The 121,096-nt window shown below is 28.5% G+C and overlaps 3 protein-coding genes across 3 annotated transcripts; all 3 read left to right on the top strand.

Annotated features, from left to right (window-relative positions):
• Positions 1 to 15,457: 15,457 nt before the first annotated feature.
• On the top strand, positions 15,458 to 22,462 carry LOC111302371 (nucleotide-sugar uncharacterized transporter 1-like). The gene is made up of 7 exons (XM_022898295.2): positions 15,458 to 15,700; positions 17,687 to 17,838; positions 17,948 to 18,153; positions 18,245 to 18,338; positions 19,587 to 19,753; positions 20,435 to 20,605; positions 22,043 to 22,462. The coding sequence occupies exons 1-7, from the start codon at positions 15,610 to 15,612 to the stop codon at positions 22,314 to 22,316; spliced, it is 1,155 nt and encodes a 384-aa protein (XP_022754030.1). The 5' UTR covers positions 15,458 to 15,609; the 3' UTR covers positions 22,317 to 22,462.
• A 15,441-nt stretch (positions 22,463 to 37,903) lies between these two features.
• On the top strand, positions 37,904 to 43,880 carry TBL5 (TRICHOME BIREFRINGENCE-LIKE 5). The gene is made up of 6 exons (XM_022897707.2): positions 37,904 to 38,548; positions 40,991 to 41,183; positions 41,819 to 42,012; positions 42,293 to 42,451; positions 42,781 to 43,109; positions 43,213 to 43,880. The coding sequence occupies exons 1-6, from the start codon at positions 37,965 to 37,967 to the stop codon at positions 43,215 to 43,217; spliced, it is 1,464 nt and encodes a 487-aa protein (XP_022753442.1). The 5' UTR covers positions 37,904 to 37,964; the 3' UTR covers positions 43,218 to 43,880.
• Positions 43,881 to 79,463: 35,583 nt separating this feature from the next.
• LOC111301769 (nucleolar/coiled-body phosphoprotein) lies at positions 79,464 to 84,943 on the top strand. Its single transcript, XM_022897708.2, has 7 exons — positions 79,464 to 79,808; positions 80,361 to 80,425; positions 80,948 to 80,988; positions 81,078 to 82,063; positions 83,026 to 83,109; positions 83,203 to 83,264; positions 84,629 to 84,943. Exons 1-7 carry the CDS (start codon positions 79,599 to 79,601, stop codon positions 84,732 to 84,734), a joined length of 1,554 nt encoding a protein of 517 aa, XP_022753443.2. The 5' UTR covers positions 79,464 to 79,598; the 3' UTR covers positions 84,735 to 84,943.
• Positions 84,944 to 121,096: the final 36,153 nt, after the last annotated feature.

The raw sequence follows: 121,096 nt of genomic DNA on the forward strand, positions 1-121,096 counted from the left end.
CTCTGCCCCTCTCTCTCCCTTTGAGAGGTTGGATGAACTAGGACATGTCAAAACCACCACCTCGACTTGCCATATTTGTACAAAGAACCTAACTAAGTGTTAGCAAAAATTCAAAAAAGTGAGTTTGATTTGGAAAGTTACTTTACACCTACCTTAGTTCCTAACCTTTTTAAGAACACTAAGGGAGATCAGCTTGTAAGTATCAACTATTAACTTCTTTTATCTGAAAAAGTCTATTATTATATCCTAAACACCTAGCTTGTCTTTATTTAAAAACTTGACCTAGCTTCTTAAAAAATGCAAAGTCCATTATTTATTTCTCAGGTCCTTTATTCTTTCTTTACATAAAGAAAGTGCACCTTTCAAGTTTTTATTAAGCCAGATAATTTACAAAAATTCTTTTGAAGGGACGAGCGATTACATAAAATCAATTCTTATCATATGGATGCTTTTTCACCATAAAAAATTCCCTAAATAGAAGGAAGATGGGAACTAATTCTAATTTTCTATAAAAAAAAATGATGAATCTTACTATGTACCAAAAAGAATTGAGGGTGAACTGAGTGATAATTAAATTAAAAGATAAAAAAGTTTTATAGTAAAAAAATACCAAAAAAACCTAAAACTAGCCATATAGATTCCTAATGCACCCAAATTTTATCAAAATCTAAAAAAGTAATGATTTAATCATTGGAGGTCAATGTAATTATGTTGTACCATTTTGTAAGAAAGATAAATTTAACCTTTATTGTAGAAGGGTGATGAATTGAACACAAGTTAGAGCAGTCCTCAAGATTGGCCCTTCTTTTTAAGCTTTGTATCATCTTTTTGGGGTTATACATTCATCTTTGGTGACTTCTGCCTCCCCTTCACATTCACTTCCTCTTCAGCTTGGTCAAACCCTTTCTTCTGTTCCTTGCCCAAAGCTTGCTCAATCCTAGAAGCCTTATTGCTTAGTTGTTCAATTTCTAAAGAGAGTAGGTCTTCAAGTTTACATAAAGGCTAAAACCTCCACCATGCCGAAAGAAGAAAAAGTTGACGAAAAATCAGAAGACTTCTTAGACTTAAAGGATGAGTCAAAGTTAGACTCTAAGCTCAAGTTATTAGATTGTTGGAAAAATGAAAAAAAGGTAACAAGGTTGAGAAAGATGAGGATTATTAAGAAAAAGAGCAAAAAAAAGAGTAGAAAAAAAAAGTTAGTTTGAGGAGTCGAACTGACCACTAATACTGGGATTGAAAAGTTCTGAAAGTTAAAATTAATTATGATAAAGAACTCATCCATCCCATGATAAACTTGCTCTTCTTTTGATCGAACGTTGTCCTCAATCAATTTTTTGACCCTCAACAAACATCAAATTTAACTAATCAGTAACTTGGCGATAATATTTCCTATAATAACTGAGAAGCCCTAATCATCTAAACAGAAAGTTTCACGATCGAGCTGACTTACCCTTACTTCTACCCTAAAGTTATCAAATGTGCTAAAATCAAAAAACATAATGAAAAATGAAAGAAATTGTATCGAAAAGTTTAAAAGTAAGAAGGTCGATTAAAAGAAGGCTAGAAGTATTAGAGGTCAATTAAACCTAATCAACCTAAAAGTTAGAAGTCAGTAGTGTGAGAACATAAAGGCCTTAGAGGGCCTCTTATATAGCTAACTCAAAGATCAAATGAAAGCCCTAAATTAAGCCATGTCATTATAACGGTTACCAATGATGACCCTTCACATTCTTAGCCTTTATTCATTTAACTGTATAAAATCCTCTCTCTTTAATAAATGTGAACCAATCTATAAAAGGGGTACATTGGTCATTCTACCATAAATTTCACTATTAAAAAATAATAGAAAATTATGTCAGCCACAAGTTACGAAACCCACAACAAATAAAAATTTGTACAAGTTTCACATTAGCCACTATGATAACAGGATAATGAATGATTTACAAAATATTACTAGTATGACAATGGTCATGTAAAACACATCACTAACTCTACCATAAGCTTAGTCAATGCCAACCTTATTCACATCGATGAATGCCATCCATAACTTTAACCGTATAAGGTCATAACAATCACCATTGAGCATTTGCTTCAAACACATGCTTAATTCTCAACTTATTTTCGTCGAAGCATCTTAGATCAGCCTAACTTATGATCATCAATCTAATACTTTAGACTACTTGAAAGGAGATAACATGTTAGGGGTATTTTTAGGTTTAGGGGGTAAAATGGACATTTCTCTTTTAGAGAAAGTTAATAAACAACCAAGGCCATTTTTGACTTTTTGGCTGAATTAACGTGTCAAGCTTACTTGAATTTATGGGTCCATGTCAGCTCAGCCATCTTATCAACCAACATGTGAAGTCTTTTTGGATGCTGACTTGTCACGTTTAAAGTAGATGGTTAATATCTAGCTCAACTTAGACTTATCAAGTCATCCCTAGCACTAGGACTAGCCTCAAGTGGTCTAAGCTACTCAAAACCTTCATCCCATAAGTATAAATAGCACAATTGAGGTACCATTTATCCATCTTACTTTCTTTTACTTTTTTACTATCTTTTTCCTTTCCATCAGTTTAACGAATCAACTTGGACCCACCAGGTCATCCCTAGCACTAAGACTAACTTTAAATAGTCTAAGCTACTTAAAACCCCTATTCATAAGTATAAATAACACCATTTAGGTATCATTTATCCATCTTACTTTCTTTTACTTGTTTACTATCTCCTTATTTTCCATCATCTTGACCTATCAACTTGGACCCATCAGGTCATCCCTAGCACTAGGACTGACCTCGAGCAATCTAAGCTATTTAAAACCCCCCATCCCATAACCATAAATATCACCATTTAGGTACCATTTATCCATCTTACTTTCTTTTACTTTTTATTATCTCTTTTATTTCCATTATCTTGACTGATTTCTAACTTTAGCATCAAAACCAAAATGTTAGGATCACTATCACCCTTTGTTTTTAATTGTTCTCTTTCTTTTTCTCCATGATTTCAAGATTTTGCCTTTCAAGGTCAGCTCGATACCAAACACAATCCAAATTTCATTAAGTAAACTTAAAGTTTAATGTTTTTATTTGGGTTATTGAAATTCTAATTCAATCTTAGAATTTATTTTTGGGAATTTTAATTTTTAATTAAGCCTTGGGATTTAATTGAATATCAATATTTGTTACTTAAGTCTCAAGATTTGCTTTCTAACTATTTAATTTTTTATTGCATTTAAATTTGTTAATTTGAGATTTTTGATTCATGGTTAGCCTTTGAGCCTAATAAAAAAGTGTAGCTTGTCCTTTTTATAGTTTTCTTCTTTACTTTTCTTTTTTCATTTTTAATATTTATTTTGATAAAAGTTTGAAAAAATTAAAAAATTAAAAATTTTAAAATTTTAAAATTTTAATAAAAAGAGAAAAAAAATTGAAGAAATTGAGGAAAGCATAATCAAATCCTTTTAAGAAAAAAAATGTCGAAAGTTTGAATGCTTGAGAATAAAAAAAAAAAATTCAATCTCAACAATTTTAGAAGGCTTAGGGCCAAAGAAACAAAATTGAACATATAGAAAAGAGAATCGATCTATCAAGTCAAATTCAATTTCTCAAATCTCTTAATTGATTTGAAACCCATAAATTTTTGCAAAAACTCTGTATAAATAGTCCATTAGCAAGCATAATACATAAGTAAAAGAATAAAAACAAGCACAGCTTGTCCTTTTTGTTATTTTTTTCTTTTTTTTCAATTTTAATATTTATTTTGATATAAGTTTGAAAAAATTAAAATTTTAAAATTTTAATAAAAAAAATTGAAAAAATTGAGGACAGCATAATCAAATCTTTTTGGAAAAAAGTGGTGAAGTTTGAATGCGTGAGAATAAAAAAAAATCAATCTCAAAAATTTTAGAAAGGCTTGAAGCCAAAAAAACAAAATTGAACATATAAGAAAGAGAATTGATTTGTCAAGTGAAATTCAATTTCTCAAATCTCTTAGTTGATTCGAGCCCTATAAATTTTTGTAAAAACACTCTTTATAAATATTCCATTAGCAAGCATAATACATAAGCAAAAGAATAAAGACAAACAATTACACAATTTTGCACAATAAAAATTAGTAAGAAAATTTATGACAAAAATTTTGATAAAAAGTTCTTTTTGGAAGGTTTCAAGTAGATCTATAAATTAGGTGCTTCGGGTTGGGTTTGGATTAGGCCAATTTAATTTATATCACTTTGGTTTTTAAAAGTAGAGTCAATTTTAGGTTGAGTCATTCTGATTTTGGATTATTTTGGGTTTAGGTCATTTTGGGTTCAAGTCATTTTTGGTTCAAGTCAATTTTAGTTTGGGTTATTTCAGTTCGATTTTATACTCAGGTTATTTGAGTTTGAGTCATTCGAGATCATATCATTTAGGGTTCAATTTATTAATTTTTAGAATAAAATTAGATTAAATTTAAATAGATTATTTGATCAAGTTCAAGTAAGATTTTTTTATAATTTTATCAAAAGATAAAAAGTGAAAACAATATTTTAAAATAAATATAAATATTCTAATTTGTATGCTTTAAATTGAAGTTAATTTTTATGAAAATGAAAAATATGTTAATTTATTAGATTTGACAAATTTAAAAAAGACACAATAATATAACACAAAAATAATACAGAAAAACTGAACGGGTTTTAAAAAAATGTGTTCCATGTGTAGCCATGTTAACACAAAATTTGATATGCATAAAACACAAAAAATATGTTTCATTAAACCTTGCCATACGAGTACAAATATTAAACACAATATACATATTTGTCACATTTGATATGTTTAATAGGTTTTATATTTATTTTAATTTAATATAAATATATAAAGATATTTTAAACTTTTAATTACAATACGCAATTACATATTAATATAATTATATAAAATTTATTTTAAATATTTATTCATGATACATATTTAATATGCAATTATTTTTTATATTAATAATATAACTACAATATAAATAATCATTTTAGTATAATTGTAACTTGTTATTTAATAGCTTAATATTTTTTTATTTTACTATAATTGTAGCTCATTATATAATTTATTCTAAATTACATAATTAAAAATTAATAATATAATTGTAACATAAACATAACGTATTAAATCAATGGCTTGTTTTATATACTTTATTCTAAATCATATGATAGTTGATACTATGTCTAATTATAAGAGATTATATAATTTATTCTAAATGATATATTAATGCATATGTATAACCATGATAATTAAAAATATATAAATTATTTTAAATTATATTATAAATTATAAAAAATTTTATAAGAAACATAATATATAACTTATACTAGTTTGATATTAAAAATATATATTAATTTAATATTTTAGTCATTTTAATGAGTTATCATTTGTGTTGTATTTATTATTTTAGTTATGTTTTATTTATTATCTTTATTAAATTAATGTTTTAGATAAAATTATAGTTAACTTAGTCTCGAGTTATTTCAGATTAATTTTTTAAGCCATTTCGATTTCAGGTTATTTTGGATTTGGGCTATTTCGGTTAATGTAGGGTTCAGACCAATTTGGGTTTAGGTTGATTTGGGTTAATTTGGGTTAGGATTGTTTTCAATTTTGAGCTAGATGGGTTTGGTTTGTTGACCTTTTTATGATTAAATCGGGTTGGGTCTTGTTTGGTGAGTTGGGCAAATTTTTCAAGTTCAAATTAGAATTAACAAGCGTAATTTCAAGTATACTAATTTTAGAAGATTTCCTAGAAATCTAAGTTATAAAATGAAAAGAGAAGGTTTATGGGATTCGAATAGGTGAACTTTTTTTATTTTTAGTGATGGTAGAAAGTGGTGCAAGATGATGATTAAAATCTAAGTTTAGTTGAATTTTTCGACTAATGTTCTTAGATGTATACAAAGAGAAGTTAGAAGGAATTTTGGTTAGAGAGAAAAAGAAAGAGAAGAAAAAAAAAGATTGTTAATTTTTTACTTTTATATTAAAGCAAAATGCATAGCTTTGAAGAAATGAAGGCAAACCAACTCTTTGACCCAATTCTATCCTAATCTATTCGTAATATTACCCATGTTGACTTGTTCATATTTTTTTATTTTCTTTTAGTTTTTTATCATTTAGTTTTATTAGTTTTATTTTATTTATTTACTTTTGTTTATATTTACATGTATATTTAAATTTTTATATTAGGAAAAATTAAAACATTCGGGTTAGACAAATAAAATTATAAATTAATTTTTTTATAATCATTGTAAATACCCTATTTTGTTTGGGATCATTTGAAATGCTTTCAAGTCTTGAGATTTAATTTCTAGGTTTTGATTCATTAATAATGGTGTAGGCTCTTAAGGTGCTAATTGGGCTTTAGAAAGTTTATTTAAAATTGGATTTACTCTTTTAGGCTTAATGAGTTTCTGCTTTGGCTTGGGTTTGAAAGCCAAACCAAGGTTCATTCATTTCTTTCTTTCTTTTTTTAACTTCTATTTTGTTATTCTTTTTTAATTATTTTATTATTTAAAAATAACAAACACAAAACTAAAAGTAACAAAATAAAAAATAGAAATGATGATGTAAACAAGATGGTTAAATAGAAAACTAAAAGTACAAAAATTTTGAGAAAATCCAAAGGTAGTTCAAATTAAATTCTTATAAAAATAAATATAAATGATAAAATTCCATGAGATAACACCAAGAAATCTCCTTAAACAATTTTTTTTTATTAAAAATCCTATATCAATTGACTTAGCCCTATATAAACACCATAACAAACGATAAACAATCAACAACAATCTTACAAAAACAAAAACAAAAAAAGTTTGGTATAAAGTTTTTTTTTTTTTTTTAGGTTTTGATTTAGGGGTTTCATAAGGGTAGATCTCGAAACTTGGTTAAAAGGAAAGATAGGTTGAGAGGAAAACATTTTCTAATTTTAGGTAGTTTGGATGATGGCAAAAAGATTTTTGTTGATAACAAGATTCATGTTTATGCTTAGATCTAGGTCAATTTAGGGATCTTTTGGAAAAGTTAATTTGAGAATGTTGGTTTTCACCTTTCATGGAAAGGAAAAAAAAGAAAGAAGATCTATGCAAAGTAGAGAAAGAAAAACAGGGTTAAAGAGTGATTATTAGAAAAAATATATACACTTGGGATATTATATCTAGTGGAGTAATCGAATTGAGTCAATTTATTGTTAGATTTGAGTTTGATTTGACTTGAAAGTTCAAGTCTTGAAACTTAATTAGAATTTGATTGAGATTTATTTTTTGTACTCAATTTTGGCTCGTAATTTAATTCAGTTGCTCAAATTCAGCTTATTAGGTTCAATAAAATTATAAATATTGATATTAAATATTATATTTTTTCATTTATTTATATATATTAAATATAGTTTTAGCAAAATATATACATTAAATATATTAAAGTATAAAAGCTTAATTAAGATTTATTAGACTTATGAATCTTTAAAGTTGAATATTCAACTACTCAAACTCAACTTGACTCATTATTTGAGTAACTCAAATTCAAACTTGATTTAATAATGAAAAAGTTAAACTTAAGTTTTGTTTTAATTCAAATTAAGCATAAACAGTTTACAAACATCTTAATTCGTTTATAGCCCAAATATGCTTACCTATCTTACTTTAAGGTCATTTACTATTTTTATATGTTTCATGTTTTATGTTTTTAAAATTTTTGTTTTATTTTATTTTCATTTTATTTTTAGTTTATTAAATTTGAAAACATGTATGGATAGAATTTTTTTGTTTTAGAAATGTGAAAACAAAAATATGTAAGAGAAAATGGTTAAAGCTTTTAGGCTCCATTTTTATTAATAATATAATAATTATTATTTATTAATATATTATAATATTATTTTTAATATATTGTAATATTATTTATTAATATATTATATAAATAATATATTAATAAATATTATTATATTTATTATATAAATAAATTTATATTAATAAATAATATAATATAATAATATATTATATGAATAATAAATTAATAAATAATATATTATATATTAATATATAATATAAATATATTATTAATATAATATAATAATATAATAATATATAATATTTATTATATTACTAGTGAAGGACCTCGGCTTCACCCGATGTGTTAAATTAATTTATTGTTAGTCCTACATTTAAAGAACTCGAAAAATGTCTATGAATTCCATGGAACATAAAGGCCACAATGTTAACTGAAAAGCCAAAATAAGCCATTCATTCTGCTATCTCATTTCTTGGATTAAAAAAAAAAGGGGTCAACTTCACTAAACAAAAAAAATGTTTATTATAAGATTCTCTTGTCCAAAAAAGCTTTTACTTCATAAAAAATGCCTACTAATAGAATAGTACAACACTCTTAATTACAAAAATTAGCAAACCAAACAACCACAGACCATAACTCATTTAATAGTATTACCTTTATTTTTCTCTTGAATTCTCAACAACCAAACCAAGAAATTATTTAGCTAGATTGGTAGGTATGTCATGTAAATCAGGAAAAGGTAAAGTCCAACAAGGGAAGATGATCTCATATACATTATATTTTTTTACATGAGTTTTTTTTTGTTAAAAAAGTTCATTGCAAACTCAGCTTTTAGAGCCTATAAAGTTCATATAGAAAGGTAGAACTAAAAAGAATTACTTTCAATAAATGGATCCCACTATAAATATTTTAATGCTCACCATGTAGTTCCATGTCCTAAATAGTTTTCCTCAAAACTCTATTAACAATTGTAGCTAATCTTGAAGTCTTAAAAATCACCGGCATAAAAAAGAAGCATAATAAATCATTAATTTTTTTTATAAAATAAGTAATTAAAAAAATGGTTTGTCTAAAAAAACCTACAACTTTCTTTTCGCTCTTGTAAACCTCGTCGACCTAAGGTCATTCTATTCAATTGGATCATCTAGTGTCTCTAATTATCATATGTTTTCTTTGATAAAGTTTTTTTACAATAAGTCAAAAAACCCAAAAAAACATGAAACAAAGATATAGAAAACAATTCAAAGTTAAAGAAAAATGTTTTTTTTTTTTTAACTTACTTTTGGCTCTTCAAAAACTTTTACAGGATCATAGAGATACTTGATAACCATCATCAAAATAATCGAAATAGTATTATAACTAGAATATAAAATTGTGATTATTTGATTAATGATCTGATCATCACTTAATTTATGTCTATTACTATTTTCTCATTAAGTAGCCAAGCATGTCTTTATAGGATTTTTAAGAATTTGTGTTTTCCTCTATGAGTTGTCCTAATATTCTTACAATATTTTTCCTAGCTTGCAAATCATAAAAAAAACATCTTACTTATTTACTATAAATAAAAACTAATGAAAGATTAGATATAAGGGTTGAAATACTTGTCAATTTACCTAAAATTCGTAACAATAATTTGTACCAAAAAGATTGATAGGAAGTGATAAGGTCCCTAAAACCAATGTAAACAACTCAGTATGAATTCTTGAACTATTGAATTGGATTTAGCACTGGCAATTTGCTTAAGTCATGATAGAAATGCCATCTATATAAAATATCAAAACAAAAGTATATTAGAAACAGAGGAACTATGAACAAAAACATTTAAAATTGTTCATAGTTTTTTTGCGCGAATTTGAATGTCATACAAAACTCTTTGGTCTTTTTTTGTATGGTAATGACTTTGTTGTCCTAATAACCTATTTGTATGACACTAAAGAAACCATGAAAGTAATAGAGAAAAGTAGTAGGAAAGGCCATACAAACATATCAGTTTGATCTATTTTATGCCTTTTGGCATTCTTTTTTCTCCATCTTCTCATAACCACTTTTGGACCTTTTAATTATTTTACACTCTATGACTCCCTTTAAATAATCACATGCAACAAATGATCTATACACAACTAACATTAGACTGTTTTGAGGTATATTCTATCATAAAAAAATATTTATAAAAGTCAAGTGCTTATAAATACTCAATGACCAAATCCACTAATACTAAATATTTCTCATGAGATAATGCTTACATATTCTTTATATTGTAATCAATCTTTTCAATGATTATTTGAAACAGACAAAAACAATACTTGTTAGGCTCTGAACACAAAATAAACAAAAACCTTAATCAGTTGCCAACCTAATAAACAATGGTGTGTTTTCTCTGGTGTTTTTGGGTTTTCATTTCATGGTTGCTTTTGTTTATGCAAGTGAGTGGCAACCTTTTTCTTTTGTTAAAACCCAAAAACACTAGAGGTTATCAAGACCGTTGAAAAGAGCCTTCTCTGTCTTTTGTTGTTCTAAAACCTCAAAAATAGCTTAAAAAACATAGAATAAAGTAAACAATATTATATTTATGAAAGGAAATCATGAAGCCAAATAATTATAGAAGATAATAAAGTAAAAACATGAATGCAATCTTAAAAGGAGTTCCAAAATTGAAACTTTGATGAAATAAATGAATGATCCTGTTAAAGACCCAAAAACAACCATAATAGTTATAAATCAACATCGATAATTAACTTGCAAAACATATTCAAAAAGGAGATAAGTGCTAGTTATCTAAAACAATATCTTTTATAATAAATCCTATAAAGAATATCTGACCTTCTTTATGTCTTCCTCTATAGTTATTCATCTAAGAAAAGGAAAACCAAAAAATTAAAAAAATCGAACATAAAAAACATGGCTTAACAAAAAAAATTAGCATGCAAAAAAAAATCCAAACACAAAAATAAACCAAAAAAATCACAAAAATAAAAAAAACACCCACTAACCTTCAACTTAATTCCCAACAACATTTAACAACATATTTACAAAAAAAAGACTAATTAAAAAAAATAAAAATCAATCCACAAAAAAAAAAAATCCAATTACCAAAAAGCTTGAACAAATTCTGAGAGAAAAAACAACAAAAAATTTAATCAAAATAAAATGATAACTTCATTTAAATAACATGCAAAACAAAAAAATCCTAAAAAAGATAAATTATTCACTACAAAACTATATTTCTATAAATAAAAATTTGTCAAAATCAACTCAAAAAAACCGAAAAAAAAATCCCTCCCAATATTAAATTAAACAACAAAAAAATAATAATGACAAATTTTACCCAAAAACACTAGAGGAAAAAAAAAGATAAAAAAAAGAACAATCACATATCATACTCTCTACAACTACTCTAAAATAACAATGAAGACCCAAAAACAAAAGCTTCCAAATACATCTTTAAACAAAGCTATTAAAGTAAAAAACACTTGTTAAACATTAAACAGTATAAAAGATGCTTGTAAAAAGTGGAAGAACCTTATGCTTTATGCTTATAGTTGTTCTCCCAAAACATAAAGTAACAACATTGTAAAAGAACCAAAAAAAAAAAAGACATGTAGCAAACAAAGATCTCTTATGGGATTTTTTTTTATATAAAGTTGTAAAGATATAATATATAATAATATATTATACAATATATTATTATTTTATTTATTAATATATTATTTATTATTTATTAATATAATATTTATATAATAAAAATATTATTTTATTATTATAGAGTCACTGTAAAAATTTAATTATAATTTTTATAAATAGTACCTCTGTGGTAATAGTATCAAATTATTTTTAAAAAACTAAAAATATCATTTTTCTATTTTCAAAAATTTTGAAAACTTTCTAAAATTTTATTTTCAATTTTCAAAAATAAAAAAAAGCCTACCAAAAATATTTTTATTTTTAATTTTTAAAAATCTGAAAACAAAATAAAAAAACAAAATAAAACCAAAAACAAAAGCAAACCACCGATTAATTATTAAGGAATATTTAGCCGTGTCCTTTTTCAGGCCAAGTGGTGCGTGTTAATGAAGCCAATTGGACACTTCCGTGCCTTGCAAGTTTGTTAACCGCTTAGGTCTTAGGCCCACTTTTCCTTATGCGGGCCTTGGATGCTTGTTAAGCTCTTGGGCCCTAGGTCCTTTAAGACCACCTTATCGAATTGTTTTTCAAAGAATGCGTTTAACGTCACGTTCTCTAGTTTGACTTTCAGGTGCTGGTCATTACAGCCAACCTTGGCAGCAAGCGCTCCAGAAGCAATGCAATGTCTAGATAAATGCAAACCATATCACCTCTAGCTTAGATAATGTCGCATGTTTCACAAAGTAGCAAGATCACCAGGGCATTAGAATCATTTAATATCTCAATTATTCAAAATTTGGTTTAACGTCCGCTTTATATGAATTCAATCATGTTAGTCAATGAATCCGAAATCATTATCTTTACAAATGAAATTTGAAATTCTTTTTAAATATTTATTCCGTCTCGCACTGGAATTTTATGTGTTGATACTTGTCAAGAAACAATAAGATATTATCTTTAATCACTGAGGGTGATGGATGTTGATCATTCATCTACCTTCATATATTATGCATTATTCCTAGTATTCATTCCATCAAGTATCATTACGTACCTCATAAGATAGTAGCAAAACATAACAATCAGCATACAGGATATCATAATGATCTCAAGTTTAAGTATCATTTGTACAAATATTATGTGAGATTTTTTTTTTTTTTTTTTTATAAAAACTTTAAGTTATGTTTCAAATAATATTCTCATATGAATTTATTCTTTTAACAAGCACTCACTTATATGTCAGTATAAATATACTCATACTTCAATCAATGAATCAATTATTTTATAAATAGAAACATAACATGTATTAGTCTTATGGTTTTATTAATATCTATTTTGATATGCATTAACCAGAAACCATTTTTATACAAAGGGATCTCATAATTATTATATATTTTTTCAAATTATATTTATTTCATGAATTTTATCCAATAAGTAAATATTAGTAATTATAGATGAACTTATTGATAAAGAAATGCTCTAATTAAAAAATTTAATGACCAATATATATGGCATGTATCTTGAAGTCAATCCCATTAGTAATTATAGAACATACACTAACATAGTAGCGGCCTTCATACATAGTGGTTGCAAGTCGCAACAGGCACTTGGGTTGCTCTAACAAAAAGATACCGTCGGTGGACATTTAGAGGGAGATAATTGATCCTTAGAATCTTCTCCTTGGGATGATAACGGTGCATTATGATCTGGTTTTGGTTTAATTAATGTATAATATTATATATTTTTAAATTTAAATTTAAATTTAATTCGAATTAAATTTTATTATTTTGATTAATCAGATTTTTAAAAAGCTAATTTTTTTAATTCTTGATATTATATTTTAATATAATTTTTTATATTTAAATAAATTTTTGTATAAATTAATAATTTTTATTTTATAAATTTTAAAAAATATATAAAAATTCATAAAAATATACAAACTTAATCTAAATCAAATAAAAAAATTTCGATTTAAAGATTCCAAACTTATTTTCATTTTTTCAATTTTTTCTAACCTCTTACTTCTCCCACTCTCACAACGTCGTTGCAAGCCCTTTCCATGCGGCCACTTCCTCGATTAATGGCTCCTTTGGATGTGTGATGGATGGACTTTCAGTGTACCATGGGTGCCATTTATGATTAAACCCTTAAAGTATAGGTACCACATGGACAATTTTGTATAGTACAAAAGTCAAATATGATATTATCCATTTTTAAGTTCCCTTCAGCAATATTATCATTTTTTTTTTATTATCATCTACATATATTTGTATTTACTAGATTATTGCATATTATTTTAATTTGTAAAACTAGAAGTTATAATACTAATTTTTTCTAATAATTTATATTAATATATTATCATGTTAATAATTTAAAAACTAAATATGCAAACTTAGTAAAAGTTGTAATTGGTGAGATTTGATCGATTACATGTGCTTGTAAATGAATAAAATTTTTTATCATATATTATTTACTTTTAGGTTATTTTTAGTACATAAGATTATGATAAGATAAAATAAGATAATATTATAAATATAATTAGATTAAATAATATCATTTTATTTTATATTTGATATATACAAAAATTATGATAAAATAATTTATTTATTTAACAAAATTATTTTTTCTCAAAGTTTATATAATTTAAATTATTGATATAATTTTTAAGGATATAATTAAACATATAACTTTAATTTTATGAATTAAAAATAATCCTCTCTACTAAGAGATGATTGAATAATTCTATATCAATAAGATATAAATCTTTTTTGCAATATTTATTCATCTCTTTATATACAAATCAAATATGATATAAAATAATTATCATCATATTTTATTAATAATTATATGCATCAAACATGATCCTAAAATTTTAAAATTAGTAGATATATTTTAAAGTTTTAAACAAGTAATTTATAATATTTGCGCCTAAATTATCAAACTTTGTACTAAGTATTTTTTTTTTTTCATGTTGCTGTAGTTCTAAATTTTGTCTAAATTTGGTCTTGTTCCTTCTTATCTATTTCAAACTATTATTTTTAATTATGTTTAAAATATTCTAGTCATATGATCATATATATATTTATGGAATTTTATTATTTAAATTTGGTTAAATAATACTAGTGTAATGTATATATATATTACAACATGAGTAAAGATGATAATGGATCAAATCAAATTTAATTAAATTAATGCATATATAATATTTTGGATTTTAAAGAGTTGATTTGACGTCAAATCAAACTTTTTTGGAAATTGAATTTATTCAAATTAAAATTTATCAATTCAATTAGATTTGATTCATCAGATCTTGAAAAAAAAAATTATATTATATCTATATTATTTTTTATATATTTGAATAGATTTTAATATAAAATATTATTTATTAATAAAAAAATCTAATTCAACTTTTTTATGATTCAAAAAATTAATCTAAATCAAATTAAAATACTTAATATTTAAATCGAACCAAATAAAAAATCATTTCAAACTGAAGTAAATACTACATTTTCGATTTCATTTGATTTTTTTACCAGCCCGGGAGCTACAAGGGCACAAATAAAACTGAAGTGATTGTTTTGATCATCCGGTATAACAGGAGCTGACTACTGAAGGTCCCAGAATACGAAACCCATAGTCCAAAATGCCACGTTCCAGGCTTTGAAACCCAAATTCCTCCATCAAACAAACGGTCATAGCGGTCACGTGCTCTTCAGGGTCAGAGTCAAGGTGGGCCTCTTCAACATCTAAAGTCCAAGTCGGTCTCAATAGAAATCTGACAGAATTTAAACCCAAAAAAAGGAAAAAAAAAACACCCACAAAAAGGTCAGCAGTTTTCACGCGAATTCAAACGCAGCATCACATGCCTTTTTCAAGTACTTTACGGTCGGTTGGCATTAAACGATAACACCGTGATATTCTCTCTCTTCCGGCAGCTTTGATTGCTCCGCTATCAGCGCCACGTGTCTCGAAAGTTTTACTGCATCAAAATAGGATGTGTAGTAATATAATAAAAAATTTTTAATTGACCCGAAAATCCTAGTAAAAATTTAATTAAATAATAAAAAGCAAAACCTTCCTTTGGGAGTTTTTCTTTCTACTTACTGCTGTGAACGGTGCTTGGACTCTCCTCTGTACTAAAGTAGTAATGCAAGTGTAAAAAACAGAAATCTGAAGAGGAAAAATGCTTTGTAGCCGTGAGATTTTCAATTTTTTAGTAAGGAAAGATGTGAGGAAGATACTGAAGCGGAAGGACAGTGATGCTGGGGAAAAAGGTAAGAATCGCTCCACTCTTTTCTCATTTCCTTTATTTTTCCTTTTTTTTTTTAATTCAAGAATCCATTTTTGTACTCTGTCTGACTTGCATTTTTTTTGTTAGCATTTCTTTAAAAAAATTGAATGCTTGTGATTTGCTTTTCAATGAGGAGTAGAAGTTTGAACTTTTTGTTTTCTTTTTTCGAAGCAATTGTGTTTGTGTAGATATCGTGTTAGTAGAATTTAGCTCAAACTGGGATTTTGACAATGTTATTTGTACTTTGATGCTTTACTGCTTTAGTATCTCTAGAAGCTCGTAAAGATTCATACTCACTATTCAAGCTTTATTAAATGGCAATAACAAATTAGATACCTATTCTTTATTTGAATTTGTTCATAAATCCAACTCATTGTTCTTTTCTAATTATGTGTTTCTTTTGAAGCTAATTGTAGTATCCTTGCTTGATTAACTAACACTATCAGTGAAAGGGGGAATCAGTAGTGTATCTTAATCGACCAGGATTGAATTTTTAATGGATAATTGGAAATTTCATTGATAACAAAAGGACATGCCCCATGCTAATTTTCAGACAAAAATCTTTTTGCTTTATACTAAAATTATAACTTGCCAGAACCAATGGCTAGCCTTGTAGTTGTGTTTTTGAATAATTGAGACAAAAAAAGGGGGTTTTTTTTATCTAAAAGAATTTGAGTTGTAAGAATGGTTTTTAACATCCTTAGAAGAAAATGATTGGAGATAGTTATTTGTATAAGAAGAGGAGAAAAGAGGAAGAGTGGGTTGCCAATTGAGTAAGATTCTTTTGTAGGGAACAGGAATTCTTTGAAGGGAACTCAGCATTTTAGACTTTTATTGGTGTCATATTCAATGATAAAAGCTTACTACAAAGGGAGATTTGTTGTATTCCTATTCTCCCACTGCAAAACTGCATTGAAGTGAAAACACCAGGTGATTATCATACATGTAAAACAATTATTAGGTTAGTCGAGGATTTTCAATGAGAAAAATAGAGATAAATAAATAAATCGTAGTGCATGAGATACTATAGTACCAAGAGCAGCCCCAAATACTTGCCATTCAAAGTGTGCAACCTGCACATAACAAACCACTCAATAAATGCTCCTCAAGGCTTCTTCTGTACTAGGAAATTTGTAGATCTAGTAGAAACCCAATTCACAAAATCTTTGTTTGTGGATGAAAACTCACATTGAGTGTCCACCAATTATTCAGATCTCTGTATTGTGATATCTTGTATTGAAAAATACTCCAAAAATCTATATTTAAAAGTAATAATATAGGAGCATCCTTTTTTATGTGTACACTCTAATTTTGATTAGCTTGTGGTGTTTGGCCATTTCCTCTTATATTAAGTATCTGTATCTGTTTAAGCGTAATGAGTGGAGATGGCAGATTTTCAATTGTCAAGAGTTTCTTTAGATACAAGATTAGCTTAAACCAAGACACATTTAGCAGTTTGTTCATAGGTCTACACCAAATGCACCTCATCAGGACTGGGTGATTCTGATAGACAGTTCTTCTGAAATATTTAACTTTCTTTCTCATTTAAGAATGCATAATCTTTAAACGCGGCTTTTCCAGTTTCTGTTTAATTGCAAGATGTTGCTTTCAATCTGCCTTTTAGGCTGTCTGATAATTTTAGTAGACTATGTCCTTAACTACTGCAATTGTTACAATCTGTTGACATCTATATACTGTCTGAAAGCTATTGGAACCATTTAGTAATGCACCTCCTGTACACTTTATCTCATTCCTTCCACCAAAATTTTTTTTTTGCCTGTTCCTGCTGTTGAGTTTTTGTTCATAAGTCTCTTTGAACTCTATTTAATTGATTTTGTTATTTCATCTCTCTGGAATGAAATTTTTAACTATTGGAACCCATACAAGCTATGAAAGATTGAAAAACATTACTTTCTGATGTGTTTCTCCTCAAAAAAAAATTTTTTTGTTTCTTGTCTCACAAATTCAGGAAAAGCCCTGGAGGACTTGCGCGCTTCTCTCTTTAACAAACTCCGCTTATCTGAAAGTGCAAAGCATCAACAGCAACGAATTTGTGGGCCTGTTGCTGCTCTTACTTTCAACTTTGTGGTTGCTGTTGGTATTATTTTCATGAACAAATGGGTTCGTATGGCAAATTTTACCATATATGAAACAACTATTTATTGTGATCTTGGTTTTAAATGTAGCAAAACTATCCTATATGATTGTTTTACTCTTTTTGTGTATTCAGGTACTTAAAAATGTAGGATTCCAGTTTCCGGTATTTCTGACTTTTATTCACTATGCTGTCAGTTGGGCATTGATGGCCATTTTGAATTCTTTTTCTCTCCTCCCAGCATCTCCACCCTCAAAATCAACCCCTTTTTCTTTGTTTAGTCTTGGTATTGTTATGTCATTATCTACTGGTCTTGCTAATGTCAGCTTGAAATACAACAGGTTAGATATTTTATTTCTCTTTAAATAATAGCTAACCAAAGTATTCTGGATGACCCTTTGACTTATTTGTTAATTAATTTATTTTTTTCAGTGTGGGGTTTTATCAGATGGCTAAGATTGCTGTCACGCCATCTATTGTCCTTGCAGAATTTATATGGTATAAGAAGAGAGCCACTTTCTCTAAGGTAACTTGTTCATTTCTGTCTTCTGTGAACTTGCAAATAGTGCATTTTCATATCAGGCCTTAGTTATAATGGTAGGAAAGAATGAAATGAGAAAGTTCTTTGTATGGAGTTTATATAAATTTTTAGTACTTTCTCCTGATGGGGAAATATCACGACATTATTACACCTCATGTTGATAGAGGCATGTTTGTCCCAAAATTGGAAGGTACGACCCATCATCTTGTGGATCTTTTTATTATTTCGAAATATTCTCAACACCTCGAAATGGAGTAATATTTTCTTTCTTGGAACTTATTGGACATGAACCCCGTATTTACTGCAAGTGTGCCTACTAATTTGTGTTAAAGTTGTGGTTGAGATCTGGTTATTTAATTGTTGTGATAAACAAAGTGAAGATTACATTTGCTGCTCTAAACATAGATGTTTAAATTTGTAATGCTTGTTTTGTCAGCTTTCCATGATTAAATTTGTTTTCCTCTTTGATAATTTTTTCAAACATGTTGTGCCTATTGGAAAATGGGCATTTGTTTTTTATGTGCCAAAAGTGATTGCCTAATTTACTTTAATACTTAAAAGGATCTGAAAAAGAGAGCCCATTCCAAAGTTTATTCAGCTGCTTTTTAAAGGGTTATTATTTAACTAAAAGGAGATCAGTTGGTATTTATAAGTGTAATCTAACAAAATTAGAGAGGTCTTAGCGTGGAAAACTCGGCCTTTCTTCATGACCTTGAGCAACGTAGTAAGCAAATGAATAAGGAAGTATCTATAGTAGCAATACTGCATGGAGGTAGTTGAAGGATTTTCTTTCAATGTATGTGTCATAATGCATCAAGGTGATGCGCACACTAGTAATGCAATGAATTTAAGCTTGAAAGAGGAACTGGTCATGCTCAGAGATGCTTTTTTGATGATTCTAATCACAGATGTTTCTACTTGTTGTTCCATGCAAGAATGAATAAAATAATTAAAATAACCACTAATTGTTCCATGCAAGAATGAATAAAATAATTAAAATAACCACTAAAGTATTAATCATTCATATTTTCTTCCTGCATATTTTCACCCATGTGATGCTCATAAATGTTTGAGGGGTTTCTTCGCTGTCCTAAATTCTTGAATTTATCTGTCTGCTGCATTGCTAGAGATTTAATTCATATTTTGAGGTATCCTCATTATTATATCACTGAACACTATAGTTTGTAACATTTGTCTCCTTTTTCTTGAAATTCTTCCTATGAAATCTGTCAGGTGATTGCCCTAACAGTTGTATCTATTGGTGTTGCAATTGCTACGGTTACGGATTTACAATTCAGTCTCTTTGGAGCCTGTGTAGCATTAGCATGGATAATCCCTAGTGCTGTCAATAAAATCCTTTGGTCCAACATGCAGCAACAAGAGAATTGGACAGCATTGTCGTATGTTGCAAGCTACTTTGACTGCATTTGTATTTTATTTGGGGGTTCTGCATTGAAAAGAATGTGAAGGATAAGAACAGCCCAAGAAGATAGAAAGGATAATAAAACTTTCATGTTTGGATGTTTAAAGAGGAGAAAAAAATAACTAGGATTGTAAATTTGGTAGTCAACAGCTACCAAGAGAGACTTTTAGAAGCTACTCTTTACAAAGGGTAAAATGGTCATATCATTTGAAAATTCTTCAAGACCTATTTTCTGTCCTTATTCCTCCAATTTGTTGAGGAAATTAAAACTGGCATGATGCACATTGAAGGATGATTAATTCCTTTTAGTTCACATCCCTAACTTGACAATATTTCATTTTGATCACAATGCTTTCAACTTGGAGGTCTCAGGATGAAACTGCTAGGTATAGAGGTGGGATTTATGGACCAGGGTGGACTACATCTTGTTGTGTATCCTAAGACCAACTGGATGCTCCAAAACTGATTCTTTCTTATCCATCCTTTTCCTTCTTTTTTTTCTCTTAAATATAGAAAATGGATTCATAGTTATTCCTAGGCTTTTCTTTTCCTTTCCATTATTTCATTATCCAAGCAAGTTGTTAGTCTTTTTATGTTGGTTTTGTTGTTAAAACTTCTCAAATTCGCAGCTTGTTGAAGTTATGAATTTGTTGAACAGGTTAATGTGGAAAACAACACCAATCACTTTGCTTTTTCTGGTTTCTATGATTCCTTTCCTTGATCCCCCTGGTGTGCTTGCCTTCCATTGGAGCTTCAATAATACATCAGCAATTCTCATATCAGCTTTTCTTGGCTTCTTGCTTCAGTGGTCAGGAGCTTTGGCGCTTGGGTAAATGCATCTTTCCATTATTTTAATTATTCGAGTAAGGTAGTTGTTTTTCAACTAATTGATCTGTGTTGCAACTGCTCTGCTTTGGTTGAACAATTGCTTTTGTTTGCTTGTATTGCATGGCCTATATATGGTACAATTCGTGAAATCTATGTTGCTCTTACACTCTCATTTTCTTTGAAGTACCACGTCCGACACATATCTGACTATGTAGGTATGCCCTACGGAAGTCTGACCCTCCAAATATATGGAAAATACTAAAAAAAATTTAACATACTCAGTGTCAGCATACTCGTATGTGACACTCACTCTCCGCTCAAAGTAATATAGCTTGAAATGAATCTACTTAAGAAAGAATAAAGAAACTCAGTCATTCTTAGAAATTTTTTATACTTTTCTATGTTGCAACTGACTTATTACTAGGCTTCATGTTGGCTTTGTTCAAACTAAATTTGGAAGTCAACTCTCACAAAATGGAAAATAATGCTGCATTCGGAAATGATAATCTACTTAAACTTATGCTGTGAAGATATTATAAGAAATGGTTAACACATACTTGGCTTCTGCAAGTTTTGGTCCCAAATTATTTATTTGTCCTTCAGAGAGTACCAATCAAATCATTGTTCCTATCCCTTCTTTCTTTTCTTTGTCTAAGAATATCATGGGTTGTACCCCTTTCCCCCACCCCCCACCTCCCTCTTCCCAAAAAAGAAAGAAAGAAAAAGAATTATGGATTGAGAGCTTCCAAACTAGAGTAATATCCTTCTTTTCTATACATTGGTTTCCTTCTCTTATACATTACTTTGATTTAGGAATCATAAATTGTAGTTTGAATTCACCTAGTACATTAAGAAGGAAAAAGAAAGTCAATTCTGACTAGAATAGACCTTTCGACCTAAAGGAGCTATTTTGGTACAAGATTTGAACCAAACCTAGGAATAGCTATTCTTTAGGAATAAACTTGGAGTGAAATAACTATTCCCATGAACCAAACATGTTTTTAGAGACTTAAATCTTCTGGAAAAGTTCAAGGAAAATAAAGTGTAAAAATGTAATTCTATAGGAAAGAAGATGATCTTGTTTATTTAATCAATGGCTGGGATCTCATTTCTATCTGGTTCATGTGCATGTAGTTTTAGACTTTGCACCTACCAAATTTCAGAATTTTCTGGTCTAGAATTCCAACTTGATTTGTTGGAGGCATGTCATATGTTGTCATACATTTCAGATACATTAGTTTTCTTGTAGTCAACATAGTTAGAAAATAAATATTTCAAAATGGATAAAGGTTTCTATACATCTAGAAAGAAGGTTATGAATAAACTTAATTCTAAAGTAATTGGTATTACTTTTTCTTAATAGTTAATATTCACTTTTGATAATTTTAATTCTGATGAAGATCGTTGGTTGTTTTATTTTTATAACATCAACTTTCAGGGCTACATCTGCTATTTCACATGTGGTTCTTGGACAATTCAAGACTTGTGTTCTGCTTCTTGGAAGTTATTACCTTTTCGGTTCAAATCCAGGCACAACCAGTATTTGTGGAGCATTTATAGCTATTGGTGGCATGTCCTTTTTCACATACCTTAATTTGCAGGCTAAGAAGCAACCGTTGCCTCTGAAAGTTTCCTCCTCTTTGCCAAAGTCCAAGTTGAGTCAAGGCAATGGGGAGAAGCAGCATGACGGACTTGGAACAGAAAGTGTTTAACAAAGAGAAGTCTCTGCAGATGGTATTAGACATGAGAAGTCTATTAACCAAAACCTTTGCTTACATTTTTTTTTTTTTTGAGTTAATGTTATGAATGGTTTTTGAATTATAGTGAAATGTTAAATGTAATGCATGAATTTTAAAAATTTTTAATTTGGTACTTAAATTATAAATTTATTAATTAATGTGGTACTTAAAAGGATTATTTATCGGTTATATGTCATTATTTAGAATTAATTACATTAAAGATGAGTACCATATTAATTAATAGATTCATAGTTTAGGTATTATATTAGAAAATTTTAAAATTTAAGTATAATTGAACATTCCATATAATTCAAGGGCTCTTCATTTCATTAACCCTTTTCTTTGTTAATAGAGTAATGGAATCGAGTGGAGTTGGAGCTGCTTTTGCGAATAACCTTCCTTTTTAACAGCTTTTAGCCTTTTAGGTAAGATGTAACAAGTGCCTTTGCTACTATGCCTATGTTTCAATCATCGTGTCCATATGCTTGATTTAAAATGGTTCCACACCCGCCGGGGGGGGGGGGGGGGGGGGGAGAGGCGAATTTTACTAGTCAAACTTTTATGTTATGTTTGGTTGGTGGTTATGATGCTGCCTAAGGGAGTTTTAACCACACCATCAATTCTTTTTTTTACACCGTAATTTTTTTTTTCCAAAATGTCCATAAAAAAATATAATTTATTTTTTAATAAATTATAATTTTATCTTTCTTGCATCTCATGTTTAAAGCTTTTGAAAATTCATTTTCGAAAGCTTTAAAAGGCTCCTTGAAATTTATTTTTGAGAAGCCTTTAAAGCTCTAAAAAATGGATTTTTCAGAGACTTTCAAAGTTCTCGGAAATAGATTTTTGAATCTTTTAAAATTCTTAGAAATTCATTTTTAAGAGCATGACTTTTGAAAACAAATTTTACGTTTCTTTCATATTTCATTCAATGTTTTAAAGCTCTCGAAAATTTATTTCTTTGAAGCATGATTTTAATGAAAAGATTTTTGTAAAAATTTTAACTTTTGCATAATTTCAACTAAATTAATGAATAAAAATCTCAAAATCTAACCTTTAATGAGTGAAATATTCAAAAACTTTGTGATTTGGGGGTTAGTATGATGATGTTAAGTTTAATTTTTAAGATTTATGGTTTAGAATGAAAAAGATAGTAAAAAGGGTATGAAAAGAAATTTGATTTTTGTTAGATAAAGCGTATTTAGAAGAAATAAAGATTTTTATTTTGAAAGTGGGTTGTATTTAATAATATGATGTAAAAAATATTTTATGAGTGTATTCATAACTTCTTTGCCGCTTATGCTTTATTCAATACTAAAAAGTAATATATATTCCATGCAGTGACTATTACTCCAAAATCTATTGGTTGTTTGCCCCTAATGGCTATTCATGTTACAAGGGATGCTTTAAATACACTATCAAAATTTTTTTATACACACCTAAAATTTCTTTCCAAAAATATACACATATCAAATATCAATTTTAACCTTTAATAAATAACCAAAATACCCTTAATAGCTTATACACTAAAAAACCATATTGTATTTCTCAAAAATAGATTTTTGAATTTAATATTGTGTTCTAAGAAATTCATTTTCAAAACTTGTATTACTTTTTCAAAAATGGATCTTCAAGAAAATAATATAAGTCTTGAAAATCTGGTTCCAATAATACATTAAATTTTTTTAAAATTATATTTAATTATAAACTCTTAATAACATAAAAATTGAGATCCCTAATATTGGGGCCATTGAAAAATATCAACTCTAACATATGGGATGTATAAATCTAGCAATAAAAATCTTTAATCTTTCGATTAAGCTTTGTCTGATAAATAATGTACATAGCATTTATCCAATATTAACAAACGTGTATTTGAAAAGAAATCATTAATTGTGAAGAGCACTCATGCAAGTAGCTATTGCACCATGCGCGATGAGGTAGTCACACTTCATTGCACATGGTGCAGCGTCCAATTTGCATAAGTGCCTTTTCACATTTAGTAATTCTTCTTAAATGCACATCTGCCAAAATTACAAAAATATTGTAAATGTTATTGAACGGACAATGCTTGGTGGTCAAAAGATTAAAGATTTCTATTGACAGATTTGACTTATCTAGAAAATTAAGAACTCCGAACTTTTCAAATATAGAGATCCAAAAAGTCTCAACTTTCTTGAATATCCATTTTTGAAAAAACTAAAGACTTTTAGGAAATGGATATCCAAGAAGCTTTGAAACTTATAAGAAATGAATATTCGAGAGGCTTTGAAGCTTATCGAAAATGGAAATCCAAGAATTATTAAAATTTCTCAAATATTCATTTTTAAGAAGCTTCAAAGCTTCTCGGATATTCATTTTCAAGAAACTCGATGTTAGAAAGTGAAGAGAGAAAAAAAAAAAAAAACAAAAGGCAGGAATGGAAAAGGTCAAAGTGAAGGGTGTGGTATATTTAATAGAAAATAAGAAAATAAGCTTTGAATTTGAGGTGCATATAGAAGTGGGATATATATATATATATATATAAAGCACTAAATAGGGTGCATTTAGAATTCCTTCACAAAGAATAGCTCATTTTTATTTTGGTCCATTTTATCTTTGTACCTTTTTAAAATTCCAATCTTATCCTACATCTAGGAGAGAGAAATGATCAAAAGCCTTCATGTCACAATTATTTTTAAAAAAATATTTCATCTATAATTTTTCTACTACAATTATATAATTAATCAATTACATCAAAAGGTTATATAAAGATTTATCAAAGTTTTATATAAATTTTTTATAAATACTATACAATATTAAATTATTATTAATTAATGCACTACAGTAATCGCACAAGATATGCTTTCTATTTTAAGATGGAAATATTTTCTATTGACTTCCAACAATTGATGAGAGGTTGTGTGGCTGTTGTCCTTGCTAGCAATCAATCTCTATATTGAATGGAGAGAAGAAGACAAAAAAAAAAGAAGAAAAAATTGGTACAATAAAAATATACATAAATTTTTATTACATAAAGGAAAATATAAGAAAAAATTGGTATAACAAAAGTATACATAAAATTTTATTAGAAAATAAGGTGAGAAAAAAATTAAAAAAATTAAAAACCTATTTAAAATCAAAATATTTGATTTAGTTTGGATAAATTTTTTTCTTATTTGATTTTATTAAATTTGGATATCAAATATAATTAGATTCGTATCAAATTTTAAATTGAAAAGTAAAAAAAAAATCAAATCAAATTAAATTATTTATTTTACATATATTTAAGGTCTCACAATGTGCCTTTGCATATATGCCTACTAAGCTAAATATGAAGATCAATGGGAGAAAGTTAGGAACTGTTATGGAGGTGGATGATCCAATTTTGAGACCTAGGATTAGGCAAAGGTTTTTATAGTTTAAAGTGAGAATGAGTTTCAATAGTTCCTTAGTTGATAGTTTCTAGATCCCAAGAAACAAGATGAAGAAGATCTGAGTGGGTTTTAGGTATAAAAAAACTCTCATTTTTTTTTAATACATATAACAAAAAATTGTGCAATGGATATGCGAATGGAGTCTACTTAATGCTCATAAAATTCACTTAAATTCAAAAATTTTATTCAATTTGTTCGAACGCAAATTAGATCCAACCTAATTTATTTAAAAAATCAACAAATCAAATTCATTCAATTCAAATTTGAATTGACTTTATTATGAAATAATCTAAATTCAAACAATAAAAAACAACTAAACCTAAAATGATTTAATTTTAAAACTTAATAATTTAGATCCAAAATTACCTGAATCCAAATAATTCATATATCAAATGTGACAAACCAAAACTCCAAATAATTTGAATATGAAATTATTCAAATCTTGAAAATGATCGAATCAACATTATCCAACTAGACTCTTTCGACTACTGCATGTAGCATCACATGATACCTCTATTAAAAAATCACATTGGAGGTTGCTCTGATAAATGCTGTAACTAATGTCAATATAGTAAAAGAAAGAAGGTAAAAGTCAAGTGGTACAAATGGAAGAAGTATAAGGTGTAAATGATACATCTCTACTCATAAGCTATTAAGGTTTGATTTCAAATAAAGTTTGAATTTGGCTCGTTCATTATCAAGTTGAGTTCAAGTGCGAGTAATTTAATTTATTGATCAAGCTAAATTTGAATTTCATAATACTTGACTCGAGTGGTTCATAAGTCTAATTAAGCTTTTTTATTATATATTTTTTATTATTTTAATTTAAAATTATAAATTTATCCTTATACATAAAAAACCCTAGACACTACACTTCAAACTCATTCCATTCTTAAACTCTCATTTACCTTTTCTCTTAGTCTCTTTCCCCTCTTCAATTCCCAGTAAGCAGTGCCATACCTTCCATTTCCCAAACCTATCCTAGATTCCAAACATCCAACCTTTCCTTTCTTACCTGCTTTTTGAGCCTTCATCAAAAAAATTTTATTCCTTTCTCTATCATGAGTCTTAATCTACCAATTCTAACTCCAGCTAATAATGTCCCTTTCAACTAGTCACAATAGCAACAAATCTCCCCTAACAATTTCAGGTCTTATTGTAGCACTAATTCTAAGTGTACTGAGTTTAAATAGTGTTTTTTTTTGTTTTTATTTTGAGTTCATTGTCTTGATTTCTAAAATAGGTCCTTAAAAATTGTTGGAAAATTTGGTCTATTTTCATGATGTTGAAACTTTTCTTAACTTCTTATTAACTCTTGCTCTAAAAAAAAAATTTGAAAGGGATGAGTCTGGATCTTTCTTTTACAAAGCTTTTGAAGCTTTTTTTTTTTTTTTTTACAAATCCTACTATCACAAGTTTACATGAGCTTTCTTTTTGCCAAGTGGAACATGGCTGAATGGTTCAACCATATGTATGTTTGAAAGATCATCTAGGACATGAAAAGATGTAGCTTTCATTTGGATTTGATTATTTCATTTAATTGTTTTATTGTTTTGATTAGTTAGATTGAGACTTTGATGTCAAGTATATTAATTAAATTTGTAAAGTTTTACTAAGTATAAATATTAATCAAACTTGCTCAAACTCAATTTGAGTTTTATTGTGAATCAAACTTAAGCTTAAAAGTAAAAATTCGATTGAACTTAAGCCAAGTTTCAAGCTTGAATTTTTTAATCAAGCTTGAGCTTAAGTATTGTAGTGTATCAACTTGGCTCGACTCGATTATACCCTAAAAATAAGTCAAGGTGGTTGTGGAGGTGAAGTTCTAGTGACAAATATAATAGTACATGACATGATTGGGGAAAGCACGTGATGGGGAATGAATAGGTGGCAATAATAGCAATTGAAAATTTTTGGGGCATTCTTTAAAAATTCAATTAATTTTACAAGGGAAACCGAATGCAATTCTTAATTGCTATACCTAGAGAAATTTTTAGGCTAAAGAAATTATTCTAAAAATTTAAAAATTATTCTTTTACACTTGAAATTTCACAAAAATTGAAATTAATATGATAATCATGAATTAAAATTACTTTCAAAGGCACTTTAAAAGTTTTTACTTTAATTATATGAGATTGTCTTATTTTGAGCTTCATAACCTTTTGAATATACATAATTATTAAATAATTTTTATATGGTTAGAAATATCATTCAAATGCTTTTCTTTTGATATATTTATTATATGCTCAAATCCAATAATTTTTCAGCAAGATATGAATGAAACACAAAAAAAAAAAAAAAATTCTAAAATATACTTAAGTGTTTTTATTATATGTTCGAAAGTACCTAATTTTTTTAGTAAATCAATTTATTTGAAATTATACTCTCTAAGCTTTGCAACAAAAAAAAAATCACTTAATTATGACATAAGATAAAAATGATATTTTCATTAAAAGTCAGATTACTTGTTCACTAAGCAGAGTGTTAGCATTACGAGTAGCCTTGGGGACTCGTAAAGATACTCCATATAATTTTCACTTGCACCACTTCTTTCAAAAGCCCTAGTTGACTCAGTAACAACATTAAAGCCTATTAAGCCTTTAGCAACTTGGTGCCTCTCTAGAACGGTAGTGTCCTTGGGATACAAATCCGCAAAGTTTATCTCTTATAAGTCTAAAGCCCAAACCATAACTATATTTGGTACAAAAAAATTTTCATATAGTGACGACCATTATACACTATAGCAAAAGCGAACTTTTATAGGATTTAGCACATGCTTGTTAAACAAATATATATAAATTTAATGATAAACAAAGCATAAAGTAAATAGAAAAAAGTTGAATCTAACACATAATCAATTTGTTGTGTTCACCTTAATAAGTTTTGTATATAAGATTCATAAACAAGATTTTGTTGGTAGCTCTATAATTGAATTGAAAGATGATTCAATACTTAACATCCTCCGCTATAATCTTATACATCAATGCTAGATTGTCACTAGCCAAAGCTGTCAAAATGTTAGGCCTCTAACAATAATCCATAGATATGAGGGTTGTATATAGCCAAGATCTATGCTAGTGGATTAGGATTTGATATCCTCTCTTTTGACTGACAATCACAACTAGCAATCAACAAAGCACATAGAACAAGCTAATTAAAGAAAATGATTTCCTTCTTAGCCTAGGAAGAATTTTGGTAACTTCTTTACAAGAAGAGTGCTTGTCGATTTTTTTGGAGATCCTATCTCTTTATTTTTTTCTTACTATTGCTGAGAGTCTCTTTTTTCTATTAGGGGTGTCTATAACATATGTTATAGAGTTAGGTTAAGTGCTTTACAATGTCAATTTACAGTTATACATTTTTTTTAATTGAAACATTCAATTAAGTCTTTTTTGTGAAACTCTCAATTTCACCACACTAATCCCATTTGAATTCAACATGTCACCTTATTATGTGTGACACATTAGGATTTCAACATGTTGGCAATAAACATATTATGAATTCATTATGAACTCTTCTTATACTAATAGATCATGAGTGGCATTTAGTAATGCATCATGACTACCAAAATTTGTCAAAGTCAAGTTGGTTTGACTAACTTTCTAATGTATAATATTTCAGTGTAATTTGATCATTTCATTATATAACTCGGAATGATAGAAAGCATGGTGCAATGTCTACTTTCTAATTATACCATATTAGTTTTGTAGCTAGTATATTAACCTTATTATATTATATTTGCCTTGGCCAAAGACTTACGGTTAATATTAGCTAAGAATTATAAGATATGTCCCTTCATATCACTTGGTATGATGATCACTCATTCACCTTTATATGCTCATGTTATACCTAAAAACATCATTTTTAGGCATCAAGTGCCCTAAATCGTATAGATGCAATCAAAGTATGACAATTCACATGTAAGATGACCTAGTATCACAAGTTAAAAGATTACTTATACTACTGACATATGAGAATATATTCTATAAATACTTGAGTGAAATATCAAATGGAATTCTCATCTCAAGTCATGTTCAGCGAACTTATTCCCTAACAAGCACCTATATGCTATCCTCAAATATCTATATATTTTAATTTATGAAATCAATTGCTTACTTCATAAATAAAAAGGCTTAGCTTGTACTAGTTTTAAGTATTGTTAATGTCTTTGTTTTCAATAATACAATGACTAAAAATATCTTTAGAAACAAAGCTTTAATGCATAAGGTTCTCATAATTGTATAACCATACAATACATTTGCAAGAACTATTTAGTTCTTAAAGCTTTATCCACAACAGTCATTAATAACAACTTTATTCAATTAAATGAAACACTTCTTACATTATATAATCCAATAATGTATCATACATAAAATTATAGACTAATCAAATGTTTCTACAACCAATCTCAATTGACTTGTAAGGCTAATACTAACAATTTTGTCATCTCATTTTTCAAGTCATTATACCTAATATTTTTCTATATAAGCTCGTTATAGGTGCAACGTTCAGCCTCTTTAACCCCTTACACAACTGTTATCATCTTAGAGTATTTTTGTCACACTAATATCATTTTGCTCATCTATTCCTCTCACCCGAGCATTATTAGCATGTAAGTCCTATTGCACTATATTAAATTGTTCACTTACAACTCCAATTACTATATCCTAGCATCTTTTTTAACATAATGCTCTCTAGACTTTAGGTGTTTCCCTCTTACCTTTACATCTCCACTAGACTCTCTTCTGCTAAACCATTCAAAGTTTAACTTCTTTATCAACCTTAATAATGCTTGTATTGAGCCATTTTATTGATAAGCTTTGCCAAATTACCAATCTTATTAACTTGAATTATCATTATTTTAGCAAAATACAAGTAAAGTTACATTTCAATCCTATTAGCCACGTCACTCTACAAGTTGTAAGGAAAGTAATCTCTAGATTACTTACCTATCAATATAGAGAGCATATTTCCATGCCCAGTTAAAAGAATTATCAAGACTCACCAATGTATTCGGTTAAATTCAACCCGTACATAAAAGGAAAAAACTATTATCTTTTAGTCACAAAATCTCCAAACTTTACTCTTACCCTATGCTCTGTTGTATGCCTCATTTCTTATCTAATTACAATCAAAACCAGCACACTAACTAATTGCCCACTACCATAACTTTAACTTCCATTACCATCATCATGACCATTAGGTACTGGTGAACCTGGAAACATTCATAACTAGTGCAAATATTGACTTCAAAGTTAATGATAAAAGGTCCTTACTAGCGAGCTACCATTAAACTTAATCGTTAAGCAATGATCCCATAGCTTTCTCTTAGCAAGTGGTTCATTGGTAGCCATGGGATAATTTTCCTTGTGCCTTCTAGCAATCAGTAGCATTTACCTAAAAACTTGATGTTTTCATGTTTAAAAAACCAACAAAATATTAAAATAAGTACATGTGTGCCATAATAGTGTCAATAATAACTATTAAGGGAAAAATAAGCTATACTTGAATAATGGCCTAAGTATTTCTAATCAAGTTTGTTAAAAACCTTTATATTTTCCTAAATGCCCATTTTATTAACATTAGGCTTGCTTGCTTAACTGTTATCTATTGTAGAAACATCTCTCAGCACTATATCTCACAAACAATAAATTTATGCCATGGCTCACTCTCGTTAATAACAACTACAAAATACTTTAAACAATCAAAGTAAATTTTAAAGGGTAGGCTTATAATCATAATATGGTGGTGAATTTACAAGTAATACCACTTAACGTGTGCCTTTAGCTAATAAAAGTTGATTAACATATTGATTGAAGGTGCCTAGCCTCTCATTTTACATTTAATCCTCTTTTTCTACATTTAATGAAGTAGGTCATCATAATCACTTAGGAATTCAAAATTAATTGAAAGGGCATCAAATTGAAAATGTCAAGAATGAGATGAAAGAATAGATATAAAGGCAGAGGCAAACCTACATGAAACAAACTATTGTAAAAGTTGACCCATTTACATTCTATAGTCATATCATCCACAACGTGATGCCTATGAGGTAGGTGAATCATAGAGACAATTACACCAACTAAAGGCAGTTTTGTTTAGTCCATTATTAATAGACCTTTGGTTAATATTGCATGAGAACCCATTAACATATCAACCTATCATGCATAACATCATTCCTTCCAACAATATCACTTCCAACCTTAATGTCTTTACCTTCAACACCTTTTTGCAAGTCAAAACTAGCAGAGCCTTCACTCATTAAAATTCTTTGATCAATAGCAAAATTATTCTCGCTATCTCTTAGGGCATCATTATTAGTAACCCTAATCCTTTCCTTTTACTAACTTTATTCTAGCTATGTGTTTTTTTCTCATGCACAACTATACAAAGAACAATAGTAATCTAAAAACAACTTACCAAATATTGTAAAATTAATGAAATAACTACAAGTGCTTCTATTTGATGGAAAGTGGGATGAAAAAGATGAGTGGAAAAGAAATTAAAGAAATAAAAGATCCAGTAATGGAAGTAAATGAAACTTTAAGAGAAACAGAGAACTAAAAATATATATAAAAAAAAAACTCAATAGCAAAAGTAAATAAAACTCAATAGTATATATTTTATATTTTTGAAATTAATAAATAATTAAAAATTAATAAAATCATTTACATATATCAAATGATAATTTTATAAAAGCATATTTAAAAAATTGTAAATAAATATTAATAAATAATTAAAATTCTTATCTTACTGCTTTGTCCCTATAAAAAGCAAATACATGAATCAACTTTCACAATAAATTTGATATAGGGGTTGGAAGTGGGTTATAAACCTTATCCCAAGTGTGCAAAAAGCAAAGCTTCCTAAAAGAATATTATATGTAATAATATTAAATAAGGGTATTTTAAGTTTTTTGCACATATAGTAATTTTAGGCTTTCAAGTGAAAGATAGTTGAATGTCTAATGAAAATCAATCAAATGTTTTAGGTTTATTTTTTAATCTATACATCATTTTCCAAAGATTAGTCAACTATCTGATGGATGGCAATCGATCGTCTATAGGTAAATTTGAAATTCAAGCATCCACTGATGGTTCTCTACAATTAACAAATTGTTGGTAGTTTAGAATATTGTATATCATACATTGGATAGAAAAACTTAATTTTGATGAATAAATTTAATATTTGTATTAATTATTCGTATATTGAATAATTATGTTTTAACATAAATATATGTTTATAATAGTTAATAACAAAAGAGTTATAACCATTTAAATGTTCGTTTAAACACTTATTTGTAATAGTTAATAACAAAAATTATTATTATTATGTTTAAACATAAATGTTTGCTTATAAATGTTTATAAATGCTTAACCATAAACATTAATATTGTATTTAAACAAAATGATGTGATTATTTATCAAAAGGATATGATTGTTCATCAACTGTAAATAAATTTTTATGCATAACCATTTTCACTACTTTTACTTGAAGAGATTTTAGGCTTTATTATATCTTAGAGACATGATTGCATTTAAGAAAATGTTTTTCACATCTCAAAACTAAAATTTATTTTTATTATTTCTATTTTATTATTTATTATTTTAATAATTTAAAGACAATTATGAAAAAATTTTCACATTTTGTATTTATGGAGATGCAAGAGAATGAAATCTAAAAATGCATTGATGAAATCCAAATTCATGAAACAATTATGGACAAAGAAAAACTAGTTACCTACAAATTGCAATGTTAGATAAATTTTTTTTTTTTGTTTCTCTTTGAAAATTGTTATGCAATTTACTCATTAAATGTTTGAATGGAGTAATAATCTATAGAATTTGATGATCATCACTTAATTTCTTAATATGGCTTTTGATATTAGTTAAAATGGTAAACACTAATTTACTAAAATTACTTTATTACATTCATTAATTTTAGGTGAAATTCTCTATAATATAGAGCCATAACCTATAGTGATACTTAAATAAAACTATATCCATGCATGAATAATGTTGATTTATTTTTATGGCTTATGTTGTGAATATATTTGCTATTTAAGTTGGATTTTGTTTTAATCTAAGATAATAATTTTGAAAAGTAGAATTAACTTAATATATATATATATATATATATATACATGAGTTTGGATATAAAAAATCATGAGTTTAGAAATGCTTAGCTTTAATCTATATAATAGATTTGTTTGTTATATTTAAGTTTTCTATCATGAGAAATTGAAATAAAACTAAAGAAATTTGTTTTTATTTGATATACATGTACGCACAATAATCTATATAAGTTTATGCTAAATAATTACTTTGTGTGATGAAATGTATATGTAAGAATCATTTTCAATTATAATGCAATAAAAATTTTTGTAATGTCAAGGATATAAAAATATATATCCATTCTTATAAGTTGTGGTAAAAAAGGTAAATTATACCATTAGTCACTCAATTATATTGTGTTATTAAAATGGTCATTATATTATTAAAATTTTTAATTTAATAACTAAAATTTGAGTACGTACTTTTTTGTCACTTAATTATTAGTTTCTAATGAGGTGTTGACATGATAATGTCATGTCAACTTTTAGATGTCATGTGATATTACCATGTCAACAAATTTTATTTTTTCACATGGTACTTTATAGTTGATGTGAAAATGCAATGTTAATACGTCATTAAAGGCTAATGCTCTAGTGACCAAAAAACCTTACTCAAACTACTAAATTAAAAGTTTTAATAGTTAAGTGACTATTTAAAAATCACAACCATAATTGAGTAACCAATGGCATATTTTACCAAAGAAAAAAAAATGACTATTAAGTTTTTTTTTTTAAATCTTTTAAAAGAAATATAATGAATGAACAAAATTCACTCAATAAGTTGTTTCATTTTAAGGTTTAAGTACATGTTATATGAATTATATGGCAACGAATTAAATCAATCATAAGCCTAGAATTGAATATGAAGTATTTATTAAGTTTAATTATGGATCTTATATAGCTTATTATATATTGGTTAAGACATGATTATTTAAACCAAAATGAAATCTCAAGCATTGCTTCAAGGCATAAAAATTTGTGAATTTGTAGATCTTCTTTGAAAGAATCAAGTACATATGCTATTGTCATAAAATTATATTTTATTCCACGCTTGTATTTAATTGATCTAGAAAAGAATGCATGATTCATATTTTTTTTCTAGCCATAAACATGATTTAATTATTTAATTTATATATTGTTTCAATGTTTATTTTTATTTGTTAAATAAAGTATTTAAGTTATGCAAGAAATAAGCATATTGTTTACTTCAATTTCATTATTATAATTCTTGAATAAACATGGAACTTAAAAATAAAGATGAAGTTAAAGAGGGCTAGCAGGGGCTATAGCCCCCCCTAAAAAATTCCATAATAAAATATTTACTCGTAGAAAAAAGGTTGGTAGGGTTGCTTTAAAGTAGACACAGTGTCATGGTTAGGATTTGGTGTGTCTTGGTCTTGCCATGACTGACCTTGAGCTGAGCAGCAGTTGAGATCAAGTTGCCAAAAAAGTGGTTCTAAGAGATGCGAGAGTGCAATTTAAGCACTGAAACATGTTGCTAATATGATGTGCGGGCAATGTGTGCCCTAGGCCATAAGATGTACAGGTAAGTGTGCGGTAGTGTATAGGTGCTCTGAAGTCAATTAATCAGTCAGGTGCTGTCTGTCGAAGCCATGTACGAGCACCTTCGTGTGGGTTAGTGAAGCAACGAGTAAAATTAATGAATTATGTTAACCAAGAAGAAGGTTACGGGGCCTTGAGTTAGCTGAAGAAAGGCCCTGAAATGGCTAAGGAGAAAAATGTCTCCATTTCAAATAGTCTTACAATTCCTGATAGGAGAATGAAAAAATCTCTTACGCTCTTTAAAGGGGGACATTTGGTATCAGCTCTCCACCATCCTCTTGGCTAGCAGACAAGTAAGGGCTTGGCTAGTCTAAAGTGAGCTACTTCTAGGCACAAGTGGTGTTTAGGTGGATAGGCATTATAGGGTCATAAGTGTGGCACGATATCTCCTTGGATCATAGTAAACTCGAGGACAGTTGAGGCTAACGGGCCTCATATCACGCGTTTACGTTGAGCCATAAGGTTACGCAGTAGAGTCTATTATGTCTTTCAGTTTTTCCTCTTTGAGCCAGAAGGATCATAAGATGATATTTGCATAGAAGAGGCACCATCGAGCCTAAAAGATGAGTAGACTAGTAGGTAGGCATGCTGTTAGACCCTTATGGTCAATCGATAGAGGGGTATTACAACTGAGATAACATATCCAAGTCTCCTATACGGGACTAGCATGATGTTGAATGTCAATCATGTGTGTAGGTAACCTAAATTGAGGCTAAAGGCTTAAGCTCTAAGAATTGAGTTTTATGGGATAAGATGAGCCTAGAGGCGCTAGACAAGTTGTTGACCAGCATAAGTGTAGTACCTGTGGGATCTTGGCACGAGAGCTAGTGTACAATTCGAGCAGGCATGGTGCTAGGTTCTTACCATACCAAAAAGTAATAGTATCATGAGAACCGAGGCTATGCACTCCAATAAGAATTCGAGGGTCATTGCTCGAGACCTTAAGCCTTGCGGGCTGAGACGGATGTTCGAGGTAACTGCGAAAATCATGGGCTAATGTATTGAGAGGAGTTGGATTCTTTCCTATCAAGTTTAGAAATGTGTGATCCTACGAGGTCTGAGCTAGGAAAGGCTCCCTAATGTGTGGCTTGAAAGATCTATATCGAGTTATCCATAAGAAAAAAAACTTGAAAAAGATTAACCTTGACTATGAGTAGTCTTGGTACCGTACAAATACGTAGTTTCAAAATAAGAAATGAGTGGCTTGTGACATTATAGTATCAAAACTATGTTTGGCTTAGTGATGGGATTAATATGACCCCATGTGTAGGCTTAATAACATGAAATTAAGGTGGTACTAAGCTCAAATAAAGCTATTAAGATGCGAATATGGTTTTATGGCTATGAGGGCTCAAGAATGGGCTAATGATGCATGCTCTGTAGGAATAATTGGCCTAGTTAAAAGGGTCATTGAGTAGGCTCTTGAATGCCAAGCAAAAAGGCACAGGAGTCTAGCCTTACTTAGAAAAAGGTGTTGGCTCATTTGGGCATGTGATGCCTTTATAGTGGAAGAAACTATGGTGAGATCGAAATGAGAAAAAGGCATACACCTTGAAATGGTGTTATATAAGGCCATATGGACCGAGTGAGTTTTGTCATGAGGGACATGAGGCATTGGTATTAGGATTTAATTACTAATAGTTATAAACCTCTTATAAAAGAATAAGTATTATATGTCATATCTTAATTCTAACACTAAGAGTTGAGGTTTAATTTGCGATTATCATAAATTTCGTTAAAATTCTAAGATAAATAAGTTAATTGAAGGTTAAAATTTAGAGATATCTTCTTATATTAATAATTTATTTGTGTTAAAAGTTAAAAATTAAACACCAACATTCCAAACTAATAGAAGATTATTATTTAAAATATTGTAAATCATATATCGAATAGAAATGCTTAATTTTGATAAGTAGATTTAATAGTTGTATTAATTGTTGATATTCTAAATAATTATATTTGAATAAAATCATTAGTTTATAAGAGTTAATAATGAAAAAGTTATAACTATTTAAATATATATAAACATTTATTTGTAATGGTTAATAACAAAAGTTATAAATATTATGTTTAAACATAAAATGTTTGTTTATAAATATTTATAAATGTTTAAATATAAACATTTATATTTTATTTAAACAAACTTACATGGTTGTTCATGAATGTATAACAATTTTCATTATTTTTATTTAAAAATTTTTAAAATTTTATCATGTTTTAAAGACATAATTACGTTCGTATCTCAAAATCAAAATTTATTTTTATTATTTTTATTCTCTTATTTACTTTTTTAACGCACTGTGCGTGGTGCGATGGAAATAAAGCTACCGTGCGTTTGGATCCAAATAGATCCTCGAGGCGCAATTGGGCCCAAAAATAGACCGACAGTGCAGGGCGGGGCTCCATTTGAATCAAACGGGCATATAAGATAATCCGACGATCCGGTTGGCCCAAAAGAGTATGAAGAAGTGTGGAAGCCAACCAACAGCGTTTTCTTCCGCTTGCTGCAAGTAGTCTTTCTGTCTCTCCATGAAGAGAGGAGAAAAGGAAACAGAAGATGCAATCTCCATCCACCAAATCCAAATGGGCAATTTCATCCCTCAAAAAACCCGTTACACATTGACCATCGTTTTGTTCATTGTGTTGTTCCTCTTTAGCCTTTTTCTTTACAGCAAACGTACGCTCGAACCCTCCGTCTCCATCTATCAACAGTCCTTTTCGCTCGCAAATTCCCACATCCACTCCTCCGTCCCCACCTTTCCTGACCCACCAGCTGGCGTAGAGCCACTGAACTCATCAACCCACCCGCCCATTCCTTCTATTTCTCAAGCTGTAGAGCTAGACCCTTCTTCAAATGCCACAAGCATCGATGTTCAGCTCTCTGCCCCAGACAATCAGAACCCAGGTAACGAAGCTGCTGACAATGGTGAAGAGAAGAAGAGGGAAATGTGTGATCTTTACACAGGAACTTGGGTGAAAGACGAAGAGTACCCAATTTACAAACCGGGTTCTTGCCCTTACGTTGATGAGGCTTTTGATTGCCAAAGCAATGGAAGGAAAGATTCTGATTACTTGAGATGGCGTTGGAAGCCTGATGGCTGTGATCTTCCAAGGTATACGATTTCTTCATTTCGATCAAGTTCCTATACTGAAATGGTTAACTACTTCTTGTGGACTTCAAATGTGCTAAGTGGTTGCCAACTTATGCATTTATGCTCTTGCTTAATGAATGGCTCAATTTACCTGGACTTGTTGATCTAAATTCATTGCCATTTTATCCTATTAAAAATGTAATGAAACTTTACTTTATTTGATTATCGCATCCTCATCTTTCTTAAATTTATGCTGGACACTATATCATGCAGAAAACATTTCTCAAAGGCCATACATTTGGAGGCCTAAGTATTTGTTCTCCATGCTTTTAGCTACCCCTAATTTCTGTGGCACAACTTGAGTGGAAGCAGAATTGCCTTTTAAAATCCTAAAGTCAGTTGCATACATAAACGATTTATGTATTAGAGTCATCATAGGTGAATAGCTGCTTGTTTAAGCATTCAAAACAAAATGTCATAGTTGATGAGCTCCTTTCTTTGCTCAAAAGATGTCATACATGTTCCTTTTGGTAAAGCATATGCTGATATACTACATCTATGAGAGAGGCTATAGGGATGACATGATCTTATATGTTATGGATTCTATGTAATATTTGAGGCAGAGTATGTTTAAACCACCTTCTGATCCTTCAATATGTAATATTCAATGTTCCTTTCACAGTTATAACTTCTTTCATTTGGCTTAGTAACAACTTAATTCATGAACAAAACAGAGCTGACCCATATCTGGCTTAGGCTCAATACTGAGATACTAGCTTAATCAAGAAATTATTTGCATGCTCTTGGCTTATTGAATACTGAGTACCAGTTTGAGGCTTTTCTTGAAGATGAGGAGAAATTCTCATGCCAAAGGACATCTTAGTTTTCATTTAAAGTACCATATGGAGTTTTGGTTTTATGTTTGCTTAGTTTGTGTGTCAGTGTCATTGAAATTGATTATTGAGACTTAACTTTCGCTGTGCTAGTTGGTTATGCTGGAATATATTGGGCAGCATGCTGAATTAAGGTTTTGTATTTTATTATATTTTTATTTTCTAGAAAACTGTTTTTGCAGTAATAATTGGTAAGTTAAAGTCAAGCAGGAATATATGTTTTAATTTGTTGGGCAACAGATTTGTTTATATCAGTCTTTACTAGACATTCATTTCTACACATTATGCTAGTTAAACAAAAGCTGGTTTTTTGCTGGTGATCAAGGTCCTAATCAACCTTTAGAAGGCTATAGAAGGAGTGGAGTCTTTGAGTTTATAATAGAAGAAAACTGGTTTTTATCCGGTTGGGAATATGATTAAAAAGCTGCCTTTTCCTTTCATTGTAATTTGTGTGTTCTGTTAAGTACATCATTGTTGTTTTTTTGACTTGTACAAACTTTTTTACTACATTATCAAGGATAATTAAGGTTGAAATTCTCTCTTTTGTACCACTTCAGTGGTAATAATACTTCAAGGATGAGAAACTCTAGCTATCACAAGTTCTAGATGAGGACATTATGTTGCACAAACTCTTCACTTTACCCTAACATATCCATGTCTTGACACTTCATTGGCACTATAAATTCAAATAGGTATGAAACTTGGATCCTAAAAATTAATGTAAAAAAATTTCCAAAAAAATGAACTACCCGGTGTCAGATAGATACCCGTATTTGGCGCCCCATCCCAAGTCTGTGTAATATATCAAGGGGAATGTCCTTGGTACTTCATTTAAGAAAAAATGTAAAACTTGAGGCAGTTTTTGGAGAATCTTGGCAGCTATATTCATCTAAGACTGTGGAGAAGAGCGAGTCTTCTAGCAGTGTGCCCCCCAGTCCACGTGTTTAAAAGTCCCCCAAAACTACAGTTGTTTACATATTGGGTTTTAGGCTGTGTAGAGTTGTAAGTTTGTATTCTGTAAGAGCTGAAAAGGCTAGTCTTTGGTTATTTTGGCCTCTAGAGATTAAGATAGCCACTGCAAAACAAAGGGCAAATAAGATTATGAGTGAATGAGGGCTGGTTATTGAATTTTGGACTTCAAGAAGAGGTGTATCCTTTCTCATTTTGTGCATTTACCTTTTGTACTATTAACCTTGAACTTCCTGCCCTTGCTTAAGTTCAAAGCATACTCTATCCATTGTTACAAGAACCTAAGAATATAATTAATACTTTCACCTTTCCAACTGTAAAAGCTTTTAATTCATCTTTGAAGCTTGAAATACTGCATATTGATGTTATCCTAGTGCACTGAATTTCTGGTGTCTGTTTGACAAGGCAGCGCTTTTCATTTAACTATATTGCTAATTGGAAGCAGAAATTGAGATTCATCACTATATCTATCCATATATATATCTATTCTTTCATTGACCTTATGAATAATTTAAGTAATTTCTTCTCTATTTAACGGTACTTTTCTTCCATGCATTTACTTACTAATTGCAAGTTTTTTTTTTGGCCAATCCAACTGCAGGTTTAATGCTACTGACTTCTTGGAGAAACTAAGAGGTAAAAGGCTAATGCTGGTTGGGGACTCCATGAACCGCAACCAGTTTGAGTCAATGTTATGCCTCCTCCACAAAGGCCTTACCAATAAGAGCAAAATGTATGAGGTCCATGGGCACAAGATAACAAAAGGAAGAGGGTACTTTGTATTCAAATTTGAGGTAACAAGATGCTTGTTATATTGCTGCATTACTTAAGCTGAATACATTCTTTTAAAGGCTATATTTTCCTTTTGGATTACTCAAAAGTTTGTCTCATAATCTTCTCATAATCTTCTTGCCTCTTTCATTAGGTTTCTTCATATTTTGGTAATTGGATAGGTACATCTTCAAGCATCTTTTTCAACTAACGTTTTAACCTCATCAATCAGTTCATGTCTGATTTGACTTAAGAATATACGACATTATCCAATACTGTAATCTGCTATTTTATGGAGTGCTGTAATAGACTTATATACTATTTGTAAAAGTAGGTAGAAAGTTTTCTCATAAAATTTTAAATATTGCAACAAAGTTTAATAGGATCTCACTTACTTTTAAAGCATTTTTTACTACAAAATAACACCAAACAGAATATTGAGACCCAGCTCCACCTTTGACATTTCTATTTTTATTTTCTTTTTATTTATTTTTTATTTTAAAAATAAAATAAAATTCAAATGAGAACCGCTAATGGAGCTTGCATTTCTTTGTCATGTTCTTTTAATTTTTATAACCAACTGAAACCAAAGAAGGATTGTATGACAAGCAGCAGTCTGTCATTTCAAAGTGGTCTGAACTCTTAACATTTTAATCAGGACTATGACTGTACAGTGGAATTTGTGAGGTCACATTTTCTTGTAAAAGAAGGAGTCCGCATTAATGGACAAGGGAACTCAAATCCAACTCTATCAATAGACAAAATTGATAAGACATCTGGTCGATGGAAGCGGGCTGATATTCTCATATTCAATACTGGTCACTGGTGGGTTCATGGAAAGACTGCCCGAGGGTATATCACCAATCTTACTACCATTATACTTCATAATTGTTTATTTTATGCTATGTTGATTTACTTTTTGTGATCATTAATCTTCAGAGTCACTTGTTTTCTCCTTTTCATTTACAATTATAGAATCTGTTGTCAATTGAGTTGTTTACAAGCATGGATGCATTGCCATCATGATGAAGTTCTAGTTCAGTTTAGTGTTTCAAACTTTTTATTATATCTTATCTCTGCAAAATATTATAGCACTTTTATGGGGAATGATGAATATGATTAGTTGATGCAGGATAAATTACTATAAAGAAGGTGATTATCTTTATCCAAAATTTGATGCTGTTGAAGCTTATCGAAGAGCTCTGAAGACCTGGGCAAAATGGATCAATGAAAATATTAAACCAGCAAAAAAATTGATCTTCTATCGTGGATACTCTTCTGCTCATTTCAGGTATAGTTGAAACCCATTTTATCATCATTAGACTAGCTTCAATCTCATTCCATTGCTAAACAACAACCCCCGGTTCATACACACACACAAAACTTTCCCTTTTAAGAAAATTCATATAGGGAAATAAGATTCATGTGATTCACTATTGAATTTCAAAATGAAAATCTATATACTGCTTGCCTGTTTACCATTTGGTCAAAAAGGTTTTTAATCAAAGAATTACTATATTTACATACAGGGTATAATGTATTTTATATAAAATATTTACTAAACTAGCGCCTTGAGAATGTTGTGTATATTGGCTAATTAATTTCTGCTTCTTGAAATAGAGGTGGAGATTGGAATTCAGGTGGATCTTGTAATGGGGAAGCTGAACCAATCTTGAGTGGGGCCTTCCTTGAAACCTACCCTTTGAAAATGAAGATAGTGGAAGAAGTGATTAAGGAAATGAAGGTTCCTGTGATACTGTTAAATGTAACAAGGTTGACCAATTTTCGCAAGGATGGCCATCCATCAATCTATGGCAAGAGATTAATAGAAGGGAAAAGGATTTCTACAAGGCGGCAAGATTGCAGCCACTGGTGTCTTCCAGGGGTTCCTGATACCTGGAATGAGCTTATCTATGCCACTATGTTTTTCAACAAACAATTTTCAAGAGGTGATAAGTTTCAACATCTAGATTTTAATTTTATTTGGCGAAAGGGAGACTATAGGTTATTGTTGTTAACAAAAATATTTATGTTTGTCACTGCTTGCAACAGAATAACTTGCAGCAGTCCGGGACATGGCACATGGCCGCATGGAAGGACAATACTAGCGCTGTATAGCTGGCAGATGAACTAATGTGCAATACCTGAAGATGGCGTGGTGGAGTAGACGGGTAAGGTAAGAAATTCAAGTTTAGCACTGAGCAACGAACTTGAAGGAATAGGAGACAACCCAGGAATTAGAAGAAGAGAAAGCAGATGACTAGCGCATTCAACCTAGCTACTCATATTATTTATAAGCTTGGTCTTACATAGGAGGTCGCTGATTGAAGAAAATCTGTGCATGCTTGGTCACACGCTCGGTACTTTTTCGAAGTACAACCACATTGCAATGAACGCTTCGAAATTTTTGTTCAAAAATTTTGTTTATTATTTATAAAAGCTTTTGCAAAAGATAAGCTTGAAAACCAAGCCCCTCTCCTAATTTTCTGTTTAGAATGGAAGAGCAATAAATTCTTACTCCCTTGCTCGGATCAATGGGCTAAGCAAAGCTAGCGCATGTGTTTTCCTTTATTTTTTTTTTCCTCTTTTTGGTAAAGAAAGTTTTATGATGATTAGATTTGTTAATTTGTATATTTATATTGTGTTTTATATGAAAATTATATGTAACATTTCATGTCAATAAAGAAAATATAAAATATATTATTATGATTTTTATTAAATTCATAATTTTTGTAAAAATTTTAAATAAAATTAATTTTTTATGTATTATTTTTATATCGTATTATTACGTTGTTGCATTGATGTATTTGTCCAAGTAAGAATTCATTATGTTATAATATTCATGACAAATTGAAAATAATTTAATATTTTAAAAATTAAAAAAATAATAAACTACGGTAAAAATTAAAAAGTAAACTGATAAAAAAAAAAGCAAATATAGTTTTATTTATTTCATTCATGTAACAAACAAGAAAAACACCCTATCTCATTTTACACTTGTTTTTATTGATTTTTAAAAATAAAATGTAATGGATTTAAAATTTTAAACGTTACATCTTATCTATTTTAATAAATATATATTTTATTATTTTACATACCCTTCCTTTATTTACATATCAAATTATCCTATAACAATAATAAAATACCATTAATTATTACACATCATAACTCAATTTATTTTAGACAATAATTCAAATGAGGACAAATTGTAAAATGGTACAGAAAGAGTTTCTAAATTGGAGTACAAGCTTCCAAGACAACCAGGAATAGATCTAGTATTTTTTTCGGCAAACTGTCTTTTTTTTTTTTTTTTTTGTCTTTTTTCCCTAACATGAATTTTTTTTATGTTTGAAAAAATATTTCAAATTCAATTCCTTAAACAAGAAGATTCATTGACCAGCCATTGAATCAATCATTGGTTTGAATTCGAAAATTTCTCAGTTTACTATAATAGTAGCGAAGGCAGGGAATAAGGATGTTTTTGGGAATATCCATAAGAGGAGCCGACAACTGTTGGCTCGAATTAGGGCTTAAAAAAAGCATTAGAAGAAAATCCGAATCCGTTTTTGTACAAGCCTAAAGAGGAATTGGTAGGTGAGTATAGTGAGTCTTACTATAAGAGGAGATGCTTTGGTTTCAGAAATCTAGATCACGTTGGGTACTTCCTTCGATGAGTTCTTGTGGTTTTAGGCTTGCCCTCTTCTCTTGTGACTTTGATCATGTATTGTGTTACTTTTACTGAAATGAGGATTTTATTGAATGGAGAGATTACTGAGGGTTTTAGGTTTGAGGTAAGGAGATCCGGTGTCTCCTTATTTATTTATTTGTGTTATGTCTTCAAAAACTTACTATGCTTATTGACAATGCAGTGCTTAATGGGAGTTGGAAACCTCTCTTGCTTAATAGACAGGGTCCCACTATTTCGCATGTAATTTTTTTGCGAATGATATAGTATTATTTGGTGAAACATCTGTCAATCAATGTGAGGTTATGGATTGTCTTGGTCAGTTCTGCTACCTTTCAGGCCAGAAAGTGAATTTTCAAAAGTCTATTTTTATACTTCTCCAAATGTTAAATCTCGACTTACAGGGATATTGCAAGAGTTGCTGGCATGAAGCATAGCAGAACACCTTGACAAGGTTAACAGTGGACTTGGGACTTTGAAAGCTAAACAACTTTCACTGGCAAGACGTGCTACTCTTGTACAATCAGTTACTTCAGTTATAGCTAATTACACCATGCAGTTGGCTAAGTTACCAGTCTCGGTTGAAGAGGAAATTGACAAAATGAAGAGAAATTTTCTATGGGATAGTGTGGAGTATCAGAAGAAGGTTTCTGTATTGAATTGGAATGTTGTGTGTCAACCTAAGACTTTGTGGAGGTTTGGGGTTGAGGAAAACTAGTGACACGAATAAAGCTTTACTTGCCAACCTGGGATGGAAGCTTATCGATGGTGATAATTGGTTGTAGGCAAAGGTGCTGAAATGTAAATATCTTAGAGGGGCTGATTTCATTCATGTAATTAAAAGCTGGGAAGTTCATATACCTGGAGGAGTATATTAAGTAGCAAGGAGGAAGTTGCTAGTAATTGTGCCAACTAAGTTCATAATGGAGGGACAACTTTTTGGTATGATGGATGGTTGCTTGAAAAATATATGCTAACTATTGTCTTGATCCAATCTCTTTGACTTTGAAGAGAGCAAAGGTTAATGAAGTCTTTGTGGATGTGCAATAGGATGCAAATGTTTATATGAGATTGTATCAAGTATAAGGATGATGCCGCAAGTAGACGTTGGAAATAATAGAGGTTGATTGGTTCTGGTTGCAATAAACCACCAGATGACTTTATTAAGTTCAATGTTGATGAGGCTGCCACTACAAATCTATGTGAACTCACGACGGGAAGCATCTGTTGAGATAGAGGAGGCTTGTAGTTATTTGGCTTTATGTTAAAATTGGGCAGAGGTTGTATTGTATTTTAAAGGCAAAACTACATCTTATTTTACAAGAGGCTTTGAAATTGGCTTGGAATAAGGGTGTTAAGATGGTTGTTGTAGAATCAGATTCATTGGTGGCTGTTAACAAAATTGAAAGACCTTTGGAAGATAAGAATCCGTTTAGTAAAATTATTTTACGGTGCAAAGAGCTTACATCAAGGGATTGGCAATGCACTATCACACACATCTGTAGGGATATGCTTGCAGTTTTGGCCAAACAATGCAATTGGGGACTCTTGTTGGTGGAACAGACTCCTATACAATAGGTGCATTATAAGCAGGAAAATTGCTCGGGTGTTACCAAGAATGAGGTATTGTGTGAATTAGCAAGCTTGAGTTTGCTCTTATGCACAAAAAAAAAAAAAAAAAAAGGTGCTATTATGCTGCTTGTTTTATACTATATTAAAAAGAATGAAACAGACAATGTAGCACAAGAAATTAGACTTCTCATCAAGCCTAGGGTTGATTAATTTAAAGATCAGATTTAAGGAACTAATCGATAATTTGAAATTTGTTGATACGGAAAAATTATGTACTGAATTTTTAGTATTTAAAATTTAAATGCTAAATTTATGATATAAAAATTGTTTAGTACGTTATTGAAATATATATATATATATTTATAGAACTGATTTTTTATTGAATTCTTTTAAAATAAAAGAGATATATGATTTTATGAACATTTCCCATTGATAAAATTTTATAAAATAATAATTAGATAAAATAATATATATTAATTAATATAATTAAATATAATTATAAAAATAAACTATACTTAATATATTAAGTAGCATATTTTTAATACTTTTTTTTTATTGAAAATCTCCTATTAAGTTGTTTATAAAAATGAAAGATAAAACATATTAAAAAAATTGAATTCTTAAAGATTTTAATTTCAATAGTTTATAATTTTTTAAAATTATATACAATTAAGATTGTAATTTCCCAATATCATAAATAAAAATTATAATCACATTGTCCAAAATTCACATTAAAATTAAATATACAAAGAACAAACAAAAAAATCTACAAATTTATAAAGAAAAAAAAAATCAAGTTCAAACATTGTAGTATACATATTATTGATCTGCAATAAAGAAAAATAAATTAACAAAAAATATTAGTAGGATATAAAAAGGATTAACATTATAAATGTCTCATAAACTTTAGTAAAATGCAGAATATGTTACATAAATTTTAAAAATCTTTAATGTTATATTTAAAATGTAAATTTATTAACTAATATGATAATTATTCTTAATATAGTTAACTTTAAATGATATCACATAATAGAAAAACAATCTTCCAAACACTATATCATTTATCATATATAATATTATATTACAGAGTAATTATCGGATAAAATGTGTTGATATAGATTCCAATGTGAATAGTCTTTCTTTATGACACATAAAATAATATTTAAATTATATTATTTATTAAATAACTCTATCTAATAAATTATTTAAATTTAATATGTTTGGATAACTATTTAAATTCAAATCAAAATCTATAAAAATATTTATAATTTTACATAAATTTTAAATTTAAATATATTAAATTATAAATTACCTTTTTTTTTTAATTTAATCATAAATCCAAATATATATAGGCTTAATAAACTTTTATTAGCTGTCAAATAATTTTATTTAATAAATTATATAAATTTAATATTTTTGGATAACTATTTAAATTCAAATTAAATTCTATCAAAGATTGAAATTTTTACATAAATTTTAAATTTAAATATATTAAATCATCATTTATCTTTTTTTTTTCAAATTTAATCATAGCTTTACATATATATATGTGTGTGTGTGTGTGTGTAAGCTTAATAAATTTTTATTTGTTGAAATCAAAATCTCAAAATAAAAATAAAAAGCTCATAAAGTGAGAGTTTCACCCTCTAACCAATGTTATTTTATTTTTAATTATTAGAATTAGAAATTAAAAAATACATTTGTTTGATGATTATGGTTGAGGGGTTTTGATAGGAATGGACAAAAACTAGAAGGAATAATAATCACATCATACTCGTGTAAGATAAATTCATTTTATGCCTTTATTATTCTTTTTATTTCTTTCATTTTTTATGTTTTATTTTTAAAAATAAGTTTGTGATGGCCTTTAACTTTTTTTTAATGTTTTTATAATATTGATTTTTTTTTTAAGATTTCAATAATGAAAGAAAAATGAACGCACATTTGGATTGGTTCTAATTAGGTAATAGATAAAGTTCATTACTTTTTTTCATATTTTATTTCTTTTTTCTATTTTTTCCTCTATTTGTTTTTTTTTTTTCAAACAATTTATTTGGTTTTATTTGCATTATATGATATATACATTTAGATTTGATTTATTCTAAAAGAAATTTGTTCATATGTTTTTATATATATTTAGTTAAACTGGATATTTGCTATGCAAAAATACAAGATATCTAAATTATATTTACGTTCTCAATTTGTATATATAGATTCTATTTTAATAAAAAAATAATTATATATGTTAAAGTATATATGTAAAAAATAAAAACTAATAAAAAGTAAATAGTTATGACCAAATTAATAATTATGCTTTACAATTCAATCAAATATATATAAAAGAAATTATTATTATTATTTTTTATGTTTTATTTATTTTTAGCTTTGTAAGATTTAATTGTTTAAGAATATTATGCTAATATAAATGTCTTTCACAATTTAATCAAATGATATTATATATATATATATATAGATATCCATATCAACATATAAACAATTATTAACCATGACTATTCTCTTTTAAATAAGTCAAAGTAAAATTTTATTAAACGTAGTGAAATGATTATAATTATCCAACCACAATTAAAGGCACAACAGAGTACAAAAATAATATAAAACCTTAAAAAAATTGTACCAACATTATGTGAGAAATCCAAAAGCGTAAATAAGAATATTCCTAGCACTCAACATTCCTAACACTCAAAAGAACATATTGACCAACAATAAAAATCTTTATTATTTAAAATTGAACTTTTCCTTTTTTATCGAACAAGAAAAAACTAGTAGTAAAAAATTTATTGTTTAGTAAATGAATTGAAAAAATAATTTTTTTATGAAAAAGAAAAGAGTTCTATAATTCTTTGAATTTTTACAATAGCTTTTATTTTGAAAGAGTATTACAATATGTATAAACTATTACCTAGTTGTATCTTAAAATTTATGAATGTATATATAATAAATCAATAAAAATTTGCATATTCTTTTATTAAAGTAATACAAAAAATTAAGGTTAATAAAACTAAACTTTTAAATTATAAAATATAATAAAAACTTTTCGTGCATGGCACAGGTTGAAAAACTAGTTAATTAATAAAATAATAATTTAAATATTATATTAAAAATTTTTAAAATTTAAATACCACGTTGAAGATATCATTATTGTTCAAGAACATTATCCCATATAAAAATGATAAAAACTAAATTATATAATCAAATAAAAATGATATTTGGTCCAAATGATATTATATTTTTGCATAAACTTTTTAAAATCTAAATGTTTACAAATATTAGTTCGGCTTTAGAGGGTAAGTATATAAAATCGTGGATCTCTGAGATAATATCGTTCGTAAAAAATTGGACCATGTATTATTAATAAAACCTTAAGACCACTTTAAAACGGTCCAAGCGGTTCAGTTGATCTTGGACCGTACCACAAATTTTTGAAAAAAAATAAAAATAATTTTTTGTATATAGTATATAATATAACATGTATCAACGTCCGATAAGACTCATATGGAAAGAATTTGTAATTTTAGTTTATTTACATGTGAACCATGAAGTGTGATTTTATCTTATTTATATTTGTATTGTATATTGGATATTCAACTCTGCTCTGTTAGTTCGGAATAATATAAGCTTGTAAATTAATAAAGTTTTTAACAAAAAATTTGTAAATGAATTTGAGTTCTATTCTTTTATTAAATTAAACAAAATGATTTTGAATAAAATTTTAAAATTCTTTTAATAAATGAGTTATCTCGAACAAAATGTGTTTAGGTCATTTACATATAAAAAATTTTTAATTAATTTGAACCAATCTCGAACGATAGTGAACAAAATCAAACTCGTTTGAGATCAACTTGTCTTTAGCCTTAGAAACAAAAGGAAAATTATTCAACACCCTTAAAAGTATTAAATGTGCGTCCAGTTAAATTTGGATCCTCAAAAGTTAGTCCAAACATTAAAATTCTAACAAGTGTTTTCATCGATCCCGCCAAAGTTACTACTAAGCTTTGATATGGCTTAACCACAAGTACAAAATTTTAATTCACAATAAATTGATAAATTTTGTTTGGTATAAAATAATCACTCAAAAAATTATGATGATTTACGTATGATAATTAAATTATCGTATTTAGTAACCACTTAATAATTTTATGTGATGGTGATATTGAATCATCAAAAGTGATTAAATAATTATCTTAAAAGGTGATAAAATTTTCATCCAAAGCGATAAGAAATTTTTATTATCGGAATTAAGTGATATATAAAATTAACAATAATGAATATTATCTATTTAATATATAAATTAAAATTAAACTTACTTCTTTTTAAAATTAATTGTGACTATTTTATATTATAATTTTTATAGTTTCAAACTAATATTCATTGTAATAAATTCAAAAATATTTTTTATGATTTTTTAATTTTTTAAATTTATTTATAATATAATCTCTTGATTTTAATATATTAGTTTTATTTTCTAATTCAAAATTTTTTTACATAATTTACACTACAAAACTAGTGTACAATTAATAAAATATATTTTTAATTTAATAATTTAATTATATTTATTATGAAGTAAATCAAATATTACTAATAGTTTATATACAAATTATTATCTTTAAATAATATTAAAATTATTAACTTGTGTAATTATTATAATGTGTATGGTTATTTTAGTACTTTCAAACAAAATAATATTTAATTTTTAGTAATATCAAATATAGTAATCTTTAATTACTAAGAATTAATAATTATTAATCAAACAAAATGATTTTAGGTTATAAGTGATAAGATAACCTTAGTAATAAAATCACCTCACTGATTAAATTATCATAATAATTTAAAAAATAATACCAAACACTACCTAAGAGGAGTTTCCTTGAGTTTCTTAGTTTCCCTTGGTTCTCATTAGTTTCTTTAGTTTTAGTTTGTTGGTTCCATTGAGCACAAGGCTATCTAACCTTAAGATCTCTTATTTAAAACGGCCTCGAAGGAGTTTAGTAGGTCCAGTTTCTGCATGGCAATCTCTAAGTAGTATTAAGTGAGATGGCAGAAGACTTGGAAGGGTTTTAGCGAAACTTAACGCTCACAAAGGATGAGAAGGACAGCGTGCAAATCGAAAGAAGTCATGAGAAAAAAACCGAGAAGGCAGGTGAGTGTTGGATGATGGGTAAGCTATTAACCGAGTGACCCTTTAAGAGAGATGCCGTGATCACTATATTCAGAATCATTTGGAAGCTTACTAAGGAGATGAATGTGAATATATTAGATGACAATCTGTTTCTCTTCAAATTTGGATTGAGAAAAAGATAAACTAAGGGTGTTGGACGGATATCCTTGGGTCTTCGAGAAGCATCTTTTGGTTTTTAGTGATTATGATGGAAATCTCATACCACACGACTATAATTTTAATGAATCTGCATTCTAGATTCGAATCTATGGCCTCCCCTTGAAATGGATAACTAAAGGTGCTACAGAAAATATAAGGCATAAGATCGAGAGATTAGTGAAGGTCGATGTTGATGTCGACCACTTTGGCTGGGGGAAGTTTCTCATAATTTGGATAAGAATAAATATCAATAAGCCTCTCAGGAGAATAGTATGTTTAGCCAAATAGGGAGGAAATAATGATATATGGGCGAGTCTAAAATATGAAAGGCTTCCCAAGTTTTGCCATGAATGTGGCATTCTAGGTCATATTAAATCTGAGTGTAACCTTTTGAGGGACAAGGATGAGGAGATAGATAAAGAGAAAACAATATAGGGAATGGATGAGAGCATCTCCAACGAAAAAGGGTACAAGAGTGTAGTGGACATTGCAAGAAACCACAAGTAGCCTGTGTAGGTGCCACCCAATGAGAGGTCTAAACAAAAAATGCTCGAGGTGGTGTCAACTGTTGGGGCATGAGAGTCTTCAAGGAGAACAACCATGGAGGACAAGGTCTTGGAGCGGCAGAAGTTAGTTTTGGATGATCATATTCAATCACCGAAAGACTCGGGGATAGACCGAAAGAAACTATCAGTGGCGTATCTCATGTTGATATGATATCGAATAAAACGGAGAAAAATCAAGATACAATGAAGTTGGATATTGCATGGATTCTACGAAAGACTTTTTACACGTGCATGAATACATTATGTGGGGACCATTACCTCCAAAAGTGCATGTGTGTCAATATAGCACAAATCCATGCGAAGTTAGGCTTGCAACACAAAGTGCTAAGCTGAAAAAGTTAAGTGAAAGAGAAGAGAAAGCATTTTGGGTAGGGCCACGATCGGGAGAGCATGCTGGAAGAAAAAAGCGAGAACCCAAATGAATGAGTTGGAAAGCCTACATGTACGTTAAGGGAAGACGAAACACGAAAATCTAAACAACGAGAAAAGAGTTGAAGACATTAACAGAAAAAAAAAAAAGGAAAATGAGGAAAGGGAGTAATTTAAAGCGGTGGAGACTGGTGAACGATCCCGCCAACAGAAATAAAGGCCTTGCATAGAATTACCATAGGCTTGGGAACCCACATGCAATTGAAAGAGCCTCATGTAGTCTTTTTAATTGAAACGAAGCTACATGCAAAAAAGATGGACAGAATAAAAAGAAGGTGTGGGATGAATTTATGCTTTAGAGTCAGTGCTAATGGATCGAGTAGGGCGCAGGCTATGCTCTGACGGTTCAAACTTCTTAGCTTCTCAAAGAATCACATTGACATGGAAGTAGGCATAGGGACGGAGGATTGGCGCTTCATTGGATTTTATAAGGAGCCAGATGTTCGCAGGAGCAGTCAAACATGGGAAATATTAAGGAAACTAGCTTCAGAGTCAACCAAAACCATGACTATGTATGGGGGATTTTAATGAAATAATGTGGTCCTTTGAAAAGTCAGGGAAACACTTGTGGTAAGAGAGTCAAATGGAGGCTTTTCGAGAAGTTCTAAATGATTCAAGTCTTGAAGATTTAGGTTTCAATGGGACCTCGTACACATTGGAACGAGGAAATGACCCAAGCACTAATGTAAAAGAAAAGCTAGACTGGCAAGCGAAAACTGGTGAGAGAAGTTTCCACTGTACAGTGTTTGTCATTTAATCGCTCCTATCTCGGACCATAGTTTTATAATGGTGGATACTGAAGGAAACAGAGGTGGCAGGAATAAAAGGTGAAATGAGAAACATTGTTTCTTTGAGTCAATGTAAGCAAAATAAAAAGGGTGCAAAAGAGAAAAGGTGCCAAAGGGAGATTAGTAATACATGGATGGCACACGATCATGATAGAATAATGGAAAAACTGGCATATACGGGATCAAATCTTTAGGACTGGCATAAAGAGAAGTTTCAAACCATGCATAATATTGTTGACTCCTTAAACAATGAACTCTATCAATGCCCAACAACTCCCACCTAAACTTACAAAGAAGGAAACAGCTACAGGAATAGGTAAATTTAGCCTTAGACTGAGTGGAAATATTTTGGGCACAAAGAGCTAAGTTGGACTGACTTAGGGAAGGAGATGATAATATCGCTTTTTTTCATGCAAAAGCTTCTCAAAGGAGAAAGGTCAACACCATCAAAGGTCTGGAAAACAGTCGTGGACAATGGTGCGAAAACGAAACTATGATTAGAGAGATTGCCACTAGTTACTATGCCCAGCTATTTCAATCTCAAGGAAGTGAAAACATAGAAGTTATTCTTGACACGATTTATAGTCAAGTTACAGACGAGATGAACGCCAATCTTTTGAAAGAGTTCACACTAGAAGAAATTCATGCAGTCTTAAAACAAATGTACCCAACTAAAGGCCCGAGACCAAACGGTATGCTTGCTCTTTTCTACCAAAAATATTGGCATATTGTAGGTAATTTCGTTGTTAATTACTGTTTGTCATTCTTAAATGGGGACGGAAGTTTGCATGATATTAACAACACAAATATCGTCCTAATCCCTAAAACAAATTAGTCAAACCAAATGAGCCAATGTAGACCTATCAGCCTTCATAATGTCTTATATAAGATTATGGCCAAAGTTTTAACAAATAGACTCAAACTTGCACTTCCATCTTACATTAGCGAATCTCAGAGTGCTTTTATATTATGGGTAGACTAATCACGGACAACATCCTTGTAGCTTACAAACTCCTCCATTACTTAAAAAATAAGAGAGTAGGGAAGACTGATTTTTTTGCTCTTAAGCTTGATACGAGCAAAGTAAACAATAGGGTGGAGTGTAGTTTTTTTGTAATCCATGATTGATAGATTAGGTTTTCACCATAGATGGATTACGCTAATCATGAAGTGTGTTACCTTTGTTTCATACTTTATAATTATGAATGGATGTATCATTGACAAATTTTGCCCAGGTAGAGGGTTGAGACAAAAGTGACCCTTTATCACTATACCTGTTCTCGATGTATAATGAAAGACTATCAGCATTGTTAACCACGGCTCAACATGACGGTGGAATCCATGGAGTTAGAGCTAATTGGAATGGTCTAAGAGTCATTCACTTTTTTCTCGCAAATGATAGTCTTCTATTTGCCAAAACGAATAAAAGCGAGAGCGAAAGCGTGAAGACCGTGTTACAAAAATATGAAAAAGGCTCAAGTCAAAAGATTAACTTCGACAAGTTAGCTTTATTAAGAACACAAACAATGAACATAGAGATGCAATAAAGAACACATTAGGGATCCAAGCCACTATAAATCTGGAGAGATATCTCGGGATACCTTCCATAATGGGATGAAACCAAAACAAGGCATTCAGGGAAATAAAAGAAAGGATCAAAGCAAAGCTGTGCGATTGGAGCAATAGGTGTCTCTCCCTAAGGGGCAAAAAAAAATTCATAAAAACAATAATCCAAGCACCATGTGCAATGAATTGTTTTATGCTACCGAGCTTCTTATGTAATGAGATAAATAGAATCATTGACAATTATTGGTAGAAAGAAGAAGATAAAGCCAAGGGCATCCATTGGTTAAATTGGAAGAAAATATGCTTGCCAAAAAAGCAAAAGGGGTTTAGGCTTCAGAAAAATGGAATCTTTCAATAAGGCAATGCTAGCCAAGCAAAGATGGAGACTATTAACTCAAACAGACAAACTTGTATACCAAGTAGTCAAGGCCAGATATTTCCCTAATGAGTATTTCCTTGAAGCTAAAATTGAGACCAATCCCTCTTAAACATGGAAGAGCATATGGGGGGCTAGACGGTCCTAGAGAGAGGGATAAGGTGGACAGTGGGGAATGTCAGTAATATGCGAATTTAGAAAGACAAATGGCGTCTAATGACCAACTCTTTCATGGTACAATCAGACAGTGTAAGGAGGGACGAGAAAAGCTTAGTCCAAGAATTCATAGATACCCTGACGGGCAGACCTGGCAATGGAAAAAAGACATCATCCACAACTGTTTTTCACAAGAGAAACAGAAGCTATTTACAAGACTCCTATTAACAGAACAAGAGGGCCAAATGTGTTTGTATGGCATTACGATAACAAAGGTAGCGATGCTGTCAAAAGTGGATACAAGCTGATACGTGAAAAAGAAGGACAAGAATACTAGCAGTGTGGAGTAGAAAAAAGTATGGTCAACAAACGTATCAAATAAAATCAAAGTTTTATTTTGGAAAGTGTTGTACGAGTTATTACTAGTGCTGAAAAATCTTTACTAAATGAAGGTAACCTAGTCAAGGATTTTTTATCGTTGTGGTATAGATACTAAAACAGTCGTGCATGCCATCTAGACGTGTCCCTTTGTAAAAGCTGTTTGGAGTCTAACGCAATTATCACTAGGTGGACATAGTGTTGCAAATGTTGATGCAAATTGGTTAACACACTCACGGCTTTTCTTGAACCAAAAAGAGTTACAAACCCTCATGGTCACAACATGGGGCCACATGGAATAAAAGAAATAAGAAGCTCTATAAAAAAGAAAGAAAGGACTCACAAGAGACTATGACTTTTTCTAAAGCTTTTTTAAAGGAATATGCGACTATACAAGTAAAAGCATCTGTTAAGGTAGAGAACTTCAGACATAGTAACCTTCTAATCCTAATGCAGCTAAGGTGAATTTCGATGGGGCATTGGATATCCAAAACAAGATTTTAGGGATCATTATTGCCAAAAGGGGGTCGAAGGGGGTAGTTTTGCAACTGTTTCTTTAAGAGTCTGCAACGTAAAGAGTCCCTTTATGGTGGAAGCTATGGCTGCTACAAGTGCACTGGAGTTTGCCCAAGATATGTGCTTCACAGATATTGTTTTAGAAGGAAATGCATTAGCCATAATCAAAAAGTGACAAGCAAGGAGTCTAGACTTATCCCCAATATGGTCAATACTAGATGAAGCTAAGTGCTGGCTACCTCTTTTCTCCTCATGCAGCATTTCCCACACCAGTAGGCTAGGAAACATGGTAGTATACAAGCTAGCAGAACATGGATTACATTGTGCTATTGATAGTTTTTAGGTTGAAGATTATCCTAGTATAATATCTTAAAGCATTTTAAATGATGCACTTCTTCTTAGTGAATGAATGAAAGTTCTATTTTCAGAAAAAGAAAGTTATACCATCTAGTAACTAAATTTCAAATAGAAATAAATTATGATTATAACTTAGCTAAGTGATTTTAGTATGAATGTCAAATGGGTCGAGATGGGCAAGAAAGGTCCATTAAAAAATATCTCAATGTGTTCATGAGTCGCGCGGACTCAATATTATTATTTAATGTGTCGTGCCAACACCACCCATGAAAACTAGTAGTGTGGTTTATTATAGCACACGGCCCAAAACCCTAATGGGTCATGTCATGCCTAGCACAACGCTATTCCTCGTGCCATACCAAGCCAAGTACGACTAATTAATAGTTTTTAAATTTTCATCATTTTTTGAGGAATTTTTCTGTTTTCAATATTTTTAAAAATTAATATATGAAATTAATATGTAAGGTACATAATTCATATGGTTCAGCAAAATACATATGTTTACTAGTAAAAATTAAAAGAATCTCCCAAAATAATATGTAAAAATTAACAAATATTAATATTATATCTCTAAATTTAAAAAGAATGGACATCATATTATTATTTTATTACTTCTTTTTACTATATGATGATTCATTTATATTATGTATTTTGTCTTATTCTTGACTTTTTTTCTTAATCATTCTTTAAGCAACATATATTTCACAATTTTTTTTTAAATGATGAATCAAAATAAAACAAAATTATAATTTTTGGTATCAATAGTTTAAATATTTTATAAGTAGATTTTTCTATATAATTTAATTTGTATAAACTGCTACCATAAAATATCAAAAAGGTAAAAAACATTCATTATATGATAAAAGGATCATAAAATACATTTAAAATTCAACAGACTATACTTATTTATAACAATTATGAGCTAGCATAACATGGTACATTAGTTTTTGTGGATTATGCTGTGGCAACCCATTTACCATGTTCTAGCACTAGTCCTCGATAAGTCGTGTCCTGTCATGCTTAAGAATGTTAATTTACCTATATCCAATGAGAAGTGCAACTTTTTACTTGAATGAAGATTGTGATGAGTATTATATTGTGGTTATGAAGATGTATATGATTTTAATTTTTTATTGGATATAAATATAGGGATAGATAATATAGCATCCATTTTATACTTGCACTTTACATATATTTTTATATGTAATTAGTAAATTGATTTTTTATTAAATAATATAAATTATTATTTTAGATTAATTAGAATTAATATATTTTTGTTAATTATATATTAATATATATTTATAAAAATTTATCTAAATATATAAGTTTAAAATAAAAGCTAAAAAAGTAACTTTTATTTTTATTTTTTTTTAAATTATGGGTAAGGAAATTATCTATACTAATTAAATACTCATAAAAACAAAAATAAATTTAAATTTAAAATACTCATTAGATATAAATAAAAGGATGAATATAATATAAAATTTAAAAAATAAAGATAGAAAATACTTTACTCATTTCATACGTCTCATCTCATAAAAAAAAAAGCCTCGTCTCTTTTACGAGCAAGTAAACCTAGGTACACAAGTAATCTAGCATCTAGGTGACTGAGCATGGGAAAAGAGAATTATTGAACGAGAAAGGAACTCGTGATAGAGGAGCAATCAAGGGTCCATGTGGCAGTTATGTGCTTACATGGCAAAAAGTATCTTATTTTGGAAAATAAGAATAAAAATTATTTTTGGGAATATAGATTTATAACTACCTTGGGTTGGGAAAAACCTCGGATTTTGAGTCAAATTAGCTTCTAAATCAGCAGTTTGTCCCATGTCATCTCTTTCTTCAGTTTACCACCTTTTCTTTCTCTCTGCACATTTGTATACGTCTCTTTCAAATTTTTTTTTCCCGAAATCATTCTCAAAATGGTGAAGTTACATCAAAGTGAATGACCAAGTCCTATCTAGCTATTGTGGTTATTTGAATGATTAATCCTCCTCTAGTTCTATCTGAACATGTTTCTTGAAAAGGCATAGTCTTGGCAAATCAAGACTCCTAGAATCCGTAGTTGGAGCTGGAGGAAGAGTCTAAAATTGAAAGGTAAAGTTGTGGGATGGATTCAGGTTTCGAGTGCTGCTGATAGTGTTGTCCGGCTTGCTTCGAAATCTGGAAAAATAAATTCTGTTGACACTAGGGATTGGTTAAAGGGATAAGAGTATGTAAAGTCTCTTGTTATATGATTTCCCTTGCATTTGCTTATACCAAACTTTTCTGTTATTTGCTAGTTTAACAGTCTTGGACAGATTCAGTACGCTTACTAGAATACAATGTTGGGGCATTGCATTACAATCCACTTTTTGCTTTTTGGTGTCAAGGAGATGTATGGATCATATATACTTTACCTGCGGTTACTCCAGCATTGTTATTGGTTCGCAAGAAACCAGTTTATTCTAGGATGGTTGGCATGAGAATTTAGGGGTAAAAGTAATGCTCGTGAAAGAGGACAAGATTTAGAGAAAATATCTACAACAGCGAGAGGGGAGAAAGAACATGTGAAGAAAGTTAAAAAAAAGTGGGAAAACAAAACAAAATACGTAAAAGAAAAAACAGATAAATAACCATATGATGAATAGTTTCCAAACACTAAACTTCATTCCTGCTCGAAACCAAAACAAAGGACCAGCATGAGTTACATCTGTTTATATAATACTAATAAGATTGGGCATGAAACAAAGTAGTGAGGCCAAATTAATATTTTTGAATCACTAGTGTAACCTGGTTGATAACATTTTGGTCTCTATTTCCGGCCGGATTGGAGTGGCCATGTACATGGACAGGGAAAGTAGCATTGCCTTTAAGAATGATTCTTTTTTTTTTTTTTTTGAAAGGAAAACTAGTACAGTTGCAGCTGCAGAGGAGAAAAACAAGTGTGGGAATTAAAGGAAAGAGATGGTGACATTGAATAAAATGCTGATGTGGAGTCTGATTGTAAGAGTATCTTTGTTTTGGAATAAAATTTAAAAGTATCCCATTTAGGAAACAAAGCCCCGTTCGAAATCTCTTGCAGTGTCAGTGCGGGGTGAAATCAGCCTTCAACCACACTGTAATTTTATTTGGGGATCAACGGTGTGTGTGATGGGGATCAATCCATCGTGCTTATAGAATTGATAACAGATCAGATCGAAATAAATTTTTATTCATCTCAAACTTGATTAATTTTATATTCATCAAATTTGAATGTGATTTGATCTAATATTTTTTTATTTTTTTATACTTAAATTCGATCTGATTCGATATTATATAAATTGTATTCGATTTGATTCGACTTAAAATTAATAAAATATTATTTTTTAAATATAAATATTTAAATATATAATTATATAAATATAAATAAAAATAAAAACTAAAAAAAATAATTAAAAATTAATTTTTTATATAATATCATATCGAATCAAATTGAATTTACCTAAAACTCAAATATGATTTTATTTAAAATTTAATTTAAAAAAAATTAATTTTATAAAATCGGATCGAAATCCGTCGAAAGTGAATTAAGTTGTCGACCCAGGTGCTGGACTTTTTTTTCAGCTGAACCCGTAAGGGTTCAATGGCTCTAGGGAAGATTTTTTCTCCCAATCACAACATTTTTTCCTTTTATGCCTCTCTTATTTTATTTTTTTTCTTTATCTAATGTACGATACAATGATTACAGACACAATATACATTTAAAATATACATTTAATAGCTTTTGTCTTTCATTGCCTTTTTTTTGTTATTTTATTTTTTTTTGTTTTTTTATCTAACTTAAAATTTTAATTATTATTTTATTGTAATTTAATATGTATCAATATTTTGATTGAATAAAATTTTAATATATTAAATGATAAATAATATTAAAATATATATAAAATAATTTATTAGTATATTTTTAAATTAATATTTTTTATAATTATTTTTTTATTATAATTTACCTCAGTATTATAATTACTTTTACATCTAAATACATATTTCATCATTGATTTTAATTTTATAATTATAATATATAATATTATTATTATAATAACTAATCTCACATCTATCATTATTTTCAATCTCATCAAAACTAATATTATTGCTTATCTAAATAGATCTTAAGATTAGAGATAACTTCAATTTAAGAAAAAAACTCATCCACTTCTAATTATTACTTGAATGGTTGTTCAAATTTCATGGCAGTACTTTTTTAAATAATTTTAATAAAAAATTTTAAAAATTAAATTATTATAAATAAATTATCTAAAAAACATATTTATTACAAATAATTTATTAATATTACAAAATGCTCAATCAATTCTTGGTTCAAATTTAAGAATATAATTTTTTATTTAATATTATTATATATTTCTTGAAAATTCATTATTTGAAATTTTATTTTTAGTCTACCTTGACTTACATAAGGATTGTGATGGCTAGGTTTTGTGAGTAGAAAAAGAAAATCTATCACTTTAATTATATATATTTTCAACCGTTGTTGATTATTTATGATATTTTATTTTTATGAATTTTGTGACTTTGATTTTATTTTATTTATTTATTTTATAAATTTAATTGATTTTCATATTGAAAAAATTTAAGACTCTCTTAATATATTTTTAATATATTTTGATAGAGTTAATAAAAATCTACTCACCTTATTTTTATTTTAAAAATTATTAATGAATTTATTCAATTCCCATTTTAAAAATTTCTAAGGCTTTTGGTGGATTCAATAAAATTCTCATTATTTTAAAATTTTGTCATTGTACTAATCAAACTTTCATAATTGGATGTTTAAATAATTAACTTATTTTATATTCTAATATATTTTTTACAACTTAATTTTTTAAAAATATAATTTAATAAATTAACATAATATCAAAATAAAATAAATAACAATAATAAAAATGTAAAAAAGAAAGTCAAATAATTTTTTTTTTAAATATTGTTCATTGGTAGATTGATTTGGATTTAATCTTAGACTTGACTTTGAATTAATTTGAATTTGACTTTGGACTTAGACTTGACTTATTAGATGGGATGACACTTGGATAAGAACTAAAGTACGAGACCCATTTATCCAATTAATTGTTTAAAAAACATACATTAAGATTTAAAAAGATAAAATAATATTTTTTATATGTTGGATATGTATCAAGTAAAAAATTCTTATGTAGTTATAGATCTATATTATCTTATATTAAAAGAACCTCTAAAAATTTAGAGAATTGATAGCTGTCCTATTTTTGTAGGTTTTACGGGTTAAAGGAATGATGGATGTACTATGTTTGACAACTTATTATTTTTTAAGTTATGTGGACTTTGAAGTACGAGGTGTTTGGGCTATTGTTTTTAGGCTTATTTAGATAAGATTTATTTTAAATTTTGTCTGAGAGAGCTAAAGATAGGGTATTATAGATATATTCTTTTGTGTAGTTATAAATTTTTCTTCTATTTATTGTTATTTACAAAAATTTGAAATATGATGTGAATGCAATTAGATATTGCATGCAGGTCAAGGAACCATTTGCTACAAGTTTAGAAGTACTATTATTACGTGGTCATTACTTTTGTTTTTTTTTTTTTGCATGGTTTATTTAGGTGTGTAGTGTCAATACTTATATGTCCAGCAACTTTTTCTTTTCTATTTCATGTGGGATTGAAATACTTTACCTGCTCCCTTGTAGCAATTGGTATGACATTTTTTTTCACTCAATCTCATGACATACTCATCACAGTTGTCACCTTATCTATTTTCATTTGGGGCACCTTGATGTAGTCAGACTCTGCCATCCTAATACCTTATTAAGTGGTTAGATTGACCTATCCTACCTACCTCGCTAGGACACTTGGCGTGGAATAGGATAAGTCAAGATTTGGCTTTAATACCGTTTGTCATATGGCTATTACCCTTTCACTTCAAAATTAACTTATCGGGCTATGCAGCACCAATACTTATATACCCAACGATCTTTCATTTCCTATTATTAGCCCATTAAATCCAAATTGAATTGCAAGTTGGTGTTTTTTATTTTTCGAGCTTTTCTATTTCAACTTGGGCCTAGGCAAAGAAAAATTTGCTCTATTTTTATTTCTTTTAATTAATTTATTTTTTATTTATCTTAATCAAAAAATGACAAAATAAAAAGAAACAAAAATTAGAATTCCTTTTTTAAGAGGAATATGAGATTGGCTTAGACTAAAACTTCTTTGAGAAATAGTTTTTGAGATTACAGCCCTTATAAACTCAATCGCAATGACACATAATTCTTAAGAAGCAAGCAAAGTTTTGTGTTAGTCTTGAATTAATTTTTATTTTGAAATGACAAAGTATTAAACTAAATCAAGGTTTTAAAAAAGAGTTATTTAGTACATGTTCTTAAGTTTTATTATTTTTTATACTAAATAAATAATATATTTTTCAAAGTGATATTTAATTTGAAAATATCTTTAAAAATGTTGTAAAAGATTGGCCTTAATGTTTATCTCAAAAATACAAAATTCTAAGATTGATAATTATTTGTAAAATGTTTTTCAAAGTTTAAACAAACCTATGTATTTGTATTTCTCAAAACAAAACTATCATTAAAAATTATTTATTTGATCTAAAATGAAAGTCTAATTATTGTTTTTGAAGTGAATTTATTCATCTTGGTATCAATATAATTTTGATAATATTGGTTTTCAAAAATGGATTGACTTAAGAGAGATAATTTGTAAAAACAAAATTTTTCAACATTAATTTTGTTTTATTTTTTTGTATTAATTTATAAAGTTTTAATATTTGAATTATACATGGTTGGAAAGCTTTTGAGTCTACTTTATAATAGATTTAACATAATCAAAATCCAAATTTTCTAATAAAAGATTTTAACTTTTTACTAAATATTATGCAAGTTATCTAACAATTGCACAGTTGGTAGTTTTGAAATTTGACTATAATTTTAATACCTCGAATCAAATGTTGAATTATATATATATATATATATAGAAAGCACCTTAAGTTTGGTTTCTAAATCTTTAAATGGTTCTTGATTTGAAGTTGTATAACTCAAAATATGATCAAATTAGTAATAGAGTGCAAAATAAGATTTAATTTAAGCAACCAACTGCATTATTCATCCAAAATCACCATGAATTAAAAATCAACATGACCCGATTGATCCTCTATCACAATGGATTTATCTCTTATCCTACAATGGTCAAAATTTGAATGAAATTCATGACCTAATAGATCTCGAAATGGATTGAATTGATCCACTCGCTCTTGGTAGCCTCAAATGGCTAGCTTTTCAAGAGATAAACATCTTAGTTCTTCTACAACTCAATCCCAGTGGCTCCAATTATTTTTCTCTATATAAGGAGGTTTTTCAACACCATTGAAGCTTAGAGAAATAAGAGAGCAAGTACTAAAAAACCCTATCTTCATTTTCTTAAAAATTCAAGAACATTTAAAATATTAGAGCAAATTCTTCCCATTATTGTATACAAATTATATATGTTCTTCATTTGTCATTCTTTATACTTAATTATGCAAACACTCAACCTTAGCAAGGTTATTTAGTTTGCAAAAAAACTTGTCTCTCATTTGATATTGTGAGTTCAAAGAAAGTGCAACCCTTAAATGTATGAGATTTTTGGAAAAACAATTAAGGTTTTGGTTATTGTACTTTTAGCCTTAGATAGGCCATTTGTAAGATTTGAAATATAGTAGATTGTGCTTAGCTAGAATAGTTAAAAAAATGGACGTAAGTGTCTTTAGAGAAAAATTGAACCTCTATAAATTCTTATGTTTGATTTCTTTAATCCTACTTTTCTTATTTTCATTATTATTTATTTGTGCATTAATTTCATATATTTCTTATATTTTAGTTTCCCATCCTATATTTGATTGAAATTTATTTTTTTTAAAAAATTTAGAGACAATCCAATCTACCTCTTTTTGAGTTGTTATCTACACTCGAGTTAATATTTTGGAATTGAAATTCTTTTTGACAAGGAGTCATTTTAAATCAAAACTAAGACATTATAAAGTAATCCTATATCAGTAATAGAAAACAACAAGCAATTTATAGAATACAAAAATTCTAGACATAATTGTTTTCTCAATTCTTTAAGGGATTTTAGAAAGAAATCAATAATAAAAAAAATCAACAATATTATTAACCAATACACAATCACCATCAAAATTATGAATTACAGAGAATAATGACAATCACTAATACTCAAGGATCGACACAATAAACACATAAATGAAAACAGTCATATGTTGGAAAAAAAAAAGAACGAGATTCTAGTGACCATATTTGGGCTTTCATATGTTGTTGGTCTTTGGAGTTTTATGGGTTTCCTTTAGGTAGTAGGGATTTTTTTGTAGGTATCTAATTTAGGATTTCTTAAATAGTATTAAGTTAGTTGAAAAATGATAGGAAAGACGAAAAATAGTGGGAGAGGTAATGGGTATTTTGGATCTTTAAGCTTAGATCTAGTGGATTTTAAAAAAATTTTAGACAATCCAGGCTAGTATAAAGAAAGAAAAGGTTTAAAGGCTTTTATTTTTTATTTTTTGAGTTTTTTGGTCACCAACGACAGATGGTGATTAGTAGTAGAAGGCAAAAACGATGTTGAACAGTTGTTGGTTTTTGAAAACTTTGAAAATTTTGGCACTAGTGTACTTAGGGTTCTTGAATTTTAGAAAGAGAGCATTCGAAAAGGTAGACAGAGAGGAAAAAAGAAATATGAGATATGAAATAAAAAGTTTGATCTGACTTTGGTAACTAAACCAAATGATATCATTTTGAAGTTTATAGGATCCATGCTAACTTGCTTCAACCCGTATGTCTGCTTGACTTAAACCTAACTCGTATGTCATTTCTTTATTTTTTTTAATTTTTAGTTTAGTTTAGTTTATTTTATTTTTTTATTTTCTTTTAAGTTTTTTTAACTTTTAATTTTAATTTTCTCTTATCTTTTTTTTTTTTTTTGCATATATAAAGTCTTAAATTAGAAATATATTTTAATTATCTAATAGGCAAATAAATTTAAATATATTTCAAATAATAATTAATAAATTGAATATTCTTGTATTCTCTTGTATTTTCATCATTTTTTATAAATTAAAAATTGAGAATAAATGAAAATTATTCCAAAGATGAAATTCTCAAAATCATGAATGGTTGATTTTTTAAGAAATTTTTAAGTAAAAAGTTTTTTTTTTCTAAAATTGGCCAGAATGATTCAAAATTTAAATAAAAATAATTGGCATTTATTTTTAAATAAAAATAAAATAAAATTTTAAAAGAAAATAGCAATTATCTAATTATGAAATTCTAAAAATTATAAATACTTGAATTTTTTTAGAAATTTGAATGTAAGAGCTATTTTTTAAAAAATTTGACCAAAATGACGAAAAATTGAGACAATTTTCATTAGCAATAATTTATATTTATTTTCAAGAAAATAAAAATAAAAAATGAGTAAATTTAAAAGTAATAGATAAAGCCTCTTCAATAAAATATATAAGACTTTTTAATACGTGAGAAAAATTTTAGGTATTTGATTAGAACATTGGAGCAAACATAAAATTCTTTTTAATATTTAAATAATAAAATTTAAAATAAAATAAAAGACTATTCAACCAAGATGTTTTAAGATAATTTAAAATTAATTGGTATTATCCTTAAGATAAGCATTGTAAAGGTGTTTAAACATTTCTTACAAGTAATCAAACTCTTAAATCTAATTGTGTTTAATAAAGCATAACTTATTTTTTAAAAAATTTTTAGTCAAACTTAATACATTTTTAAATAGGTATATTCATTAGATAACCAATAATATCTAAATAAAAAAAATTGACAGTAACTCCTTTATTTGTTTTAGTGGTTCAGTTTTCAAACTTGTACGATATGACAACCTCAATCTATGATTTTTGCTAGCTTTTGGCTTATCTGTTTGTGTGTTTTCTTTTTAGCTGGGTGTTTGAGTTTTTGGTAGACTACTAGAGACAACAAATAAAATATTATTTATGGCTTTTAGTTATTTTTGCTAGGTGGATGGTTTTTTTTATATATATTTTTATATGGATTCGTTCCCTGGTCTATGTTTTTTGGCAGAGATTTATAGAGTTCTAACAAGGATCAAATCCCTTAATTTTGTAGAGGTTGCAACCTTGATTTTCAATGACAATGGCTATTGGTAATTGAAATTGAAAATGGTAAGGCGATTGAAAGTCAGATAGGCATAAATTCTAACTTCTCCTCCTTTTTTTTGTTTTTTTATTTTTTTTACTTTTTAATTAATCAATTAATTAAATCTAATTGGGCCTTAAAAATAAAACTTGGACTTAACTATTCCAAGCCTAAATGATAGAGACTCTAAATTGGACTTAATTGGACCTGTGTGATCAAACAAAATAAAATTTCAAATTAAAAAAAATTGACTTAGAAAAAATTAGGTCTCTACACAAATCTTTACAAAATTAAAAAAAAAAAAAGGATTTAAATGTTCCTAGAAAAAAGTTTTGAAATTGACATAAACCTTCGGGATCAACAAGTAAAAACTCCCAAGATAATGTAAAAACAGTTTATGAAGATAAATCCTTCTTTATCTAAATTCCTATCTCAATTATGATTGATTGCTTATTTAAACAAACAACAACAACCAACACAAGGAACAATAATATTGGCAGTAAATACCTAAGAAATCATAGAATAAAAAATATGTAGTAAGGTATAAAGAATTTTTTGGTATTGTTGTTCCTTGGAGCATCGAGTTTGTTTGTGTTAGGTTAAAAAAAATAGAACAATAAAAAAGAAGTTTTGGTGTTGGTTTTGAAAAAAGGAGTTTTTTTTTTTTTGGGTAATTAAAGCGTTAGGTTTTAGATCTACAATAATCTAGGGAGTTTTTGTAAAATCTAGCTTACAACAAGTAAAAGGAAAGTTGAAATGAGTGTTTTAGAGTAGTTTTGAAGTTTTTTTACATCGACAATCGATGATTGAAAGGGTTTACAATGATCAAAATTTAGGTTCATAGATTTTATGGGTTAAGTTTGAATTTTTCAATGAATAGTTGACTTTCTCAACCACTAGATTTTAGGCATTTGGTCGGAAAGAGGAAAAGTTTGAACTTTTTAATGTATTATTTGGGCACTTGAAGCTCTTAGCTACCAAAGTTCTAGCTTGAAGAAGTTCAAAAAGAGGGACAGAGGAAATCGATTTTGGAATGAGAGTAAGGAAATACTGAAAAAATAAAATAAAAAGAATTTTTTGCTTTTATATTAAGAAAAAACACAACATTTTCAGACATCCTGATCTATATTGGGATCAGCACATGGACTTGGGACAACTTGATTGATTGATCCTAGCCACTAAGCTAGTGACCCAAGTTGTTAAGTCGTTTGACTAAGTCGTTGATTACTAACTAAATCATTGAATTCTCGTTTTTTTGTTAAATATTTTATTTTATCAATTTTTATTTATTATTTATTTGTTTGAATTATGAATTTCTTTAAATATTTTATGAAAATTATTTCATAAAATCTTATTAATATATTAGAGAATTTTATTGGTTTGAAGATTAATTTTTGACAATTAATTCATTAAATTTTGTCAATATATTGAAGAATTTTATAAGTTCTTGATAACGTATTGAAAAGTTTTATTAGTTTGAAATTTTTTTTTTGAAAATTAATTTTCAAAATCTTGGCAACATTTCAAAAGATTTTATTGACTTGAAAATTAATTTTTGAAATTTAATTCATAAAATCTTGACAACAAATTGGAAGGCTTTATTAATTTAAAAATTAACTTTTAAAAATTAATTTATAAAATTTTACTTACATATTGAAGGATTTTACGAATTTGAAATTTAATTTTTAAGATCAATTCCTAAAATCTTGTTAAGATATTGAAAGAATTATATTTTTTAAAGAATATTTTTCTTAGACAAAGTTAAAATATTATTATTTTTTCATAATTTCTATTGACAAAATCTTGCCAAAATAAATAAAAGATTTTAAAAAATGAATAATTATTAAAAAATTATGGTATCATAGGCATCATATTTGCATCTTATACATGCAATAAATTAATTTTAAAAATTTTCAATGATGAAATTATTAAGAAGTTGCAAATAGCAATTTCAATATAAATTTCTAGTTGATGAATTCTTTTTAAATTTTACCGAAATATTAGAGAATTTAGAAAAATCTTTCTAATATTAAGATTCCAATTAAAATGTGATTTTTATTTTAATAATTTTTTAAAAAAATATTAATGAACCCGAATATGGAGTCTCTCAAGAGAAACAATAATTTTCTTAAATATTTTTTATATGAGAAATATTCTTAAATTGTTGTCAAAATATTAAAATAGTTTAAGAACATTTTCTAATGTATAAATTATGCTACGATGCTTTTTAAGTTATAATAGATAACATGAAATCAATTGTTTCCATCTTTTGGACAGATATTATAGGGGTGTTAATACATTTTCTATATACGACCTATTCATGGATCTAATTTAATTTTGTAGATTATAATCTTTTTTTTTTAAGTTTAAGTCAAGTTTATGATTTTTTTAAAAGTGATAGATTTAATTAAGTGATTAAATACACCTAAACAAAAAAATAATAATAATGATGATTCTTTTATCACGTCTAATGATAAAGTTTTTGGATTTGTATGTTATGAAATCAAATATCATAAAAAGCATACTTTTCAATAATACTTAACAAAAAAAAAAAGGAGATAAATGATGGAAAATGAGAACAATTAGAAAAAAAATGATATTTATGATGTTAAAATATTATATTTTTATGCAATTTAAATTTAATTTTTCTATATTAATAAACTTATTTTGGGTAGAAGTTTAAACTTTTTATATTCAAATAAAATTATATATTAATTTAATTTTTAATTAAATATTTTTAATATATTATTATTTAATATTATTTTTATTTATAAATTAATTTCTTTAATTTTTATTATAGAATATATCATATCATTTTAATGCATAAACATTATTAATTTATATATAAACAATGTTTGAAATGAAAAATATTTATAAAAATAATATATAAAAATTATTGAATATTTTTTATTATTTTTGTCACGCTCTGAAATCAAATTGTAACATTACCATATTACCTTGAAATAAAATCTCAAAGTAATACGAAGTTTTTTTTCTTAATTATTATAAAATTCTTCAATAAACTATATAGTCTGTCAAGTAAAATTTATATCTTTAATTCAACTAATGATACATATTTATATATGCAAATACAAACCATATAAAAAACAAAATCATTTCATAAGATTTCATTGGTCAACATTGTCTTCGACGACTAAGTAATCTTCTAGCTTTTCACAAAATTAAGTAAATTTATCATTTTCTCATTTATAAAGAAAAAGTAAATGAGAAATGAGTAAATCATAGCTCAGCAAGTATAGGCTCACGCATCTCACCGGATCAAGCATCGTTTTCATACATATTATATAGATCATTTAAAATACTCATCAAATCATAATGTCAAAACATTTTCAAAATCATCATTATGTCAAATATTTCATAGATTATAAATCAATATCAAAACATATCAGTTCATCACTTATAAATCATAAATCATGGTTAAATACATATTTCATACAAATCATAGATCAATCTTTAAAATTATCATAAATCATCATCATCATAAATCATTATTATCATAAATCATCACTATCATTCATTTATCGTTAGCTACAATCACTGATATAACCCATAACATTGGCCTTATCGATAATTTTATCCTCATGATCATTACTAACTATTGTAATCCATTGGCTATGGCCTTATACTAGCTACTGTAACCCATTAGTAGGGCCATATGATCATATCTATGCTAACTACTATAACCCATTAGCCAGAGCCGTAGAATTAGTTCTGATGTCGATAATCCCATTTCTCAAAGATATAAAAATATAGTTATTATAAAATCATTCTTTAAACATAAACATTTTTCCATTTCATTCATAAGTATGATTAATCATTTATATAGAGAAATGCAAAATAATCATATGCTTGATCCTATTTTCATACATCGAAAAAAATGAAATAAAACATTCATTCATTTAGAAACATACATATATACATAGATTCGAAAACAAGCAAAATGTGTGAGATTCTACTTACCTCATTTTGAGTCCACCACTTATTTTTTTTCCCTAAATAATTAATAGCCTATTCAAGATAATTTCAACATAACAGTAATTAATCAACCCATTTGAGACCACTTATACCAAAATAATTAAGTTAAATAAGAATTAACTCAAGTAACTAATTCTGGCAGGTTGTGCTACTTTCACTAAACAGACCATATCTTAAGATATCCAACTCAAAATTAAAATCTTTTTAATGCGTTAGAAACTATACTCGATAAGCTTTCTAACCATATATGTCCCATCTTATGATTCCTTGTGGCTTAATTATAATAATTTTTGCAATCTGCGTCAAATGCTACTGCTAGATAGCTTATATACCTTCTAATAAAAATTACATATTTATTCATAGGAAACTTCAAATTCAATTCCATTTATTTTGTTTGAAAGTAGACTCAATAAGCTTTCTAAACATTTATAGTTTAATCTATAAATTCTTGTATAAAAATTAAGAAGAATTTTGTTATTCCTCTCTGCTGCTGCTACTAGGCAGCTTGCACTTCCTTAAGTAAATATTAAACTACTCTTCATAGAAAATTCAAAATTGACTCTTGTTTATTTCATTGGAAAGTAAATTCAGCAAGCTTTCCAATGATATAAAATAATCATAGCAATATTTAATCATTTAATATAGATTATAACCTTAATCCATCACTGTAAACACTAAGGTTCATATTAAAGTTCATACGAAATAAAAATTTTCCTTTCTATTCCCATCAAATTTCTATTTCCTATTTTTACAACAATTAAATCACATTACCAACTTTCTCAACACTTAATTAGACCTTAATTAAAGTCTAAATTATTTTTCCAAACTAATCTTGAAGAGGGATAATGAAACCTTAAAATTTTAGAGTTTTTCGATTACAAATTACACCTCAAAACTTAACAATCAACACTCCAAAATTGAAGGAAATTATTTACTCACCTTTGACAGACAATTCTCTTTGCAGATTTTATTGTTACCCTTCACTTGGAATCTTTCGATTTGTCTTTTTCGTATAAGAAAATATGAGAAATAAGCTTTTTTTTATCTCGATTAGTCATCGACCGAAACCAATAAAATAAGTTAACCTTATTAAAAAAAATTAGATTATTTATCAATAGGTCCTATTCATTTTTTATTCTTTATTAAAGAGTCCATTCACTTATAAAAATACTTAAAATAGTCCCTCCTTTTTTTACAAGTATTACATTCTTCCCAACTTATAAAAGTTTCATCATTGAAACTTGATTTACCTTCATTTTCAAAAAACTGAGGATGTCATTTCTTTATATCATCTTTCATTTCCTAAGTTGCTTCTCTTGGTGTATGATTGTTCCATTAAACTTTTATAAAGGGAATAGTTTTATGCCTCAAGACCTACTCTTTTCGATCAACTATTCGGATAGGATATTCCAAGTACGTTAAATCTTTTTGAACTTCTAAAGATTCATACTTTACCACATGGCTTAGGTCAGAAACATATTTTCTCAACATGGACACATGAAAAACATTGTGCACATCAGATAGCTGAGGTGGCAAAGCTATCCTATATGCAACTTCTCCCACCTTAGTGAGAATTTCAAATGGTCATATATAACATGGGCTTAACTTTCCTCACTTCCTAAATCGCATAACACCTTTTATGGGTCACACCTTTAAAAAGACATAGTCCCCTTATCAAAATTTCAACTCCATTTTCTTCTTGTTTGCCTAACTCTTTTGACGATCTCGTACTGCTTTAAGTCTTTCCCTAATCACCTTGATATTTTCCATAGTTAGTTGCACCATTTTTTGCCCCAGAAGTTTTCTCTCCCTAACATCATCCTAACATAAAGGGGATATACATTTCCTATTTGCAAGGCTTTAAAAAGAGCCATCCCAATGCTGGATTGGTAACTGTTGTTATAAGCAAACTTTGCTAAAAGTAAGTAATCATCCTAACTACATTTTAGATTAATCACACATGCTTGAAGCTTATTTTCCAGAATTTGATTTGTTTTCTTCGTTTGCCCATCTGTCTGAGGGTGAAAGGCTATATTCAATTTCAAATTTATCCCTATAGCTCGTTACAAGCTTACTCAAAATTTAAAGACAAATTTAGAATCTCTATCTAACACAATACTTACTGAAACTCCATGCAATCAGATAATTTTATCCAGGTATAATTATGCTAGTTTATCAAGTAGAGTAGTCAACTTGATAGGTAAAGAATGAGCTAATTTAGTGAGTCTATCAACAACTACTGACACACATTATTCCCTTCCGATGACTTAGGCAATCCCATCACGAAATCCATAGAGATATGCTCCTATTTTCATTCTGGTATCTTTAAAAGTTGCAATAACCCTGATGGTCTTTGGTGTTCAGCTTTAACTTGTTGACATACTAGACATTAGGACACAAACTGAGCTATTTCACATTTCATGTTATTCCACAATAAATTTTCTTTTAAATCTTTATACATCTTAGTACCTCTAAGATGTATAGTGAATCAAAACCTATGTGCTTAATCCAAGATCTCTCGTTTTAGCTTAAAATCATTTGGTACACACAATCTATTCCCAAAACATAATGTGCCATTCTTGTAAAGCTTAAACTCTAGCCACAAACCATTTTGCATATCTTTCTTGGTTCTGTACAACTCATTATCTTCCATTTGCGCCAATTTTATCTTTTCGATCAAAGTTGGTTGAACCAACAAACTAGCCATAACAACATTCTTTCCCTGTATAGTCACTTCAATTTGTTGCGCATCAAATTCTTTCAACAATTTTGATTGTGAATTAATCAAAGTAGCCATACTCCCAATGGACTTTCTACTAAGAGCATTAGCAACTACATTGGCTTAGATTAGATGATAATTGATGATCAAATCATAATCTTTGATTAGTTTCAACCATCTCTTTTATCTCATATTCAACCCCTTTTGCGTGAAGAGATACTTTAAACTCTTATGATCTGTATAAATTACACAAGGCTTACCATACAAATAATGTCTCCATATTTTTAAAGAAAACACAATGACGGCTAACTCTAAATCATAAGTTAAGTCATTCTATTCGTAGGTTTTTAATTGCATAGAAGCATAAATAATTACCTCATTATTCTATATTAACACACAACCCAACCTTTTCTTGGAAGCATCATTATAAATGGTAAAACTACCAATATTAAAAGGTAGGATTAAGACATGTGCTGACACCAATCATTGCTTTAACTTTTGAAAACTCTGTTCACATTCTGTAGTCCATTCAAATTTCATTCATTTTTTAGTTAAACGAGTCAATGGCACATCAATTTGAGAAAACCCCTTAACAAATAATCTTCTATAATAACTTGCCAAGCCTATAAAACTTCTTACTTCTACCACATTTATCGAGCGAGGCCAATTCACCACTGCCTCAATCTTTTTTGGATCAACTAAAATCTCATTTTTAGAAACAACATGGTTGAGAAAAACAACACTTGCAAACCAAATTCACATTTGCTAAACTTTGCAAAGAGTTATTTATCCTATAAGGTTGTGGTACAATCTTAAAATGTTTCTTATATTCCCTATCACTCATAGAATAAACCAGATGTCATCAATGAAAACAACAACAAATTGATCCAGATACTGCTAAAGATTCTATTCATCAAGTCCATAAAAGTAGCAAGTGCATTTGTTAATCCAAAAGACATAACCAAAAATTTATAATAGCCATATATAGTGTAAAAAGTAGTTTTGGGTACATCACTTGCTTTAATCTTCAATTAATGATATTCAAATCATAAATCAATCTTTGAAAAGACCTTTGCTCTTTGTAACTGATCAAACAAGTCATCGATTTGAGGAAAAAGATATTTGTTCTTCACAGTCACTTTATTTAACTCCCTATAATCAATGTATAAGCGTAAACTATCATTCTTCTTTTTAACAAACAACACAGGAGCTCCCTAGGTTGACATACTAGGACGAATGAACTTTTATTTTAATAGCTCTTGAAGTTGTACTTTTAATTCATGTAACTCAGATTGTGCCATATGATAAAAAAGCTTAGATATTGGTCTAGTTCCAGGGATAAGATCAAATTGAAATTCAATTTTTTGATTAAGAGGTAAGCCAAGAAAGTTTTCAAGAAAGACATTAGAAAAATCCCTAACAACATAAATATCTTCTAATCATGAGCCTACATTCATTTAAATGTCTTTCACATAAGTGAGATAGCTTTGACATCACTTTTTTTAAAGATTCCATGGCACTTGAGATTAATACAATCTAACACAGAAGGCTCAAATAATCACCTTTTTATACAAGTTTTGGTTGTCCTGGATATTGAAACACTACTATGTTTTCATAGCAATTAATAAATGCATGATATATAAACAATCAATTCATCCATAAGATCACATCAAATTCTACCATTTTTAACTATACTAAGTTCGTTAGTAGTTCACAACCCCTATGTGTACAACATAATTCTTATAAATAGTATCAGCACACATAATTTTTGCTACAAAGTAGTAACATATAATGGCTCATTCAATTTCTCGGGTTTAATATTCAAAGATGCAGTAAACTTGATAGATACAAAGCTATAAGAGGCATCGAAATCAAATAAAACATTGGCATTGACATGATTAATGAGAACAGTATTTATCACCCCATTGTCACTTACATTAGCATCCTGACAAGTCAAAGTGAAAACTCTAGCATTCCCCTTTTGTGGTTGTTTCGCTAATTTAGAATTAACAGCATCAATCTTCTTATTGGGTAGTCTCAAGCAATATGCCCATATTTCCCATATTCAAAGTAAACTCCTGCTTTCCTAAGATATGGTTTAGAATGAAACCACTTACAAAAATCATATTTTTCGAGCTTAGTGTTAGATTTTATCCCTCATTTCTTACCAATGTTTCTTTTTACATTTTTTTTACGATTACTCTGATCTCCTTCAAACCTCAGACGTTTCTTATCACCCTTCTGTTGCTTATATCTTTTCATGTCTGACTTAATCTTCAATATTCACTATAATACATCTTTGTAACTATCAATTATGTGAGAAGACAAACGAGACCAAATACTTGGCTTTAATTCATGCTCAAATCGCATCGCTTTATTCTTATCTGAGTTAATGATACGAGTGCAAAAATGTTCCAACTTGTTAAACTTATTGGCATATTCCAAAATAGACATATCATGCTTTCGCTATAACGGTAAAAACTCATTCTCTTTCTTTACTTTCACTAACTCTGAAAAATATTGATCGAAGAAAATTTCTTTAAACTTTTTCCAAGTCAAAAGCTCACTTGAATCTTTAAATGTAAGATTTATAGTATCCCACCAGTACTCAGCATTTCCCTTTAGTTGAATGATAGCCAAGCTCAACTTCAAATCCTCAAAATTTTGCATCACCTTAAAGAGTTTTTTCAACTCTTTAACCCAAGCTTCTGTTGCTAAAATACCAAGGTCACCTTCAAACTGAAGTGGGTTAAAACTTTAAAATCGCTCATAAGTTATCTCACATTGTTGTAGATTTTCTTGAGTCTGCTGCTATTGTTGTATCAAATTAGATATCACCTGACATATCCTAGCTAAATTATCTTGCGTCATAGGAGAATTAGGAACGTTTCTAATATTAATTTACTTATCTTGAACATTAATGGTTTCAGATTCATCCTTTCTATCAATTCTTTTTCTTTGACTAGTAAGGTTTGCCAATGTCTCATTTTTACCACTTATTTTTACCTAAATTAGTACCAATAAAAATAGTTTGTAAGTTATCAAAATGAAATAAATGAATCTTATTAGTTTAAACACTAAAAATACTTAAGTTTTACACTAACTATAATTCGGTTCTTTCATTTCTCGAATCTTAAACCTTGGCTCTAATACCATTTTATGTCATACTCTAAAACCAAAATGCAACACGGTTATATTTTCTTGAAGTAAAACCCCAAAGTAACATAAAGCCTTTTTTCTTAATAATTATAAAATTTTTTAATAAACTGATATAGTCTGTTAAGTAAAATTTATATCTTTAATTTAACTAATGATACATCTCTGTATATCCAAATACAAACCATATAAAATACAAAAATATTTCATAAGATCTCATTGGCCAACAATCTCCGACAATTAAGTAATCTTTCTCATTTGATCTTTTAGCTTTTCACAAAACTAAGTAAATTTATCACTTACTCATCTTAAAAAAAAAAGAGTAAAGAAGGAATAAGCAAACTATAACTCAGCAAGTATAGGCTCACATACCTCACCGAATCAAGCATAATTTTCATACATATTATATAGATCATTCAAAACATTCATTAAATTATAATGTCAAAACATTTCCAAAATCATCATTATGTTAAATATTTTGTAGATTATAAATCAATATCAAAATATGTCAATTCATTAGTTATAAATCATAAATCATGATCAAATACATATTTCATACAAATTATGGATTAATTTGTAAAAAAAATCCTCTTAAATCATCACTATCATAAATTGTTATTATCATTCGTTCATCATTAACTATGGTCATTTCTATAACTTGTGATATTGGTTGTATCAATAATTTCATCGTCATGATCATTTTTAACTATTATAACCTATTAGTTAAAGCCTTACGCTAACTACTATAACTCGTTAGCAGGGTTGTATGATCATGTTTATGCTAACTACTATAACTTGTTAGCCAAGGCCATAGAACTAATTATGGTATCAATGATCCCACTTCCTAGAGATGTAAAAACGTAGTTATCATAAAATCGTTCTTTAAATATAAATCATTTTTTCATTTCATTCATAAGCATGATCCATCATGTATATAAAAAACATAAAATAATCAAATGCTTGATCCTATTTTTATACATCAAAAATAATGAAATAAAGCATTCATTCATTTAGAAATATACATATATACATAGACTCAAAAACAAGTAAAGTATGTGAGATTTTATTTATCTTATTTTGATTCCGCCACTTAGTTTTTTTTCCCAAATAATTAATGATCTATTCAAAATAATTTCAAAATAACAGTAATTAATCAACCCATTTGAGACCACTTATACCAAAACAATTAAGTTAAACAAAAATAAACTCAAATAACTAATTCTGATAGCCTACGCTACTTTCACTAAAATGACCATATATCAAGATATCCAACTCAAAATTAAAATCTTTTTAATGCGTTAGAAACTAGACTTGATAAGCTTTCTAACAATATATGGCCCATCTCGTAATTCTTTGTGGATTAATTATAACAATTTTGCAATCCATGTTAGATGCTACTCTTAAACAACTTGTATACCTTCTAATAAAAATTACGTATTTATTCTTAAGAGACTCCAAATTCAATTTTGTTTGTTTCATTGGAAAGTAGACTCAATAAGCTTTTCAAACATATATGACTTAATTTGTAAATTCTTATATAAAAATTAAGAGGAATTTCATAATTCCTCCATGTTACTACTAACAGCTTACACATCTTTAAGTAAATATTAAACTACTCTTTATAGAAAATGCAGAATTGACTTTCGTTTATTTCATTGGAAAGTAAATTCAGCAAGCTTTCCAACTATATATAATAATCATAGCAATATTCAATCCTTTAACACAAAATATAACCTTAATCCATCACTGCAAATACTAGGATTCATACGAAACAAAATTTTTTTTTCTATTCCAATAATTTCTATTTCTTATTTTTACAGCAATAAAATTACATTGCCAACTTTCTCAACATTTAATTAGACCTTAATTAAAGTCTAAATTATTTACCCAAACTAATCTTGAAGAGGGATAATGGAAACCCTAAAATTTTAAGATTTTTTTATTATAAATTACACCTCTAAACTTAATAATCAACACTCTAAAATTGAATAAAATTATTTACTCGCCTCTGACAAACAAATCTCTTTATAGATTTTGTTATTATCCTTCACTTGAAATCCTTCAATTTTCTTTTTTGTATAAGAAATAGAGGAGAAATAGGTCTTTTTTTTTTCGATTAGTCATCGACCGAAACTAGTAGAATATGTTAACCCTATTAAAAAACTTAGATTATTTATTAATAGGTCCTATGCATTTTTTATTTTTTATTAAAAGAGTCTCTTTACTTATAAAAATACATAAAATAATCTCTCTTTTTTTTATGGGTATTAAAATTTTTATTTATTTTAAAAACAAAAAATATTGCCAAATATGTTTTAAAAATTTATTTTTTAAACAGTGTGTTTAAAAAATTTTTAAAAATAAAATCGATATCAAACGAACTTGAACTATTATTGGACAATAAAACGGGTCTTTAGAAGCGCACTTTGTCATGTGTTTGGGCTATAGAGCCCAAACCTTGTAGTTCTGGTACTTAATGTCAACCAAAAAATGTATTTGGGATCAAAATAAAAAAATAAAAAAATAAAAAAAAATTCTTTAAGCCTTATTGCTATACCGACAAAGAAGAAAGAAAAAGAAAAACCCTAGTCGTTGTAGTTGAAAGAGAGAGAGAGGGGTGAGGTTTATATAAATTTATTTATTTATGTTGGCAGCGAAGCTTTCCTCTTCGCTCTTAGCTTTGAAGCCTCGCCAAGTTTTACTTTCTTTCAACCTAACCATGAAAAGCAAGGCTTCGGCTCAGTCCTTGAATCCCCACCAAAAGTCTCTTCTCCTACTCTCCATTGCCCACTTTCTGGAACGCAATTTCTTCTCCAAAACCCTCAAGAAGTTTCTCTTAGAAGCCCAAATCCAGGTATCTTTTTTTCTTTTTCCATCTTCTATTGTATGTTTATTTGAACGTGATTGCTGATTGGTTGTTGGATATTTGAAAACTGATTGAAAGAAATGCAATTTATGATGCCAAATGTAAAAATTGTACATTAGTTTTTGTTACTGAATTATAATGTCTAACGCAGAAGCACAGAAGCAAAGAGTTAACAGTTATTTCTATTTGTCCTCAATATCTCAATATCTTTAGGTAAATCTAATGTTTCTTGGAGAATTTTTTTTTCTCTGTCAAGTTGGGAGCTTGTTCATGAACAATGCATCTTTGTCTGTATCTTTCTATGTGTATTTCTTGAAGCATATAATGCTTTCTCCCGTCAGATGATAAGCTTGTTTTATGCAATACTATATTTTTTGTTTCTTTTTCTGTCTTCATACTGCTTGTGGGTGTTTTTGTGTCCGTCTGTTAATTGCATTTTGAGTTTTCATTCATTCTTCCGTACAATATTTCTGTTCATTGGCTTGACTTCCTATATTAATTTCCTTTTTTTTTTTTTTTTTTTTTTTTGTATTTGTGCAGAAAAATGATTTGATAGGTTCTTCCCTGGATTTGGAAGAAATGTGCTGCAAGTATTTGGCAATGAGGTAGGATTAGAAATTCTTTATTCCTGCTTATTAAGTGGGAGAATCTCTCTCTCTCTCTCAATGTGCATGTTTGAGAGAAAGGATTAAGGTGTAGCTATTGATGCATGTTTTTCACCTTTGCCTTTGCATTTATGTTTTCACTGCATTTTTTATTTAACATGAAACTTATGCACGTAGTGTCATTGAGAACATGCAAATATAAATGTTCAGTGATCTGCATGTGAACAGAAAAGTGCATATTGGACTTCTAATGAGCTTTGGTTTCACATGGTTTATGGTTGGTCTTCTTAAGCTTAGTAATTGTTAAGTTGCATGAGCCTCTTCGGTATACCATTCAATCCTACCAATAACAAAACTTGTAAAATGCCACTTATGGTGGTATGACAGAGCCACAAGTAACTGATGTGATACATGTTTTCTTTAACTTTTTGTCTTTCTTATCCTTATCAGTTCTTATTTTATCATTTATTTTTATCTGTTCTTATTCTCTTTTTTTTTTTTTCAACTTCTGTTATTATGCAGTGATCTTTCTAGCTCAAGTTTAAACAGAGATCAGGTCCAAGGTGTGCTAAACTTAAGAATGTTCTGTTCTATGATGACACTGGTACTACTTTTTGGTGTTGATTCTGATGCTAAAAATGTGAAATTGCAGATATGCAGGTGGATGGCAATCCTAATAGTGATGAGCAAGCTGGCATTGCTTCTGCTGTTGAAACCGCAAGCAAGAAAAAGAAGAAAAGAGGCAATAAGAGTAGAACTGCTACCATAGCTGGTCAATCTGAAGTTGATAAGTCTGCCAACTCTAAGAATAGTGAGGAGCAAGTTTTCCCTGAAGCATCAAAGGCACCTGCTGGTGATATGGGTGGGTTGCAATTGGATGAGTATGCTAAGAAAGAGAAGGAGAAAAAGAAGAAGAAAAGCAAGTTGGATTCTGAATCTCATGTTGATAAAGTAGAATGTTATCCTTCAGAATCATTAGGTGGGGAGTCTGAAAAGAGATCTAAAGATGCAGTATCTACAGAGAGTAATAGAGTGTATGATGCTGGGATAAAAAATGAAACTAAGGATAAGAAAAAAAAGAAAAACAAGCTGACTTCTGATTCTTTAGGTGACAGTATCAACCAACATGGTTCAGAGAACAGGCCACATGCTGCTATTACTTTTAATGCTAGTGACATTTCATTGGAAGACAAGACTTCCAAATCTAGAAAAAAGAAAAAGAAGGATGATACTGAAGATATTGAAAAAGGAAAATCAAGTAACACAGAGTCTAAGCATAGTAAAAACAGTATCTCCAAGGAGGATTCAACAATTACAGAGAGTAAAGGTTCCAAGAAAAGGAAAAGATTGGATCCTGAAGTACATGATTCTCAGCCTGTCGAGGAAAATGCCATTGAAGACTCTAAACGTAGAAAGACAGAGAGTTCAGAAGAGAAATACACAAAGTTAAATTCATTAGCGGGAGCTGACAAGCCTGTCAGTAATGAAAATAATGGAGAAAGTGGTGAGGTGGGTGTCAATGATTTTCAAAAGAAGCCTGCAAAACAGCTTCATGAGCAGGAAAATGAGAACATTGACAAAAATGGAAAGAATTCTGAGCAAAAGGGCTTGAAGAAGCATCAAAATGGTTCAGTTGAGGTAAGTTTATGAGTATCATATTAATTTATGGAACATTAGAAGAATGATGTTAATCAAAGCCAAATTCTGACATCAGTTTGGTTGTTTCTTTCTGTGATTTAAAATAATGCATATTTCATTGACTCTCCTTTATCATTTTGAATCCTAATATATTTTTACATGTGTTGCACATGCTAATCTATATGGAATGCAATTGTTTTTTTTTTTAACAAAACATGCATTTAAGTGTATTATTAAATCACTCCTGAAATCTCTTGGATAATTGAGAGAGCTGTGGTAATACCTTTTTTTTTTTTTTAATCAATGATTCCTATCTTGTTGTGTTTGTAACTAAGTACACTTTATAGGCTTATTCCTTGTAGTGAAATTTGGAGGTTCATGAAAGATGGCTAGTGCTACAATCTTAAAGAGATTTTGCTTTTAAAAAATTGTGCCTGTATGTTGGCATTTTGAATCTGACTAGTTGCTTCATGTTTGAATTTTCTACATTATCAATCTGACTTGTTCTGAAGTTGTCTCTTCCATGTTAAATAATTAATATATTTAGCCAAAGCCTCAATTAACTTTTAAGAATGCTATGCTCCACTTACAGGTGTTTCCAGTCCTTTTTGTTTTTGAGCTGCATTAGTTCTTAGTATTCAATTTTTGTGGTAATTTGAAGGTTGGACATGAGATTTTGATGGTGCATGGTTGTCATTTGCATTCTTTCTTAACCTTATAGCATCATTAGGATGTGTGTTGTTTATTTGATGTTATTGTTATTCTCTCTTAGTCCCTTCTGCTTTGGCTGTTGTTGTTGATGATGAGTGGTGCTTAATCTTGAGAGAGAATTGATATTTGGTTCTTTTGAATGGTTCCTATTATGGAAATACCTTTCCTTTAGGGTGTTAAGGATAATAATTACTGTATTATTTAGTCTTTAAGTCCTAGCAGTTTTAATGTTGGGTTTTGTTCTATTGCAGCCAAAGAAACCATTTCAAAGAGTGAACATCGATGATGTAGTATTTGTTGATAGCAGGCTTGAAGATAATTCGTACTGGGCAAAGGTGTGATCTATTTGCCCCTCTTTGCTTTCCTTTAATGCTCCATATATTTTGCGATTATATGTGTTTTTTTGGTCACTTGCAAAATCTTCACAGGATGGTGCTGAAAATGGATATGGTGCAAAAGCACAAGGAATTCTAGGGCAAGTAAGAGGAAGGTATGTGTATATATGGTCATGCATAATTGTCTGGAGTCATGTATGTATGGTACCAAAACCGTATAATTAGGATCTGCCTGAACTAGGTCTTGATTTAGACATTCATAAGGAGTGGTAACTCATAACTAGCAATATTTGTGAAGCCAAGACTAAGATTATGTTCTGTGTTCACTTGGTAGCCCGAGCCCTAGGTTACCATACTCCTTCCTGATGCCAAAGTAAACTCTATTATTAGTTACCTGGACTCCAGTGTTAGTACGTTACAAGAATTGGCTTGTCATTATTGGTTTGGGGTTGCTGGAGGTTTTATTAACTTTCAGATCAGGACTTGAACTGTCCCAAGTTTGCATATGATTCTTGGATTGATCTCTGAGGCTTAGGCTTTACCTTTACCGCCTTGTAGCCCTTTCCTTATTTTATTTCCATGCTTTAATATTTTCTAAGGTCTGCAATTGTGAGCAATAGTCCCCATGATACTTGTATAAGTTTTTCTAATTTTCTAATTTATTTTAAATTTTACTTAAAAAAAAAAGAAAGATGTACAAGGATTCTCAAGTAAGGACTGCAAATCTAAATTGATTTTGTGTTGTTAATACACCTTCATAGCCTTTAAAAGCTGACTTGACAACTTTCCTGAATCTTAGCATGAATTTAAATTTTCTCAATTTTTTTTAAGTATTTTCCTCCTTAGTTGGCTACATTTCTTATCCAATGCCTTTATGGCAGAAGTTAAGTTAAATTCCTGACTAGAAATATGTTATTGGCATAGTCAGGGGATACTACTTTGACCTCTTGGATTCATAACCTAAACTCTAGATACCAATTGTTTCAATGGACTTTTGTCTTAGGTCAAGAATATAGTGCAATAGAAATGGAAGTGGCTGAATTTTTATGCTGAAAAAATGTACCGACGTAAAGAATTTGACATCTATAATTAATCTAGTAGGGATTGACATTTGCCGTCTTCTCTTGGACTCTTAATGTGTTAAACTCAAGGTGATAAGTGTTTCTTTTGTTAGTGGTAGTTTGTAGTGAAGTTACTGATTTAATCTACATGAGTTCTTGGGTAAAAGGGCAAAGGAGAGTACATTGATGGACTACTGTTGACAGGCTATAGTAATTTGACATTGCTCACAATCTCATTGATTTCTTGTTACCTTAAGATACACTCTGTATTCTTGAATTGTAAGCATACTCTGAAGTATGTTTCTAGATGCTGAATTTATACTATAATGTGCTGCTGAAAATATTTACATTTGCAATGTCGAAAGTCACTTTATTGTGGTCCAAACGTAGTCTAAGACTCTAAGTGCTAATATTTTGTTGGAAATGTCTAATGCACTTGTATCTCATTGTAAACTCAGGGATTTCCGGCATGAGAAGACCAAGAAGAAGCGTGGATCGTACAGAGGTGGACAGATTGATCTGCAGTCTCACTCAGTTAAATTCAATTATTCTGATGATGAGTAACTGGGGACTTTGTGATGCATGATGATTGATGAGCTATTTCTTTTTGCCCTTTTCATGCTTTTGAGGAAATATGGAAATATTAAGCGGATCTCAATGATAATTCTTGTATTCCTCTGTCGACTCTTTCGTATTGTTTTGTCGCAGTTAGTTGTTTCATGCTTAAAGATCTCCTGTTAATTGAGTTACGTATTTATGTTTTGCTTGTTCCATTCACAACGTGCTGTTTCTTTTCTAGTGCAAATTTGCATTTGAATGCAGCCTGCCTGGGGTGTGATGATACATGCAGAATCATCGATTCTTCGTCGTCCAGAATCCGAAAAGAAAGTAAGTTGTTTTATATGCTCTATGGATTTAAATACAATCAGTACCACAAAGTTGAGAAAACTAACTCCGCAATTATAGAAACTACTCCTTGGCCTAACAAAGATTATTGAGTTTGCATATTTTTAGGTGTCCGTTTGATAAATAGTTTTTTTGGATAAATTCTAACAAAATATCAAGAATCAAATTAAAGAGTTTTAAAGAACATTTTGAATTTTGAGAAACAATAAGTGTTTTGACTAAATATCCTTGCAATGGGTTTGGGTTAAAATTGGTCAAAGTTGATCAGATCAGGTTAAAGCATAGGAATTAAAGAGAAAATCCATGAAAATTTGAAACTTTGAATGAAAATAATCTAAATGCCCTAGTTATTTTGGGTCAAATTTAGTCAAATTTAGGTTAATTTTTTAACATTATATCGATTGGGATTATTTAAGCTTAGAAATAATAAAAATTTGATTTGAGATTTCAAAAATCAAAGTTTGACTCTAAAAGCACTATAAAAGTTTAAAAACAAGCTTTAAGGTGTATTTTCGTAAATTTGATCAAAACAATGTTAGATTTTGGGTGTAGGCATAAATTTAAGTTTAGTGATCCCATTATCATTTCTTGGCATAATAAAATTATAGGGTTGACATAAAAGCGAAAAATTTGAAAAGTAAAACAAAAAAGCTTAAATTACTTAATAAGGGTAAAATTATCTTTTTCACATAATAAATTTGAAAAACTTGCAACATAAGAACAAAAGAAATGCAGAGAAAACACCAAATAAATAATCATTTTGGATAAGATCTCATCCAATCGTCCCAATTAAAAGCAAAAAGGTAAAAATGACAAGTTGATATCAACGTTAGGATAAGATCTAATCTAAAACTAGGAAGAAAGAAGACTTTCTTTTAAGTAAATATTCATGAAATGCTAAAAAAAAAAAAAAAACTTTATTTTCAATTTTTTTTAACATAAAAAAGTTCACTTTTCTCCCACCAAAAAAATATATATATTTCACTATCTTCATCTCCCAAAAAGAAAATTAGATGACAAACACCTTGCCTACACTAGCAACAATAATTAGAATGAATGCTAGTGCAGAAGTTTAGCTTATTAGAATACAGATATGGGAATATCCAATGCATTGTACAAATGTTGAAGATGACGTGGATAGCTAGCTAAGGTATTATGATATCATTTAGTATATCAAATATTAGAGATACTTAGAGTATGCATCAGAGAATGATAAAAGAATCTTGAGAATATTGTCGATGAGGTTCATTTTTATAAGGCAACTTTTTATAAAAGGAGTTGGAATAAGATATTATTAAAATGTGTAAATGCTATAGAAGCAAACATGATGCTTGAAGAATTGTATGAGAGAATATATGGGAGGCATGCAAATGGACACATTTTAGCCAGACAAGTGATAAGGGTAGGATATTATTGATTGCCATTGGAAAGCGATTCTATCAACTATGCAAGAAATTGCAATAAGTGTTAGATTTATGTAAATAAGATCATGCCTCTCCAATTCCCATATATGTTCTAGCACTTCTATAGTTGTTTTCTATGTAAGGAATGGATGTGATTGGACCTATTACCTTAAAGGCTTGATGTACACCGATTGATTCTTGTGGTTATCGATTACTTCACATGATGGGTAGAAGTGCCCTCTTATGTTAGTGTTACACGATAATTGTATACAGATTCATAAAAAAAAAAGAGATAATATGTCGATATGGATTTTTGAAAAAGATCATCATTGATAATGCTAGCAACTTGAACAATAAAACGATTAGAGAAATGCGTATATAGTTCAAAATAAAACAGAACAATTCAACGCCGTATCATCTGAAGATAGATGGTGCAGTAAAGATTGCTAACAAAAACATAAAAAACATATAGGAAAAAGTGACCGACCCCTAGAAGGATTGGCATGAGAAGTTATCTTTTACTTTGCTTGCTTACAGAATGTCAATTTGCACTTTCACTAGATCTACTCATTTTTTATTGGTATATGGAATGGAAGTTGTGTTGCTAATTGAGATGGAAATCCTTTCTCTAAGAATTTTGATAAAAGTGAAACTAGATAAAGCAAAATATGTTCACAATCGCTATAAGCAATTGAATCTTATTATAAAGAAAGGCTCATAACACTCTATCATGGTCAAATGTATCAGAAGAAAATGATATGGGCACATGATAAAAGGATATGACTTAGGCACTTTTATGAGGGTGAATTAGTTTTGAAAAAGATACTATTAAGCTAACATGATAATAGGGAAAAATAGTTACCAAATTAGAAATGACCATATGTAGTAAAAAAAGCTTTCTTAGGTGAAGCCTTGATTATAGCTGAAATGGATGGAAATGAGTTGCTAAATCCTATGATTTCAGACACTATCAAGAAGTATTTCGCTTATAAATTAAAAAAAAAAAACAAAAAGAAAAAAAAAGGATTCAAACTGAAAACTTGAAAAGGATAACTTGAGTCAAAAGGGAGAAAAACATCTAGATTGAAAACCTAAAAATGCAACTTAGGTGCATAGAGGGAGCTAGAGGTGTGTTTAAGTTAAAAACCTAAAAATGCGGCTAAGATATGGAAAAGATAGCATCAAAATTGCCTAAAGGCAGTATGAGTTTAAAGATAAGCCATCGTCAATCTCAGATTTTGGGGCAAGGTTTAGTTTGATGAACTTAGAAGGATCATGTATGCTAATGGGATGGATTTTTTAGAAAGGATTTGGAGTAAATAGATTCGAATAATCCTAATGTTCATTATCTGAAGATTAATTTGTGCTATTGTCTTAATTGGTTTCTTTGTATTTTAAGAATATTATATTTTCCTTTAGGACCTTAAAAAATTTATTCTTTACCAAACATTAATGAATACCCTTTTTTCTTCTTTGGTTAAACTTCACTTGATCCATTTTGTTAGGAAATCACTGCATTTGTCATGGAATTGAGATAATGATTGATAATATAATAGACATTTATAACACTTTGGAAAGGTCAAAAATAATGATAACAAAAGGGAAAAAGATATTAAAAAAAAGAAAAAAAAAAGGAAAAATAGTTGGGAAATAAAAAAAAATGAAAATGAAATGAAAACCTAGAAACAAAAATGAAAATAATATGGAATGTATGTTGAAGGAGAAAGGAACCTAAAAGGAAACGCATTGATAGTAAAGGTATTTGGAAAATGAAGAGTATTTCTAGATAAAGCAAATATTTCTTCAAAAAACTGAATTCGTAATTATGTGAAACATGGAAAAAAGAGGATAAATGGAGAAAGAAAATGAAAGAAAAAAGAAAAGGAGAATAAATCTAGAAAAATAACTTCAATAGGACAGAAATGTCGTGTGGGCGCTAAGAATTTGTGAAATGAATTTTATGAGACTAAGGTTTGAAAAAAAATTTTGGTCATAAAAGCCTTGTTGCCATAACTATAAGTGCTTGGTATGAATTAAATGATTATATTACATGCAATGTGTTCCTTGCATTCATTGGATTTATGCTTGCACGTTAAGCTTCGTTTTGGAAAATCAAATATGTTAAAAAAGAGATGGCAATTTTTCAAAGGAAAACAAAAGGTGAGAAAACAATTTTTAGGTTAAGAAAATCTTTTGTGAAGCATTTCAAATATAACTTGCAAACTTTTTTATGGATGAGATTTTAAAATTTCAAAATCTCCATATATGAGGATCTTTTCACAAATGAGATCGTTTAAAATTTCAAAACCTCTACATAAGAGGAGCTTTTCATGGATGTAAACTTTTAAAGTTTCAAAACCTCTATTTTGAAATATCTTTTCAGAATGAGATTTTAAAGTTGTATAGCCTTTATTTAAAGGAGTCTTTTATATTATGAGTTTTTTTTTTAAAATTGTATAGTCTTTGTTTAAAATAGTTTTTCCTAATATGAGAATTTTAAAGTTGTGGAGCTTTTAGTTTCAATTTATTTTCAAAAAGTTTTGAAGCCTTTAGTTTAAGGGTTTTTTAAATTTATTTTCAAAAGTTGCGGAATCTCTAATGAGAAAATTTTTTAAAATTTGGTTTTCAAAAATTGTAGTCCTTTTAATAAGAACAGTTTTTAAAAAATTAAAAAATCCAAAAATCTAAAAGATAAAAAATCCAAAAATCCAAAATCCAAAATCCAAAAATCCAAAAAAATAAAAATAATAAATACCAAATTTTCAAATTTTCAAATTTTCAAAAAAAAGTAATTAGAAAAAATTCAAAAAACCTTTAAGTTTTTAATCCCAAACAACATTATTGTTTTTGTTTTTGCATTATTTTTAATTTTTGATTAATATGCAAAGAAAAATAATTGTAAATACTTAATTTTGTTTAGGTATGTTCCAATCAAATTTTATGTTCAAAAGTTAAATTCAAGCCCAAAAAGTCAAACTTAGTTAAAATAAAAGATTTTAAGAGAATTTGATTAGGAAACCTTTGGATTTTAAAACTCAAAATTTGGTCAAAATACCCTTTTGTTAAAACCCAAGACAAAGAAGGTTAAATCCAGGTGATTTTGGAAGAGTGGAGTCAAACCATTAGATTTTTAAAAAGCTTTGAAAAATATTTTGAATTTTAGGCAAAAATAGTTATTTTGATCGAAATACCCCTAAGATGGACTAGATCAAAATTGGTCAAATTAGATTAAAACATAATGATTAAAGAGAAAATTCAAAAAACAATTGAACTTAGAATAAAAATGACCAAAATGCCCCTTGATCAATTTAGGCCAAACTTGGTCAAACTTGGGTTTACTATAGGAAATTTTATTGATTGGGAGTATTAAGGCTTAGAAATAATAAAAATTTGATTTGGGATCTTAAAAATCAAGGTTTGACTTAAAAAGCATCCCAAAAGTCAAAAAATGAGTTTTAAAGGACATTCTCGTAAACTTGTAAGGAATGAGGTCAAATTTTGGGCGTGGTTGCAAGTTTAGATTTAAAGACAGCCATTATCATTTCTCGAAATAATAAAATCATAACATCAACATAAAAGCGAGAAATTGAGAACGGGAAAATGAAATGGCCTAAATTACTTAAAATGGACAAAATTTTCTTTTTACATGGTAAATTTAGATGACACCACATAAGGACAAAATAAATGCACAAAATGATTGAAGCCATTTGATTAAAGAAACACTAATCCAATGCCTACATTCAAAACCTTCCTCATTAAATTGTAAGAAAATGTCAAACAAATACAATTTTAGATGATATCCAATCCAAGGGCTAGAAAGAATGAAGACTTTCTTTAAGTAAATATTCAATGAAATGTAAAATGAACTTTTTTTTTCACTTTTTCTTAGCATCCAAAATTCACTCTTTCCCACCTAAAAAACAAATTCACTCTCTATTTCTTCTAAAAAGCTTAAGGTATACCCCTTTAAAGTGAACCAAGAAAGTGAAAAAGAATCTTAAGGTGATTTTTCTACTTCCTTGTTGTTTTATACTTTCATATCCATTCACCCATTCATTAAGGATTGTATTTTACTTTCTTATCTTTTTCATTTTTGTTTTGTAAGAAATGAGGCACTCTTGTAGGTTGTTCTTCTAGTAAGGCAATCAAGATTAAAAGGCTTGAATGTCTTGGTTTCATGACCTTTCTTGCCTTGGTTTTTTTCGTACTTAATTTTTTTCTTTCATTTTCATTATTTCAAGCTCTCTACTTTAATGCTTTTGAGGATAGAATAAAAACCTTGTTGGTTTCCTTGTTTATGTTCAATTAAGAGGTCTTAATGGTAGAATAATTTCCCAAATGAAAAACCAACAAACATACCATTTAAGGCTTTAGGAGTTTTTGGCCTAGCCCTTTTCATGGTTTGGACAAAACTTTCCCCCTCTCTTATGGTGTTTCTTTTACTTTGTTTCTTGTGTTTTTGTGTTTTGCACATTAAGATGTTGTGTTTGCATGTATTTGTTTAATATGATCTTGGTTGTTAGTTTATTGTGGATGAATTAAATGGTATTTTACATTCTTTTCTTATTGTCGTCCTAATGCTTGAAATGATGTTTCAACGTTTAAATGAAGTTCCTTATGTAAAAATGACCCAAAAGTGACATTAGGTGGCCAAAGAAGCTATCAACCTAGACCATTTCCATGCTTAGGCCGACACATTTTCCTCTTTTTCATGGCCTTACATTGCCTACTTATATGTTTTTTTTTTTTAATTCTTGAATGAAAAATGGTTTTAGTAGTGTTTTTTTGTCTATGGTTAGTATAAATCATGTTCTTAATGGTGGTTTAATGATAAATGTCTGAGATGATAAAAGTGGAAATAAGCCTTGTTAGCTTTATATATGATATGGTGATTCAAGAGTGGGGTAAATTAGATTCTTCCAAATTCTTTTCAAATAAATGATTTTAATATAATTGGATGAAAATTAAAACCAATATCAAAATATGATGCAAACAATAATGAATTGATGAACTATAAGAAAATATTAATTATAATCAAAATAAAAAGATAGGGATAGAAAAATCAAATACAAGAATTTATAGAGGTTCGATCTTTCTCCATAAGACACCTACGTCCTCTCTCTTGGTTGTCCACACCAAGGATTCAATCCACTATACTTGAATTGAAATTATAACTTTATCTTTTTCTCACAAAGGCTTAAGATAGAAACCTTATACTCTTTATTTTTTAGGTTAAGTAGTAATCTCTCAATTTCACAAATTCAAAAGGTATTTTTTCTCTTGATTACAAAATCACTTAATAACAATACAAACTTAAAACACCTCTCAAAGAATAAGTGTTTGCCTAATGAAGTACAAGGAAATGTGATGGATGAAGAACAACAATATTTTGGATACAAGAAATACAAAGGATATTGAACTTAAGCTCTAAAAACTCTTGATTCTAAAAAAAAATTGAAAACATAACTTGTTAGCACTTGCTCTATTGCTTTATCAACCTTCTTGGTGTGTTGGAATGACCAACATATGGAAAAAAATGAAGAGCTAGCCATTGGAGATGCTTGGGAGAAGAAAATAGCCATTGAATGCTTGAGAAACTAGCCGTTGGACACATTTTGGGCATGACCCGATCGATCCCTTCTATGAGGGGATCGACTGGTTCAAGTTTTGTTTCATTTTTCACTTGAAAAAATGACCCAATCAATCAGATAAGGGACTTAATCGATTGGTTCAGCTAGAGGATCAATTCTGTAACCCAGGAGATCGACCTGGTCAAGCTATTTTGTTGTATCATATTTTTTACTCTACTCACTAATTTGATCATATCTTGAGTTATACAAATTCAAATCACAAACCGTTTAAAAATTTAGAAACTAGACTTAAAAGGCTTTCTATTCGTATAAAATTCATCACCTAATTCATTGTGTACGAATTATAGTGAATTTTCAAACTACCCCTTGGGCAGTTTTTAGATAACTGCAGAGTGTCTAGTAAAATTCAAAATCTTTCCTTAAAAAATTTAGATTTAGATTTTGTTTAATCCATTAGAAAGTAGACTCAAAGAGATTTCCAACTATATAAAATTCAAATATTAAAACTTTGTGAATTAATACAGAAAAATAAAATAAGTTCAATATTAGAAAACTTTGTTCTTGTAAAACAACTTTCTTAAGTTAATCTATTTCTCAAAACCAATATTATCAAAATTGTATTAAGTCCAAAATGAATGAGTTCACTTTAAAAACGACAATCAAACTTTCATTTAAGCTTAAATAAATAATCTTTAAAAGATAGATTTGGTTTGAGAAATATGAAAACAAAGAAATGTTTGTTTACACTTTGAAAAACTTATTATTTATTTTGCACCAAACTATAAAATTTAAGAATATGTACTAAATAAATTTTTTTCAAAATCTTGATCAAGCTTATTTAGCTTAATATTTTGTCATTTTAAAATAAAGATCAATTCAAGGCTAACAAGCCTTAAGGTTGAAAATACCATTTATAGGTTCTTTGAAACATGAATCTAAATTTGGTGTTCAAAGGTCAAGCCTTTTTGTTCATTTAGGTCATTTGCATAGTTTATTGTATATAGCATTATTTGTTTCATCCATGATAAGTATTTAGGTTTGGCGTTAATCATATTGGTTTGTACAACTTCTGTGCATACATATCAATCACATTTTGCATAGTGTTAATTTTTAATAGTAAGTGTAATTATGTGAAAAAGTAAGAATTGTGATAATTAAACTTGCTTCAAAAGTTCACCTAAATACGAAAGCAATCCCAAAATCCTAAACTTACCCAATACCCTAGGTCAAACCCTGAACCTTAGGTTAAACAATAAACCATAGTCAAATACTAAATATAGGTCAAGCCTTAAACCCCAACCCCAACCCTAAACCTAATAGTAAACCTAAATCCTAATCTTAAACTGTAACCCTACATCCAAACCTTAACCCTAAACTGAGAGCTCAAAACCAAACCCTAAATCTACCCTAACATTAGCCCAAACCTTAACTCTAAACCTTAACCATAGTCAAAACCCTAAATTTAAAACCTTAGGCAAAACCCTAAAACAAACCTTTAAACTTGTTTAAAACCCTAAAGCAAACCTTTTCCAAATCCTAAAATCCATCTTAAACCCAAATCAAATCCACATTCTCATGCATTTACATTTAGCGTGTTTAATAATTTGTTACATGCATTGACATTCCTAATTGTCATTTACATGTCATTTTCAATTATTACATTCACGAATTTACATTAGGTATTTGCATTTTAATCGTCATGTATGATTCATTTTATGGCATTCATATATACTTTTAAGGTTGGTTTCAAAAATGAAAAAAAAAAGTTTTAAAAATAAAATAAAATAAAATAATATTTCAAGTGAAAATAATTCTTGAGACCTTACCTAAATATAGGAGAGATTCTAAACAATTATTTTTTATAAAGAATATTATTTTTGTTTTTATGGATCCTCATGGAAATCCCAAAGTAAAGGAATGCTTTTTAAATTTCACTTAAATGTAAGGGAGTTTAGAAATTATTTCAAATGCTAAAGGTTCCATTTTAATCCAAAAGTAAAACGATTTACATTTTCAAAAAAAAAAAAATATTTTGTGAAAATAAATAAAATTCAAGAAATTAATTTTAAATATTAAGGTTAAGACCATTTTTCTTAAAATTTAAAAATAGCATGCAATTAATTAGTAACATTTTTAAAGTGAGCATTGTGGGGTGCTGATCTTTTCTCACATATAACCAAACTTTCAAACTTATCTCTGATTTCAAAGATCAAAACTATCTTTTTGATAATCCTTAAACTTGTTTTAGGTTTTATTAAAAGGATAAACTTTTTAGATGATCAATCACACCTACAAAAATAAAATGATGGATCTTATGTTGATTTGGTTACTTTTTATTATTAAAAAAAATGGATCAATTAAATTGATTTTCTATTTTTTAAGATCAAATGGATTGATTGCCATCCCTACTCACATGAAAGTTACCTTATATTATTCTCTCTTTGTTCTTTTTCATACTCTCGAATTTATCTTTTTAAGTCTTTTTCTTGATGCTTTCGAGTTCAACGCATTCTAAAAACTTACATCTTTCCTTACCGATGTTTTTATTAACTTTTAAGCTCCAATACTTCTATTTAGTCTTGGATGATAGAGTAAAACTTGTTTATCCAAAAAAAAAAAAAGATTAATACTTCAAAAATTTAGACAAAGGAAGCTGCCCACCAAATATGGCCTTCCATTATGATTTTGATTAGCCATATCTTTGTCAATTTCACTGTGATTCCAATTCAGGGGAAGCACGAGAATGATACATGTCTCATAACTGTTGTATTATCATTGATTTATCCGTTTTGTTCAACTTTCTTGGCGAGTTTGGTCAGTGAACAAGAAAAAAGAACAAGGTGCATTTCCTAGGGAAAACTTTATTTTCTTTTAGCATGACCAAAGATTGATCAAGGTTATATGAATCAAATGGTTGCAAAATTTGGTGTTTAATCATTGCTCGAAATCAAGGAAGAAAATTTTTTAAAAAATGGCACAAAATTTTTATTGGTGTCACCGTTAAATTTATCGAAAAAATATATATCATAGGATACGTAAATGTAGGATTTTAAACATCATGGAGCTTTTTTTTTTTTCGTAAAATCACATGGTTGTTTATCAAACCTTTTTTTTTTTATCCATTTGTGTTTAAGTTATGCTTTTTTTTTCTCTTTTAATTTTTTTATAAAAATTTATATTTTGAAATTTAAAAAATTAATCATATATAAATATTAAAAAAAGTAAAAAAAAAAAAAGGAAAATTTTTAAAAAAATTTGAAGAGATAAAAGGAGAATGGAAAAATCCGGTTCTTCAAATTGATACGATCTATAACTTGGGAACAAGTTTGATTGGTATTTGATCGTATCAATTTGGGATCTATAACTTGTTCCCTCTAAAGTTTTACTTCAATGGATCAATCACTTCCATTGGATTGACCTCTTTTAAGATTTTAGCAACCAACGATCAAATTTCTCTCATAACAGTTAGTTTTTTTTTTTTTTTCTAACATTCTCCAACAACTTCGAACTCTACACTCTATTCAAGATATACAAAAAACACTCTAACACATTTATGAAATATGAAAACAAGCACCAACAATTTATATCTTCATTTTCTCAAAGATTTAAGAGAACGTAAATTGTTTTGAGCTTCAATTTGTCATCCTTTGTATTATATCTTTATCATTATCTTTAGTTTGTACTTATTTGACAAATTGCTCAGAGGTTTATTTGTTTGTAAAAATCTTTGCAAAACATTTATATTTATTTGAGATCAAATAGTAAACATCCTCTTGAATATTTTGTGAATTGTGATAGAAATTCACACTGAATTTAAAAGTTTTTATTTTATCTTTAAAAGATGGGAATATAGAGGTTGTAATTTAACCTTAAGTGACATTGATCGTAAAAGTTGTATCTTATCCTCCCAAAGGTATTTATAATCTTAAAGAAAATAAAAGATTGAACTTCTTGGCTAGAAGAAGCCAAAAGAGAAGATATAAATGCTATAAGAAAGGATCGAACATTTATAAGTCATTGTATTTGAATTCTTTATACATTTTCCTTTATTTAATTTCAAAATCATTTGAGCTTAAATTTCATATATTTTTGTATTATTATTTTTCCACAAATATTTATTGAAGATGGGTGTCATAAAAATGAAATTGGAAATAAAAATGAAATTGGAAAGGCGTATGTTAGAAAAAGCTCTCAGCTCAAGTTAGCAGGACTTTATTGAGCTAAGAATTTTCTACCTTTTTCTTCAGTTCTTGCTAATTTTCTAATCAATTCATACCAAAAATCTTTGCTTTTTCATTTTTTTCATATGATTCTTATTGCGTCATTGATTCTTTTATAATTGCTTATATAATTGTGGACTGATTGTGCATAAGTTCTTGGAATGAGTATTTCGACTGCTAGTTCGTCATCTTCTCTGATCGTGAATGCTATACCTAAGGGATTTGCATTGAAACATATGAATCTGATCTTATTGGGTAATGGTAACTCATGAAGTATCCAGCTTAGTAGGGGATTGGAGTTGGATGTAAAGTTCAAAAGAGGAAAGAAGAAGATGAAGTTGTAACTAACTTTGTTGATCTAGTGAAAGAGAAAAATAAAATAGACTGGAGGTATCTTTTCTCTACTTCAACAAATCAAGCCTTAGAGTATATTCCACCATTAAGGGCAGAAGGAAAACTAATTGTAAAACCTCCCAATGAAGTTTTTGAGAAAGTGGTTCATAAGTGGCAATACTTTCTAATAGCTCAATTCATAGAAAGAATATCAAATTTCAGCCTTTTTTGGTACACAAGAGGCAATAGCCAAGGAACAGGGGAAGGCGTTGCAAATGATGAAATTTGAATTTTAGATCCACTAGATGTCGTCTCTTAAGAGAGGCTACATAAACTAATTAAAATTTTAGCATCTTTTAGAAGATGGTTAACATTCTTCGGGGAAAAGATGGTCCAATTTCGTTGGCAATGAAGAAGCTAGGAATTGGGTGCTTGAGGATGGACCATGGCACATACAGATAAGGCACTGATAATTCAGAAATGGGAGCCAGGAATGCGATCATTGGAGTTTAACATGAAAAAATTACCTGTCTATGTACAATTGGGCAATGATCATTGGAGTTATATTACAAGAAATGTCGAGCTATATTGCGAATGCCTTAGGGAATCCACTGTACATGGATTCAATGACAACACAACAGCAGAAACCAGCTTACGCCAAAATTTGTGTTAAGTTGAAGGCAAGTTTAGAAGTTCCAAGGTTTATTTATATGGAACTAAAGGATGGATCCCTTATATCTGTCTCAATAGAAATACCATAGATGCTTCATTTTCCTCAGCCGCATTTTCTTTCATAGCGGAGACAGGTGGTGGCATGATCGTAATTTCGCGGCCACTATTTTGCTATAGTACCGCTATTTAAATCCCCGGTTCCAAGGTTTATTTATATGGAAATAAAGGATGTATCCCTAATATCTGTCGCAATAGAAATACCATGAATGCCTCAATGATGATTGTATTGTTGCATATTTGGACATACTGACAAAGCTTGTCCACAAAAATCAGCTAAGGATGCTACAAAAGTTTGGGTGCCCAAGAAGAGTCAGGATAAAGCCAATGCTTCCATGCAGGAGCATAAGAAGACAGATGACGCAACATTACAACCAGCTAATATTGGAAGCAAAAAGCATGAGCTTATAGTATAACCTTCATCTACTGCTAGAATGGGCTCACTAAACAGATTAGTTATTCTTAAATCTGTTATGGATCAAGATATGGCAGTGGATGAGGTAACTGAACCCAAAGAAATGATGGATGAGTTGATTCCTCCATCACCAAGGAAGCAAAAAGCTATTGCTACAGGTGTAGCAGACTTGATAAAGACCTTGAGGAATAAGAAAAAAGGGCCTATTGATAAGGGAAAAATGCTAAGGCCGGATCAACTGCCTCCGGAAGTCAACCCTGCTCTTCATCATGAATCTATTAATATGGAATACTAGAAGGCTTAATGAGACTAAAAAACAAAAAAATTTAGTAGATAGAATAAAAAGATTGCATATAGATATTGTATGTTTAATAGACTAGAATAAAACAGCGTAAGATGCACTTGTTTTAGATAGACATTTTGATGCATGGGGTATAATTCATAATTACTCAAAAGCTACTAATGGCAAGATATGGGTACTTTGGAGAAGTCATATACTGGTTGTTTGTTGGAACTCACTGACCAGAACATCACATGCAACATTTTGTTTAATCCATGATATTTTATTTTTCAGCCATTTATGGAAGTAATGATGGCATTCAAAGTAAGAGATTATGGTTACACTTGACCTACCCTCACAGTGTTATTTCAGATAGTCCATGGATGATAGCTGAAGACTTTAATATCATTGCTCATCCTGCTGAAAGTTTGGATTGTAATGGCACTCAAACAATCAACTCAGACTTGAAGGAATTTTAGAATTGTCTGTATCAAATAGCTTTGCTTGATCATGCTTCAGGAGGACCTCTCTTCACTTGGTCAAATCATCAACCTAAAAGTCATTTAACATGGAAATTGGATGGTCCTTATAAATGACTCATAGCTTTCAGTTAATGATCAGTCACATATAGAGTATTTAGCTCCCGAAATTTCAGACTGTTGTGCTGCTCTTGTCAAACTTAATATGACCGGCCACTCTCCTACTAAGCCATTTAAAATTCTCAATTTCTAGACCAAGAACCCAGAGTTCAAGAAGATTGTTGAGAACTCTTGAAAGGGTTTGTAAAAGGCAATCTAATGCTCATACTGTATAAGAAGTTAAAAAGGTTAAAGCTGGAGCTAAAGAAGTTTAACCTTTCATGCTATAGGAACCTATCTGGAAGAGTGCAAACCAAAAGGAAGGAATTGGGCACGGTTCAGGCTACAGTTTTGACTCAAAACCTAACAACAGATTTGATTAAATTGGGAAGTTCTCTTTCTCTATAACTTAAAGCATTACCGGAAGTTGATGAGAGCTATTTTAGATAGAAATCCATAATAAAGTGGATTTATGAAGGAGATCTAAATGCAAAGTTTTTTCAAAAGATGGTGGCAGCAAAGCAAAATAAGAGCATAATCAGAGTCATAATTGATGTAAGGGAAACAGACTAGATACTTTTGGCCATGTCTCTCTGGAAGCTGTTTCTTTCTTCCAAAAGCTAATTAGATCAAATAATCGAAGTATCACAGGCTGTTCTGAAGAATTTTTTACTAAGCTCCTTCAAGTTTCGTTGTATTTTGAAGCTCAAGTTATGCTTGCAAGGCCTGTTTCCAAAAAGGAGATTAAAGAGACCATGTTTTTACTTAATAGTGAGAAAGCTCCTAGTCTGGATGGATTCATTACCCATTTCTTCAAGCAAGCCTAGTCCATTGTTGGGGAGGATGTGTACAAGGCTAACATGCATTTCTTTAACACTAGTAATCTGTTACGTGCCTTCAACTCAACGATTATTGCATCAGTGCCTAAATGTGCAAATCCTAGTAGTATTAAAGATTATAGGCATATTTCTTGGTGCTCTTACAATCTAGTAATGCATTACTAATATTTTGGCTAATAGGCTTAAGGGGATTTTGCCAGTGGTAGCCAAATGCTTTAATATAAGGGAGAAGTATTAAAGACAGAGTCTTCACGGCTCAAAAGTTGGTTAAAGGATATAGCGAAACAACACTGTCTTCAAGGTGTGCAATCAAGATAGATGTTCAGAAAGCTTTTGACTCTCTGGGTTGAAGATTTACCCATGTTGTTTTACAAGCCATCAGATTACCATTTCATATCATAGGCTAGATCCAATGTTGTATAACTACTCCCTGGTTCTCTATATTTCTTAATGGTGGATTGGTAGGCTATTTCTAAAAAGCTAGGGGAATCGGCAAGGGGACCCTATTTTGCTTTATTTGTTGGATTTGGCAATTAATATATTACCAAAGTTACTTGATGCAGCGGCTAAATATAGAGTTTTTGGCTATCATCCAAAGTGCAAGAGAATTAATTTGACTTCTCTATACTTTGCCGATGATTTATTGATCTTTGTGAAAGGCAATTTGACTTCTGTCACCGGGATAAATGAGGTATTGTAGGCTTTCTATTCTATCTCAAGCATTCAACAAAATTGTGCTAAAAGTGAGCTTTATCATATTGGAATCAGTAGAGTTAAACTTCATATAATCAAAGCAGGTTAAAGGATTTAAAATTGGCTCACAGCCGATTAGATATTTAGGGGTTCCACCAGTCACTAGAAGACTCATTGAAAGAGATTGCTTACTAGTACCAGAGAAGATCAGTGCTAGGATCAAGAGCTAGGCTGCAAGGCATTTATCTTATGCTGGAAGATTGCAGCTAATTTAATGTGTTGTTCAGTGTGCAAAATTACTGGTGCAACCATTTTATTCTGCCTAAGCATATGCTTAAGAAGATAAACCAATTGTATTCAGGTTACTTTCGGAAAAAGAAAAAAGGATTTGCCAAGGTTGTTAGAGTAAGTTGGCAAGCAATATGCTTTCCTAAGTCTAAGGGAGGGCTAGGAATCAAAGACTTGATATCCTGAAATCAGGCTTGTATATTGAAAAATGTTTGGTCAATCCACTATGGGGAATGTTGAATGGCATAAACTTATGTGGTTTAAATGCCATATCCCAAAACACTCTTTGACATCTTGGTTGGCTATTCTAAATAGACTTTCCAACAACAAACAGGTTAAAAGGTTTGGGGGATGCAGGTGGAAGGCAGGTGTTGTCTGTGTCAGAGTGAGAAAGAGCCCAGGGATCATGTATCCTTTGGTGTGCTTTCACAGAAGAAGTTTGACAAAGGGTTTTTCAATTAAACAAGATCAGTAGAGGTGTAGAGAATTAGGCTGTAGAACTAAATGGGCAATGAGAAAGAAAGTATAGAGAACTGATCTCCACCATCTTGTGTATAGCATGGAATACTTGTATAAATCAAATATAGATGGAGAAATAGAAGGATGTTTAAGCATATGGTAGAGTTACCAACACAGGTGATGGATCTCATCAAAGATGCCGTCAGGAATCGACCATATGAGTAAGTAAGATTGCTATAGATATAGTTAACAAAGACCTATGTGATGCTTGAAATCTTAATGCTGTTATCTTAGAATAGGCTGCTATTGAATGATATTCTTTGATTGTTTGTAAAGATTGTTGAACTGTTGTATTGTAGCCGAATTCTCTTAGTTTTAGATAAATAAAATTTTGGCTTATCCAAAAAAATATTTATTAAAATTTAATTTTGAGAAAATTTGAAGTCAATCCAATTCATTCACTCTTAAATTGTTATCTATAATTGAAATAACAGTATTTTTTGAGTTTACGTATAATGTATGAATGCAAGTAAATTGAATTCTAATCTAGTAAACATAAACTAGATCTTTTATGAGTTTGTGTATAATTGATGAAAGGAATTGTATTGAATTCTAATCCAGTAAACATGATAGAGAAGAAGAAAGTGTTTGGAGAATCCTAGTTGAGAAAAGAAAGATAAAATAAATGCAAGTCATTTACCTAGAGTCAAATTCATATCAATAGTAAAGAAATGGCCAAAATAATTAAAAATAACAACTTGAATTTTACAATTTTATTTAAATAAGTCTATATTTTTTTATATTTAAATAAGCTCCTAAGCTTTAATTTACACCCAAATAGGCCCTTAAATGTTTAATTTGTACTTAAATAAATTCTTAACATAAATCATTATTGATTACAGGATATAAAAAATTCATAAATTATAATTCAAAATTCATCCAAGCTTTTATTTTTTATTGTAATCAATCAATCATCCAACATCTATTTACATTTAATTAAACTTTTATTTGGATAAAAAATTAGAATTGTTAATTTTTTTATCAACTAAAATAAAATTTCATGTAACACCAATAAAATAAAATAAAGTTTGTCACATAAAAAATTAATATATATGAAAATTAAATAAAATAAACTTTTTTTCTATGTTGCCTATCTCTTTCTCTTTAAAATCCTTTTATGGGTTCAATTTACTATAGTTTAAAAACTGATTGATTAAAGTTTTCCATGAACAAGATGTTGTATTATAAAAGGTCATTAATTTTTATATATTTAGTACACTCATTAAACACATTATTATGGGCAATGTGAATGGCAATGCTATTATCATAATAAGGAGTCGTAGTACTCGACTATAAAACTTACTTGTTCTACTATAATCATTGTAACCAATGTAACTCGAAGGTAGTGCCCATTTGAGATTGCTTAGCAATCTTACGACTAAATAGTACAATATCGTAAGAGCTAGAAATGAAGCCAAACCTTTAGATAATGGACCTAAATTTGGCAAACCAAGCCCGTGTTTGAGATCGTTCAAAACTTAGCAAAGACAACATATTATCAGATGAATGTTCATATCCTAGTGGAGATTGTTTTATGTACATTTTCAATAAAATCTCCATTAAGGAACGGATTCTTAACATCCATATAAAAAAGCTTTCATTGCCTAACTATTTCCACTTCTAACATAATTAAATGTGTGAAAATTTTACTTAGAATCTCCTAATCACACATTAGAATTTTAGTAAGTTATAAATATTAAGAGTTTATTTTGATTTTTACATGATAAGTTGAAAAAATTTATGAGAAACTTCATTTTTTATTTTAGTTAAATAATCTCGAATAATTACATACCAAAATCGTGGTTAAGTGAATGGATTATTAAAAAAGTGTAATCAAATTTTGGCATTAAGTTAAAGTAGAAGATTTTTATGATTTTTCTCTTTTCAAAGGCTTTATAATTATAAAGATTTATTTTGTTAATAAATTGAATTTAAAATATATCACTTTAAGTTGAATTAAATCAAATATATTTGTATGTTATTATTTTATGTTTACTCTATTATTTGTTTATCCGAGTAATACTATTACTCGTGTTTTATTCCCAACAAAACAGGCAATAAGTACAAAAGTTTCCTAATAATCAATCCCATATATTCTTAAAGTAAAACCTTTGGCTACTAATTGAATCATATGACATTCAACTGAACCATCTAAACGAGTTATAATTTTGTACATTCAGTTACAACTAACAGCAAACTTTCCCGAATTACAGCAACTAAATCTCTATTTGTTTTTTATAGAGCTTGTAACTCTTCTGTCATTGCTTGCTGTCAAAGAGAGTCAATTCTGGATTCTTGTAAGGTATGAGGTTCATATGAGGAAGCAATCGTAGAATAAAAAGGACAGTCACAAAGATGAATGGGAGGTTGACTTAAACTAGTGGACTATCATGAAGGCTAAGTCTCAATAGCAGAGGAAGTTTTAAACTCAGAAACAGCGATACAATCCGCATATGGAGCAAATGTTGACCACGTAACCCTTCCATTCACTCTCGATGATGCTAACTTCCTCTATCAATAACCTTTAATCCGGTATCTACCTTGTTAATCGCCTTCTCATTCCAGATTTAATCCACTCATATATGGACAAGTTGCCCATCACGTCATCAGCCCATGTTCTTGGTTTTTAGTTCCAAAGCCCACATTACTAATTTGGTAAATTATTTTTTTAATCAATCATTCAATCCAATTTCCTATCTTAATCATTTTTAATGGGCTAAATTTATATTAGGCTTGCATCGCTAACTTCGTTAACTCATTTTATGGATTATTTCGGGTCTCAATACTAATAGTCTTCTTTTTTTTTTCCCTTATTATGCATCCCTTATGAGTTTGTCCCCGTTATTGGCCCTTGTAACGGTGTTAGTATTGGATTTACACATGAAAAGTATTAAGCAATATTATCTCATATATGTTAATTTTTAAATTTTTTATGATTTTGTATTTAAATTGATTTCTCCACTCTTAATATTGTATATCAAAGGGCCGGTTTTAGATCCCCGTCTCTCAAAAATTATACTTAATAAAAGAATGTGATTTTTTTTTTTTTTAATGTCAGCCATAAGACCTTAAAGGGCTCAATTGCCGACAAAAAATGGCAGCCAGTTAAGCCCACCAACAGCGGTAGCCATAATGCTATAAAGTGGGAAGGATAGACAAAGTCACACGTTGTCTTTGTCAAATCAGACCAACAAGATTTCGTTGAGCGTTCTGTTTGAATTTTAAAAATTAACTTTTGAACACAAAAATAATGTTATATATTATAATTTGAATTAAAACTATTTTTTTTAATTGTAAAAGTTAATTAAAAAATATATTTATGATTTAATATTTATGATTTGGAAATAAAATAATTAAATATATTTTTTTCATTATTTATTTTTAACAAAAATAATTTGTTTTTTCTTTTCAACATCATATTTTCTTCAAACATTTTAAAATTTCACAATAATACTAAATATTTAAAAATCATAAATCTTAATTTTTCGTAACATTGGACACCTTTTAACTGTAATGATTTTTTTTTTAATATTGAGCATTTTTTAACCACATATAGTTGCCTTAGAGAAGAAGTATACCGTATTCAATGTTTGTGATTGATATCTGTTTGACGGGAAAGCACATCAGCTTTTTCAAATAGACATTAAATTCTTGGTTTTCTCCAATGAGAGGAGGCAGCCGATTTCAGCCACCATTAGTGGGAGACATTTTGCTCGGCAACATCTGCAGTGAAAAGAAATCACTTTGTCTTCAGCTGGTTTAGTGGTTAAGTAAATTTTAAGGAGATGCACGATTGAAATTCGAATTCAATTTTTTTTTTCTTTATTGTAAGGCTATATTCTCCTTTAAAAAAATAAAAGAAAACCACTTTATAACTTATTATTATTATTATTATTGTTGTTATGTAGCGATTTTTCTTTTGGACTTTGGTCCAAAATCTTTATTCTCCGCGTAGCTTTGCCTTCTATATTGAACTGCCTTTAGAAAAGAAAAAGATTTGGTTCACACCTTCTTTGCTTCTTGATTGGGTTTCGGATCATATGCTTGCTGTTTTTCTAGTTGTTAGATTATTTTCATTATTTTGACTCTAAATAAGCATTTAGCCAAGTAATAAATTTTCTCTTTTTTTTTTTTAAGTCTTTGATTAAATATATAAGGATTAAGCCAAGAAATTAGATTCCATTCCTTAAGTTACTTTATACCCAAAAATTTTTTTTTTTGGATATTTCATATATAGAACATTATGCTAAAATTTTTTTTATATATGGTTAGAAATAATGAAAAAAGCAAAGAAAGAAAGATAATATATAGCAAGTTTATTAACAAATGAGTAGAAAATGAAAGTTTTAAACTGGGACTAATTCTAGCTAGTTTTATACATATGGAAGGATTTAAATTACATTAAAACAATTTTTTTAATTATTGATTTAATTAGATTTAAAAATAAGATTAAATCTTTTTTTTACTTATCTCTCTTATATTTAGTTACATTAATAGTTAAAAAAATATAAAACTTAGTTTTATACTCATATAAATTAATTTTTCCCCATATTATATATATATGTATAAATATTAGGCGGGTTATCTAATTGTTTTATTTAAATAATAGAGTTATATAATTTTTAAAAACTAAATTGATATTTCTTAACTCCTAACATTAACAAAGTTATTCAATTTATGTAATAATAATAATAATAATAATAATAATAATAATAATAATAACTAGATTCTATAAGTAGAAGCCACACTTTTTCTTTAATTTCTAATTTATTTTTGAATTTTTACTCCTATATTTAACTAAATTTGTAATTTACGATGTTAATTTCGACATTATTTCAACTCATAAAAATAATCAGCAATAAGAGACACACTTCTAAAAACAAAAAACAAATATACAATTAATAAATAGGTAGTTTAATTGATTAAAATTTATTTTTTAATAAAAAAATTTTAAATTTAAATATTATCAATGATTATTTATTTATATCATTTTAAATGTATAATTTATAATTATTTATTTTATATTATTAAATAAATATATTTTATTTTAATTTAAAAATTAAATAATTTATTTACTTCAAATTTTTCTTATAAAATATATATTTAGGAAGATAAGACGTAGGTGGAAAGCAAAATGTGTACGTAAAGATTTTTGACCTGGAAAAAAAGATCGACACTGACGTTCACCTCGCAAAGAAAAGGAGACTTTGACTGCCGGTGGTTTTGCTTGTTTGGTTGTCCGTTATTTTGCGGCCAACTGCCGACCTTTGACTTATCTGTCACTCTTCTCCTAGATGGATCTACGTGGGGTGTGTTACAAGTAATTGTCCCTTTTAAATTTTTCAAAAATAATAAAATTATATAAATTTTTTTAAAACTTTAATAAAAATATTAATTTTATCCTCACATTTAAGTTTATCAAAATCTAAAATTTTGATCATTAACTTATTTTATCCTTTTGTATAAAAAATTATACAAAAAAAATATGAAAATAACTATTTTTTTTATGCAAAACTAGATCTATATAACAAAAGATAAAAGACCTCTTTTGGAAAAATTATAAGAATGTTAATCGAATAATATGCTAGTAAGAACATTTTAGCTTTTTAAAATTTTCATTAGGTTTTTTAACAGGGTTAATAACGCCCAAAATTCTTAAATTTTGATTTAAATTCTATTTTAATTTGAACCTTTAAAAAATTTTAATCAAATTTTTAATTGATCAAAATTGTTATATTTTAATTTTTTATTTATAAAATCATTTAAATTAACAATAAATACTAACTACTATCACACAATCACGATAGATGACATCTCACATGACAAAAAAAGATTTCAAAATAAAATTCTCTCAATGTTTAAGGAACAAAAATGAAAATATCTCAAAATTTTATATATTTTATGTATATTTTATAAAATATTAAATTTAAACTTATATTTTATATTTTTTTTGTAATATAATTTATTAATTATATTTTTGTTTTAATAAAAATATATTTTTTAAAAATTAAAATTAAGTTAAAATTTTAAATTCTTTTTTTTTTAAATTCAATTTCATGTTAAAAACAAAAAAAAAATTCTATTAAAATATTACTTTACTCATAAATCATAATAAAAATATTACTTTCTATGCAAAAGATATATTTTTAAAAAATTAAATATCTTTTATTTTCTTTTTTCAAATATATGTTATAAAAAATTAAAAAGGAAAAATAAAAGTAAATAAGGAAAAAATTGATTTTTATATATGTCAAATTATTTTATAAAATATTATAATTTAAATTATTTTTTAAATTTTATTATGGTATGATTTATCATTCAAATAATATTTTTTAATAGAAAATAGACTTTTAAAAATTAAAATTAAGTTAAATGTTCAAAATAATTCTTTTAAATTACATATCATTTTTAAAAAATTTAAGTAAAAATTTCTATATCAATTTAAAAAATTAAATAAAAATTCCATATCATTTTAAAATATTATGTATAATTTTTTATCAATTTAATAAATAGATTTATTAATCCATTTAAAATTTATTTTCGATCCAATAAATCTAACTTGAATCTATTTTTTTTGTTAAAAACTTTATATTCATATAAAATAAAAAAATAATTTAAAACATTTTTATTTTTCTTCTTTATAAAACATATTTTATAAAAATATTTAAAAGGGAAAAATAAAAGATATTTAATGTCTTTAAAAAAATAAATTTTTTGGATAAAAATAATATTTTTATTATGATTTATGTGTTAAATAATATTTTTAATATAAAATAATTTTTTTTAAAATGCATTGATTTTTTATAAAAGAAATTTGAAAATCTTAACTTAATTTTAAGTTTTGAATATCTATTTTATATTTAAAACAAAAAATCTAACTAATAAGTTATATTACAACAAAAAATATAAAAATATAATTTTAAATTTAATATTTTTATAAGATATGTATGAAAATTTTAAAGTTTTGAAATACTTTCATTCTTGATCCCTAAACTTTAAGAAAATTTTATTTTAGTCTCTTATTGCCATGTGAGTAGTAGCTAACGTTATCACATGGTACCACATAGAATTTACCTTTAATTTAAATAGTTTCATAGATGGAAAGATCAAAATAAGACAACTTTGAGTGATTGAGAATTCAATTAAAACTTTTTAAATATTAGGGACCAAAATGAAATTAGGGTCAAAATTTAAAAATTATAAGTGTTATTAACGCATTTTAACATATGAGATTAATGAATTAGACTATGACAATGGCGACCTAGCCTTCTTTATGTATATGATTTAATCTTTCACAATTTAATCCAGCTTAATATACCTAATTTAATCTTTCACAAGCCTCAGTCTTTATGTGTGTGATTTATTAGATTCTTTAACATATTAGTAATAAGTATAAATATCGTAATCCTTATTCAATTTGGATTATATAAATCAAACCATTTTTGAGTTTATCATTAATTTTTCAACTAATCATTCTTATATTTATATATCATGGTTGTCATCTAACAAAGAGTTATGGCCATCCAATTGTTTTAAAAAAATCTATAAACCTTGACCAACCTATTTGTGCTTATTTTTTTGGTATACTTAATATTCTTTCATCATTTAATATCTTTATTTAACTTTAAGTTTAGATTATAATCTACTCAATTGTTAATCCACATTAAGTCTCAAGTTAAACAATTAATTTTTCAAATAAGTTTTAGAACTATTTCAAAACTTATTCCACATTGGTCAAGGATTTTTTGAGTTAATTTTTATCAAGACTAGTAATATATTTTATCGATTACTCAAGGTGATAAATCATTTCTTAATTACTTATGCATTTTCTTATGTATCATGTTATTCACAATATTGTGTGACTAGACATCCATGGTTAGAACCATAAATAAAACAATATAAAGTATAACATTTCTCATATAAGACCATTAGAAATCTCAAATTAGAAAATCACTTACATAACTACAATATGAGAATGTTACCATAGACACTTAATGATTTCCCAAATGACATTTTCATATTGGATCATATTCAATGAACTTGTCATTCCTCGTCTCCATTTATAGCCATGCAACTTACTCACATTCTTTTCCATTAATATTGGAGCCCATGTTACACCTAATTTCTCGAATTTTGATTAAGGTTTTTTTTTCCTATCTTCTTTTTAACTAAAATGCTAAACAATATTCCAACTTTTTAATAACTCTATTCAAAGAGTTACCACTTGCTAGATGAAAATTGTAGATGAAAACTATAGCTTAAAGGCCATCACTAATGCTAGTCATCACCCACTTTTCAATATCCAAACCCATTTTTGTTATAATCAATACCTACCATGAATTCTTTCTTTTGTTTTCTTTTCTTTCTATTTTAAACTCAATTTTGGTTGCACATTAGTTCTATGAATATCATTGCTAAGGTTGATTCCATCATTAGCATTCCAAGGCTACCAACCACTAACTATTTGATAAAATTCCTAACTAAAACTCCATTACCAATAGAATCTTTCTTTCACCTTCATTCATACACCACTTGTTGATAAAAAAGCTCACTACTTTCTCATCATGGTCTTTCTAGTTTCTTAACCTTAAACCAACTTCAAGATCAAATTCTTTTTCTTTTACCGTCCTTTTACAATCCCAATAAGAAATTTTTTTTAGTCAAAATCAAAATTGTAATCCTTTAACTCCATTTTTCCTTTTACTCGAAATAGTTCATTCCTTACCTTCTTCACAAAAAATAAAAGAAAAAAGTTTAAGCCCCTCAAAACTAGTCAACCTCTTTAAGTTTTCTTCCATTGTTATGAACTATTATTTCAAATGTTTAATATTGTTTGGTTGCTAATCCCTTCAAATTATATGTCCAAGAGTCATGCTTGGCTAAACTAATGTTAATTTGATATGTTATCTAGAATTGAATTAGGAAAACCTTTCTTTTATGAAACTCATCAAATAGTAAGAAGGAATAGTCACATCAAAATCTTATAGTAAAGATGCCTATTAGTGTTCAATCGAAAGAGTTTTGCAATGAACCAGTACAAGCTTATCCTTTTTTTTTGAATTATGAAAATCTATATTGTAATTATTTCAAAAGTAGTTCTGCTAGTTGTAGTGTGGTTCCTAATTCTAACTTAACATCGAGTGAGCCTAGTCGCAATGATGGTTGTTTAGAAATATTAAACATGAAATTAATAAGTAGGTACATGAGAAAAGTGAGCCATTAGAAAATAGTTTGAGTTCTAAATCCATAAGCTTAGATGTGGAAGTCGAGGAAAAGATAGATGAGAAATGTTATGAAAAATGATGTAAGTGACTTTGATAATAAATTTGAGAAGTATGATATTACTTGTGAAGTTGTTGAAGACATTTTAGATTACTTTTGTAGGAAAAAATTGAGATTTCAAAAAATTATGAAAAAGAAATGTAACAACTACAAATGAAATAGAAATAAGGTTTATTTAAAGCCATAATTTTTATTCTTACTTCTTCTATGATTTTGGAAAGTGATATTTACATTTCAAATAATGATATTCAAAGAAGAAATTATATGCATAAAGATGAGGATATCAAAACTTGAGGGATTGAAAAAAGTCTAAAGTCATTATTGAAAAAATGATAGAACTATAACTAAAGAATCTGGATGACAATGATAACAACTAATTTTTTTGGGAGTTGAACAAAAGATATAGTCTACAGTTTGGTATGAAGGCTTTTTCATCAATTTTATAACTTGGATTGTTCTTTGCATTTTGTTATTCACACTTATCCTATCAGTAACATCTCTTTCTTAAGGATGTTTGAAGTTTTTTTCATAACTATGTAGGTTGGGTTTAATCATAAGCATTCATATTATGAAGTGTTGGTGTAATTGTTCTTTATTGTAATACCTTGATTTTAGGTTCTTCATTCTAGTGTTCACATTCATGTTCTCTTTGATACTTCATGTGGGTTGTACTGGAATTATAGACCTTTTTTTTATAGCTATAGCTAGCTTCGTAACCTTTAGGTTACATGAAAATTTTTGGCTTAGCAAAAAAATTCAAAAAACCTATTCTTAATTATAATAAGCACCTACATATTAGTTCAAGTTTATTCAAAATTTAACCGATTATAGATTACTTACTTCGTAAGTAAGATCATAACTATACATGTGCCAATCTTTATAAATTTATTAGTGTCATTTCTTAATAAAGTATTAACTATGAATATTTAAGCAATACAACTTTGATACAATGATTATCTCATAATTACAAATTATTATAATTCATTCCCTTACAAAACTTATTTGTTCCAAAAATTATAACATAAGTAAAAGCTTATAAATAAATGAAGATCTTTATTCAATATAAAATTCAAATTGTAACATGACAATTTTAAACAAATCCAATTGACCTTTGGCTCATACTCTAACAACAATGACTATGGTTGGTTTGAATGTGAAGTAGGTTGGCTAGAATAATTAGATGTAATGGAGATGATATGAAACTGTATAAAGGTTGGGAGTGAGAAAAGTGATTGATAATGGCCATTTGATTAGTTTGAGTAGTAGGTGGATTTGCAATAAAGAAAAAACAAGAAACATTCTCCATACTTATAGATATATAAAAGAATTGATACTATATAAAAATTCAAGTGGCTAAAATGTTCCAATAGGATTTAAAGAAGCCCACTACTAACTATTAAAAAGAAATGAAGGCAAGTTTGTAGAATTGAATCAAAATTTGGTTTCTTCAAATAAAACATGTATAGCTATAAAAATCTTATGAATTGTAGAATTATACACTTACATGCATTACGTGTGGTGGAATATCCCCAAAATAATGAAAGGTTTAAATTTAGATTGGAAATTGGTGTCCATTATATAAGGCCATGGATAACAAAAGCAATCAAAAACTTTAAGTTTGGTGGAGTTAGGTAAGGTATGAATAAGGCTTCAAAATGTGATTTAAGTTAGATAATATTGGTGTAGGAAATATGTTGATCAAGAATGTTTATGACATAGATAGTTGCTTGAAATGCATGAGACCAAAATTTTAAAGGCATAAATGCATGAAGCCATTACTTCAAACCAATTTCAACTACCTAACTATATCTTTTTTCAATAGCCACATTATGTTTTGGTGTTTAAAGAGTTGTTAGAGATGAAATACCATGAGTGAAAAGAAAATTAGGCAATTTTTAGTATAGTTAAATATACTTTTGGCATCTTAATTTTTGGATAATGTATAAATTAGAATCTAAATAAATAAAATGTACAATTTATGCTCTAAACTTTTAAATTATAGACCATATTAACCCAAACTTGAGTCCCTCTAACAATATTAGTTTATATATGTAGCATTTAATAAATAACAAAATAGAATAAAAAAGAACAAAATTTTAAGGCCTAAGACATGAGCCATACAACTAGCCATATGGACATGTGAAAAGAAAGGGGAAAACTACCATGCTACAATTGCATGGGATGTAAAAAACTATAGCAATGTGGGAGCGAAAGAAGAGAAAAAAAAATAAAAAAGGGTTAAACCAAAAATAACGAGGGTGGGAAAAAAAAAGAGTTGAAAGTGAAAGGAAAAGTTGGGGCATGAAAGCAAAAGGCATATGAAAATAGGGTTAAAAAAGAAAAGGGAAAGGAAACAAAACTGTAGTAGGCGTAAAGAAAAGAGGTAAAAAAATAATGAAAAAAAAAGTTTCAGATAAGGAGGAAAAAATGAAAGAAAAATGGGGAAAAAAGAAAAAGTGAGCAAAAATGGTGGAGAAGAATAGAAAAGAAGAGGTATGAAACTGGCTAGCAGCCAAAACTATAGACCAAAAAACATGAAATCCAACAGTGAAAAACATCAAAGTAAAAATGGAATAGGAACTGACTAAAGAAAGAGAAGCTAACAACGTAAAGAGGAAAGAGAAAAAATGTGAAGCAAGGTAAAACAGAAAGAAAAAATAATAAAAGGAAAAAGAGGAGAAAGTTGATAGTAAACTAGAGATACGTAAAAGCAATAAGTGGTTGGAATCGAAAAACTACAAAAATGGAAAAAAAATTAACAAAAGGTCACGGCATTGGAGCAGTAAAATAGCAAAAACAGTCAATAAAAACGTTAGAGCAGAAGAAGAACAATTAGGGAACAAAAAAAAGGGTAAGTTGTTTGTGAAAGCCAAAATATTTTTTTCAGTAAATTTTGCATGGGTTTACTGCATGGGAAAGTCATTGTTTAGTCCTCAAGCTTCATTCATTGTATTTATATTGGTTCCAATTTCTTTTACAATGTCTAGTTTGTGTATGGGAACTTAAAGCCCATCTTTGCATGTGTGTTATTTCTTTCTTCTTGCATGTGACTGTTTTGAAAGTTGAAGGCTTCATCTTTTTACTATGATTGCTAGGGAATTCTTGCTAATGAAATTTGGTTATGGTAGGTGTGCATAAATTTGCTAGTTGATCTATATATGAACTGTTCATAAAAAACTTCAAGTATTACATGCATTTTTCCTTTTGCATTATAGGGTTGTTGGTCTTAGTTTTGTTTTTATATTTTACATTCTTTTGGGGGAACTTTTTATAGATCGTTCTCTTGTATAGAAGAATTAGGCTGAAAATTGAAAAGAGAAAACAAAGTTTGTAGGTTCGAAACTTAATAATGGTAAAACAAACAATATTTTTCTTTTAATGATAATAATGTCTTCGTTATATAAAAGGTTAAAATTACAACCCCTGCCTAGATGTTGGAGGGAATAAAAATTATTTTTTAGAAAGAAATAATGATTCTGCCTAAATGTAGGAGAATTGTTAATAATAAAATAAAGTAATCAAAAGATAAATAAATAATAAGTAAATTATAATAATAAATTTCAATTGAAAGGAAAATTTATAAAATAGAAAAAATAATTTGTAAGAGATTATAAAAATAAGCTTGTCCCAAATAGATATAAAAATTATATTCTAGAATTATGAAAAACAAATTTGTTTTGAATAAATATAAATATAAATTTTCAAATTTTAAGAAACTTAAAAGAAAAATGATTTTTTTCGAGAGTCTGCCTAAAAGTTAGAGATTTTAAAAAAGTTTGTAAAAAATTAAAAACCTAATTGTAACCCTCAAAATCGAAACCCTAAGATTAAAACCTTAGAATGAAACTCCAATCCGAAATCCTAAAATTAAAACCCTAGGTGAAAATCGAAACCCTAGGAAAAAACTAAAACTCTAAGTGAAAATCTAAAGCCTAGGTAAAACCCAAAACCCTAGGTAAAACCCTAAACCATAAAATCGAAAACCCTAGGTGAAACCCTAAACCTTATATGAAACCCTAAATGAGAAATCTAAGTCCTAAAATCCAAAAATTTTTAAGGATTTATATGAAAACTTTTTTATGAAATAATCTGTTCCTAAATGTTGTCCAAATGATGGACTATTTTGGAAGTTTTATTTCATTAAGAATTTTTATATTTCCATAGCTTAAAATAAAAATTTTGAAGAATAAAGAATAAAGAATAAATAAACAATAAAACAAGATTTTAATTATACATAGTCGCACCCAAATTCTGCATAGATGTTAGAGAATCCGAATGATGAAGTATGTGATTGTTTCTTGTTGATTGATATGGGTTTGATTACTTACATTTAATATCCTTTATGTTTTCAATAGATGTATAAATGAATATTTTCTAGAGTTTTGATCTAATTTAAACATAATGGCTGTTTCTTTAAGTTTGATGTGAGATTGATAATTTGCATAAAGTTTATCTAATCCTTCATTTGTTGCCTTAATATATCTCATATTAATCATAGTATAAGATTATGAAACACAATATACAAACAACACTAGCGGCAACAAGCGAGATGTTTTCTGGTGTAAAGATAACAAAAGCACTAAAATGTTTTTCCACAAGTGCTTTGATAGATGGAAACAATGAATCAACATCAGGCTTGCATAGTCTAGTATGAAACAATGGAATTTATTTAATATAATGATCTATGTAATTGACATAATAATGTAAACCATCCATAGAAGTAATATATATATATATCTGTTGGACCCCAAACATTTGCGTAAAGCAATTCCAAAGACTTTAAACTACATTAAGCAAATGTGACTTTCGTGACAATGCTAAGAGTCACATATTAACATTTTATTTGAAGATTCAAAAGAAAAACCAAATGATTTGATCATATAAGTAAAGATATTTTAGGTTGGATGCCATATGTCAATTAACGTTTTTTGACATTGAAAAATGCTATTTGCAAATGTTGGCGTATAAAAATTATCTTTACTCATAATTTTGTTATAGTGAACGCCAGTTGAATTTTTTTATTCATATGGAAGCCGTAATAGCTTAAGGGCATGATTGAAAATTGAAATATTTTAGATTATTTTATTTTTCAATTTTTTTATTTTTTAGTTTTTATCAACGTTATATTTTTTTTTCAATTTTTAATTTTTTTTGTGCTTAATTATTCAATTTTCAATTTTTGTAGGCACATCTTGTCTTTTCATGCGGATAAAAAAAATTCCAACCAATGAGAATTATAATGGAAATTAATTTTTGGTTTGAAATAAAGATTTATTTAGATAAAAGATGATGATTAAGAATTTATTTATATGTAGAAAAAGTGTAAAAAATTTTTTTAAGAAAGTGATAGTTCAAAACTTTTTTGTTATTTTAGCCTATTTTCAAAATTTATAAAATAACATTGATAATACCATATGATATATATTATTAAATTATATGACAATGTTATGTGATATATAATAAATTATATAACAATATCATTTCAACATGTCGTTAATCTTTAAAAATTTAGTGACAAAAAAATAATTTCATAAATGTTAATAATTAAATAGTAACTTTTATAATTGGATGATAAAAAATGCTTAAAATTAGATGACTAAGCATTAAATATTTACCATATATATAAGCATAAGAGTTTATGAAAAGTTTTTATTGTCATAACGGTTTTGTATCCATCCGACAAATTTGGAAACGAAAATAAAAAAATAAAAAATGGAGTCGTCACTAATCTTTTTTGGCTAGATGCGATTAGCCACCTATTAAAATTTATCTTTCTAATAAGATTTTAAAATTAATTAAAATTTATTAAAATGATAATTTCATGGTCCACGAAATAGTCTGGATTCAGGAGTCGGTTACGCATGGGGAAGCATTAGCACCCCCACGATGCCCATTTAAAAACAGTACCACTTAACTACGTGTTATCCTTTGATTTTGATTAAAAATAGTATCATTCTCGATGTTTGGAAAAATAATTTTCTTGATTTTTTTTTTGGAAATTGGTTTGTTTGGTTTTTTTTAATTATTATTCAAATTTTATTCGAGAAAAATAAATTAGAACCTTTTTTATTAAAATAATTCTTAAAATACTCTAGTAAGTTGGTAATATTAGAAAAACTCTTTCTCACCTAGAAATTTCTTAGGCATCGCTTCTAGGAATACCTAAGAATCTCATCCTCAGATGTCCGAATTTACTTTTCGTAAAAATTATATCTTGCATGCAATGCAAATAATAACATGATGCACATATTTTATTTTTTTATTTTTAGAAAATTTATTAATTTTTATTATTATTCTTATTTAAAAGAAATGAAGAACAGAAGAATTTTTATTATATTGAAATTTTCTATAAATATTCCAATACACTGGTGATATTTAAGAAAAAATCTTTTCACCTAAGGATTTCTTAAAGCATCTCTACTCGAAATATTTTTGGAATCCTATCATTAGACAAAATTTCTTTTTTTCTCATTTTTTAGTACCTATTTTTAATTTATTAGTTAATTTTATTATTAGTATTTTATAAGAAAAAAAAGAAAAATTTTATTGTATTAAAATTTTTTTTTATAAATACTCCAATACACTAGTAATATTTTTAAAAAATCTTTTCACCTAGAGATTTCGTAGGTATCACTACTCGAAGTACCTTTGAATCTCATCGTCGGACAAAAATTTTCTTTTCTTGCATTTTTATTAATTTTTGTATTATCATTAAGTTTATTTTTTATTATTTTTAAAGTTTATTTTAAAATTAATAGAATTATATAAAAAAAATTTAATCACATATTTCATTATTTAATCTAACAAATATAAATATTTTAATATGTATAAATATTAATAAAATAATATATATATATATATAAATTCAAAAAAAATATTTACCTAAACCGGATCGATCAACAATTCAGTCTGACGGTTCGGTCTAACGTCAGCGGTTCGATCACGTTCAACGATTTAGTTTCGGTCCGAGTCGGGTTTAGTGATTCGGTTTCGGTTCATTCAGACCAGTCAAAGGCTGATGAAGGAAGCTGGCCGCGGGTCGGGTGCACGGACCCAGGTCGGATAACGGGTTGACACGTAAATCTTAAGGTTCAAAATGACGTCATTTTGGACGTTTATTGAAACAGCGTCATTTTGGCTATTGACAGCTTATATAAAAGCAAAAAAAAAAAAATTTCAATCATTTCGTTGCTCTAAAAAAAATGCTTTCTTTCCCTTTTTTTTTTCTTTGGTCGACCTGGGGTCAGTGGCCATCAGTTGTGACGACCGCCATGATCCTCGTCGACGACGAGCTTCGATCGCCGTCATCGGCGTTGAAAATTTTCAAAAAACACCCACAAACTCCTCTTAAACCGTTGAACACAGATCCGACCTTCTTTTCACCAAAAAGAATCTCCAATTCTCTATATCTGCTCTTGAAGTTTCGGTGAAACCATTTTTTTAGGTATTCTGACTTTTTATTTTTTGGAAATTAACTTTTTATTTTTTTGCAGGGGCTCTCGACGCTGGGTTCCTCCCTGTGATGAGGACTGAGCTTTTTTTTTTTTGGAGAATGTGTTTTTTTTCGTAGGGTTCCCTCCTTTGTTTTCTTTTTTGGGTTCAGCTAGGAGCTCTATTTATAGAGCTTCGGCGTACGTGGCACAAGGCTCGACATGAGATACAAGCATGAGATTCATGTCCTTTTTATTGTTTTTGTCTAATCTGACAGTAGTAGGGTTAGAAACCAACGAGATTGGTGATCAGAGTATGAGTGGTAGGATAAGGTATGGTGGGTAGAGCGTGGTGGCAATAGTGCAGAGGAAGGAACCACTGTCATCCCTCCCATTTTTTTGTTTTATTTTATATATATATATTTTGTATTTTTGTTTAATTTTTATTATTATATTTAATAATTTTTTTTTTTTTATGATCAAACAAATTTGATGTCCATACTTATATATAACGATATATATATAAACTAATATTTATATGTCTATGCTACACTCTACATTAGTTTATTTGAGAAACAAAATAGAAAATAAAAAAGCGAAGCATGGCATGGACATGAAGCAACACCTATATGAAAAGAGTGCGAATGACCAGACGCCTAATGAACGTGACATGTTACACATTTATCGCCGCTTCTTTGGCAAAAGCATCTGCCTGTTGACAGGTATACAAAGAGTCCTTTTTAATTTTAGGTGAAACATTGACTCATATATGCCTTTCTTTCTTGCCAAGCCTCCATTTTTAATGTTTGTTTGATATTTTCTTTTTCGCCCCCTCGTAATTATTGTGCCAAAATTTAGTAAGTCTTACTTATGTAATGATAAAAAAAAATGACTATTCTCCCTCTCAAATTATTAGTTTCCATTAATTTTTATGAAATTTAAATAAAAAAATTGATTTTGGTATATATAATTTTTAATTTTTTATACTTAATATTTCATAATTTTTAACGCTAAAAAGTGAAATATATAAACAAATACTTTTAGAATATAAAATATAAGATTTAAATGTTAAAAGACAATTTTAAAATATAAAAAGAAAATGAAATTGAGAGAATAGTATGAACTTGAAAATACTCGTGAGTTGTGATAAAGAGACAGAAAAACTCGCGACTGGTGACCAATAAACAAGAAAATGAGTGCAGAATTTCATTTTATATTCCTGCAGTCAATGGATTTGTGTCGTCTCTATTTTTAATATTAAATTAAGAATTTTGTCAATGATCAAATAAAAAATCACATCGACATAAATAAATTTTATATAATTATTCTTTTATTATTAAAATTTTATTATTTTTATTTTTTATCAAATAATATTTTTCTTATTTACATCTCTAATTTGACATTGTTTAGATCATAAATTGTTTTTATACTTATTTATCTTTTAATCTGATCATCAATAAAATTATCCATTAAATATTAAAAAAAGTCAGATCCGCAATAAATAAATTAGTCATGCTAATATTTTTAGTAATCAAAATATTCTTTTTAAATTTAATAAGATGCGTTCAAAATATTCGTTGGTTTTATGTGGGAAGAAAATATAGAGAAAGAATATTTTGGTGAATATGCTGGCTAGGCTAGACTAGACTGGAATCAACCAAAGAAAGGAATTGCTTTTTTGGGTGAATAAAAAAAAATAAAGGAATTAAAATATAGTACATACTTTTGGCTGAAAATTCATCAAGCTAGATCATTATGCAGTGTAAAGTGTAGAGAAAATATATATGCATAGATTCATCTTATATTACAATTTTCAACCCCACTTTCGAGTCTTACTTTAATTTTTTTCTTTTTCTTTTTCTTTTGGCCACACAATCCACTTTACAGAGGCCTTAACCTTACTTGCACTTTACTCCTCCCATCTCATTATATCAACATGCATCCTAGTGATTTGATTTCACCCAGATATTATCCTTGGTATATCAATCGATATGTGCTCAAAATAAATCTTCTTCAAAGGATCAATCTAGAGGATGAATGAATGAGCTTCAAATATGAATATAATTGGTATGGACTATGAACTTCAAATCACACATTGCATCCGCTGCATGACTCAACCTTTTGACATATATATCTTCTTCTATTCCTCTTTTCTGATATAGGTTATGGATATGCTTGCTTTAGTGGTATTTTTATTTATTTATTTATTTATTTTTGCATGGATGTAGAAATATTTTGCATTAATTTTAAACCTAATTATTAAAAGATTTAAACTAGTCTTGGTCAAACTGGGTATGTATTCTGATTCAATTATTTATATTTCTTGCTCCTGGTTTTGGCAAATGGTTTTTCGTTTCTAATGTGTGTATGTTGAATTATTAGTATATATTAATATTAATAATATTATTTTAAAATGTTTTATAATCATGTCTGCTACCAGTGTTCTCATGAATGAGAATATTAATTACAATATATCTTACTAAATATACTTATAAAGTTTAGGGAATATATTGTACAGGAATTTTAATCTTAAAGAAAGGAAAATTATTATTATTATTATTATAAGTAATAATAATATGCAGTGCAAGATTAGTTGGTAAAGTAATAGAATATGTTCATTTCCGATTGATGCAGATGTATATTGATTCTTTTCTCATCAGCAGCAGTAGCAGCTTGTAGCTTGTTTGGAATTGTCTGCCTCTTCTTTTCTGGTTTGTATCTCTATATATTTAGCCTTTTAACTGTATTAATTTTATGTTTTTCTATTTCTCAATAACTATATATATATATTGAAACCAAGTCAAGGAAAGACGGAAATTATTAATTTTTTTGGGTTAAATTTCATGTGCTCCTTAATATGTAAAATTTATCCTATATTTTAATAAAGTAAACCGCTCATACACTTCATATGGTATTCGCGTTTTTCACATTCAATCTCTAAGTAAATTTTCTATCATATATAATCTGGAATTTAGCTACCATTATTAAAAGAGCTTTTGATATTAATAAATAGCATGTTTGGCACATTTTATCGTTAACAGACTTATGTTAGAATCATGACAATTCTAATTTCAATTTTTAGGTTAAAATACAATTAAACAATTAAGTAAGTGGCAACATAATTAAATAATTAATAAATTATATAGGAGACATAATTTTAAAGTAATTCAGTCCAAACAAAATATTATTCATGGACCCTCTCATTTTTTTCTATTCTTATAAAGTATTTTTAACCAAAATAAAAACATAACTATATAGTTTACCATATTTATGTTGACTCTTTCATTCTCCTTTGGTTCACTCAAATATATATACTCATAAAAATATTTTTTAATCCAATAAGATCTCTATCTAATAAAATCCTATAAATTCTTTACATCTTTTTTATTTACCCAACCCTATAGAAATTTCACAATTTAT

This window comes from Durio zibethinus, chromosome 15, assembly GCF_047325235.1.
Source record: "Durio zibethinus cultivar Kanyao isolate XHJ-2024 chromosome 15, ASM4732523v1, whole genome shotgun sequence".
Taxonomy (NCBI): Eukaryota; Viridiplantae; Streptophyta; class Magnoliopsida; order Malvales; family Malvaceae; genus Durio; species Durio zibethinus.

Coding starts and splice junctions, on each gene's coding strand:
- LOC111302371 (XM_022898295.2), top strand. CDS start 15,610: ATGCTTTGTAGCCGTGAGATTTTCAATTTTTTAGTAAGGAAAGATGTG. Junction 15,701..17,686: donor CAGTGATGCTGGGGAAAAAG/GTAAGAATCGCT, acceptor TCACAAATTCAG/GAAAAGCCCTGGAGGACTTG. Junction 18,154..18,244: donor GTCAGCTTGAAATACAACAG/GTTAGATATTTT, acceptor TATTTTTTTCAG/TGTGGGGTTTTATCAGATGG.
- TBL5 (XM_022897707.2), top strand. CDS start 37,965: ATGAAGAGAGGAGAAAAGGAAACAGAAGATGCAATCTCCATCCACCAA. Junction 38,549..40,990: donor GATGGCTGTGATCTTCCAAG/GTATACGATTTC, acceptor ATCCAACTGCAG/GTTTAATGCTACTGACTTCT. Junction 42,452..42,780: donor TACTCTTCTGCTCATTTCAG/GTATAGTTGAAA, acceptor TTCTTGAAATAG/AGGTGGAGATTGGAATTCAG.
- LOC111301769 (XM_022897708.2), top strand. CDS start 79,599: ATGTTGGCAGCGAAGCTTTCCTCTTCGCTCTTAGCTTTGAAGCCTCGC. Junction 80,426..80,947: donor TGCAAGTATTTGGCAATGAG/GTAGGATTAGAA, acceptor GTTATTATGCAG/TGATCTTTCTAGCTCAAGTT. Junction 80,989..81,077: donor AAACAGAGATCAGGTCCAAG/GTGTGCTAAACT, acceptor GTGAAATTGCAG/ATATGCAGGTGGATGGCAAT.